Source organism: Gouania willdenowi, chromosome 15 (assembly GCF_900634775.1).
Source record: "Gouania willdenowi chromosome 15, fGouWil2.1, whole genome shotgun sequence".
Taxonomy (NCBI): domain Eukaryota; kingdom Metazoa; phylum Chordata; class Actinopteri; order Blenniiformes; family Gobiesocidae; genus Gouania; species Gouania willdenowi.
Window position 1 is genome coordinate 22,877,009 of NC_041058.1, and position 144,179 is coordinate 23,021,187.

Sequence of the window (144,179 nt, forward strand, 5' to 3'; positions counted from 1 at the left end):
AACTCAAACCCTGGAACAGTCATGTGACAAATCAATCAATAGTTCTTGTTGAGAAATATTATTATTATTCTGGATACAGTGGAAACAGAAACTATAAAAAATAGTTATATTGTGAACCTATTTATATTGTAGGGAATATATTATGTTCAAAGGTAAAAAATTATTTTTGTTTTTAAAAAAAAGACAGCCGAATTGTAGATAATACTTTAATTTACTTACTCACTCATGTGGTTTGGAGCTTTACGTTCTGTTTTGCGCAGTTTGGTTGTTTTTCTGATTGGCGCTACAATCGCTATGGAGTTTGGTTATCAGCGTTTCAAACATTTCACGGAACACACACACAGTATTCATTTATTTGCAATAAAAATATACTAAATGAGTAAAGTGAAACACAAAAAATGTACAAAGACAAAGAAAGAATAAAAAATGTACAAAGACAAATGAAAGAATAAAAAATACACGACTCCAAAAAAATATACATTACAGAAAACTACAATGCGGGTGCACGGAGGAGATGGATGTAGACACACACACAGTATTTACAATAAAAATACACTAAATGTGTAAAATAAAACAAAAAACTAAACAACATCTATACAAAAAGTACACATAATTACAACAGAAATGCATAAAAATACACACAATTCAATATTTATACAAAAAATACACATAATGACAACAGAATCACACTACAATGGCAACAAAAAAACTATAACTATACAAAAATACAACAGAAAGATACACAAATACACATAATGACTCTAAAAAACATACATTACAGAAAAATACACCAAACAAAAAGATATAAAAGTGAGTTTAATAAAAAAACAACAAACCATAGAATTAAACCAGGGAAATCGCACACGATATTTTATTTTGCACCCGCAAATAAACCCTACAGAGTATGTACAGCTCTTTGTACATCCAACCTTCAAACACATACTCATTTACCCATAATTAACTCTACTTAAGCTCCCACATGAATGCATACTTCCGACGGGCAATGTATACGGGCACTAGTATACATAAATGTAATTGGAGTCTAAAGCCACAAAAAACACCACTTTAAAAAGAAAATAGACTAATATAAGACCTCTTTACAGTTATTTGACTCATTCTGCGCTAGTGCAACTTGCGGCGATGACGCGCTGGTGACGACATAATCTAAGATGGCGGCGGCCCGGATTACAGCCAACACTATTTAATAAAAGCCTTAAAAGACATGGATATAATGAAAAGAGTGGATGGATGGAGACATGAACATGCAGACTTTCACACGGACACACACGGACTTAATAAACACACACGGACCTCAGTAAACACGGTAAACAGTACAGGCTTCACCGGCCAGCAGGCACTAGGACCCAGAGGTGGAGTAAATGCGTCCCCATACTGCTAATATCACCAAGTTTACCATTTTACCTGTTGTTAGAGCTACTATCTTTACCAGGGAGCTAATATTTATTCCTGTTGAGTGTTTTCTGGAGTTTTACTGGGATTTTTACTGGTGATTAGTTCATATCTCCCTTGCGCTCCACGGTCCAAACTGAAACCGTAGCCAGACACACACACGCACACACACGAGTGTGTTATACACGTCATTCAGTCACATTAAGGAAGGTTACGGTCATTATACAGGGTGTATTAAAGAATGAATAAAGAATTGTTTTATCCCGTTCTTCTCTGTGTTATTATCACATTATAAAAAAGTTTAAAAATAGCAGGATTTAGTGCTGGTCGCGAACGGTCTTGAGGGAAAATCCTGAGTCCAGGCAGCCCGAGTCTGAGACAAGACCAAGTCAAAATGCTTCCGAGTCCGAGACGAGACCAAGACCTTTAAAATTTGGTCTCGAGACCAAGACCGGTCTCAACTACTACAACACTAGGTCTAGGTCAATGATTCAACTGAATTGTTCATAATTAGTGAGTAAATTGATTGATAACCTTATTTATTTAAACTACTGTGGTTTCTCCCAGTCTGTGTTAAACTAAAACATTCCCTTTAATACAGTGTGACTATAGAAGGTGATTTTATGTCTGTCTAAAATAATACAGTGAGCAGGTTACACGTATTCTATCATTTTCTGTCTTTATTTGCATGTTTGGTGTTGAAGTAATCAAAAGTAATCAGTTACATTTCTTTAATATAGTGATTCTTAGAGGAAGTTACTGATTCTATTTTTTAACAGGTAACTTGTAATTGTACCAAATTACTTTTTAAAAGTAACCCTCCCATCACAGTGTATAAGTCCCACCCCTAATATATATATTAGGGGTGGGACTTCATTTAAAAAAATAATCTAATTAACTTGGGTCTTTGTAATTAATATTTTGAAATAATCACATTTTAAGTGTATAACTATATTTGCAAAAATACAGTAAACTCAAACAATTTTAATGTCACAATTGTGGAAAAATTTAACAAATCTAAGTAAAAGTGCCATTTCAATGACATTATGTACTTTTCACAGCAGTGTTTGTTTCACTGATGGTGGATTCAGCTTTGTACAAAGTCAGGGCCCTGTTACACAGGGCTTCCTCATCTGAATCAGAGTCTGAAGACAAGGAAGAGAAAAGGAGGATCTTTTTCCTTGCTGGCTCCTGTGTGGTGGTGGTATCTTTACACCGTTCCTGCAGCAGAGCTTCAAGGCTGGTCCAAACCTCTTCTCTCTCTCCTCTTGAACGACACTTTAAATCCTTATAGCATGGGTTGAGCACAGTAACCATCTTGAGCCATTTACAGTTGAGAGTAGCAACACGTTGGGACCGGCTCTGATGGAGTTAACATGACCAGCTTGTGCTTCTGTCTAAAGCAGCAACAACAGCCTCTTGATTCTTCAGTAGACAAGTGATCATTTGAAGCGTTGAATTCCACCTTGTGGAAACATCCAGTATAAATGTCTCTCTTTCTTGCCTCAGTCTTGTTTGTTCCTGTTGTAGTTCCTCTGTATTAGCAGGGCTGTGTTTAAAGTGACCCACTATCTTGCTACATTTTGCTAATATCTCACAAAACCTACTATTGGCAAGGCTAACAGTGATAGTTCTCTGTAAGATGTGAGCATCTAAACATAGTGTCCATGAAAGGCACGAGCCAACCACTGGGAGCAATTTAGGGTTCAGTGTCTTGCTCAAGGACTCTTTGAACCCCCAACTTCTCAAACCGAAAATGGCCAATTTACCACTTTAGTCATGGTCGCCCCATATACCCATACACACAGACAGGACCGTGTGTGCTATAAGATAAATGAATAGGTTGAAGTCCCATTAAATGTTATATAATGTTTAGAGGTATGTTAAATAAACCAAGTATCACATGTAACGGCAGTTCCATTACATTAACTGTATGGAAAGTCCTTGGCACATGCTCTCTGCCTTCATGTGTGATCGGTGCTCTCAAAAGACAAAATGCCATTGGATGTTTTGTGACAAGTCTTCACCCAATCAGAGACATGTTGCTGAGTCGTCACTTGGAAAACTGCTGATGTGGTGTTCCTAACAGATGGTGGTCTTAGGTCAAAGTCCCTCAGTGACTCTGTTTGAACATACCTCGCGTTTTGGAATGGGAAACTCAGAGTTTCCCTCATTGGAGCCCCAACATACTCAGAGTTTGAACATAACCCGTTTTATGGAATACGACTCAGGTGTTGCTCTCCCATCTTTTAAAAGCTGTCGTTTTTCCTCAAAAGAAAGTTTCTCTATTGTCTCTACCACTGTCACCCTGCCGGTAGTATTATATTCTGCCCACTAGCTAGAGAACGGAGCAGCAGCGGCCAAGCTGTATGAATTTACTAATGCACTCTGAACATATGTATAGCATTTAGCATAGCATGGTTATGTCCAAAGGCAGTGTAGAAAGCTGCCTGTTTACGTAAATGGTTGTCTTCTTGGGGAAATGACTGCGCATGAGCAAACACATAAAAACACACTATGGGGCCAGAGGCAGAGCAGCAATGTGCTTTTGGGAGAGGGCGTGGCCTCCTCCTGCATTACAGCAGATTGAGACTGTGCCGTACCAGGAAATAGTGATGTTTAGTCATTTAGGCTATGAAAAGCAAAAAATGCTGACACTTTCAAACTTATAGGTACTGTGGGCTATCGGAAATGGAAAAATAAATAATTTATTATTATATTATAAATTAAAAAAAAACATATCAATTCACTCTTGGGTAGGTACTGGAGGGTAGCACTTGAAGTCTTATACATAAGGCTGACATTACTCTGTCAATGTCTGTCATTAGCATGAATAAGGTGTAATGAAGGCTGTCATTAAGTGTCGTTTGCTAAATTATGACACCTTTAGAGCTATGTTGGCACTCATCCTGCAGCCTTCTGCCAGAAATGTTTATATTTTACTAAAACATGGTTTGTTTTGTCTTTAAACCTAAAAAGAAGAGTTTTAAAAAGACTGGATGGTTATAACTTACAACACATCCATTCATTTTCTCACCCGCTAACTTACAGCACAGTGCAGATAAAATAATACAGAATAAATTAGTTAATAAGTTCCCTGGATGAAAACAACATTTTAACAGCAGGCAGAGATCATTCACATTGTACTGTGATATTGTTTCTTTTTTTAGGATTTAAATGAAACATGATGCTGGAGTTAACATTAGGGATGCACTGAAATGAATTTTTTTGGCTGAAACCGAAACACCAAAAAAATCTATTAGGCAAAATATTCATCGTATTGCATTTTTGGCTCTTAATGTGTACTAATCACTTTCATTAAAACATTGCCATTGTATACTATAATATTAATGCTTCAAAAAGTAAATCAATTAAAAACATGAAAATATTATTTTTAGCACTAACATTCCAAAAATGCAAAATATAAAATAAAAAGTTAAACCTGACCCCACTCTTACATTAAATAATGTTGAAAGAGAGTCAAATTAAACAGGTTATCTAATTAAAACACATAGTATATGTGTAATAGTATAATATCTTGATGAAAATCAGCTTCTTGGTTTTATTTATTATCCACACATGTTGTTTAGATGCACACACTGAGAGTTCACAAAACATACACACACAACAATTAACAGTTAAATAAAAAGTAATTATATTAAAAAAACAAAAAAAACACTGACACAATTGGCTTCATGTTTATAGTATTTTTGTATAATTAAATACGTATGTGGTGTTTAATGAACCAACATGACATTTGTGTTTGTGCTTATTTATTAAATGACAAATTGACTTGATTTAAATAGAGCTTTATCCCTACAATGAAATTCTCAAAGTACTTTACATATCAGCTCATTCACCCATTCACACTCACATTCACACACCAATGGGACTAAACTGACTAAACCTCATCAAACCAACCAAATCCCTATTATTCACAGAATGATGAAGAGCTATTATTATTATTCATAGCTCTTAATAGCTTAATAGCTAATAATAATAGCTCTAGCTATTATTATTATTCATATTATTATTATTAATAATAATAATAATAATAATAATAATAATAATAATAATATAATATTAATAATAATAATAATAATAATAATAATAATAATAATAATAATAATAATAATAATAACCAGATTTATATTTGACAAAGTGAAAGTATAGAATAAAATTGTATAAGATTTTATTTTGTGAATATTCTTTTATTTATTATTGTTTTATTTTTTGTTCATCAATTACGAGACAATTCAGGCAACTCCATTTAAACTCCAAGCGACCACACCTGGGGTCACAACCCCAAAGTTAAAAAATGCGGGGGAACAAAAGTGACGAAATATATATATATATATATATATATATATATAAATACACGTAAACAAAAATAAAAAGGTAAAATTTTAGAAAAAAAAACATTCAAAACAAAAAAAATATTGTTGAAAAATTCAATGAAATAGATTGATAAATAAAAGTGGAAATAAAAAAAATACAAATACAATTTACATACTTTTTTTTAACTTGTATTCAATTAATAATTTATTTTATTCATATTAAACATTTTTAATTTTGTTTCTGTTATTCATTTAGTTTTATTTATTTTGGCAGGTTTGGCCCACGGGATCTCGGTGGTGCGTTCAGAGTCCGTGGGAAACCGGGGGATTGCTTTGACTTTTACGCAACAGACAGAACGTGAAAAGTGGTCACGTGAGTCGTAAAACTGAACGTTTCACCTTACGTAAATATTTTTTTATTTTTATAGTTCATATAAAACGTTAAGATAGCCATTATGTATACATTGTTCACAAATAAAAACAAAAATAGACAGTGTATCTTGAAAAGTTTTTTTTTAAGTTTTTACGTAAAGTTGCGTGACGTCGTCGCCATGGAAACGAGTTGGGATGCGACATTTAAATTCACCTGCTGAACTTTAACGTTCATAGCGAGCAGCGAGAGAGACGTTGAGAGGAGAGCTGTTAGCATCTGTGAGCACATTTGAGCTGAGAAAGGAGAGAAAAACTCTACAAAACACTGAGAAAAGCCTTCAGAAGACCTCTACACGACCAGAAGAAGAACTTCAGACCAGGACCAGAACTTCACAAAAAGGACTTATAAGAGGACGAGACCAGAAAAGTGAACCATGGCCCTGCGCATGGCTAACGGTAAGACACGTTTTAATTATTCTCACCTGATAGGCCTTATTTCATCATTTTAGCACTGAAAAGGTATATATTATGATTTATAATCTATAGGTCTGTCTAAATCAGGTTCTGGGCCTGAGACGTTTATATTTTATATTATAGGCCGACAGAAAATGGTTTTAACATAACGAAAATCAAGAAATGCTGATTTGTCGTGTGTTACTTTGACTTTTGTAATAATTTTACTCTGATGTGATACTTTTAGTGAGCGTTTGGGCTGTTTCAACTGTTTTGCAGAGGTCTAATTATTTATTTAAAAAAACAAAACAAAAAGTAGATTTATTTAAGCCCTGTACTGACTAAGGTAGATTTAATGTAAATGTGTACTTTAATTCATAAATAATTTAAAGTCGAGTTTCACTTCATATTTTTCTAGATAAAATTGATACTGAACTATTTGTTTTGGTTTGTTTTTGAAGCAGCCAATGAGGTGGGTGAAATGTAGTTACCATGGATGCTGTTTGCATTGTTTGTGCTTGAATATTGACTTCATTTATTTACATAGATACATAATTTATTTCCTACATTGATTACTTTCTTAAAATGTCTCCTTATTTAAATTTAAATGGCTTATTTTTCCCCCTCTTATTTAATTTGTTACAAGTGTTACAAATTAGCACACGTTAAAACATTTCAAAATTGTCCAATGTCATTGTGCTGTCCATATCAAACTAGAAAATAAATAATCAATAAATCAATAAATAAAATCCATTTTAAAAAAAAATAGCAGTGCTAAGCATTCATGAGAGTGATCCAGTCATCACTGCACAAATTAAATGTTTATTTATGTATTGTCTGTATATGTTGTCAAAGTTTATCACTACAGTGCAATCTATTTGCACAGCTATGAATGTTTTAATCTTCCAAGAAATAAACAAATACATTTGTTATTTTTGCTTTATTGTTATAATCATTGTCCTCCTGAAGGAAGGATAAACTAAACTTTATAAGGGGAACTAAAATAAATTGAATTGTTTATTTTGGAATATGCAAACAAAATAATTAAAATGGCGGGAAAAAAGAGCATAAATTTGAACATAAAACATCAAATACAGAAGTGTAACTTATAATCTAAACTAATGAATCACAATGACAATCTTCATTGCACTAAGACAGCATAAATGTAACATATATACAGTATGTATATAAGTGCATAGCATGTACATCACAAAATATCATCCCAAGTTGCCCGTTAAGCCCTTGAAAAACAAATAAAGAAAAATATAAGATGATAATAATAATAATAATAATAATACAATATACCAAATACAAAAACAATAGAACAATAGTGGATATATATATATACTCTTAATACTCAATGTTACTCAACATCTCCCTCCTCCCTGTACCTCTTAAAAATTGTTGTTCTACCTTCTTTTGAAATGTTTAATATTTGGACTCTGCTTTAACTTCATGGTGAACCTGTTAAATAGTGTCAACGCACGAACTGAAACAAAAACTTTGCCTAGTTTCACGAATTGGAGGTAATTTAATGTACATTTTCCCCTCATTATTGCTGAATAACTCCTGCATTTTCATCGCAAATTGTTTTTTTTTTTTGTTTTTTTTAGCTTTTAGTCTTGCTGTCTAACATTCTGCAAACAACAACAAAAATATTTGGTGTTTCTGTATGTGAGACCGTATAACAGTTTAAATGTACATCTAAAGCAAGGTCCAAACATGTTTCAGTTAAAAAAGAGCTTTAAAAACTTATACATTTATTTACAATGTAATGAAATAAATATGTTTAAATATCACTGTTCATTAAACATTTTTTTTGTTGTTTATTTCAGGTATGGGTCAGCCCGAGGGTTGGGTCGCAGGCTGGGCCGAACCCGAGGGTTGGGTCTCTGGCTGGGCCGAGCCCGAGGGTTGTGTCGTAGGCTGGGCCGAACCCGAGGGTTGGGTCGCAGGCTGGGCCGAGCCCGAGGGTTGGGTCGCAGGCTGGGCCGAGCCCGAGGGTTGGGTCTCTGGCTGGACCGAGCCCGAGGGTTGGGTCGCAGGTTGGGCCGAACCCGAGGGTTGGGTCGCAGGCTGGACCGAACCCGAGGGTTGGGTCTCTGGCTGGGCCGAGCCCCAGGGTTGTGCCGCAGGCTGGGCCGAACCCGAGGGTCGGGTCGCTGGCTGGGCCGAACCCGAGGGTCGGGTCGCAGGCTGGGGCGAGCCCGAGGGTACGGTCGCAGGTTGGGCCGAGCCCGAGGGTTCGGTCGCAGGCCGGGCCGACCCTCCGGTTTTGTTTCCACCCTGGACAGACCCTCGCTGGTCCGACCCTCCGGGCTCGGATCCAGGCTTGGATCCAGGCTGGACCGACCCTCGCTGGGCTGACCCTCTGGGTTTAGACCCAGGCTGGGCCACAGGTAAGTTCTGAGAAACCTCCATCGTTCGGCTCTGACTGTCGGTGTGAGTCTGTCACCAAGAGGCCTTGGTGAGGTGACAGTTCTGACTCATCTTAGAGTCTTCTGTTTCTTGTTTTTCTAGATGACTTCCTTGTTTAAACATGTCTTTCACAGCTAGTCCTTGCATCTGGCTGGATGAGTTCAGCCTTTGGTTACATTCACGCCAAGGCTTGTCTTTATAATATCACCCTTTTGTAAATAGTTAATTTAGGTGATTAATCACAGCTGGCCTTTGCGTCTTGCGGGGCTTCTGATGTCCCGGGCAACGTCTGGCACCTGGACCTTTTTAGATTGTAGATTTAATTTTTTGTTTATTTATGACGGGCCACAGTGGGCATAATTCTCCCGTCACTCTCGTAAACAGGTCAGTATGTTTAGGTATAGTTAGGTTGTTAAGAGTTTAGAGATTACGTTTTTATTCCCAGCATGTTAGAGACACAAGAGGCATCAGCAGAGGATGAAGACTTCTATCAATCAAAACTATGTAAGTGAAGCGTCTCGTTTACACAGAAAGACACTCAACATTTTTTTTTTTATTGTAAAAATACTGCCATTGGTAGAAAAAAAAGAAACAGATGTTCTTTTACACTAAAACCTGTAAATTGTCCACCACAGTGTCCCACAATCAGCCCCAGGAGGAGACGCCAGCAGAGGAAAGAAACAATATTAACCAAAACAATGTAAGTAAAACTTCTCATTTACACAGAAAGATACTGATCACATGTTTAATGTATAAATAGACGTCACGTTTTACTAACGCCTGTAAAATGTCGGAGAGGAATGCCAACATCCACTGATGGAGGAGAAGAAAGATGGAGGATGGGAGTGCCAGCATCTACCAATGGAGGAGAAGAAATACTTTTATTAACCAAAACAATGTAAGTCAAACCTCTCGTTTACACAGAAAGACACTGGACAGGTTTATTGTAAAAAAAATGACATTACTTTATCATAATGCCTGTGGAAGAGTACCATCATCTACCAATGGAGGAGGAGGAGGAGAAAAATGGGGGAGCACCAGCATCCAAAAGTGTCCCACAATCAGCCCCAGGAGGAGATCTCAGCAGTGGAAAGAAAGACTATTAACCAAAACAATGTAAGTAAAACTTCTCATTTCCTCAGAAAGACACTGATCACATGTTTAATGTATAAATATACGCCACGTTTTACTAACACCTATAAAATGTTGGAGAGGAACGCCAACATCCACTGATGGAGGAGAAGAAAGATGGAGGATGGGAGTGCCAGCATCTACCAATGGAGGAGAATAAATACTTTTATTAACCAAAACAATGTAAGTAAAACCTCTCGTTTACACAGAAAGACACTGGACAGGTTTATTGTAAAAAATGACATTACTTTATCATAATGCCTGTAAAATGTTTGACTTGAATACCAGAATTCACTGATTGAGAACAAGGAAGATGGAAGAGTACCATCATCTACCAATGAAGGAGGAGGAGGAGAAAAATGCGGGAGCACCAGTATCCAAAAGTGTCCCACAATCAGCCCCAGGAGGAGATGTCAGCTGAGGAAAGAAAGACTATTAACCAAAACAATGTAAGTAAAACTTCTCATTTACACAGAAAGACACTGATCACATGTTTAATGTATAAATAGACGTCATGTTTTACTAACGCCTGTAAAATGTCGGAGAGGAATGCCAACATCCACTGATGGAGGAGAAGAAAGATGGAGGACGGGAGTGCCAGCATCTACCAATGGAGGAGAAGAAATACTTTTATTAACCAAAACAATGTAAGTCAAACCTCTCGTTTACACAGAAAGACACTGGACACGTTTATTGTAAAAAATGACTTTCTAAAAATGCTTGTAAAATGTTGGACTTGAACACCAGAATCCACTGATGGAGAACAAGGAAGATGGAAGAGTACCATCATCTACCAATGGAGGAGGAGGAGGAGGAGGAGGAGAAAAATGGGGGAGCACCAGCATCCAAAAGTGTCCCACAATCAGCCCCAGGAGGAGATCTCAGCAGTGGAAAGAAAGACTATTAACCAAAACAATGTAAGTAAAACTTCTCATTTCCTCAGAAAGACACTGATCACATGTTTAATGTATAAATATACGCCACGTTTTACTAACACCTATAAAATGTTGGAGAGGAACGCCAACATCCACTGATGGAGGAGAAGAAAGATGGAGGATGGGAGTGCCAGCATCTACCAATGGAGGAGAATAAATACTTTTATTAACCAAAACAATGTAAGTAAAACCTCTCGTTTACACAGAAAGACACTGGACACGTTTATTGTAAAAAAATGACATTACTTTATCATAATGCCTGTGGAAGAGTACCATCATCTACCAATGGAGGAGGAGGAGGAGAAAAATGGGGGAGCACCAGCATCCAAAAGTGTCCCACAATCAGCCCCAGGAGGAGATCTCAGCAGTGGAAAGAAAGACTATTAACCAAAACAATGTAAGTAAAACTTCTCATTTCCTCAGAAAGACACTGATCACATGTTTAATGTATAAATATACGCCACGTTTTACTAACACCTATAAAATGTTGGAGAGGAACGCCAACATCCACTGATGGAGGAGAAGAAAGATGGAGGACGGGAGTGCCAGCATCTACCAATGGAGGAGAAGAAATACTTTTATTAACCAAAACAATGTAAGTAAAACCTCTCGTTTACACAGAAAGACACTGGACAGGTTTATTGTAAAAAATGACATTACTTTATCATAATGCCTGTAAAATGTTTGACTTGAATACAAGAATCCACTGATGGAGAACAAGGAAGATGGAAGAGTACCATCATCTACCAATGGAGGAGGAGGAGGAGAAAAATGCGGGAGCACCAGTATCCAAAAGTGTCCCACAATCAGCCCCAGGAGGAGATGTCAGCTGAGGAAAGAAAGACTATTAACCAAAACAATGTAAGTAAAACTTCTCATTTACACAGAAAGACACTGATCACGTTTAATGTATAAATAGACGTCACGTTTTACTAACGCCTGTAAAATGTCGGAGAGGAATGCCAACATCCACTGATGGAGGAGAAGAAAGATGGAGGACGGGAGTGCCAGCATCTACCAATGGAGGAGAAGAAATACTTTTATTAACCAAAACAATGTAAGTAAAACCTCTCGTTTACACAGAAAGACACTGGACACGTTTATTGTAAAAAAATGACATTACTTTATCATAATGCCTGTAAAATGTTTGACTTGAATACCAGAATTCACTGATTGAGAACAAGGAAGATGGAAGAGTACCATCATCTACCAATGGAGGAGGAGGAGGAGAAAAATGGGGGAGCACCAGCATCCAAAAGTGTCCCACAATCAGCCACAGGAGGAGATCTCAGCAGTGGAAAGAAAGACTATTAACCAAAACAATGTAAGTAAAACTTCTCATTTCCTCAGAAAGACACTGATCACATGTTTAATGTATAAATATACGCCACGTTTTACTAACACCTATAAAATGTTGGAGAGGAACGCCAACATCCACTGATGGAGGAGAAGAAAGATGGAGGACGGGAGTGCCAGCATCTACCAATGGAGGAGAAGAAATACTTTTATTAACCAAAACAATGTAAGTAAAACCTCTCGTTTACACAGAAAGACACTGGACACGTTTATTGTAAAAAAATGACATTACTTTATCATAATGCCTGTAAAATGTTTGACTTGAATACCAGAATTCACTGATTGAGAACAAGGAAGATGGAAGAGTACCATCATCTACCAATGGAGGTGGAGGAGGAGAAAAATGGGGGAGCACCAGCATCCAAAAGTGTCCCACAATCAGCCCCAGGAGGAGATCTCAGCAGTGGAAAGAAAGACTATTAACCAAAACAATGTAAGTAAAACTTCTCATTTCCTCAGAAAGACACTCACATGTTTAATGTATAAATATACGCCACGTTTTACTAACACCTATAAAATGTTGGAGAGGAACGCCAACATCCACTGATGGAGGAGAAGAAAGATGGAGGACGGGAGTGCCAGCATCTACCAATGGAGGAGAAGAAATACTTTTATTAACCAAAACAATGTAAGTCAAACCTCTCGTTTACACAGAAAGACACTGGACACGTTTATTGTAAAAAAAATGACTTTCTAATAATGCTTGTAAAATGTTGGACTTGAACACCAGAATCCACTGATGGAGAACAAGGAAGATGGAAGAGTACCATCATCTACCAATGGAGGAGGAGGAGGAGGAGGAGGAGGAGAAAAATGGGGGAGCACCAGCATCCAAAAGTGTCCCACAATCAGCCCCAGGAGGAGATCTCAGCAGTGGAAAGAAAGACTATTAACCAAAACAATGTAAGTAAAACTTCTCATTTACACAGAAAGACACTGATCACATGTTTAATGTATAAATAGACGTCATGTTTTACTAACGCCTGTAAAATATCGGAGAGGAATGCCAGCATCCACTGATGGAGGAGAAGAAAGATGGAGGATGGGAGTGCCAGCATCTACCAATGGAGGAGAATAAATACTTTTATTAACCAAAACAATGTAAGTCAAACCTCTCGTTTACACAGAAAGACACTGGACACGTTTATTGTAAAAAATGACTTTCTAAAAATGCTTGTAAAATGTTGGACTTGAACACCAGAATCCACTGATGGAGAACAAGGAAGATGGAAGAGTACCATCATCTACCAATGGAGGAGGAGGAGGAGGAGAAAAATGGGGGAGCACCAGCATCCAAAAGTGTCCCACAATCAGCCCCAGGAGGAGATCTCAGCAGTGGAAAGAAAGACTATTAACCAAAACAATGTAAGTAAAACTTCTCATTTCCTCAGAAAGACACTGATCACATGTTTAATGTATAAATATACGCCACGTTTTACTAACACCTATAAAATGTTGGAGAGGAACGCCAACATCCACTGATGGAGGAGAAGAAAGATGGAGGACGGGAGTGCCAGCATCTACCAATGGAGGAGAAGAAATACTTTTATTAACCAAAACAATGTAAGTAAAACCTCTCGTTTACACAGAAAGACACTGGACAGGTTTATTGTAAAAAAATGACATTACTTTATCATAATGCCTGTAAAATGTTTGACTTGAATACAAGAATTCACTGATTGAGAACAAGGAAGATGGAAGAGTACCATCATCTACCAATGGAGGAGGAGGAGGAGAAAAATGCGGGAGCACCAGTATCCAAAAGTGTCCCACAATCAGCCCCAGGAGGAGATGTCAGCTGAGGAAAGAAAGACTATTAACCAAAACAATGTAAGTAAAACTTCTCATTTACACAGAAAGACACTGATCACGTTTAATGTATAAATAGACGTCACGTTTTACTAACGCCTGTAAAATGTCGGAGAGGAACGCCAACATCCACTGATGGAGGAGAAGAAAGATGGAGGACGGGAGTGCCAGCATCTACCAATGGAGGAGAAGAAATACTTTTATTAACCAAAACAATGTAAGTAAAACCTCTCGTTTACACAGAAAGACACTGGACACGTTTATTGTAAAAAAATGACATTACTTTATCATAATGCCTGTAAAATGTTTGACTTGAATACCAGAATTCACTGATTGAGAACAAGGAAGATGGAAGAGTACCATCATCTACCAATGGAGGTGGAGGAGGAGAAAAATGGGGGAGCACCAGCATCCAAAAGTGTCCCACAATCAGCCCCAGGAGGAGATCTCAGCAGTGGAAAGAAAGACTATTAACCAAAACAATGTAAGTAAAACTTCTCATTTCCTCAGAAAGACACTCACATGTTTAATGTATAAATATACGCCACGTTTTACTAACACCTATAAAATGTTGGAGAGGAACGCCAACATCCACTGATGGAGGAGAAGAAAGATGGAGGACGGGAGTGCCAGCATCTACCAATGGAGGAGAAGAAATACTTTTATTAACCAAAACAATGTAAGTCAAACCTCTCGTTTACACAGAAAGACACTGGACACGTTTATTGTAAAAAAAAATGACTTTCTAATAATGCTTGTAAAATGTTGGACTTGAACACCAGAATCCACTGATGGAGAACAAGGAAGATGGAAGAGTACCATCATCTACCAATGGAGGAGGAGGAGGAGGAGGAGGAGGAGAAAAATGGGGGAGCACCAGCATCCAAAAGTGTCCCACAATCAGCCCCAGGAGGAGATGTCAGCTGAGGAAAGAAAGACTATTAACCAAAACAATGTAAGTAAAACTTCTCATTTACACAGAAAGACACTGATCACATGTTTAATGTATAAATAGACGTCATGTTTTACTAACGCCTGTAAAATATCGGAGAGGAATGCCAGCATCCACTGATGGAGGAGAAGAAAGATGGAGGATGGGAGTGCCAGCATCTACCAATGGAGGAGAAGAAATACTTTTATTAACCAAAACAATGTAAGTCAAACCTCTCGTTTACACAGAAAGACACTGGACACGTTTATTGTAAAGAATGACTTTCTAAAAATGCTTGTAAAATGTTGGACTTGAACACCAGAATCCACTGATGGAGAACAAGGAAGATGGAAGAGTACCATCATCTACCAATGGAGGAGGAGGAGGAGGAGGATGAGAAAAATGGGGGAGCACCAGCATCCAAAAGTGTCCCACAATCAGCCCCAGGAGGAGATCTCAGCAGTGGAAAGAAAGACTAACCAAAACAATGTAAGTAAAACTTCTCATTTCCTCAGAAAGACACTCACATGTTTAATGTATAAATATACGCCACGTTTTACTAACACCTATAAAATGTTGGAGAGGAACGCCAACATCCACTGATGGAGGAGAAGAAAGATGGAGGACGGGAGTGCCAGCATCTACCAATGGAGGAGAAGAAATACTTTTATTAACCAAAACAATGTAAGTAAAACCTCTCGTTTACACAGAAAGACACTGGACACGTTTATTGTAAAAAAATGACATTACTTTATCATAATGCCTGTAAAATGTTTGACTTGAATACCAGAATTCACTGATTGAGAACAAGGAAGATGGAAGAGTACCATCATCTACCAATGGAGGAGGAGGAGGAGAAAAATGGGGGAGCACCAGCATCCAAAAGTGTCCCACAATCAGCCACAGGAGGAGATCTCAGCAGTGGAAAGAAAGACTATTAACCAAAACAATGTAAGTAAAACTTCTCATTTCCTCAGAAAGACACTGATCACATGTTTAATGTATAAATATACGCCACGTTTTACTAACACCTATAAAATGTTGGAGAGGAACGCCAACATCCACTGATGGAGGAGAAGAAAGATGGAGGACGGGAGTGCCAGCATCTACCAAAGGAGGAGAATAAATACTTTTATTAACCAAAACAATGTAAGTAAAACCTCTCGTTTACACAGAAAGACACTGGACAGGTTTATTGTAAAAAATGACATTACTTTATCATAATGCCTGTAAAATGTTTGACTTGAATACCAGAATTCACTGATTGAGAACAAGGAAGATGGAAGAGTACCATCATCTACCAATGGAGGAGGAGGAGGAGAAAAATGCGGGAGCACCAGTATCCAAAAGTGTCCCACAATCAGCCCCAGGAGGAGATGTCAGCTGAGGAAAGAAAGACTATTAACCAAAACAATGTAAGTAAAACTTCTCATTTACACAGAAAGACACTGATCACGTTTAATGTATAAATAGACGTCACGTTTTACTAACGCCTGTAAAATGTCGGAGAGGAATGCCAACATCCACTGATGGAGGAGAAGAAAGATGGAGGACGGGAGTGCCAGCATCTACCAATGGAGGAGAAGAAATACTTTTATTAACCAAAACAATGTAAGTCAAACCTCTCGTTTACACAGAAAGAAACTGGACACGTTTATTGTAAAAAATGACTTTCTAAAAATGCTTGTAAAATGTTGGACTTGAACACCAGAATCCACTGATGGAGAACAAGGAAGATGGAAGAGTACCATCATCTACCAATGGAGGAGGAGGAGGAGGAGGAGGAGAAAAATGGGGGAGCACCAGCATCCAAAAGTGTCCCACAATCAGCCCCAGGAGGAGATCTCAGCAGTGGAAAGAAAGACTATTAACCAAAACAATGTAAGTAAAACTTCTCATTTCCTCAGAAAGACACTGATCACATGTTTAATGTATAAATATATGCCACGTTTTACTAACACCTATAAAATGTTGGAGAGGAACGCCAACATCCACTGATGGAGGAGAAGAAAGATGGAGGACGGGAGTGCCAGCATCTACCAATGGAGGAGAAGAAATACTTTTATTAACCAAAACAATGTAAGTCAAACCTCTCGTTTACACAGAAAGACACTGGACACGTTTATTGTAAAAAAATGACTTTCTAAAAATGCTTGTAAAATGTTGGACTTGAACACCAGAATCCACTGATGGAGAACAAGGAAGATGGAAGAGTACCATCATCTACCAATGGAGGAGGAGGAGGAGGAGGATGAGAAAAATGGGGGAGCACCAGCATCCAAAAGTGTCCCACAATCAGCCCCAGAAGGAGATCTCAGCAGTGGAAAGAAAGACTATTAACCAAAACAATGTAAGTAAAACTTCTCATTTCCTCAGAAAGACACTGATCACATGTTTAATGTATAAATATACGCCACGTTTTACTAACACCTATAAAATGTTGGAGAGGAACGCCAACATCCACTGATGGAGGAGAAGAAAGATGGAGGACGGGAGTGCCAGCATCTACCAATGGAGGAGAAGAAATACTTTTATTAACCAAAACAATGTAAGTCAAACCTCTCGTTTACACAGAAAGACACTGGACACGTTTATTGTAAAAAAATGACATTACTTTATCATAATGCCTGTAAAATGTTGGACTTGAATACCAGAATTCACTGATTGAGAACAAGGAAGATGGAAGAGTACCATCATCTACCAATGGAGGAGGAGGAGGAGAAAAATGGGGGAGCACCAGCATCCAAAAGTGTCCCACAATCAGCCCCAGGAGGAGATCTCAGCAGTGGAAAGAAAGACTATTAACCAAAACAATGTAAGTAAAACTTCTCATTTCCTCAGAAAGACACTGATCACATGTTTAATGTATAAATATACGCCACGTTTTACTAACACCTATAAAATGTTTGAGAGGAACGCCAACATCCACTGATGGAGGAGAAGAAAGATGGAGGACGGGAGTGCCAGCATCTACCAATGGAGGAGAAGAAATACTTTTATTAACCAAAACAATGTAAGTAAAACCTCTCGTTTACACAGAAAGACACTGGACACGTTTATTGTAAAAAAATGACATTACTTTATCATAATGCCAGTAAAATGTTTGACTTGAATACCAGAATTCACTGATTGAGAACAAGGAAGATGGAAGAGTACCATCATCTACAAATGGAGGAGGAGGAGGAGAAAAATGGGGGAGCACCAGCATCCAAAAGTGTCCCACAATCAGCCCCAGGAGGAGATCTCAGCAGTGGAAAGAAAGACTATTAACCAAAGCAATGTAAGTAAAACTTCTCATTTCCTCAGAAAGACACTCACATGTTTAATGTATAAATATACGCCACGTTTTACTAACACCTATAAAATGTTGGAGAGGAACGCCAACATCCACTGATGGAGGAGAAGAAAGATGGAGGACGGGAGTGCCAGCATCTACCAATGGAGGAGAAGAAATACTTTTATTAACCAAAACAATGTAAGTCAAACCTCTCGTTTACACAGAAAGACACTGGACACGTTTATTGTAAAAAATGACTTTCTAAAAATGCTTGTAAAATGTTGGACTTGAACACCAGAATCCACTGATGGAGAACAAGGAAGATGGAAGAGTACCATCATCTACCAATGGAGGAGGAGGAGGAGGAGGATGAGAAAAATGGGGGAGCACCAGCATCCAAAAGTGTCCCACAATCAGCCCCAGAAGGAGATCTCAGCAGTGGAAAGAAAGACTATTAACCAAAACAATGTAAGTAAAACTTCTCATTTCCTCAGAAAGACACTGATCACATGTTTAATGTATAAATATATGCCACGTTTTACTAACACCTATAAAATGTTGGAGAGGAACGCCAACATCCACTGATGGAGGAGAAGAAAGATGGAGGACGGGAGTGCCAGCATCTACCAATGGAGGAGAAGAAATACTTTTATTAACCAAAACAATGTAAGTAAAACCTCTCGTTTACACAGAAAGACACTGGACAGGTTTATTGTAAAAAATGACATTACTTTATCATAATGCCTGTAAAATGTTTGACTTGAATACCAGAATTCACTGATTGAGAACAAGGAAGATGGAAGAGTACCATCATATACCAATGGAGGAGGAGGAGGAGAAAAATGCGGGAGCACCAGTATCCAAAAGTGTCCCACAATCAGCCCCAGGAGGAGATGTCAGCTGAGGAAAGAAAGACTATTAACCAAAACAATGTAAGTAAAACTTCTCATTTACACAGAAAGACACTGATCACGTTTAATGTATAAATAGACGTCACGTTTTACTAACGCCTGTAAAATGTCGGAGAGGAACGCCAACATCCACTGATGGAGGAGAAGAAAGATGGAGGACGGGAGTGCCAGCATCTACCAATGGAGGAGAAGAAATACTTTTATTAACCAAAACAATGTAAGTAAAACCTCTCGTTTACACAGAAAGACACTGGACACGTTTATTGTAAAAAAATGACATTACTTTATCATAATGCCTGTAAAATGTTTGACTTGAATACCAGAATTCACTGATTGAGAACAACGAAGATGGAAGAGTACCATCATCTACCAATGGAGGAGGAGGAGGAGAAAAATGGGGGAGCACCAGCATCCAAAAGTGTCCCACAATCAGCCCCAGAAGGAGATCTCAGCAGTGGAAAGAAAGACTATTAACCAAAACAATGTAAGTAAAACTTCTCATTTCCTCAGAAAGACACTGATCACATGTTTAATGTATAAATATACGCCACGTTTTACTAACACCTATAAAATGTTGGAGAGGAACGCCAACATCCACTGATGGAGGAGAAGAAAGATGGAGGATGGGAGTGCCAGCATCTACCAATGGAGGAGAATAAATACTTTTATTAACCAAAACAATGTAAGTAAAACCTCTCGTTTACACAGAAAGACACTGGACACGTTTATTGTAAAAAAATGACATTACTTTATCATAATGCCTGTAAAATGTTTGACTTGAATACCAGAATTCACTGATTGAGAACAAGGAAGATGGAAGAGTACCATCATCTACCAATGGAGGAGGAGGAGGAGGAGAAAAATGGGGGAGCACCAGCATCCAAAAGTGTCCCACAATCAGCCCCAGGAGGAGATCTCAGCAGTGGAAAGAAAGACTATTAACCAAAACAATGTAAGTAAAACTTCTCATTTCCTCAGAAAGACACTGATCACATGTTTAATGTATAAATATATGCCACGTTTTACTAACACCTATAAAATGTCAGAGAGGATTGCCAACATCCACTGATGGAGGAGAAGAAAGATGGAGGACGGGAGTGCCAGCATCTACCAATGGAGGAGAAGAAATACTTTTATTAACCAAAACAATGTAAGTCAAACCTCTCGTTTACACAGAAAGACACTGGACACGTTTATTGTAAAAAATGACTTTCTAAAAATGCTTGTAAAATGTTGGACTTGAACACCAGAATCCACTGATGGAGAACAAGGAAGATGGAAGAGTACCATCATCTACCAATGGAGGAGGAGGAGGAGAAAAATGCGGGAGCACCAGTATCCAAAAGTGTCCCACAATCAGCCCCAGGAGGAGATGTCAGCTGAGGAAAGAAAGACTATTAACCAAAACAATGTAAGTAAAACTTCTCATTTACACAGAAAGACACTGATCACGTTTAATGTATAAATAGACGTCACGTTTTACTAACGCCTGTAAAATGTCGGAGAGGAATGCCAACATCCACTGATGGAGGAGAAGAAAGATGGAGGACGGGAGTGCCAGCATCTACCAATGGAGGAGAAGAAATACTTTTATTAACCAAAACAATGCAAGTCAAACCTCTCGTTTACACAGAAAGACACTGGACACGTTTATTGTAAAAAATGACTTTCTAAAAATGCTTGTAAAATGTTGGACTTGAACACCAGAATCCACTGATGGAGAACAAGGAAGATGGAAGAGTACCATCATCTACCAATGGAGGAGGAGGAGGAGGAGAAAAATGGGGGAGCACCAGCATCCAAAAGTGTCCCACAATCAGCCCCAGGAGGAGATCTCAGCAGTGGAAAGAAAGACTATTAACCAAAACAATGTAAGTAAAACTTCTCATTTCCTCAGAAAGACACTGATCACATGTTTAATGTATAAATATACGCCACGTTTTACTAACACCTATAAAATGTTGGAGAGGAACGCCAACATCCACTGATGGAGGAGAAGAAAGATGGAGGACGGGAGTGCCAGCATCTACCAATGGAGGAGAATAAATACTTTTATTAACCAAAACAATGTAAGTAAAACCTCTCGTTTACACAGAAAGACACTGGACAGGTTTATTGTAAAAAATGACATTACTTTATCATAATGCCTGTAAAATGTTTGACTTGAATACCAGAATTCACTGATTGAGAACAAGGAAGATGGAAGAGTACCATCATCTACCAATGAAGGAGGAGGAGGAGAAAAATGCGGGAGCACCAGTATCCAAAAGTGTCCCACAATCAGCCCCAGGAGGAGATGTCAGCTGAGGAAAGAAAGACTATTAACCAAAACAATGTAAGTAAAACTTCTCATTTACACAGAAAGACACTGATCACGTTTAATGTATAAATAGACGTCACGTTTTACTAACGCCTGTAAAATGTCGGAGAGGAATGCCAACATCCACTGATGGAGGAGAAGAAATACTTTTATTAACCAAAACAATGTAAGTCAAACCTCTCGTTTACACAGAAAGACACTGGACACGTTTATTGTAAAAAATGACTTTCTAAAAATGCTTGTAAAATGTTGGACTTGAACACCAGAATCCACTGATGGAGAACAAGGAAGATGGAAGAGTACCATCATCTACCAATGGAGGAGGAGGAGGAGGAGGAGGAGGAGAAAAATGGGGGAGCACCAGCATCCAAAAGTGTCCCACAATCAGCCCCAGGAGGAGATCTCAGCAGTGGAAAGAAAGACTATTAACCAAAACAATGTAAGTAAAACTTCTCATTTCCTCAGAAAGACACTGATCACATGTTTAATGTATAAATATACGCCACGTTTTACTAACACCTATAAAATGTTGGAGAGGAACGCCAACATCCACTGATGGAGGAGAAGAAAGATGGAGGACGGGAGTGCCAGCATCTACCAATGGAGGAGAAGAAATACTTTTATTAACCAAAACAATGTAAGTAAAACCTCTCGTTTACACAGAAAGACACTGGACACGTTTATTGTAAAAAAATGACATTACTTTATCATAATGCCTGTAAAATGTTTGACTTGAATACCAGAATTCACTGATTGAGAACAAGGAAGATGGAAGAGTACCATCATCTACCAATGGAGGAGGAGGAGGAGAAAAATGGGGGAGCACCAGCATCCAAAAGTGTCCCACAATCAGCCCCAGAAGGAGATCTCAGCAGTGGAAAGAAAGACTATTAACCAAAACAATGTAAGTAAGACTTCTCATTTCCTCAGAAAGACACTGATCACATGTTTAATGTATAAATAGACGTCACGTTTTACTAACACCTATAAAATGTTGGAGAGGAACGCCAACATCCACTGATGGAGGAGAAGAAAGATGGAGGACAGGAGTACACAAACATCAGCACAAGACGGAGATGAAGAAAGACTTCTATCAATCAACCAAAAACAATGTAAGCAAAGCCTCTCGTTTGAACACACATTTAATATAAAAACAGATGTTAATTACTGTACTAGTGCCTGTAAAACGTCTTGTGTGTGATTACAGATTCACTTCAGAGGAGAATCAGACTGTTCCAGATGTTTATCACCACAGCACAGAATGAGACAGCAGTAGTAGTAGTAGTGTTTACTCTGACTGCTTTCGTTTCAACTATAAATAAATAAAAGATAATATCTTAAGAAATCAAACTTGGTGAAATGCTTTGTGTGCTTTCTAGTGTTGTGTTCAACACCGCACTATTCGAGACCAGAATGCACCGAGACCAAGACTTGCCCGAGACCAGAATGCACCGAGACCGAGTCAAGACCAAGGCCATAAACATTTTTTTTTTCAATTTAAAAAAATCTATAAATAAATAAAACTATGACAAGGTTCAACAGTTAAATAACATTCTCTCTTTAATTTTAGTTTATTTTAAATACATTTGACAGACAAAAAAGGTGCCTGTAAAAAATTAACTAAAATATTAAAACTACTACTGCTACTGATAAATTCACAATTATTCTACATATTTGAAAACAAGATTTTTATGTCAGCTGAATGTACAGCAAGTGTTTGAAAGTATTTCTGCCAAGAAATAATGATTCTTGATTCTGATTTTTTCAGTTGTACAGGTCAACAGGTCACAGATTTCACATGATATTTTTTTAGTTTGAAAAAGCCTTTACACAGGTTATTTTTATGAATTCACTTAGTTGATATAGTTTAATTTGGTTGCTGTAATGTAACTAGGATATTCAATTAACAAAGGTTTCCAGCTGTAACTGTAAAAGTGAAACTTTCTGAAATAAAACTACAAGCAAGTTGTCAGCGTCTAAAAAACAAAGAGCTACAGGTAGATGTGAAACTAAATAGTTGTTGAGAATTATTATTATTATTCTGGATACAGTGGAAACAGAAACTATAAAAAATAATTATATTGTGAACCTGTTTATATTGTGGGGAACATATTATATACATAAATGTAATTGGAGTCTAAAGCCACAAAAAACACCACTTTAAAAAGATAATAGGCTAATATAAGACCTCTTTACAGTTATTTGACTCATTTTGGCTTGTGCAACTTGTGGTGATGACGCGCTGGTGACGACATAATCCAAGATGGCGGCGGCCCGGACTACAGCCAATACTATGTAATAAAAGCCTTAAAAGACATTGATATGGCACTAGGACCCAGAGGCGGAGTAAGTGCGTCCTCCGTACTGCATTCACAGGCTGTAATATCATCAGTTTATCATTTTACCTGTTGTTAGAGCTACTATTTTTACCAGGGAGATAATATTTATTACAGGAGATTGTTTTCTGGAGTTTTACTGGGATTTTTACCGGTGATTAGTTCATATCTCCTTCTGCTCCGCGGTCCAAACTGACAGCGTAGCCACACACGAACGAGTGTGTCACACACATCACTCAGTCACATTAGGGAAGGTTGTGGTCATTATACGGGGTGGATTAAAGAATGAATAAAAGATTGTTTTATCCCGTTCTTCTCCGTGTTATCACATTATAAAAAAGTTTAAAAATAGCAGGAATTAGTGCTGGTCTCTAACGGTATTGAGAGAAAATCCCGAGTCCGGGCAGCCCGAGTCCGAGACAAGACCGAGTCAAAATGCTTCAAAGTCCGAGACAAGACCGAGACCTTTAAAATTTGGTCTCGACCACCACAACACTATCAGATTGATACCAAATCTTTTCACTGTCAGACATCACTAGTGCATACCCAGCCTGTGTTCAAAATGGCACACTCCAAACTACACACTACAAACTCAATCAGTATATACTGTCTACTATATACTATTAGTATGGTTAGGATGATACTATGAAGTTTCCCAAGATGCATTGTGAACAGGGCTTTAAATTAACTTTTTAGATCACCAGCCAGCATGACTAGTAGATTCTTAAAGTTACCAGCCAACCACTTTTTTTCCCAGCGTGAATAAACTGAATAGATTTAAGCGTTCATGTTTCTTTAAATCATCTGAAATTTTAACATCAATTATCAGACTTACTGTCCACTATTTATACAGTATATAGAACTGTCTCCTTTTGCAGACAGCTCATTTTTGGCCCTGGTGCAACTGCAGAGCTAGAAATATCAGACTATTGACATGATCCCTTTTATATTTGTGAATAATGTGACAGCTCATGTATAGGGTCACAGGATATAGAGCATTTTAATCCCAGTTTATTCCCCTGTTGTTTCCTGGGTGATTAGAGGATGGAAGGCAATGGGTCGACACAGACTCAAAGTTAGTCAACCAATTAAAACGTCAGCTGTAATGAAGGCGTTATTGATTAAGTTAGTGGTTAATTTCAGGTGCTGATGGTGATGAAGATGAACAGGTCACTCATGTGTCAATATGATGTGCAGCTTCTTTTGTAAGTGGATGCATGTGAGTTAATAACCAAAAAGTCTGTGTTTGCGATAATAAGAAGCAGTTTAGACTGGTGTGAGAGGGTAAATGAGGTGACAGCGACTAAGCTGCTTTGTGAAAATGCATTGGGCCGAGGAAAAAACAAGCCTAGACACCGACGTGACAGTGCGGACAAGATAATGAAAATGTCTGATAGAACAACAAATATATATTCTGTACCGCAAGATGTGATAACCCATTACCCACATTACGATAACATCTGGTCCTCGTACTGCTCGCACTGCTGTGAGATAAGACACCATTTTACATTTCAGTTTCTTATGCTTTCCTGATCCCTCAGTGTTGCCAGTGAAAGCCATCCCAGTAATCAACTTTGCTGCCACATAGAAACACACAAAATGATCAGGGCTTGTTTTGGGTGGGTATACACAGCTGCATTAAGCATTAACTAGTGAATCGTTACAATGTTCCACTGTTTGACATTCAGCATGGACACTCACATTTTTGCATAGAACTCCACTTTCATGTCAAATGTTTTTAGGGGTTGGTTGCCGTGGAAGCACCCTGATGCTCATGCTCCATATAAGACAGGGTTTTTCAACCTTGGAGTTGCCTAACAGAATGAGGTTGTCTGAAATGGCTATAGTATTAATGAAATAAAAAAACAAAATAAAAACTGATTAAATTATATTTTTAAATTTAGGTAGTATATATATACTCACATATACTGTATATATATATATATATATATACATATACCATTTTAAAAAGTAATTAAATAAATTATATATATATACTGTATATTATCACATAAATAGATATATAGTGCAGGAGGAGGCAGAAATCTCAGAGCTTAAATAATTATTCTTTTTCAAATTAAAACTCCACACATTCTCAAACAACTGTATTCTATACTTTCACTTTCTCAAATATCAATCTAGTTCCAATAAAAAGCACTATTAAAATATCTGAGCAGGTGCATCTTGACACTTTGTGCACTACTCAGTATTTGTAACAAAGTATAACAAAGAAAGTGCATATTCATATACGGTTGCCGTACGGACATACGGACAACCACTGGTGCTGTTGGTACGTTTACCAAAGTACACGTACGTAGCGTTTTAGAGTTAGGATTAGGGTTAAGTTTTGGGTTAGGGTTAGGTTTTAACCCTATATCGCAACAATTTTTAGGGTTAGGGTTAAGGTTAAGGTTAGGTTTAGTCTTAGTCACGTGACCTAAACTGGCCACTGCCTAATAAACATGATCAAAAACTAATTCTAGAGAAAAAAAAAGTGATCTGGGGTCGCTATAAATTTGCCATACAAAAATGGGGCCATGACCCAAAAAAGGTTGGGAACCATTGAATTAACTAGTGACCCATTACTGTGTTCAACTGTTTTTGCATTCAGCATGTACACTCACATTTTTGTATACACAGCCACTGTCATGTCTAATGTATGTAGGGGTTACTGTGGAGTCACCCTGACCCTCAAACTCCACGAGGAAATACGGGACGAAAAACACCTTTAAAAACCTACCTTTTCAAACACAATCCATTGAAATCATAAAGATGTTGATATGAATATTTAACAGAATGTTTCTCTACTCTTGAGGCCAAAGGACCAAATGATAGTTAAACCCTTAATTCCCATTTTCATTTTTTCCACCATTTCATTATCACCACATTTCTCCTCTTATCTAACACTAAAGCACATTCCACGTCTCATGCACTTCATTTACCTACTCATGCTGTGTATATAATGTATATAATGTTGATAATGTGTAAACCAGTTAGTTAGTTATAGTGTTTATACTTGTCACCAATGTATTATTCATGTATCTCATTACACTCTGTCTGCACTTATATGTAATTATCAATATCCACCTTTGTAATCAAATGTATTGATTACACCTGGTTGAATTATTCACACCTCTAAATAGCGTCAAAGAACCCACTGGAGTGTAAAACGGTAGGTATTTTTTCTTTAATAAATTATAAAGTGATCAGTGACACTTCAACTATCTCAGGTGGCATCTGTAATAATTTCTAGTGAGGATTTATACTTTGCTGTATTTGTGTGTATTGTACTTTCTTTATTCTTTATTTCTATCATTTGTTTCTGTTGTATTGTGTTTATATTGCATTATGTTTCCAATAATATTTCCTTTGTTGTATTGCTGCTGGCCCCGAGAAACAAATTTGGTTTTCATGGAAACATGAAATTGACAATAAAAAACCTTGAACCTTGAAGGATTCCCAGCTGACAGAATACAAAGGAAACTCCTCCTTAACCCTGGGCAATATATTGATATTCAAGATATTTTGAGTTTTCTATTATGGCGATATTGAAAATTACAATCACCTATTTTGATATATTTTCATTTTATGGCTTATTTTGTATTAAAATACTCATTTTAAGAGTCTCTGCTTTCACTACTTATCAGAACAGCAGGAAAAGCACAGTTAAATGGATTTCTGAGTGGTTCCTAACCCAGACCTTCCCCTAAACAAGCCACACTACAGAATTCACTCACACGTGCTGTCCTTTATAGGAGGAAAAAGCAAAAAGTGGCAAATACTGTGCAGCTGTTTGTCAATAAATGTGGCTGTGTGGCATTTTTCACCATCAAATTTAAGTTAGAATTGTATTTACGGCAAGACTTTATGGAGTTAAAAATATCAAGTTCAATAATGTATATCGCTATTTTGAGAATGTGAATTTTGGTCCATATCACCCAGCCTTATCCTGCTTCCTTCTGGTGTTTTCATACATTTAACGGTTATTGAAATTTTCCCATTCAAACCTACTGGATTAGTGACGTCACACTGATTTCGGGTTAGAAGAATAAAAAATGATTCTGTGAAGGTTTTCTTTCATACCTGTCTCACCTGCATCCCCATTTTATTCAAGAAATGCAAATCAACTAATTATCGATACACCTCTCATACAATGTAAATACAGCAGAAAATTTCTGTTAAGTCTTTCGATATTGAATCTCCACACGCATCAAAGCTGTGAATTTCTCATCGAAAAAAACACTCAAGGCAATTCTTACAGCCATGGTAATTTCATCATTTTTTCTCCCACATTCAAAAATCAATAGGTGTTCTTAAAAATATGAATATATTCAGGAGGTTATCAGTTTCCCACGATGAGACACACACACACACACACACACACACAAAAAAACAAATCGTTTCTTTTAAGGATTGTATGAATGCGTTGGGGAAAATGGCTTTAAAGAAGCTCTGCGGGTGCACAAACTAAAGTTTCATCAGCATCCAAGTGAAAAGAGTAAAATCTGTCTCGGTAGACAGGTAGGTAAACTTTGTAATACATGTGCAAACTTGTTTGCTGGAGCTTATCTTAACCACTGCAACCATTAGAAGAAGCCTGACAGGAGGTTGCTCGACTTATGCAAGGTCATACTACATTTAGACTGTGTCTAAATAATAGCTGTGATTTGCAGGAGAAGTATGCATGTCACATTTTAGAGTTACAGAAGTTCAGCTTACCAGCTAACTGGGTCATATATCCCACTGAGGAGAAGGCGTTTCATTCACTCACTCTAACAGTTTCCTCCATTTCACCTCTTCCCTTGTGTCACAGTTTGCTGTGGTGAGAAATTCAGCTCACTGTGAAACACCGTGAACCCCATTTGGTCAGACCAATTTTATAAAAGTATATTGATAAACCTATCAGGTAATTCATAATGCTCAATGATAAGTCATGAGAAGTAATCCTGTTAAGTAAATGGAGATATATGGAGCTGTACAATGTTTTAGGAGAAGTCACATGGAAAAATATCACACCATATTTCAAAGGTAATTACTTCCGAATAATGGCCGAATGTCCTGCGTGATAGAAATACAAATAAAGAGAAAAAAGTGTTGAAATAAATCATACTCTGTACCACACACATAGGACAACAACTTTGGCATGATTATAGATTATCCCCTTGATAAATGCTAGCGAATGCTATCACACAGGAAGTTATGTCTAATATCATGAATACAATAGTACGCAAAAAAATAAAATACTTGAAGGCACTACTAGGGTTTAAAAATAATGTTTAATTCCAGAAGCTCTAATAGTGCTTGTGTCAGGTAGGTGATGTTAGTAAGGTTATTGAGGAGGATCTAAATGCAGAGATAGACAGAGGATGCAAGCATGTACAAATGAAGAAAGGTGAAAAACAACATTAGCCTAAAAAAAATAAACCAAAGAACTCAAAGGATCAAACCATAAGGCTCAAGGAGTGAGAAATCAAACAAATGCATCAGCAGCCACTGTTTTCAAACACTCCTTAAATAGTGAGGGTAATCAGGGAGATGGGCTTCACTTCTTAGGAGGTACACAGAAACATTTGTCAGATTGTTTTTTAACATTATAGATTATAGACATTATAGATTGTGCAAATGTTTCAAAATGTGTCGTTTTTATTTTTACCCTTTATATTTTGAATATATTTTATAATCTTTCTACTGTTAGTTTACACCGTGGCTCAGAGAGAAATGTTTTTTTTTTGTTTTTTTTTACGATTTTTCTGTACGTCCAGCACATGATGAAAAATTGACAATAAAAATGACTTTGGCTTTGACTTTATTTTTTTTTTTAAATGCACACAGACTTTTTTCTCATCCATCAATAATAATTTGTGGCACAACTCTTTGAAATACACCAAAAGGTGAAGTTGAAATTCCAAAACAAGCAAAACATCAGAAATAAATGAATAAAAAGGCACAGAAAAGAGTTTAGACGAGCCTGCAGACACAAATAAATAATGTATAACATGAGAAATAAAGGCTAAAAGGGGTACATGGGGCAATAACGTTTGGGAAACACTGGTTTAGTGCATTCTATTTTTATTCAAATACTTTCAGAAAGACTGCATCTAACATTGCCAGTAAATAAAACAGTGTCATTAAAAGTGTCTTAACTAGGTTTTTATTCAGGGTCTTGACTAATTTTTATTAATGTTGAAGTATATATATTTATATATATATATACTGTATATATATATATATACTCTAATATCCAAGAACTTAAATAGCCCTTTGAGTCCCATATGCAAGAAAAAAAATGCCAATGGCTATACAGAGCTGGACTGAAGGACAGCACAGGAGCAGACCTTGAGCACCAAAGCAATAGAGACCCAGATCTACCACACCAGACAAGACCCCAGGTGTAGACTGTGCAAAGAGTCCCCTGAGACCATCCAGCACATAACTGCAGGGTGTACGATGCTGGCAGGGAAAGCTTACATGGAGCACAATAACCAAGTGGCTGGCATAGTGTACAGAAACATCTGTGCAGAGTATGGGCTGGAAACCCCAAGGTCAAAGTGGGAAACACCTCCAAAGGTGGTAGAAAATGGCCGAGCTAAGATCCTGTGGGACTTCCAGATACAGACGGACAGAATGGTAATGGCGAACCAACCAGACATTGTGGTGGTGGACAAAGAGCAGAGGAAAGCCGTTGTGGTTGACATAGTAATACCGAGTGACTGCAACATCAGGAAAAAGGAACACGAGAAACTAGAGAAATACCAGGGGCTCAGAGAAGAGTTGGAGAAGGTCTGGAGGGTGAAGGCATCAGTGGTGCTATATATATATATATATATATATATATATATATATATATATATATATATAAAGATATATACTAATATCCAGGAACTTAAATAGCCCTTTGAGTCCCATATGTAAGAAAAAAAATGTCTTCTATAAAACAATAGTTCAATTAAAAGTGTGTTGAACCGTAATGTGATTAATCTTAATGAAATTGCACACATAAAATCAAATTACATCCAATTAGACACATCAATACAAAAAATAATTATACAGTTAGTTTTACTGGCATGAATGGAGCGACATTTGTTTCTACGTTATCCAAGTAAAGACTTGATAATGTGATGATGGCAGTCGGCACGCCATTAATACTATAACTTGTGTGTGGTCATCAATTAAAAGCTATTGTAAAACTATTTTCACCTTGTGGAGTTATAATATTACTTAGGGTATATATTGATGTATTCATTTTCATCTTTGCAGTATGTGTGGGCTTTTCTTTGTGTCTAAGAAGGAAGGTATGTAAGACCCTGACAGACAGCTTCACTTTGACAATGCTTGGTTTGAACAGAGGTCAGTGGAAATGCTAGTGGCATTTAAAGCTCAATGACGAGTTAAGGTCTGTGTTGTGTTTCTTTGTGACCTCGTCGGCTGTGTTTGCAATGTGATTCTTTCTCTTGGCCTTCATTGCCTGCTGTTAAAAACCTGCCATGTCACTCGCTAGTTGTTTTCAACTGCCTTGCAACGCTCCCGGTGTGCTGCACAATTTATTTTCACCTGTTCAGTGGTCAACTTCCACCCACAGAGTAGTGAACAACATCAAATAGTCTTTAACTAACATTCTGTTTTAATGAGAGGTAGATTATTATTACATTACATTATGGTCAGTACTTCACAGTCCTCTCTCCTTTTTTATATTGATGAACTATTGCTCTTAGCACCTCCAGACCCTGAATGAACTATTAGAATGCGTCAGGTGTGAGATTTGAGCTTGCTTTCTTGTAACATGGCAGGAAGACATTAATCAATGCCTCGACACTTTAGGGCAAACAGCAAGCTCCCCACAGCACATCAATTATTTATTTGATCTAATTCAATAATATGTTGGTCAGGTCAGAGAGGATCTTTCACACCATTTTACCAACACTTTCATCAGACTTTCCCAGGGTTGTTGAGTAATTCTAAGTTGAGATTATTATTATTATTATTATTATTATTATTATTATTATTATTATTATTATTATTATTATTATTATTATTATTATTTTTATCTCAATCATTTTGTTTCACAATGTTCTTGGTTTGAGAAAAAGATTGATGTTCTTGAAATCTGTTTAACTTCTTTATTTTGGGATAAGCAATCACAAATTAAGATGTCTATGATCGAATCGAATTCAATTGAATCAAATCAAATAGAATAGAATATTAAGTACTGGCATAAGTAAGACAAAAAAATGTCTTCTTGATCAAGCGGTTGTGCTGAGTCATTTGAAAACCTAATTACATTTTAATTGATCAGCTTGGATTGCACACAGTGCTCTAACCGTGGCTGTGCATGGTGTATAACTAGCGTAGTGCAACATGCACACTAAAGCAAATCCTGCATCAAAATGTAGGCATTCGCATGCATCAAACACAGTCACACCGCAGCACATTCTGCCTTATTTCGAGACAAAACATGCTGTGATAAACACGTTACCTTTTATATCTTATGAAGAGAACGAGATGGAGTTTCTTGCCTTGTTTGACTGCAGTTTTTCAAAGGATTATGGAAGAGCAATCAAATGTACCCTTGGGCTGCCACTTTGAATAACTGGGTTAAAAGTGGGGAAACATGCACTTCCATCATAGATCTACCTCCATTAAGGACTCGTTATGCAAGTTTTCTTTCTGTTATGAACACAGTGCTATACTGCATCTCTTCTTACACTGGTAAACCATGTCGGAAATAAACTGAATAAATAAATAAATTTAAAAAAAAACCTATAACTTCAAAATCATTACTGTCAATGAAAGATCTCCTTGGAAACCCTCGGGTAGAAGCAGAGGAAGCTGAATGATGGGCTTTCTGCTTTGACTTTAGTGGATATTCTGTTAGGGAACAGCTGTTGTCCAATGTAGTCTTTTGTAAGGCAACCCAGAGCTGTACAAGGTACAAGTGAGACCTGATGGACCCTCACACCAGAAGCTGCTCAGGACTCCATCCATCAGCCGCTTTGTCCTGCCATGCCTGCATCTGGTCTCTGTGGTTTCCATTGATGAAAACGGATTCCACTGCTCCGTCTCTCGGGTTGGCTGCATTGTTTAGAGCTGAAACACAATGGGTGTCTGGAGGATTTGCTCAGTATACCTTCCTCTCAAATAAATGGAGTCGCGCCGTTAACTTCTGAATGAGAAAAAAGGAAAAGAGGCATCTGAGTGCACACAATCCACAATCCTGTACTGTGAGATTAGAATGAGATTCAAAGCTGGCATGTGATGTCTGGAACTGATTTGCACAGTGCATGATCTAAAACAAAGTCATGAGCTCATTCCATCACTTTTTTTTCCGTTTCCCTCGGCAGTTTGTCTTTTATCCTGTCTTATCACACTCCTCTGTACTGTTATTAGTGTACTTCTATTGATACCCCTGCTGGAAAAGAAAAAGAAAGTTCTATTGGCCTCAGAATGAAAAAAAAAACAGTGCAGAGTGTAATTTTCTTTTTCTTTTTTACAAACAGGCAGCAGAAAATGGCTGCTGACAAGACAGAGAGACAATCTCTTTCATTCATGTGCAAATACATGTGAATAAACTAAATTCTGGCAGGGAGTTCTTCTTGATTTTTTTCTTTTTCATTTATTTTTTCATTGAGATATTTATTTTGAGCATTCCACATGTGTTTAAAAATCTATTTATTATCAAACTCCCTGTAACTATGAAGGTTTCACAACATTTTCTTTTTTTTATTTTACCAACAAAACAGATCAGTTGAATGACACAATGCTGTTATGTCCTTGGGACGATGCTTTAACCACCTTCCCATAATTAATGAAACCGATTGATTCCATCATATTGGCTACATGTGTAGCTTACCTCCAAGACTATAATGTGATTACAGTCTATAAAGAAGAATAAATGTGGTAAATAAATTGGTTGATTTTTCATGTTTTAAAAGCCATAAATGTATTAGGACAAGCATAATTACACAGCTCTGCTCAATCTACAGCCCTGTCTGGTCAAAGAGGTCAATTAAATGTTTGTTTAAAAAAGGTTTCTATATCCTTTCTTTCACAAGATGAAAGGTTGGGTTTTTTGGGGGTTTTTTTTAAATCAAACTACATTTACTGGTATTGATTTGCAAAATGAGATTCTGGACTTCAATGTAAGATTAATTTATCTGTCATAAATTTTCAAAGAAAGTCACAATTTCAAATTCCCCATCTTTACAACATATTACCTGTATTGAACTGTATAATCAACCTAAACTGCAGAGGAAAATAAACTGTAAGGGTAAAGATTAATTCAATTTCAGGAAATTGAGCATTGATTTGGCCACAGCCATAGTTATCCTTCAAATAAAAACTACAGTTAATGTGCTTGTCTTGCAAAACCTTCATCATATAAGAGTCTTATCTACAGTTCTCAGTGTTTTTGATGAGTGACCTGCCTGTCCTATGAGCTGCATGCAAAGGGTAAAAGGAAAGAGATGGATCTGCTCTTAGGCGTAAGGGCATGTGGCAATCTTTTCCCCAGATTACAAATACACTGGATCTTTATATTGGGTCTGACAGCTCACCAGAGACCAATCACTGTGAGCTGAGACCGCAGCCAGCTGTAATATGTGTGCGAAATGAGAAACATTACAGTAATGCTGTGCTCAGTTTTATTGATGAATGAACCATCTTAAACTTACGTCAAGTGGGTTTGCTTTGATAGACTACAAAGTTGCTTTTTCTATCCCTTACAGCTGGGATGGACAACTCTATCACAGCGGGGGCCACAAAAATGTTATTGTATCAATATTTATGTCAGCATTTAGAATAACGACCAATCAGACCATTAATACGGGGGGGGGGGGCTTGTCTTTTGTTTCTTTTTTTTTTTTTTGAGTCATTACGTGTTTTTTTTTTTGTTTTTTAATTCAATGTGTTGTTGTAATTGTGTGTATTTTTCTGTCTTTTTGTTGTCGATTTGTGCATTTTTAGGGTCACATTCTGTATTTTTGTTGTTTTTTTTCTGTATTTTCCTGTCATTTTGTGTAATTTCTTTAACAGTTTGTGTCTCTGAAGCTATTCTGTAATGTGCTGTTGTTTTGTGTGTTTTTGTAGTCACTTTGTTTGTTTAAGTGGTTATTGTGTCCGTCTTTGTTGTCATTTTATGTTTTATGAGTCATTTTGTGTATTTTTGGAAATTTTTGTGTGTTTTTTGTGTACTTTGTGCATTATGTTGGGCTTCAAATTTCTTGCAACTTCGTGAATTCCAATTTTTGGGGATTTGATTGAGGGCCACCAGTTGCCCATGTCTGCCTTACAGCTTGGAGAATCACTGCACACAAGGGAAGGGCAATCTGCTACAAATACAAATGTCATTGAAAGTAGAAATGAGAATATGCACAGTGACATCCTTTATTTAAGTCAAAATGAAACAAAGAATTGCTGAAAGCACGACGTTGCAATTTACTTGGGGGGAAAAAACTGAAAATGGGTTCATCCATCTCATTTATTTCTGTCTATTTAACATTTTTATGAACATAGAATATGGAGTGAGTGGGGAGGCAGATGTTGACGATGTCTCAAAGCTCACAAACTCAAATAAATGTTTTAGGTATCATGCAGCTCCCACACAGCACGTTGTGCTGCCGATGAATATTCCCATTTACCACCTTCCTCTGAGGGGTCAGCAGCATACAGCTTGTAATAACTTCTACAACGCCTTTTAAAAGGCACTCAACAATTTTCATGCATTCATATTTTCCAGCGTACACTTAAACAACTCAGTTTAATGCCTGTTGCTTCACATAAAAACTGAATTATGCAATACAAACTGATGATACTACTCTGCCTTTACATACCAGTGAATCCTCTAAATTGATGCGTAAAAATGTTGCTGAAAAGCAAGTTGAAAGAAAGTCCTCCGCTAACATATTTCAACTTACACAATTGATTAAAATACGACTAAAATGTTCATCTTTTTTCTCTCATTGTTTTAAGCAAAAACCTGCAGACTTCTTTTTTTCTCCAATTGATTTTTATTTGACACTGTTTGGAAAACAAATACTTTTTTGGTCTGGATTTTCACAAAACCAGCCAAGCAATGAAATGAAATGTAAAATATTTGGGCTTTAACAAAATACAGCATTGATATCATTGATAGAACAACTGACAACAACATTGATGTCCACCAATGTTAATTTTGTTGACTAAAAAATGTTGTCAGATTTTGTGGATTAAAGTTTTTTTAAGTGGCAATAACTAGACCAGGGTTCTGCATTAAAATCCTCCTGGAGCCAAAAAAAAAAAAAAACCTTCTCAATGATGACAATACAGTGAATTAAATTATATACAGTTAAAATTATATAGAATAATGTTAGATTTAATTTGATTTGATTTATATTGATCATGTAAATGGCAACTTAAAAACAGTTTAAAATAAAATAAATTGACATCAAGAAATAAAACAGTATCTTTCATCTTCAAATTCTTACACATCTCAGTTTACATGAACACAATGTTAGATAAAGAATGAATGTATTTGAAAGGCTACAAAAAGTAACTTGAATTTGATAACACATGATCATGTGATCAACACATGCTAATTGCTCATTTCTTGCCACACATAAAACATGCATATTTAACCTGCACATTGGCAGTTAAATTAATAATGTCCCCACACAATTAAAATCTCTATTTTCTTCCCGAATAGTGTTTTTGTTGGTTTATTATCTTACCAGGGATTTAAAACTTAAGGTTAGCCACATGTGCTGGAATGTTGATGGTCTGTAGATGTTTTAGGAGGTGAAGTAGGAAGGTGGACGAGTCTTTGCACAACAAAAATATTTTATTTGTCATTAATCAATAATAGCTTTTGTAAAAAAATAACTTTCAATAGTTTTTTTGTTCTTTTACTATTGGGAGTCATTGCAAAAGAGTCAAAGAGACACATGAGGCAGAGCAGCAAGTTGCAGACCCCTGAACGAGACTATATATATATATATATATATATATATATATATATATATATATATATATATATATATATATATATACTTCAACATTAATTTTAAATAGCCCTTTGAGTCCCATATGCAAGAAAAAAAATGCCAATGGCTAGACAGAGCTGGACTGAAGGACAGCACAGGAGCAGACCTTGAGCACCAAAGCAATAGAGACCCAGATCTACCACACCAGACAAGACCCCAGGTGTAGACTGTGCAATGAGTCCCCTGAGACAATCCAGCACATAACTGCAGGGTGTAAGATGTAGTCGGAACTAAATCCAATTAGATCTCATGTGAACATGTGGTCGTATGCATTGATCGCATCAAGTCTGTCTGTGTATATTTACAAAGATTAATAGCATCCCATGTCACATTGATAAATGGTAATTGAATCTTTAAAAATGCATAAACTTTTATGCTGTATATTTTGGTCAGCTAAATCTGTAGTTAATGTCATTTACTAGACTATAACTGAAATAGTCCGAATGAGCAAATTTTGACGAGAACTAAGTTGCATTCTCGTCAAAAGACTAAAGAACTGAATTATAATTTGCTGTCAAAGTGAACACAAACAAGCTTGTGCAACAATTAAACGTCTTGGATGTATTTATTATTTCTCATTTTGAATAATTGAATTTCTCAAAACACCTTTGAAAATAATGAGTTTTTGTTTCAAAAAAATACATTCAATAGATTTTACACCAAACCTAACTTTTCAGTTAGTTGTTTTGGCGGGAAAGTGGCTAGCTCTAAAAGGTTATCATGTTTATTAATGGGACCAACACTGTCAGTTCAAAGTCCTGGTGCTAGTTTAGGTATAATATAACTGTGCTAAAATAAAACTGATACAGCTACACTATATTGTAATTGATCAAATGTTTTACTTTTCCTCAAAAGACGGTTTATTCTATTTATTTTTGAAACCTTTATGTGGCCCTAATACTTCATTAATTCTATAATATGCAAGCTAACTGAGTAAGCTTATTAGCTCTAACTTTGGCCAAAAATACAGCAACTGCTTGCTATTGCATAAACCATAGACATCATATATGTATATTATATGATGTATCGGTATGTGTTGAATACTGTTTAGCAATACAGATTATCAACACACGCTATCAGGTAGGAACGGTTAGCAGCATGTGTTCTGTTATTAAATTATTCCCACAATAATGGAATAATAAAATAAAGAAAGTGTCTATTTGTACGGTTGCCGTACGGATAACCCCCGGTGCTAGATTTAGGTTTAGGTTTAGATTTTTGAAGAAAAATTCGAGTTTCAATTTGATTTTCGATTTTTTTTTTTTTAATGCACTTAAAAATGACTGCAGACATTAGATATATTGTCAAAAGTCTAACTTTATTGCTGTGATTGTTCTCAAGAGTTAAAATGCATAGAACAATCTCAAAATAAAAAGTAAATGAGGCTCTGTCATTTTTCAATTTCAAGCTTTAACCCAGGTTTAAGCAAAAGTGCAACAGCAACTTCACAGTAGCTGAAATTTTCTGACTAAGAAATCAGATAACTACATATTTTAGAACATAGAACATTACAATTAAATAGAAAAAAATTTAAAAAAAATTCTTCCCTTAGTATATCAGCATAGTGCGAATAAAAAATGAAACCTGCCTGTGTCACACATATAGCTACTCAAAGGGTAAACACATGTAAACAAAGAGGGGGCTGGCTCACATCACGCTACGGTAACCCACAAGGACAGAATGCGAAAAAATCTGAAAAAAAAACTGTGGTTGGGAAAAAAAAAATTTCAAAAAAAATAATAAATAAAAATAACATTTATTTTTTTTTAACTCAAATTAGCATAATAAAAATCGTTTTTATCTACAAATTAGATTAATCGATTAAATCTATTTTTTTGCACAGCTCTAGTTATAACCCAATATCGCAACATTTTTACAGTTAGGTTTAGATTTAGTCTTAGCTACGTGACCTAAACTGGCCAAATAGGGGCGCTGGGTACGAATATAATGTCTGTATATTGATACGGCAACCGTACGGATAGCCACTGTCTAAAAAAAAAAAAAAAATAGGTTCTTTTTTTTGGTCCCCTTTTGTTTCTAATTTCATAGTTTGTCATTCAGATATTTCCATGTAGTTAAATGGTTACCCACTGTTTATCCATTCAGTCCACAAACAGCACATGATCACAGACCAAGTCCATTTAAAGCCTCGTATTTACTGAATATTTAGATGTAGAAATAGAACACAGTGAGAGAACATGCAATATTGTGCAATAACACTTAAGTCATTTGGGCTCAAACCCACACAGATGGAATATTTTAGGCTAAAATACTGTATCAATCCCAACATTTCCGTCACACAGCATTTTTGTTTTTTGTTTTATGCATTGGATGAACTAGGTGGTGTTCTATTACAGTCATTGTGTTTGTAAATGGTTTCACAGTCATACAGTGTGTGCACTCAACCAATCTTGCTTATGGAAAAAAAAAGAGAGATAATGACATAAAACAACTGTGATAAATGCAGACAGTGTGCCATCTATTGGATGCACAACAATATGCAGCAGTGGTGTTAAAAGCTTATTATTTTTGATGCAGTACTTAATTTAAACACTGGGAGGCGATGCACTCTAACATACTATAGTTCACTTATCCTGAGCACAGTTGATATCAAACACTGGGTCCGCAGACCAAATCTGGCCCGTTCATCAAAGGCACAGAGGAACTTTAAAGGTCTATGGTTAAAATGTAATTAAAGATCAAGTACTGAAGAACATGGTACTGTTTTTGTATTTAAAATGTGTATTTTACGACTTAATTTCGAGATTAATATACATTTATGCAGCCAACCCAAACATGAGTCTTAACAACACTAATTTTCAGCTTTCGTAAAACATAATGAAGAATGAAAATCTAGATTTTGATCACCTCTCAAAATAAATAAAAAAGATTTGTGCTAAATCACCTTAAAAAATACTTGTGATTCTTGTTTATAATCATTTTTCATTAAAGGCCAAACAGGTTTAATGGCACATATCATCTTTAAATTCTTTTAATTTGTGGTAAAGCAGCTTGAGTTTTCGTCTTGGTACATTTTGATCGTGCAAAGGTAGCTTTTCCTCACTTGATTATACAAATAAACACGTTTTTCTTTTATTTTGTAAGCGTTAGGAAAAATAGAAATGTTGGCTGTACATACCATGCATATGAGCCAACGGTGACAATGGGGCAGAACAATTACATCACAATGTTTTTGGTGGAAAACTGGGGTGAGTTAAAACAGGTTGTAGCCCAACCCACCCAACAGAACGTGTCAGGTCAAGTCATCTTGGTCTGAATCCTTAATCACAGTTTCTGTGACTGAGTTTCATAAGAACTGGATTATAAAAGAGTTTAGTATCAAGTACCACATGCCATTCCATGATGTAATCAAAGACTGATGCCAAATCAGGAGTCAAATGCATGTTTGTTTGATTTTTTTCAAACCATTCCATCTTCTGTTCGCCTGCATGTCCACCACTTTATATAGGATTTGTGATTAAGAGTGTTGGAGCAATACACATCTAAAAGGTGCAGGATTGTGACCCTCGAGGACCTAATTTGTTGTGCCCCCCCCCTCCCATTATATAAATCTGTATATGAATATTTGAAAAGTACATTAATGTGTATGCCATTATCTCAGAACATTATACAGCAAAGTGTATCTTTTTCATCAGTATGACTTTCACAAATCTGTTTCAACAAAAAATAAAAAAATCAACACAGAAAAACTGAAGAAAGTGTCTGTACGGTTGCCGTAGGGACAATCCCCAGTGCTATTGGTACTGTTACCGAAGTACAAGTACGTAGCGTCTTAGGTTTAGGGTTAGAGTTAGGGTTAGGGTTAGGTTATACCCCATATATCGCAACAATTTTTAGGGTTAGGGTTAGGGTTAAGGTTAAGCTAAGGTTTAAGGTTAGGTTTAGGGTGTGGTTATAACCCAATATTGCAACAATTTTTAGGGTTAGTCGGGTTAGGTTTCGGATTAGGGTAAGGTATAGTCTTAGTCACATGACCTAAACTAGTCAATGAGGGGCGCTGCGTAAGGATAGAATGTCGGTATATTGATATGGCAACCGTACAGATAGCAACTGCCAAAACTAAACAAACCCCAATAAGTTTGTTGTGGTTTTTTGTTTGTTTTTTTTAAACTTGTACGGGCCCTGACATTGAATTGTGCCAGAATCTAACGATTTATAGAGTATATTTAAAAATATAAAGCTTTTTCCCCATTGCCCTCTTTGAATCCGTTGACAACTTATTATTGATTAACCATTATTTATGGGCTGACTATTTATGGATCTTGCTGAGTTCTTTCTTTTTCACTATGGACTTTATATTTTGTTAGGAGCTTTGAGATGACTTTGTTGTATTTTGAGCTATATAAATAAAGTTAAATTGACTGTAAAATGCTTGTATCATAATATTACTCATCAAACCAGTTTTAGTGCAGGTTTTCCCTTAATTTTTTTTCTTGAATTCCATTTTATACTGTAAAACTTCTTTGTTACCAAATTAGTGCCTCATATTGTTAAAGGTAAGAAAATATTTCGTTGTAAAAACAAATATCCTTCATATTTATATATTTTTTTAATATTGTGAATGCCTGTGAACCACAGACAACAGATCCATGATCCACTATTGGGTCCTGTCTCGAGAGTTGAAAACCTCTGCATTGGACAATTTATAGCTCCTACTTATGGTGATTTTTTCTTCTCAATAAATCACTGTGGTGTGTGCTTTATGTATTGGGTTTTATATAGAGTGAAATATGAATGATGAAACGAGAACTTCTACTAATCAGTCTTATTTTATGTACTGAAAGGCCATTTTTGTACACTATAAGATTTTATTTACTTTGAAATTTGCAAAGATTGGTACTATTACAACAATAAAAAACATAGTGAGCCAAGTGTTTTTCATGAATCTTTATTAAAAACTAAGAACAAAGCTAACTTTAATTTCACTGCCTCCTCATTCCTCCTTTACATCATCTTGTCCTCCTTAAGTGAAGAAATGTTTTTTTTGAGTTTGGTCCAGAATAATTCACCTAAATTCTAAATTAGTTCTGAAATTGTTTTATGAGCGGGTAAAATTCAAACAGTCATTTCCTGCTCCACAATTCCCCAAAACACAAATCGAGTGGATAATATCAGACTGTGCAACGGGGAGAATATTTTCTCTTTCCTTGCCTGTAAACAGAGCAAGGTTAGATGGTAATATAATTTCAAATTCAATATCAGCCACTATTTTTTTTTTTTTTTTTTTAAAAAAAGGCCCACTATTATTTAAAAAAATACAAATTGCGGTTGTAAAAAACCAAAAAGTGGCAGTATTGCAACAACACAACATGAGTAGGGTAAAACTGAATCATTAGACAGCTATCTATCTTTAATAGAGGGTGCACAATCAGATCCAATCCAATTCAATTCAATTCAAAAGAGCTTCGTTGGCATGAAAAACAAGTTTACATTGCCAAAGCAAGTGTGACATAGCAACATTTGTGTTGTCCAAAAGAATAAAAAATAAAATAAAGATGATAGGGTTTCATTATATATATATATATATATATATATATATATATAGATCAAAATGTACAATTAAGTTACAAGTGATATAATAGGATAAGATGATAGGGTTTCACTATACATATATATATATATATATATATATATATATATATATATATATATATATATATATATATATATATGTAGATCAAAATGTACAATTAAGTTACAAGTGATATAATAGGGGAACAGGTTATGTACAGGATACACACACACACACACACACACACACACACACACACACACACACACACACACACACACACACACACACACACGCACACACGCACAAAATAGCTCCCGTGTCTGTTGGCAGAGAAAGGCTGGATCTTACATTTGAAAAATGAACAGGGGGGTCAAAAAGCCTTCCTGACAAGGGGAGAAGGAAGTTGCGGGCCCCGCCCAGTCAATCAGGCCCCGCCCCTCAGCATCCTCAGTCGGTGGAGCGGCTCTGGAGCTCAGAGTTGCGGCGGCACACACGCACTAACGCACACACACCACACCACAGCGCAGCGGATCCCGCCTTCGTCCGACACTTCGCATAGCTGCTCCCGCAAGCAGTGGAGTCGGTGATGATGGCGGCGGCTGTCGAAAGAGGGGGTGTCCGGGCTTCTTTTCTGAACCCAAGCAGCGGTGGCGGTGGAGGGCCAGCACCGACACCGCTCCCGACCGCAGCGTTGGCCGGTGCTGTGGTTCTGGGCTCGGGCTCCGGATCCGGCAGCATGCCTGTGCCCATGAACCTCTTTGCAACCTGGGAGATAGACAGATCATCACCGAGCTGCGTCCCGAGGTGAGCTCAAAACAACAGTCAACGCTGTGTTCAACTGCCATGGTGTGTTTTGATACACATGAAGCTGTTTGACAAAGAACGCCCCTTATGATACGCGCTGCTTCAACGTATCAAAACACTGCTAAAAGACGAGCTAACTAGCAAGGTGGCTAATGCTAAAGCTACTTAGCAAACAGCGCTGCTATTAGACTTCCTCTCATGTATTCAACACAAATGTTTACTAATTTATTAAAAATTAAGTATAAAATACATGCTTCCGAAACTGTGATTTTAACAAACAAAGTGTAATAAAAAAGTGTAAAGTTCATAGTGAAACTTGTCCAGCTTTATATCTACTGTGATGAAAACTTGGGCTCGCTATTTCCAGGGTCAGTAGGGTTGTTGGTATTTGCCCGTCTGTGTAGTCCAACATGCCTGTGTGTGTGTGTGTGTTTTTTTTTTTTTTTTTGGGCCTGACTTAATGCTGTGATTGCCTGTCATCTAATAGCAACATGAGCGTCTATAAATACAGTGACATGGATGCCATGTTCTTCTCGACAAGCAGCAGCAGCAAAGCAGCTCAGTGTGTCATGATGAGCTGTCTGGACAAATGGGCACATCAGCAGCTGGCTGACCATATGAGATAAGCTCCACTATCGTGTTTCGATGCTTTGCTGTGTGTTGATGTTCAAAAGCAGAATATAAGAACCTCACATTTTTGTTAACACAGCACTAGGACCATCATCAGCTGCAGCTATTACTTCTTTGGTCACGTTTGTGCAGATTTGATCGTCGCCATTATCTTCATGTCTTTTTGAATATGTTTTCTTATATGTAGCAGCAATATTCTGCATTAGTATTCATTGCTATTTGTCAAATAGAAGGACTAGAAACCTCCCGGGAACTGTGGGAACATTAATCAGCTTTGACCTAGATCTGCTACACTGGTTGGGATAGAGGTGGGTTTGCAGAGGGGAGGGTTTCCTACTCTCCTCTGCTGACGATGAAGCTGTGCATGCGTTTGCCTGCTGCTGTGTTTCTTTCTTCTTTCCTATTGCAAGCGAATCAGAGCATGTGAAAAACATCGTCTGTCTGTGCCCTCTTTGAACGTTGCTGTGTTTAGTCTCTCTTGAGAGTGAATACATGAAAAATCACTGTTTTGGTTACAAATAGGCCTGCATACCTCTTCTCTGATAGTGTCCTTTATAACTGTGTTCTGTGGACCCCCCTCTATATTTAGTCAAATCATGTGTACACTAGAGATGTACCCATACCCCTTTTTCACTTCCGATATGATACAGATATTGCATCCTTGAGTATTGGCCAATACCGATATCAATCCAATACTATATCAGCACGGATCATACATACTTTCATTACTTGTTTTCAGGGATGCACCGAATATTTGGCCACGAATATTGCGAAAAAAAAAAGCAACATTCTGTTTTGTGAGTTGAAAGCAAGGCCGAATAGTAGCGTGTGATGCAATGACGCAATCAAACAACGTGCAGTGATTTTGAGTCGGAATAGTGTGTGCTTGTTGCTGCAGGAGCACAGCAGCAGCTCCTCCTTTCCACACACAAACACAACCAGACTCTCTCCTTACCGCTCTCCATCGTCCGTCACCGCGTAAAAGTTGGAAACCGTCCAATTCCATAACCGAGTTCGTTGTTTGCGCTGTGAGCCTACCAACAGGGGCAAAATCCAACTCGCCCGTTTAGAGCTGACTTTGTTTTTACAAAAAAGTGGATAAAGAATGGAGGGAGGAAACAGAACTTTATTCTCTCTGGCCCTCTGAACGAGGCTAAAGGGATGTATATCATTGTAGAAAAACCATTATAAAGTGATTTTTTTTCATCATACCTCCCCTTTAATGCACTTCAGTTTTTTTTGGAATGCATGTTTTGTTTTATTTGAAGGGCTAATATAATAGAAAAACTTTGTTGTGCTTTTTATGAAAAGCAAAGGATACTGGAATATTTGAAAAAAAAAATTCAGAATATTCAATAAACATTTACTTTCTTTAAAAAACATGTCTAAAAATTCTAGGCTATTTATAAACTATTTGAAAAATAGTGAAAAACTTAACAACCACATTCGATATTCGGTATTCGGCCAAGCGTTTATATTTTATTCGGCTTCAGCCTCAAATTTTCATTTTGGTGCATCCCTACTTATTTTGTAGTGTGGAATGTTAGAAAAGGCTTGATCAAGTGATGTTACTCAAACACAGAACAATAGTCAGCAACAGTTGGTATGAGAAACACTGACCAAATCCGATATTAGTTTTCTGGCTGATATCGGACCGATATCAGATATCAATGTTGGATCGGGACACCCCTAGTCTACACCCGCTTCATATCCATAAGTACCACCAACCAAACCAGAGGTTCTCAGCTGGTCTCACCCTGGAAACCACTTTATATTTATTTATTTTAAAATTCAACCAACCAAATTTAGTTTTTCAAAAATTAACTGTTAAAAACACATGTATAACATCAATCTATATTTCCTGTGCAACATGCGTTTCACAGCATGCTTGTCAAAAGAAAAGTTTCTTTCAAAATAAAAGACAAGTCCAACATGAGAGACATTAAGTTTTCACTCATTTTTGACCAGCTGTCCGCGACCCACCAGTTGAGAATCGCTGAATTAAATAATTACATATGCTGTTTCATTTGTGTATCAGCATGCTCTCCTAAACTACCGTCCTGTGTCTCAACAATTGAATCCATACAAACTGAATTTAGTGTGTTTTGTTTTTGTTGTTGCTGTTGCACTACTTCAGTAGTAAGTAAACACTGTCTCCTTTATAAAATACAGCTAGTTAGTGTCTCCTATTGTAAGAAATGTGATTAAATGGCCTCTACAGCATACATTACTCATGTTTCAGTAAATTACAGGAAAAAAAAACAGTATTTTACTTAGCAATAGTGATGTTAGTTTGTGGTAAATTTGTCAGAAAAACCTTAAAAAGGAGTTATAGAAACAATTTCTTATTGTTTTGAAATTAATCGATAACTATTTCTGAGTACCCCCTGCAATGTCCACCTGTACCCCAGGTTGAGAATCACTGGTGTAAGGCACCCATGACATGTTGCCAGTTTGTTAGTAATAGAAAGCTACGCAGAGGCAAAGAACCATACAGGTTGATGCTTTTTGTATATTTCATGAGAAATACCTGAGTATTGAAGAGCACAGTTTATCAGTTCATGGAGGAGAACAACACGCTGAGGATGTTACAGTATATTTGTAGTCCCTACGTGTGCTGCTGCAAAAACACCAACAAATAGAAAAGAGCATTTGATGTCTGCTGTGCATCAGGCAATTTGTAATCACTATAATTAATTGGTCACCAACCCTAAACAGAGACCTCAAAACAAACAATAGAAAATACATTATAACTCATTTAATTCCAACACTAATTTCGATATTGCAGCCTTGCGCAATTGCCGATATCTATCCTATATACCGTACTAATAAATATATCCGTCTTGATTTAGTCTGGATTTTACTGGAGATTTTAGATGTAGGCCGATCATCTGATACGATATTTGTTTTTTGCTGATATCGGACCAATATATCTAGGGGTGTGTATTCCCTGACATCTGGCGATTCGATTCATATCCCGATACATATGTGACGATATGATATGATATATTCCAATATTAAAGTACAAGGCGATTATTGCAATTTTTTTTTTAAATATATGACTTAAGAAACAACTAATCTGTAAATGTGTACACCTTCATGAGAATGTTATGTATGAAATATATTTTATTGGCATATTTTACACTCATAACATTGGCTTTAACATGCCATGTGCCAACAACTTAAAATAAAAAAATAACATACAATCTGCCTGTGGCTTTTAAACCAACTTTGACTTTAGTGCAACATGACTTTAGTGCAACTTAACTGAGGTATATGCCTAGAACAACACATAAATGCAGAAAGTTAGTACTTTCTTTTTAGATTTGATTGAAAAAACACAAGCTGGTTAACATGCCCAGGTTTCAGTGCACATCTTTGTGCAGTTACAATGTCTCCTGTAGTGGAAAAAACTTTCCGAGTTAAATAAAGGTAAAAAAGTAAAAATAAAAAAAAGATGTAATAGAAATAAAGAGTTTTGATATGGATGCATTTTGAATCGATCCGAGAATCGCGCAACGTAATATCGTAATGTATTGCCGAATCAGTGGTTTTAATACCCCTAGATATATCAATATCGGTCCGGGACACCCTTAAAAAATACTATAAATCACACCTCAGTTGACAGCTATGCATTTATTTCCTTTTTTAATTATCGATTGTTATAATCACCGGTGCTGTATGTAAATACTCAAAATAATACAGGATCACTAGTTTAACCATAACACTAACCAACATAATCGCTCAATGCAATTTAAAGGTCAGTATTTCACGGGTTTAGAAGATGCAGGAAAAGGACGAAGGGATGCATGTGAACCATTTTGAGTGTTCAGTCAACTTTAATGACCATGTGCAGCTGATCACACTGTTTATGGGCATTAATATGTCCATTGTACGCTGATTGGATGGTAAAACGCAGATCAAATGCAGAACAAGGTTTTACTCAGTTTGTCAACAACAATACGTACGAAAGATCTCTTAATGGGTATATTTGAGTTGGATGACTACTGTACAACAGGGGTGAATAATACCCATAAATGCAGTGTGTGTGTGTCAGTGCTTCTACTTTTGCTTTTACCATTTCCCATCATGTACCTGCCTACATGCTGTGGTTTCTTCATAGTTGATGCCACAAAGTGCAGTGAAAAAGATATGAGTCATGCACTATTGTAGGTTTACAGTACCTTCTAATGTAAGGACTACAATTAAAGCAACTAATAAACCTACAGCTTTCTTTCTTTTGCAGAAGATTTTGTCAGATTTGTAGCACTAAGCTTAACATTTTAGCTAAGTGCAGAAACACTTATTCCTGCTTTTTTCTGTTAGTGTGAAAAGTCCTTCATGGAGTGCAGGCCAAAGGTTTTTTTTAGGGGGTTTTTGTTTTGGCGTGCAGCAGCGGGGCTGTTTAATGTGGTTCATCTGTGTATGTGTGCGTGTGTTTAGTTTGTTTTCATCCAAATGATGTAAATGCTATGTTGTCAATGTTGTTCAGTGACTAGAGAGTCATGTGCTTCTTTGCCAAATGAAGTGAACAGTTAAATTGCTGAGGACAGCGCTTGATGGGCGTTTTCCTGCCAGATGTGTGTTGACTGTGTCATTCCTAACAGGCCTGTTGGCTCACTTTTTAAAAGCGTTGTTTTGATTCCAGTTATGCCTGCTAGGCTGTAGTGTACTGTTAACCACCTATAGTGTCAAATATAACTCGATTTAAGTGGCGCGCTACATCATTTAGGATCTTTGTTTTCTTTTCATTCTTTTGGGAAAAAAAAATCTTTGGGCTTGTGTTGCTTAGAGTAGATACATATATAGTTTATCCTTGGTTCTTATTTTACCAGGAGAGTGAAATCTAAAAACATGTATTTCTGTTTTTTTTTTGGGTAAAAATCTAATAATTCTAAAATGTATTAAACTGAAAAGAAAACTCTTTTTGATCTTGCATGGAGCTAATGCTAATTAGCGTGCAGGGAGCCCCAGTTTAAACGTGTTTAATGAAGGCAACACAGGCTCATTTATTTGGATATGGAATAAGGAATTTCCCTCTTTTTTTACACAAACATTTAAGAAAAGTTAATAGGAAGTAAGGCTGAATTGCATTTGCGATGTTAACGCAATATCATTAAATGTGATTTTCTAATCACAAAGGCTGCAATTTTTTATTTTATTTTATTTATTTTTTTTGTCTGTGCATGCTGCCAAAGTCGTTGGGAGTTTGATTTACCTAAAAAAAGAACGTCCAATTGGTTAAAGCAGATATTAGTCCTCCTTACTTTTCCTGCACTTTAGTATGTGTGATGTTACTGACTCGATATTAGTAAGTTTTATTTATTTATTTTTTTTTTTACATCTGTTTATTCTATTTATTTATAGACTGTCCTGTTATGTTCAGAGAGTGTTTAAGAAATGCAGTCTGCATGTTTACATGTTTCATGAAACGTGAAGTTAGTTAGATATGTTATAGATGTAAAGCCACAGATTTGTTTGCTTTATTGTTGTAATTTGTGCCATAAAATGTATATTTAATATTTATTTAAAGTTTAAATAAATCTGAAATTGTTTATTATGATTGATAAATAAATGATTGATTTATTGCTTGTGTTCATTGAAAACTACATAACAAAAAATAATTGCATTATAAATCGCAATATTGAGGAAAAAAATTGCAATTAGATTTTTTTCCAAAATCGTTCAGCCCTAAAAGAGACACTTCTTTATTCTAAAATGAAAGGTTTCTATCTATGTTCTGTAAACCTTGCATGTCTGTTTATACCATGAAACTCACTGTCTGCGTAGGAATCCAACAGGTCTATACGTCGCTGTGGAAGCAATTTGGTATTTTGCAGGAATGACAGAATGCAGGGCTCATAATGGCTCTACGTTTATTTTCTAACCATAAAGAATGTGTAACTGGATAACTGACTTGGCTTCTTCTCAAGTTCAAAGAACCATTCCAACTTGAGGTCAAGAGCCTTGAACTTTGGCCTAATTACCGACATGATGGGAGATACCAAGCAGTTCGGTTGTGTTTGTTAAACAAGCACGTCAGACTTTCAAGCCTGGCGTAGAAGCTGCTTGTTTTCTAGGTTAGAGTGAGTTGGTGTTATCACAGCCATAACAAGGCAAGCCCCATGCCACCAGTTTAAACACTATTTCACTTTTAAATTACCAGTACAAAATAATTACAAGACTATTCTTACATGATATTTCCAAGCTGAATAATGATTTGCTTCTTAAAAAAAATCTGCCTTCAACATTAGCTACTAGATGCACTCTCAATCTACACTAGAGAGGCATATTTTCCCCCTCCGTTTGACGTTTATCTCTGGTGAGCAGATCATCTTTTTTTTTCTCCTATCAATGGCAGAGCCTTATCTCGATAGTAATTAAGTTTAGTTTCTCGACTTTATTCCGATGTTTTTACCATTTGTCCCACTTGTGTAAAACTAACATGCACTGCATTTGTAAGCACTTTATCATGCAAAATAAAAATAACAAGGCACCCAGACCGATATATTACTGTCTTGTTTGTTCTAGGTCACTGTTGATGATGGAGCACCAGCTAAAAGTTACTTCATATTCCCATTGGTTGCTCCATGTAATATCTACTTGAACAGCAATCCAGCAGTATCTGTGGCCCTAATCTTTTTTTATTACATTTAAAATTTTTCTGTCTACTCGGGATCTCTGCTACAACACACAGACAATGTCTGAGTCTCCTGTCAGATATGTGCTTAATTTACCCTTTCACCTCATCAAAACCTCCTGATCTCTCGTCCTGGATATTGTTTCTCCCAGCAGGGGAGCAGCAGTAATCTGATTTCATAACAGGAAAAGAAGAGCTGGTAATCTGATGCTACACACAGGCACAGCCTGCTTAATCCTCTGCTTCCTTTTGGAATCATAAACAAGGACCCATCAGCTGCCTCCATTGCCGTTTGGGATTGTGAGACTCCTCAGTGTTGCTGTGTGTGTGTGTCATCATGTTTACTGTTGTTTGACACATTAGCCAGTTGGTAGCAGGTGTTTACAGGTAAATCTAGAGCAGAGACATCTTGCCTCTTGATCTCCTCATGTTTTATTAGTCATTTTATTTAAATCTAGTCAAGCAAATAGGTCCCCGCATTTCAAAATAAAAAGATAGCCGGTGAACTAATCTTCCATATTGAAGTAATCAACATATTCCTCATTTGGCCAAAAAAATCTTGGACATATTTTTCCTATTTATGACTATGATGGTGGTTGTTGTAATTCTTCATGATTAATCAAGTAAGTACTATTTGGACCAGGGATGCACCGAAATGAAAAATCTTGGCCGAAACCTAAAACCGGAAATCGAAACACTGGAAGAAATTATTATGAAAATTATTATTCCCATTGCATTTATGGTTATACATGTGTACTAATTTCAATAAAATTAAAACATCTCAATTATATACATTGATATTAATGCTTTAAAGAATAAACCAATTCAAAATATGGCATTCCAACAATACACAATATAAAATAAAAACAAATGAAATGTTTAACTTGGTCCAACTCAATACAGACATTCTGTGAGTACGCGGACAAGTTGGCCCATTTCCAGACAAGCATGTGCGGTGACAGCAGTGTTTGCTCGCATTTTTACGACATCCTGTTACGGTTGGCTTTTTTCGGTGAGAAAAGTGTTTTGGTTGAAAATGGCCCAAAAGTGCATTTTCGGTTTTCGGCGGAAAATCTTTGGTGGCCAGAATTCTAGGTGTATCATTAATTTGGACTATTAATTACCTCTCATTAACAGCCCTATTACTTTTTTTTCACCCTCATTCCCATGGCTTGAAATATGTCAAATCTCTTGGTTTCCTTCCTTCTTTTCCTGGACCAAAAAAAGGAATTTCCTTGGGAAACATGTCACATTCCTGACAACTGGCTCGCTGCTGAAGCCAGTTTGCAGTGCTTTTCCCTGGCTTCCCATCAGTTTTCTGCTTGTGACAAACAACCCAAGTGTCCAATAAAGGGGGGAGGCAGAATCAGAGATGGGAACTCCACACTCAATTAAAATCTTTCTATAGACCAGGCCAGAACCGAAAGTAGCAGGCATGTGGTGAATGCTCTTGTTGAATTCCTCACAAAAGGAAGAATGGTTTGTTTCCCTTCCTTGGACCTCAGAATGGGAAAAAGGCCAGATTTTTTGTGAGGGTGGATACTGGGGTCTCAGTTAGTGAAGAGATCCTTCCTGAGGCAGCAAGTGAAACAAGGAAATGACCATGTGACAAAAAGGGCTCATTCGAAACAAAGACAATTTATCACCTCTTTTGTACATGCATCTTTGAATCTATTTTTCTTAGCACAAAAATCAATCTCAATTCAAATTGAAACATTACTAATGTGGACCAGTGAGAGCGTATTCATGACAGCTTGAATATAACACTCTTAAGTAAGAAGCAGACAGCAGAAGCTTTACCCATGGCAACCAAGGCTAATACTCTCACGGAGCGTTTCTCTGGTCTCTCTGCAGTTCAAACAAACTTGCCCTGCATATATAATACCCTCAGGGAAGAAACAGTGTCTTTGCCCTTGCTTCCTGGATGAGAACATAACAATCCTTGGAGTGTGAGCTCTCAAATAGCATTGAGCCAGGTATCCGGCCTACTTGTCTAATTCTAGATTAAGTCTGAACTGTCTGGACTGAGTCCTATTTCTCACTGTGCAGTCGTTTCTTAACTAACCTACACTGGAGTTGTCGATCTTACAACTTCTATGTCAAACATGTCTAAGCTAAGTTAAAGAAAGCAGAAGCTCAAATGAAGAATCTAATTTTCCAACTTGTAATCAATACATTTAGAGTTGTTTCTCTGCGTATTTGTGCCAAATTTCTTTATTTTATGCAGTTTTAATAACATGTGGTTAATAGTAAAAGGTTGCTAAACAAGGGAAACTGGCTGACAGTGTTTACAGCAGTGTCTGAGAAACCTGGATTGGGATCTGTTTTGACTTTCCAAAAGCTGCAGATGTTCAGATGTCTCAGTGCTCCCAAGTGTTGGTGCCGAGCACGGCCCAGGCAGACTTTCCTCACCATCCATTTCATTGCACATTTCATCCCCTGGCAATCAAACCCATTCATTCACTACAGCTTTTTAAGTCTATCCAAGTTGGACAGAACATCCACCATAATAGGATTTTTGCTGATGTTGGTAATTTCATTGAGTTGGCCAGGTAACATTGAGGTGAAGGAAAAAATATACAGTCCAAGCAAACGGTGTCATGCTTTCACTAAGCCTAGGAGATGATATTTGTCCTGTCATCTGTGTTTTTGTTTTGTCTAAGTCAATCTGCTCCTGGTGTTAGACTAATATTGCCTGTAAACATGCAGAGCCTAGTTTGATCATATCTGGCATATCCACTGACCTCATCACTTTATGGTGTGGACAGAAACAAAAGAGCCGTTTATTGTTTATCCTCTGCTGACTGACTCAGGTCTACATTTAACTTAGAGTTGTATTTTATAGTTGTAGACATGAATAAGACTCAAAGCAGTGACGACTCTACTTTAGGTGGGAGGTTGTGCATCATAGAAAAAGAGCAGGATCAAGTCTGAATATAAAGCTTTTATTGAATGACTCACATTTCACTGGCTAGGTTGTGTGCTTAAGTGTGAGACTACATAATTAATTTGGCTCCGTGCCCATTTAACTGGGGGAATCTTCCCAGTGTACACTGGTTTTGGTGATTACACATAGGGACAGGCTTACTGCAATCCTAGGGGGTTTATTATGCCTTACCCACAGTTAGGCTGAGCTGTCTACCACACATGTCAAGAGGGAACATCAAATTGCAATCCTTGATTAACACAGAGGAACCTGCAATGGGACGTTACAGTGGCTCACCAGCAATGGCTCCAATTCACACTTCTCGGAACTGTATCATTTCCAGAGCGCTGTAGCAGTTCACTGTAATATTACATCATCTCTGCTGGTATTCCTGATCTTTGTTCAGACAATTATTTTCTATGATGGTTGTTGTGAGGCTTATAACTACAGTAAATAAAGAGCTTAGAGTGTACAGGGCAGATGTAAAAATAGTATTTATAAAAAGGTTTTCTGTTTCAAATAATAGTTGTTGTCATATGGTCTTATTGTAAAATAGCCATTAGAATTTTTCTCACGTTTTACGCTAAATAGCCTAAGAAACCAGATTTTTGCCAAATACCAGATTCTTCTCATCTGTACTCTCCCCGGTCATAGCTTTATTCTGTTTGCTCCCTTAGACCACGGGAAGACTTTATTCAGGGAATTAAAAGCCTCCCAGCCTATGGCCATCTGGCACACATCTCCAGTTATTTAGGGGCTAAAAAAGCTTTTTGCATGCAAACCTAAGTGCAGTCTAAGCCTCTATGCACTTTACCAATGAGTACACTTAGAACCAACCCATTCAGGCTGTTGGAATCATTTTAACTTGTCTCTTTTAACCTAAATTGCAAAACTTTTCAATTACATTTTTACTAAACTATGCACTCTCGCTCAAGCCTCAATGCCTTACAATCACCACCATGTTGCTGATTAGGGGTGGGAACCTCTCGGTACCTCACGATACGATACGCGATACAAAGCTCACGATAATGATTATCTCACAATATGACGATACTGCGTTTATCGATGTATTGGTCAGAAATCAATCTACAATAATCTATGACATAACAAGAAGAAAAGATTAAGTGAAAAAATACAATTTTTATTTCATATCTCCAAATGACAATAAATTGAAAAAATGTCCTATTGACAGTGACACTATTTTAGTGTAACATTTCTGTAAATAAGTGTCAACATACCAATGTAAATGAATAAGTATCTCCAATAGTGCTTTCTGTAAACAAAAAATAGGGTCTTTCTTACCAGTGACACATTATAGTGCAATATTCCAGTAAACAATATAAAGGTGACAGAAACAGTGACAACATTTCTGTGAAGACCTACCTGCACATTTTAGTGAAAAAGCAGAAAACGTTTTTGAAAAAAAAAAAAAAAAAAGATACTTAGCGGGAGCATATCGATCGTGCGGAAAAATATCGCCGTATCGAGATGTCGCCACACTCCTATTGCTGATAGATGAAAAATATATGATTATATAGTTTAGTTTATTAGGATCCCCATTTGCTGTGCTTAACAGCCAGCTAATCTTCTTGGGGTCCTTAAAAGTCATACAGATCAAAACTATCCATTAGACAGATAACAGACAGATAAAATACAATAATATTTCAATAATTGACAGTTGACAAAAATAAATGACAATTCATACATAAAAAAATACAAGTCATATCAGTACATGCTCAGAATGTGACAGTTGCAGTTTCCAAACCATGTTAATTTAATTTATAAATAGCTGACACCACCAAGGTATCTCTTCAGTCAGTTGTTCTTTAAAAACAGATTTCTGTTCTATTTTGATCAGTTTTAATGGCAAACGTTCCATTTTTTTATTGCTCTGTATACAATAGATTTTTGAAGAAAATTAGTATTGTAAGTGAAAACCATCCTTCTGATGCAAGCCTCGTGACATAACCATGCGATTCTCTGCTGCTTTTAAATGTACTGAATAAAGACGTACAGTGTGGCCCCCGTGTTGGATGGATTTAGAGCACACTGTCTAATTTTGTGCACCCCCCAAAGTAAACACAGAATATGATAACATACAATAAATTAAAAAAAAAACATACAAGACTACTAAAATATACCCCAAAATGACTGAAAAATATACAAAACCACATCAAAAATACACAAAAGGACTCAAAAATAGGGGTGTCCCGATTCGATATTGATATCGGATATCGGTCCGATATCAGCCAGAAAACGAATATTGGATTTCATCAGACTGCATCTAAAATCTCCGATATAAGCGCTCCGATAAGTTTTTGTTGTTTTTGTTTCCGCCCTCAGTTGTTCCCACCATATACTGACAGTAAAAAATAACTGAAGTGAACTTGAATTGTTGACTATTGATCTTTGTTTGAGCAACATCACTTGATCAAGTCTTTTCTATTAATGCTCTGATTGGTCATTACTCAAAGTGCTTCTTAAATGAGTGTTGATCATGTGGCCCTTGGGGCAGACAATCACATTTCTGTGGCCCCTGTTTAAGAGACATAAAGCTTCAGTTAGTGTCGCTTCTCTTTGTTTATGATTGAAAGTTATAATGAAATGTGAGCAAAACAGACACACACATACTATTCATAAGAATTTCATTCACAACATTATTCTGATTTTGGCTTTATAGAAAAATGCTGCTGAATTCACATTTTGTGTGAGTAAAAGGAATAGTACACTAAAAGCACTGCATGGACCATTTTCCTCTTCTTGTTTTAAAGCCCCCGAGCACAAACCAAATACAGACGGTTTCTTTTTTATTTAGCATTCTGTTACGTCACTCATCCTCCATACACCACTTCCCCCTGCTTTGTGCCTCTGACAATTCACTGTGCAGTGATCCGAGGGCATGAAGCTGGCAAAACATTAACGAGAATGCTGACCAGGGGAAAAGAATCACAAAAGTCTTTTTTTTGTTCAGGCAGCATATCGTTAAATCCAGAGTGGCTGTTGGCTTCTCTTTCAATGTGCTGCACATTCATTTGTAGTCTGTTAGACCAGCTTGCCCATTTGCACGATAAGCCTTTGATGGCCCTGCACTTGTTTGGGTGCTTGTTATTCAAAGATCAAAGTAGGCTAGCAAAATCTCTGTTACATTTGCATCAGTAAAATACATTGAAGTGGTCTACTTGATACGATCCATTTATCTTTACACTGTTATTTCCTATTGACGTTGTTGCAGTTGCTATCTCTATGTTGCCTCTTAATGCTAAAAGCGTTCCATGTCATGTTATTTAAGATGTGCTATCGCAGTAATGACCAGGGATAGCGATGGTATCCATCAGCTCTTCTCCACTTATAAATGACCATGTGTTTTGGTTGAATGGTCAAAGGAGATATGGATATACTTTTAGAGTGCATGTAGCTGGCTCTAAGTGTTTCGATTATATTTTAGTTAACTTTTTAATATCCATTCAAGTAGGACTGAACGATTTTGGAAAATAATCTAATTGAGATTTTTTTCCTCAATATTGCGATTGTGATTTAAAATGCAATTATTTTTTCAAGGGCCTCTTGTCATGTATTTTTTAATGAACACAAGCAATAAATCAATTTGTTTCATAATAAACAATTTCAGATTTATTTATACTTTAAATAAATATAAAATATACATTTTAAAGCACAGATCACAACAATAAAGCAAACAAATCTGTGGCTTTACCTCTTCAACATATCTAACTAACTTCACTTAAACATGTGGACGGCACTTCTTAAACACTCTCTGAGCTTAACAGGACAGTACAAGACAGGACAAGAAAAAATTAAAATGAAAAAATTGCAGCCTTTGCGATTAGAAAATTGTGTTTTATGATATTGCGATAATATCGCAAATGCAATTAATCGTTCATCCCTACATTCAACTAACTGCAACTTTATTACCTCCGCCAAGGAGTGTATGTTTATTTTCCTGTTATTCTATTTTATTTATTTGGCTGCAAACAGTTTTCCTTCAAAACTAATGGTAAGATTCCATATTCTGGAGTGAGTGATGAGTTGCGTAGTTTTTAGGCAGTTTAGACGATGTTTCGGGTGGTTTGGACAGTGTTTGAAGCAGCCAGGATGGGAGGGGGGCGGGCGGTGCACCCAATTAGCGGTCCCTGGAAACATTTCCCCATTTTAAAAAAAAAAAAAAGTTCTTTGCCGAACGGTGACGGTGTTTCATCCACACTCTGTCAATTTCCACGTTTGATCAGCGCAAGGGAGGCTGTGTTTGAGAGGCATTGGACACGGGAGAGGGAGAGGAGAAATAGGTGTGGATTTGCGGCCAATGGAAATAAATGTCATGCTACTTTAACGCAAAATAAACTATATCGATATGAACGATATTGTCCCATGTGATATCGTGCTTATAAATATATCACTATGAATTGCTCATTGCAGATAGAGAACAGTATCTGCTGCTTCACCTTCATTTCAATGACTTCAAATTTAATTTAGCACTTTTGCCCACTCAGCTATCCAACATTCTCCATGCTGTAAATGCTAAATATCCATTTAATTCAGCAGTCTTAAACACGTGTACATCCACTCTGATTTGTGCTGCAATCTTAGTAAATCCCCTCCAGCAGGTAAGGAAATGACAAATCCAAAGTATTAAAGCGCACATATGATTTAGCGCTCTTTATGTGAAGTCTTACTAGATGTCATGCCTTAAGTCTTATGACTAAATTTCAGAAAAACCTGTCCCAATGTTTCTTCTTCTTTTTTTTTTTTTTTTTTTTTTTAAAGAAGGCTCCTGTGTGATTCACAGGAGCCTGAGGCCAGTGCAAAATGTTTGCCTCAGATTTCCACCCTGTTGTCCAACTTTAATCCACCTACTGTGATGCATTTGGGTTCCTCCCATGTTTCATCGTCCAGCCTCTATTGTCCTGGAGGAAAAAGCTTATTGAAACATTAAAAACTGATTTATTTTTTTTTTAATTTTTTTTCAGCTGCAAAGAACAGATTTTAATTTAGAAATTACATTTTCAAACTTTAAATGAAAGGCTTATCTCATCTCTGATATTGCGATTAGCAGGAAAGGAAAGCAAATACAGTGGGAAAGCCAAGATAATATATAACCCTCATCCAGTCCACTATCACAGGTCTCCTATCTGAAACCAAATATTTGAGCACAGTTGTTTGAGGGTAGACAGATCAGCTGTTTTGTTTGTCCAGAATGAGATTACCAGGAGAGGATTTAGACACAGCTGCAGACTGGCAGTCTTTCATAAAACTGAGACTTTAGCTGAAGCTGTCCTATCAGTGTTTCCTACCAGACAATATGTGATATTGGCTTAAGATGTGAATGCAGATTTGCATACAATGCTCCCAGTAGTATACGGTAGTTATAGCACTGCAGTATTAAAAAACACACACACACCTGCCCACCAACCTTTTATCTGTGGTAGTTTTGCCATTGTTAATGATGCTTTTCACTTGACTGGAACTAGCAAACAAAGACAGGGTAAATAAAACCATGACTAACATGCAGGACATTTTCATCAGAAAATAATTACAAGATTAAAATGCTCGTCTCATTACGGCTAAAAGTACTTTTAAAAAAAAAAGAAAATCAATATTAGTTGAGCATTTGAGGAGTTTGGTGCACTTTGATGAAAAAAGCAGGCTATTATTAGAGTAATTTAACCAATTAGAAGTAATCTCTTTATGGAAAAACAAGACATACCAGTAGTACCTGACGAGTGATATAAATAGAAGTCATTTTAGTTGAACTACCTGTAAATACTCCAAATTTTATTTGACTCAATCATTATGACTTAAGAAAGAAACTTAAGGGAATTCTAATGACATAAATGAGATATATTCTTAACAATGTTTTATTTAACTAAATATATTTTCAGAAGAAAATAAAAATGAAGACTAAATAAAAAATAACCACTTTTTTTTTTTTTTTTTTTTTTTAAAGCAATCTTTATCTCTGTTATTTTAGCTTTCTCTCATATGGAAAAGAGGATGGATTAGAATTAGTTCTAATGTGTTTTTACATTGCGTGGCATTAATGATTGTCTTTTTTTATTATTCTAAAAGTGGGATCTAATTTCATTACGTCCGCTGAAACCAAAGCAGCCTTTGACCTCCACATCTGTGATTTCTGTATTAATGCATCCATGTCACTTGCAGCACTCTGTTTAATCTAAGAGGAGGAAATGGCCTTGTAATCTAATGGCCTTGCTTTGCTTTAGAGAGGAAAGGTCAACAGTTAGCAACGGTACAGTGAGCGCCTTGGACGCACTAATGGGCTTAGATGGGACAGCACTACTGGCTCTGCTACCAGAGCGATGCCATATAGACTAAACCTATTAGTTGATCCATGCTTCGGCACCTACTGTGCACTGCATGTCACAGCAGTCAATGCAAAGAGCTTCATATCTCACTGTCATTTATAGATGATTTAATGACGCAATAAAAAAAATGTTAATGCATAATGTGATTTGTCGACATGAAGTCACTCCTATGATGTCCTTGGGTTTGCTTGCCTCCTTCTACATTTATAAAATGCTCTCTAGCAGCATAGGGCTGGGCAAAAAAAAAACATTTAATCAAATTTGTAGATGAAAACAGTTTTTTTTGCAAATTTGAGTTAAAAAAAATAAATAAAAAATTTGCTATTATTATTGTTATTATTATTATGAATTTTTGCCACCAGTTTTTTCGGACTATTTCACGTTCTGTCCTTGTGGGTTACCGTAGCGCAATATGAGCCAGCCCCCTCTTTGTTTACATTGTTTACCCTTTGAGTAGGCTATATGTGTGCCACAGGCATGTAAAATGTTTTAATCATACAATGCAATAAAGCTGCACTTTTGACAATATATCTAATGTCTGCAGTCATTTTTAAGTGCATTAAAAAAAAAAATCAAATCAAAACTCGAATTTTTCTTTAAAAAATTGAGGATTTTTTTGGCAAAGTTATCCAGCCCAATTGTAGCACGCTCAGTCTGTTCTCCTTGTGTTACATCCCTATTTACAGGTTAAAATCATGTTAAGTGAAGCTAATGGTAGTCAGTCAACGAAAGAGTTTCACTTGAGGTCTTGATCTCGATATTTATTTGGTCAACCTCGTTAGTGGTTACCTTCATGAATTTCTCTGAATAACTTTCAATTATAAAGATTTTACATTATATTTTAATATTTTTAGGATCAAGAAAACTCTAAAGAAATACCACATTGAAGACTTATTAACATATTGTAATTTTTTTGTGCTGAGTTTCTAATAATTAGTAGTCATGAATGCATGTTATGCTCACCTGTAGCAAGTATGGGTTTTTATAGCTTCACAGTTATGGATGACCTGTAAGCAATAAAAACTCAAAAGGCAATTAATTCTTGAGAAATCATATCTTTATCATCTTTTATCCACCACTTGTTTTCAGCAAAAAAAAAAAAAACATCAATTTTGGCCTTTTTGGTCCAAAGTAGCTAGAGTTAAGAACATTGTTCATCATTCAAGGGGCCTTTTTAAGTCAAATTTTGAATATGTATCAGACAGAGTTTGTCCAGTTGACAAAATCAACAGGCCCTTCTACTATTCCTGCAGTCGCCATCATCCAAGCATCCATCATTTTCAAAACTGGAAAACTTGTCCCTCACTTGACACATGGTATCCCATCTTACTTAGCACACTCATTAGCACCTTAATGCTACGTCTGGCTGGTCTTTGAAGTTGCTACTTATGTGGCAAATTAGATTTTCCACCTAAATCAGCGGTTGACTCTGTGGGACACAGTGACAGATGGCAGTGAGTTTCACTCAAAAAACACGATAATGTGCAATAAAAAAACGAGTACCTTGGATGACCCTCTAAGTGCCTGCAGGCCTGTTAATTACATATGAGTCAACGTCTGCAGGGAGAGTGAGTATGAGATAGCAGTAATGGAATAGAGGTTGTTAAAGCTCCTTCTGCCTCTAAGCAGAAAGCTAAAACTGACTAGCTGTTCGTGTGCTGCATCTACAGTTTCCATTTAATCCATCCAGTCTCAAACAGGTTTGTATTTGTGAGTGTAGTGTTGTTTATGAAATAACTACAATCGTCTTGGAGGTTTAGAGAATGGTCTGCCTTTTGCCATGTCAAAGTATGTTATTATTACCTGAACAAAAAGTTTTGCAAAAGTCAGCACACATGAGCTCAGTCTTGTGGATATGCTTCACATTTTGCATGTGTAGCTAAACATTTCCAGCCATTATGGGCCGTACATCATCTACCAGGGATTAACCCCCCCCCATGACCACTTTCTGTTTGCAACACCAGTGTTTTTAAAAAATCTTTGTGATTCACAGTTGCCTTGCAGGAGGTGCTTCAAAGGAGAAAGTGATGCAGAGTGGAAAATTGAGTGATTGGACAGCTTTTGATTTGCTTTGTCTCCCCTTCTTTTCCACTGTGGCTCAGTTTGATCACAATTTAATGCAACACGACGGCTTGGGAAAGTGGGTCAGGAGGAAGTTTAGCAAACTTGGCTTGAAAGTTGTTGACATTTTGTAGAATGTCTTACAGTGTAGAGAGGAAGTTTTAGTGCAGACTGCTACTGGTGAAAGAGGTGAAGATTTCTTTTGAAAGCTCCTCCACTTACTTTCAAGCTGTGAAAGGTGGATAATGACAGGGGTCATTTTAATGATCTACCCTGCGGTTCTTTTCTTCACGACCTTCATTATTAGGGTTGTCATAAGGTAAATGGACTTCTGTTCTCAAAGCGCTCTACACTGAACATTCACTCACACATTCATACATCAATGGTGACTGAGCTGCCTTACAAGATGCTAGCCCTCAATAAGGAGCAAACCGTGGTTCAGTGTAGAGGTTAGTTCGGGCCCAAACAATCCAGCCCGACCCGACATGGGTCCGCGGGCTTAAAGCCCGAGCCAATCACTTCAATTGTAGGCCCAACCCCGAAGCAAACCCGATGTAAATTGTTATTTTATTGAACGTATTGTTGTCGGTGGATCAGTAGCGCGGGGGGGGGGCGCAGCTCTCCCCAAAAGGTACTGTAATGACGTGACTCGAGCCGATATCACAGTTTTACAGGCTTTAATGTAGTAACACGGCAAAAATAAACAAACACAAAAAGAACTGTCTTACACTGTCATACACTCACACTACCGTGGGAACAAAATTGTTCACTCTTTTCCCCGCTTACGCCCACCCTTTCTCCAGCCTCCCAGCCAGTCAACACTCAGAACAACCATGATGCCTTCTCGGCCATGGGAAATCTCATCATCAGTTAACCACCGAATACACACAAGTGGAACATAACCAGAACATAGAACCCAGTCCGTTACAGTGTGCAGTCCCGTGCGTGGAGCGCAGACCACACAAAAGCACGCAACCATATTTGTTCCCTGCGCTCCAGCAACAAGTGAGGAATGAGTAAAATCAGCAAATAATATTCAGTGAATGTGAACGCTGAACAACAAAACGCAACACAACGCTGTCAATATCTCGTCCCACTACTAGCACTACTAGAAATCACTTTAGAAATGATACCACAACAATATAGAAGTGTTTTTGTGGTTATTAAAAAATTATATTAACGTAAAAGAGATTAAAAAAAATTTTTTTGAAGCCCGACTTGACCCGAGCCCAGCTCTAATGCGTGACATCTCGGCTCGACCTGGCCCGAATATCTGGTCGGGCCTAAAATCTAACCTCTAGTTCAGTGTCTTGCTCAAGGACACTAGGGACATGGCCAAGGAATAGTTTGGGATTAAACCACCAACCTTCCGATTAGAAGGCAACCCCCTCTACTGTCTTTAAATACTTCATTAATTTCTTCATTTTCACATTCCTGTTGTAAAAAAGCAAGATCTATTTTATATCAGCACTGACTAATGCGCATCGCGAACACTCAACACTGGTCATTTTTCATCTTTAAATACGCAAGAGCCAATTTGATTGCTTTTCAAAATGAAATAACTAAATTTCTGATTAATATCCAATTGATTCACTGATGTTTACTGCAATAATTGTAAATCTTGGAGTGCTACTGAATTTTTCTTTGTGCTACAATTCATTTTTAACTTGCTACCACCTAAAAATAAAAAGTGAGCCTACAGACCTGCCAATCAATGTGGGGTTCAAATGGGTCCTCAGAAGTTATTACTTATAGGAACAAAATTTGTCTTTTGTTTGTCTTGCTGATATCATTATGTTTCGCAGCATTTAAGATGAATGAATTTGAACTTTCTTAATCTTAGAAACTTGGCTGACATTTCATAAGGAAGAATGTCATCAAGCCTGATGTTGCCAGGCACATTCCGGAAACATTCAGTATGTGAAGAATTATCACGTCATTTAATGAATTCAATGAATGATGTGAGAAATCAATTATTTTAAGGTTAAATTCCAGGTTATCACTCAGGTCTTGTTTTAGAGTTCTGCATGAAAGAAATATTACATTTTAAGCTATCACAAGTTGTTTTTATTTTTATTATTGTTATTTTTTAATAAACAGCCTTTTAGGTAAAAATGGCTTTGGACAAACATTTGATTATACTGACATTAATATTTAGATTCACATTGAGTAAAAAAATAATGCCAAAAGTATCAACTTTCAGCAAACGTAGGCGTTTACTTCACACTTTATATGCAAATCACAAAGTTATACAACTCATTTTAAATTGGAATCAGGATACAATATTCATCTCCCCAATTCATCTTAAAAGCTGTCATAAATCCAATTTTACAATATGTTTGTCTACACAATGTCAAAGAAGTAATAAATCCATTGCATGTTCATTACACAAGACAACACCGTGTGGTGAGTCTCAGCCACTTCATTACTGATGTGTTTGTCTTTCTCCTCCTTGTGCATTTTAATGAGATTACCACAATATTGAAACGCCACCTTTTACACTGTAGAGCATTTAAACGTTGCAAGCTAAACCAATAAACAACAATTAGAGTACATCAGTCTTATATTGTTTTCTTATGAATCAAAAGAGCGTGAACCTGTCTCTGTGTTGGTCAGTGTCTGTATGATTAAATGATAAGTGGATATTAAAGGTTTTGTGCTCTGGTTTTTAAAGTGCAGCAGCATGCTCAAGCGGAGTGCTTTTATTACACCGTTAGATGCTTTATTGCACTGTGACTTGTCAAGCATCTGTGCTGTGTCATCGTTCATCAAGAAAACGCCTATATACCACAAACAATACGACTCCTCGTGGAACGGCACTTTATTCCTTATCCGTCTGCAAATCTTTCTCGATGTTCCTCTGCTGACTTAGTAGAATGGAGTTTGATTACTCAGATGCGATTGTGATCGTTGACTTCCCTTTTTTTTGGGCATAGACATGCATGGTTGAATAAATATTTAGAAAGGCAGAGACATTGTCCAACAGAAGAGAGTGGTAGTTTTAAGAGATTGTGAATTGTTTGTCTTGCTCCTCCGTGCAATCTTGCTCATGTTTTGTTGTGTTTTCCACAGGCTGTGCAGTCTCACGTTGAAGAAGCTGGTGGTCCTCAAAGAACTGGATAAGGAGCTCAACTCCCTGTCAATAGCTGTCAAAATCCAGGTGCGTATAGAGGTCAAACGACCATGTGGGGTTGGACTAACAACAAGTATCGGAAGTGTTTCCAAGCTGCACGTTCTGCTCTGCAGGCTTTTCTCTTCCTCTTTTCTTTACTCTGACATGTTGAACACAATCGCACAGCCCAGGTGATCTTACATGATGTTAATGCCTTTAGTTGAACCTACTTTGCTGCACATGAAGCCAAGAACTCTCACAGTCACTCGGGTGCTTTATACGGTTTACTAGCAGGATCGGGCATCTTGTGTTGATCGCTTGAGCCTACATGTGTTAGTCTCAGGCATTGTTGGGGTCAATTATAATTGTAATCGCGCAATTAATAAATAATTATAATTGTGGCATAATTTTAATCGTAATTGTAATTAATTGGAATTTATTTTAAGATAATTGCCTTTGTAATTGTAATTATCATGGAAATTCAATAAAACTTTCAATTACAATTTATTTAAACGAAAAGTGGGTCTATGGCTCACACATAAGTAGTTAATTAATATTAAAATATGTTTCATATTAAGTTTTCCCACTACCCGTAAGTGGATTTTCACACTCATACAGGTGGTAAGGGTTAGAGTTAGCAAATAATGGAAGTTTTTCTGATTAGGGACGATACTGTTTTGCAGAGTAACAATACTACATTGTTGTTTTGTACAAAGAGTTTATAGTTATTGCTAAATTCCAACTCTTCTCCCTAGTTGGGCTTCTACATAAGATATTATAATAAATGCACTAAAACGTACGACATCGTACAAACACAAAATCGTATACAGTCTTCACAACGCTATATGAATAAAAGTTAGTAAAATTGTAATTGATCTTCAGTAATTGAGAATGTAATGTAATTGACTTTCAGGGGGAAAATAATAATTGTAATTCAACATGGATAATTGAACATGTAATTGTAATTGAAAAATGTAATTGACCCCAACACTGCTAGTTAGCCTTTCATTTATTGAAATATTTTGATTATTAATTAATTAATAGTAACTAAATGAATTATTTGTAGTAAATACCATATTTATTGTGTTTTGAATGGGGGGGAAAAAAACTCACACACACCATTTAAAATACATTATATACTGTAGCAAAAAGTGTTTGCTCAGCTATCCTGAATCATTGAATTCAGGTGTTCCAATCACTTCCATACATGAAATCAATTGTATAAAATCAAGCACCTAAGCATATAGGCTGCTTCTACAAACATCGGAAAAGTGTTCTCTGTTGTGACGAATCACACTTCTTTGTCTGACTGTCTGATTGACGAGTTGGAGAACGGTATACTTGTCTGACTGCATTGTACCAAGTGTAAAGCTTGCTTGAGGGGATTGTGGTTATGGAAGTTCCAGTGAAAGTAACTCTAAGAGCTTCAGCATAACAAGACAATTTCATGCTCCTAACTTTGTGGGAGCAGTTTGGACATCACCCCTTGGTCAATGTATGTTTTGGTCACTGACTTTTCTATAGAAGTAAGAGTGCTCATGAGGTCGATGCTGTGTAACAGAAGTTGATGGATATGGTAGACTACATTGTTTTTAGAAACAATAAAATAGTGTTGTCACAGGGAAGAGAAAAGGATTGCAGAAAAACCTCTTCCACCCCCACAATTCTGCAGATGACGAGCCTTGTTTTGCCATCATGTCATAAATTACATCAGAGTAGGGTTCCATTGGCTAGCAGTCACTTAAAAAAAGTTGGAAATTATCATCTTCCTATTTTACTAGCTACTAACAAACAACTTTTAACTACTGTTATAACATGTAATGTTAACAATTATGTCATTTTATGAAAATCCACCTTGCGTTTTTAAAAACATATCTTATTTATATTGTTACGCTCCATATTATATGTAACATATCACAACCCATACACCAAATCTACCACACTTTAAAACATTTGTCACAATGTTTCAGTAAAAATGAACATTTAGAGATGGTCATTTAATACTATAACTTTAACACCTGGAGCAGTATTTAACTCCACTAAGTACTAACTACATATATGTATTTATATTTGTATGTCAATCAGATTTTAAGTGGAGCTCATTGGAGACTATAGCTCCTGAGGGCACCTCACATGGTCCATGCGGGCTACCTGGTGCCCACGGACACCGTGTTGATGACCCCAGGTTTGGGCCATAGGGGAAACACAGGTAGAAGTCATTATTTAGTGCTCCTACCAAAACACAGCGCCATCCTTATACTAGCTCTTAATTTGAAAACTGCAACTCCCATTGTAGTTTTTTTTTGTCTTAAATATTTCATTTATTGATTTAGGAAATCAAAAAGATTTTCAACGTTTTGTTCATCCCTTCTCAAACCCTATAGAGAAAAATCCATTGACCAAACTATACACCCCCCCACACACACACACACAAAGCAAGGCTCATTCAAAGACATGGATGAGTCAGTTTGTGCAGGCCAATCAAGTTCTTCAAAACCAGAGTCTGGACCTCAACCTTTGGGGTGAATCACAGCAGCGACTGCTAGCCTACATCAGTGTCTGACCTCACGAATGCCCTTCTGTAAGACTTTTTGACAAATAAACACTTTTAAACCTTGTTGAAAGCCTTTCTAGAAGAGTTAAAGCTTTTATACTTACTCAAGTTCATATAAATGTGAAGGCAGGCAAGCCGATAATGCTGAACTAATAAATATGACCAGAATGCACATCGGTAAATTGCATGACATTAAATATTAAGTTTTTTAAGAAAATTTAAGAAGCTCTTCTGCAGATGGTCAGATCCTCCAAAGCTCTGATCTCAACTTTACAATATCACTTCCTGAGGAGCCCTGGCTTGTTCTTACTGTAGAAATCACAATGAATATTTTATCATGAGATCATTAATTGTGAAGGCTGACAACTGTGGTGTCAATCTAACAGTGTGGTTTCTACGCAGCTGTCAGTCCGATCGTAGATTCAAATATTGTTTGGTGACAGAGAACTGGAGCCAATACGTAAAGCTGCAGCCACACTTCACATTTTTAAGGCCCACGCTCAGCAGGAAGAGATACAAGGATTGTATAGAATATCCTTGATTCTAGGTGAGAACAAAGAGCCGCATGAACGTTTCTGCAATGTAGACGCAACTACACGCTGCCTTGATGTAGTCATGTGGTAATCATTTTAGAGGAAACAAATCCTTCTGACTTGTATTCCTGTAGGCAGTCAGAAAACCTTTTTCCAAAGAGTGTTTGAGCTTTAGACTTAGGTGAAAGGTGTGGCTAATCTGTTAATTCCTGCTAACTACCCGCTTCTGTCAAAAAGCCAATAGTGCTCAAAAGAAAGGATATCATTTGTCTAAGATTAAAGCAGACTAGTATAGTTTCAAATGTTTTCCACTTCTTAAAAAAATGTACAAACAGCTTGCAGGCCTGCACAGGGGCGTAGCACCATATTTTGGGCCCTGGGTACAAACTAACTTGTTGGGCCCCTACTCTAAGTTATGTACACATGCTGCTGTCTATATCTCGCTGCTTGTTGTACCATTTGCACTATTTTAAACTGGGTTGTAGCTTGGGCTCTGATGCGGCATGAATTATTGTTTTTAGTCCTTAACAACCAGCTTATTTTTACTCCGGGCCATTTTCATTTCAATAAAAGTAATCTAAAAATGTTTAAAATGCATTTTCCTTCATATATATAAAACAGACTTTGGACCCCCCCCCCTTGCCTTGGGCCCTGGGTACTCAGTACCCTTTATCCTCCCCAAGACATTTGATTTATTAAGAAACCGATCAGTGTTGCTTTCATCCTTGTATTTGGGATGTTTCGCAATCACTCGGCCAGGAAATCCACAGATGTTTTAAAGCCAAGTGAAATGTTCACGTGTTGAACATCAACCCACTCCGTGCTGATAGTTTCTGCCCGTTGGTATTCTCAACAGTGCTGAGCTGTAAAGGCAAGGTTTGTTCCAAAGGCACCGAGTCTCACAAGTGTACCACATCCGAAATGAATACAAGGGATAAACGGAAGCTGCTTGGGGTTTGCAGACAGGAGAACTTAATACCGTGAGTAATGTCTAGTAGTTTGTAATTCCATCCTCTCAGTGCTATTCTGCTCATTATAACATTTTAATTGAAATTTCTTGTCGGGGCAGGCTTTTCTATGTAAAGAGAAACTAATCAGCCTCCATTTACAGTCACACTGAAGACGAAGGGAAGCAACCATGTGTGTATTTATCAATGAGCTCTGCTGTCTCCAGAGCGTGAAATCCCTGCGTTTCGCCTGAGCTGCCCAGAGGATAGCTGAGTAAAACTCTCTGGAACTGGAGCATTAAATGCATTATCCAGCAGGCTTGGTTAGAGAGAGTACAGATGCCTACAGGGTAAATGGACACATTGGCAAAGATGACAAAGCAATATGAAGGTTTGGTTTTTGCGTAGCGGATGGAAAAGCTTCTTCGCAGTGGTCTGTGTGGTCAGTGGCTAGCTGCCTCATTGTCATGTGCAGCCACTTGGGTTGTTTTCTAAGACCACAGCGGCTTTGAAGTATTGGAGATGAGATTTCAATTTCTTTACACATGCTTTGTGTCTCTCTCCTAGATCTTTTTTATCCTTCAATCTATAGACCATAAAATTCTCCTCTGCTACACATCGCATTTGTAAGTGTTACTTTATGGTTTCCTTCTGAGAAAACAAGGTTTCAATTTCTCATTTCAGCTCAGGCTGCTGCTGGAACTCCTTCCGTTGTCAGTAGAAAAAGAATTGATCCAATTATCTTTCCAAACATGCCTGTGTGGTCTGTAGATGTGGATTTCAAGAAAGCGGATATTTTTAAAAAGCTTTTTCTAATAGCCATCCGTATAGGTCCAGTTTTCAATAAATACCTTTTTTGTTGCAGAGATTGGATTTTTATTTTCCTGGCAATGAGTTTCACATTATGATTTAAATGTGACCTAATTCCAACTGCGCTGTGAATGATCTGCAGCTCTGAAGTGACCCACATTTGCAGAAGAAAGTGTGACGTCACATGTATCCCCCTGACAGAGCTATGGGAAGGATTCAAGCTCAAATACTGTTCTATTTTTTTTATTATTAAATATATTCTGTGCTAATAACATGTGAATCTTCCCTAAGGCAAGACAATTCTACTTATATAGCACATTTCATACAGAAGGTAACTCATTGTGCTCAATGTGTCTATATGGAATATTCGTTTAGCTAATATGAACAGATCTGCGGTCTCATTTATAAAGCATGTATGCTTACAAAGTGGGGCTTGAAAGTTAAATAAACCACTCTCCATGCTATGTGTGTGGTCTATAATAGCAAATGTTAGGACAGTTGTAGCTGTATGCTTTTAGTTACATTAAACATAATGGTTAAAAATAAAATCTTGCAGGCCGATTGTGGGGTATGTAGGTAATGTGTTTCAGTTATCTGTCATTCTTAAAGGGGAGGTTGTGTGCAGGTCAGACTATTTCAAACAACAGAACAGTGCAAATTTCTAAATAAGTTTAAAATAGCCTAAGTACCGTACTATATTGCTAATGTGTGTGCGATTTTGATCACGGGTAATCAGAGCCAGGCCTAGCTTGTTTTGTCCATTGTTCACGTGTAATAATCTTGTGCTTTTCCTCCTCTGGGTTCTCATTGATTTAAAGATTAAATGGAATGTATTTTGGAAAATATCTGATACTGGAGCAAACATGACTTTGGCCATGGTCAGATATGTAATATTCGTACAATCTCAAAACTACCAAATAAAGATCATGTATCAGCCAAAATTGGACCACAGCGTGAACATGGCCTCGGAGATATTATTGTTTGAAATGAAGGAAGATACGGACACGGAATATTGGGTTCTCAAGATCAGAATGATAGTGTTATGAAAAAGAAAATACTATAAAGGTTACATAATTATTTATTTATTAATATTTATGTCTTTAAAATGACAAACTGAATAAATAGAAAGAAAATAAATTTGACTTTTCCTTTTAAAATGCAAGAACTGAACTCATGCTAGTCTGAAATTAGAAACACATAGCTAACATATGCTCATCATCATGACATCCTTTTAAAAACATTCACAATCTACATTAGAGCTGTGGATTTTTTTTAATCCTTGGTTTTATACTTTTAATTGGCTCGCCACTGAATTGATTTTATTTCCTCCTTTGTATGAAAGGTGCTATAGAAATAAATAAAGTTGAGTTGAGTTGTACTCGTGCATAAAATTTTTTATCTGACATTTCCCGAGTCCAATAGAATACAGCCCTAACCCGTCAAAACCCAAACAAAGCCAGTACATACGTAGACTGTAGAAAATACATACAAGGACGCTGAAATGCTCACCTTTGTGAGTGTCTGAAGTGACCTGCATGGTTAGAAGAGGTCCTAAGGTGACACATGACTCCGCTGGCACGTACTGTTTAGTGTTTACAGAAGTAAATATGGAGGCGTCCAGTGTAGGACTGTGTGTGGCACTGAGAAATGTTCTTTCCAACACAAGTCTGCACTTCATAACTTTAAGGAGACTAAAAAAGAAGAGAGCCAGGTTTATCGCTCTAGCCTTTTGCAGTGATGGCTGCTCCTTCTGTACAACAAAGTGTTTGGATACGATGAAGTAGGAGTCAGATAAAAGCGCCTCTGCCGTCCAGACTGCAATTGCATTGCAAAAAATCAGATACATATCGGATTTAGGATGACACATGAAAGTGACCTGGGTTGGATTTGAAAAATTGGAATTATGCTGTTTAGACTGTCTTTAACAGATCAGATACAGGTCGCATATGGGCAAAAACATTTGGATTTGGGTCCCATTTGCCTGCAGTGTGAACGTCACTGACGGAACACAGCTCAAGAAAGAGTTGTTTATGCGTTTTTTAACAATATTTTTCGCATTCAAACCGTGTGATTTTTTTTTTTTTTTTTTAGATTATATCAACGGAAAGTGTTATAAATGTGCTTTTATTAGTACATTTTGGGAAATTTGTAGTTTTTTTTCGCACGGCAGACGTCACTAACCTTCGCGGCCGTCAGATTATTACGTCACCAAGTTGAAGTGTGTCTGATTGTCAAAACAAACGTGATGGCCTTTTCCTTACTCCTCTCCTAACACCTTTCCCTAACCCAGTGACGTCATCCACAGGGTTATGGAAAAGTGGATAGGAAAAGAGATAGGAGGAAATATTTGGATGCAGCCAGAGAATCAGCATGTTGGAATCTGAAGAGGTATAACAACATCACCTCACCTACTTCTATTAGGACATTAGGATGGTGGTAAAGCTTGTATCAAAGAATGCATGAGGTTGAAGCACACAGTAAGGCCCTATATTGTTAATGCATGTCATGCAGTGTCTGTGTGCCCTGGCTTTATGCCCATATTTATTGTGCTCGCCACTGAGCCTGAGGAAAGAAGCATACAAGGTTTCTTTGTGGAGCTCAGGTTAGGGACATGGTCACACTCGGACAGAGATTTAGCCCGTTGTTTTACTTTGACTACAGAACTAGTGCTGCTGCTTCCCTCAGGGTAACTGTCAGCATGTCTCTCACTGCTTTGCATTGAACCATTAGACTTTTAGAAAAGTGGTTGTCACAGCTGAACAATTGTGTGGTGGCAAAGTAGAAAAAACATTCTTTTTAGGTCAAGGACAACTTTAGATTTCTAAGTTTTGGTACTTGTCTTTTATCTCAGGCTCTGTGGGCTCCAGATGCTCTGCAGAAACAAGACCCATTCTTTGGTTTGTTATTACCCTGCTTACAACTTTCTTCCTCCTCTAATGAACACAATATTATTTTGCTGTCCTTGTACTGTCATTTTGTGAAATATTGTGACTGTATTACTATTAATATAGGGCCTTACTGTGGGGGTGGGGATAATTATACCCATACTCTTTGGTTTGATATTCCCCTGCTTATGACTTTCTTCCTAACAGCAAACATGTTTGAATAAGTCATTATCTCAGACAGAAAACATATATCATAATTCAACGTGCATTTTGTCGTCAAATTGAAAAACAATTCTTATGTATGTTTTTTTTTCATCCCATAAAGGGTAGAGAGGGTGCAAAACCAAACCCAAGATTATAATCATATTTGGAAGACAACCATATTTAGTGGTGTACAGCAGTTTATTCAGTCACAACTTTTAGGTAGTAGTTATGATTTTTACAAATATTAATCCAGTATCTTATTTTGCAATGCGGCCTCAACCATCGACTTAATTCCATCATGATACTCTCACTGTTTGAAACTGTCATCCCTGCCTTCTTTACTCTTTATGTGTACACAAAGCAACAAGGCAGGTAATTCAGTTCCCTCTTAGGACCTCGAACAAGCTGTACTAAAGGAGTTTAAGATGCGGTATTAAACAGGCAGAAGATTATCCCGAATTAGCGCTGCATCTCCCAGCTTTTACTGTTTCTCTGGTGCTCGTATTGCTCTCCTCTAGGAAGCAGACGGGAGTGGGGAGGACTGCTTGTACCGCGCTGCCTCAAAGTGTGAATATGCATAAATGTGTGAATGTGAAGCATGCTGGTACTAAAATAGAGATCGAACACTTTGCCACTGTAGTCTGGAGAGATATCCTCATGAATCAGGCGTGCAGTTAGTGGGAAGGTTTTGCTCCAATTAGAGCATATTGAATATGCAGCAACCTCAATTACTTTCAGTATGTTCTGTTTTCACACAGACAAAATAGTCTGCCTTTGTCTAAAAAGATGAACTCTGAATGCAATAGTATCTTCACTGAGAATACGCTATTTCATTAACTATTTGATCCTCATGCTTCACCTTTCTTTCAGGGCTCCAAGCGTCTTTTACGATCAAACGAGTACGTCCTCCCACCCAGTGGACTGATGGAGACCGATCTGGAGCTCACATTCTCACTACAGGCAAGCTCTCTGACAAATTACTGTGGATTCTCACACTTAGATGGCAGCAGCTACAAACAAGACTAGGCTAAAGCCTTTATACACCTTTATGCCCCTTCATAACCTACACAACTTTAGTCTTGTTATGTCACGTATGGAAAAAAACCCTAAAATACTTGTTAGCGTGTCCTTTGTAGTGTGGCTACACTGTTTGTATCATATACAAACTGCCTAGACCAGACAAGAACCACACTGATTTGTTTTAGTTCATTTTTGTTATTTACTTGTTTATTATCTCTGCCAAGAAAGTGATATTTTCACCACTGCTCATTTATTTATTTGTTTGTGTGTTAGCAAGATTACGTCTTAAGTACTTCACGGATTTTGACAACATTTTAACCAAACGTAGACCTTTCGTCAAAGGGAGATTCCAGTACAATTTTGAGTGGCGCTCCAAATCAGTTTACCGATACTGGATCAGTTTTCAATATTGAAAGATCCCTATTAGTCTATCAAAAGCAAAATTTAAAAAAATCATGTCTTGGTTTGTAATTGACCAATCTTTATGAAAGTTAATTCAGTAATGCCGAGTTGGTTCCTTAATTACCTCACTGAGTTTCATCTGGATTGGATCCGGAAGGCGTATTTTATCTTGACTTGACTTGTATTCATACATTTGGACCTACTGTAGCATTATTAATGGAGGTTGACATTTTTTCCAAGCCTTTAAACTTTGAATGATCAGGATCACTGATCCAAAGAGGATATCTGGCACTTGCTTGTAATTTTATGTTTGGTTATTATAAATCGTCTTTAATTAGGATTCAAATATAGATGTGCTGTAATGTGGCTTTTTTTTTTTTTTTAAGAGACAGTTATGTGCACATTTTTCCTGATAAACTTGTAAATAAATGAAGTAAGATAGATATTTTGCCCTAATTAGGATACATTTTGTAGCTCAAAAATGTTGAAGGCAATGGTTTATTTGAATTAGTCTCTTCTTTTTTAGTATCCTCATTTCCTAAAGAGGGACGCCAACCGACTACAGATCATGCTGCAGAGGAGAAAGCGTTACAAAAACCGAACCATCCTGGGCTACAAAACCTTGGCAGTGGGAGTGATCAATATGGCCGAGGTAAAGCTCCAGCGACTCACCTACAGCCGCTGCTTTCAATCATTGCACTCCATGTTACACTGTCAGTGGATTCATTTCCCTGGAGCGAAGAGTTTTTTTTGCTCCAAGCTGCTGATTGTCTTCCTCCCTGACAGTGATTGACATCGCTATTAGTGTCTGTCATCTTCTGCTTTCTAGAGAGGGCTTTCTGTGATCCTTACTATTTCAGATGTTTCATTGCTTTTATTTTACACGTATAACTGTGTGATATTACAGGCCATTTGGAACTTGGTTTAATTTACTATACAACACAGGAGTAGTTGGTCGAAGACAGGAATAGTTGGTTTGAAGTGAGTGTTTAGAGATGTTCAACGCTTTCTTTGAATACAGCTTTTAACTGCAGAGTGGGTGTTACGGTAAACGTTTTATATTATAAGTGATTCATACTAAGCATCTTATTGTAAGCTTTTAACTCAAGAGATGTGAAAGAAATGAATACAAAGGTAATACAATTGCATGTAGAAAACAATGTCACCTTCTTTCTCAATGCAGTGTCTCACATGGTGAAGGGTGAGAATGAAGGTCATTCACCTTCATCATTGTGTGAAACTAGCATTCTCCAGTGTCTTGTGATAAATAACAAGGCACTTCTTCTATTGACTGTGATGGGTTAGGGTAGGATTATATAGCAGATAAAGATTGATAGACGCATCCATAACCAAATATGACTTTGATGGCTGTGTGTGGTAAGGTGGAAATGAAAGTGGAGATTAAGATATTGAGCGCAGGTGACATTTTGTGGCTTCTAATCACAGCATTTACCCGTCGGTGCTCAGGTGAAGCTATTTCCCAGCAGCAGCCCCAGGACAGGAAAATATTGACATTTGAAAATGAGACTAATGCATTATTGTATTTTAAAATACCACACAAGCGCTGTGTTGTTTTGGTGTTTACCACTGTGGAACTGCACTAGCTGACTGTTATGAAAAAGGCCGGATTGGCCAATATTGGATCCTGTGGAGTAATTACATTGTCTATGTCTACTGTTGTTCAGCAACCCAGTCTCCCTTTTATTGTAAAGCAGTGAGTGGAGAGGAATTGACTTTGTAGACTTCAGATCACACAGTGTGAACCTCTATACAACAATTTATGAAGCAGATTATTGGAAGTCACCTTCACACAGTATGAGTGGATGTTGTGCAGAGACCAGAGATCCAGCAGAAAGCAGTGTTGTTAGAGAGCTATTAATTAAGATAGGGATGATATATCGTATAACAAGATATCGTGATATTAAAATGATAAAGACATATCGTGGCTTGTTCAAGTGGTGAGAAGGGGGTGATGAAGTATATCTTTCCATCCTGCTAGTGCTACATCTGTCCCAAGCAAGCGTGTGACTGTCTTTTCAACTGCAGGAGACATACATAGTCAACTAGGGGTGGGAACCTCTGGGTTTTCATTTCAGACTTGTTTGAAATGTCTCTGTTTTTGTGTTTAATTTGCAGTTAATTTGTGTTTGTTTTTCTTTCTTTTTTTTTTTTGGGTTGCATTATTATTGAGTTTAAAAGGGTACTATGCCCAAAGTTAAAGTGAAAAAAAAACAGACATGGTTATCTTTTTTTCACCCCAACATTATTATCCCTCGCCACAAAGTGTGAAGGGGGATATAGGTTTGAGCTCCGTCCGTCTGAGTTAAAGGGGACAGCTTTTTTCAGACACTGTTTGATTGGATAACCAAATTAGGTGTGTGGCTTCAGGGTGTCAATACCTTGATGGAGTTCAAAAATGAGAAGCTCGCAATTATTTTTCCAGAGTTATTGCCCTTTTTCCGTTTTTTGGACTCTGTTCGTCAAAGGTGACAGCTCTTTTTATTGGTTTTTGAACAATACTGTAGTTTTACATGTACACAGTGTACACACAGAATTATTTATCCCCGTGCACAACCAACATATCAAACACGGACAAGTTTGTGTTCATGCTCATAGGGCTGGGCGATATATCGAATATACTCGATATATCGCAGCTTGTAGTCTGTGCGGTGTTGAAAATGACCATACCGTTAAACTCGCGGACTTTTGTTTTTTTTTTTTTTTTTTTTTGAAATGTCATCTTAATGACAACATGCACAAAAGGGCACTATTTGTTTTAAAATATTGTAGTGGCATTATGTACAAAAAGTGCACTTTAATTTTGTGTTTTGAAATGCCATGTGAGTTGCATCCTGCACTAATGTCTTGTTTTGAAATGTCTCTGTGACAATTTTGCACAGAACGTGCACTTTCTGTTGACAATTTTATGTTTGAGCCACTCACTGTTTAATAAATACAGTTATGTCAACTTTGACTTAGTTGTGATATCCCCTTTTTTGCATGAAAGTGTAAAATTGGCATATATTAATGCAGTATGATCAAGAATGTTTTAATGTAGACATATAGAATCATCATACTGGTGTGATTTTGTGCATCAAAGTGTTAATTCAAGGGTAATGCAAAATATCGAGATATATATCGTGTATCGTGACATGGCCTAAAAATATCGCGGTATTTATAAAAGGCCATATCGCCCAGCCCTACATGCTCATATATACACACATATGTAGTTAAAAAAAAAAAAAAAAGTAGAATTATTAGATATAAATATCAAAGTTCTACATCAGTGTGTATCGAGCATAATGTGTCCACAGGCTCTCCTGCCAGGTGCATCTTGCCTGTATTCTCAAGATAGTTGATGGAGGGGCCCCAGTTGTGGTCAAAGATGGATTCTTTACCCTTACAATGGTTATCTTTTAAACTTGTGATTTTTTCTCTATCTAAAAATTACATCTCATATCGTTATCATGAGCTCAGGATTGTATATTGTCTTGTCTCGTGAACTTTGTACTGGTATATTGTCCTGGCCCTACTGTTAATATACAATCAGTGTGTAAAACTGATAATGGTCAGTCTTACAGGGATAGATTCTGTCCTTCCTTTCTGTCTGTTGTTTGGAAAACCATAAAATAGTGCAAGGTAGACCTTGTTTTAAATCCTTAATGTTGATTAACTTTTACAGATCTGTAGGGAATCCCTTACAAAGATATGATGATTCATGTTGCATTCGTTTGAGTAAGATGAAAGATGATGTTTCTGACTATTACAACTTGAGAATCCAATAAAACTAGAAGCTTTTTTACATTTGATGGCTTTCCACGTATTAATGCCCTAATGTTAAATATTGTCCAGGTGATGCAGCACCCAACAGACGGAGGACAAATCCTGGGTCTTCATAGCAACGTGAAAGAGGCGCCCGTACGTGTGGCAGAAATCAGCGTTTTTTCCCTGTCCAGCCAGCCCATCGACCATGAAGACGGTAGTGGCCAAGCTGGCCGCAAGACTAAACCCTCAGGTGGGCACAGCCATGCCCCCCCCAACATGGGGTGTTGTTTGTTTTTAATGTCAGCCTTCGCCCTGGAGCACAGCCTCTCCTGTTTCTCCCCTTTATTTCCACATGGCTTCTATTTCCCAGCTGAGGACATATTCAACCATCATAAACCCATGCTGCTCTGTGGCCAAGATATGTTATTCTCTTCAGTTATGGCTGTAATGTTGAATGGAGAGTGGAACAGATGTAGCCTCTCCCCTTACATCGCTCTAATTCTGGACCAGGGCTAAATGGAGGGCTCTGTTTGGACTCGGAGTCTGCTATGATCCTGTGGGGTTCTGGGTGTAATTTAGGAGGCAACTCAAACATAACAGATGAGCTCATGCACATGGTGTCAGTCTGAGGTGAGGAAAGATGTATATCTTTCTGTTCCCAGTGAGCCACAACAGCCACCATTACACAAAGCAAGATGTTTTCCAGACAAAGGAAGACCTGACTATAGGTGTTCATCAAAAATGAGATGAATTCATCAACATTTGACCTGTCTGCTTGGAAAAGGAGTTTCACATTATTATTATTATAATTATTATTATTAACTTGTTATTGTCCATATGGTTTGAAAATGCATTCTTTCTATATAACTGACACTCTATATGACTGACATCAATCACATTTATTATGCATTGTAAACAATCTGTCCTTGAAAAATATCTTGTAGATTTATCTCTCAATCATTGAAACAATGAGAAACATCTTTTTCTAGAAATTTCAAAAAATGAAAAAAAAAAGATCTCAAAGCTTACAGAACCGTAAATAATTATTAATATACACTTCAATAAATAACTGTGAAAGTTTACATCCCATGGTCCAATGCTGACTCTAAGCTTTATTCCGTCTGTTGTCTGTGGAGATGGGTTTTGGTTTTCAAATCCCTCTCTGAACGTCCATGGAGGTTTTATCATCCTATTGGATCTTCCTGCTAATATTTTTTCATCAAATCCACCAGTCTCTCTTCTCTTTTCCTCCTGACTTTAATGATTTCATCACATGTGAGTAAAATTACTGTATTGAACAACACTCGCTGTAAAGAGCAACTCCTTAGCTTTCAGAAACTGCTGGAATTTCTCCGATAGAGCAAATATTAGCAGAGTTACGGTCAATTAAATTAATATCTTCCCCTAGATGCGTTCAGGGTCCTTGGGAAACCCGTACATTTTGATGAATTTGTAAAATCTGGCCGGACAGTCCGGGCAAGATGTGAAAAGAGGACATGTCTGGGTAAATCCGGACATATGGTCACCCTTGTCTGAATTATTTCTCTCTCTTTTTTTCTTTCTCATCTTTAAAAAGTTGTGTTGTGAGGTTTAGCGCTGACAGGTGTTTCTTTGTTAACCATCGTGTTTGCTTGTGTGTGTTTTTTGTGTCCGTCCCACCTCAGATCGCTCCCCAGATATGGATAATTATTCTGAGGACGACGACGACAGCTACTCCTCTGAGCAGGAAGCCAGCGACGACGCAGTTCACGGTCAGGTCAGTGTCTGAAATGTCCATTCAAATCTGAGAACACTGTGAAAAATCAAATGCCACCAATTCCCGAGAAAAAGTAGGGATGTCCCGATACAACTTTTTCATTTCCGATATGATACCGACATTGCAGCCTTACGTATTTCAGCCGATACCGATATTGCTCCGATATCAGCATAAATCATACATACTTTTATTACTTCTTTTTTTTTTTTTTTTTTTTTAATGAAAAAATAATAATTACTTATTTTGTAGTGTGGAATGTTAGAAAATGTTTGATCAAGTGATGTTACTCAAACAGAGAACAATAGTCAGCAACAGTAGGTATGAGAAAGGTCTGATGAAGGGCTTTCAGCCTGAAAGTCACATTTTTTTAATGTAAATTAATTAAATTTTTTCATTGCATCATGAGAAAAACTGATTTATTTATTATTAATCAATTGGTTACATACATTTTAACCTTCAATATAATATCTACAGTATTGTACAATTTAATAAAATAAATAAAAAATGAATTGGGGAAGAAAAAAAAGAAAAAATCGGAAATTTGGAAATATCTGATATTCGTTTTCAGGCTGATGTCGGACCAATATCATCAAAAATCAATATCTATTTGATTTTTGACTTTTGCAAATGTGGCTATTATGGTATGTTTAAGTTTGACCCATTTTAGTCTTAAAAAGCCATTAGTATCGGACAGACTTTTCAGGCTTTTAAAAAAATTTCTCAATTGTACAAAAAACAATACAGTTTCATTAAATATTTCATTTCAACACTGTAAAGGTTCAGGTTCCATAAAGGGTTAAACCAGAGATTCCCAACCTTTTTCTGGTTGTGACCCCATTTTAATATCACAAATGTCCAGGGATTTTTTTTTTCTTCCAGAATTAGTTTTTTGATCATGTTTATTAGTAGCCAGGATTAGTGCAAAAAATGACAAGTGCGCCACCTCTGGTATTTTTATACTGCATTTTATTTTAACTAGATTTATATTTGAGAAAGTTTCAGTATAGCATACAGTTGTTTGATATTTATTGTGTGATGTGTATTTAAAAAAAATTATTAAAAATTTTTTTTTACCAATTACGAGACATTTCAGGCGACCCCATTTTAATTCCAGGTGACCCCACATGGTGTCCCGACCCTACGGTTGAAAAACCCTGTGTTAAAGAGATGGTATTTTTTTCATTTCCATGTTCCAGGATCTTTATGATGAAGACGACGAGGTGAGAAAGCCCAAGAAACCTCGAAGGAAAATGATTCGAACCACTTCCATGACAAGGGTGAGTTTCTTTTTTCCGCCTCACAGGTTTTAATGCTGGCCAATCATTGACAGTGCCAACAGCTCGTGGTCGGTGTTTGCCGTTCACTGTTCATCAAGCTCTTAACGCAAAGCACACTCTGTGTTCCATTTGTGCAAGCCATTAGGGCGCCGTGGGAGAGCATGTAAACGCATACTTTGCGTTCACTCGACTGCCGCTAATGCTTTTTACATGGAAAGGGAATAAATTAATAATCCAGCGCGGTCACCCTCAGCTGTCTTGTTTATTTATTTGTGACAGTCCAATTTACAAGGGTAATAATAATAATATTGTATCCTCTCCCTTACAGCAACCCAACTTTAAGCAGAAATTCGTGGCCTTGTTGAAAAGGTTCAAGGTCACCGATGAGGTGAGTTGCAGGAAAATATTTTGCTTTTGATTTTTTTAACAACCGCAAAGACACATTAAACATCAAAGCCGAGAACAGACAGCATCCGTCTCGGTGAAGGCGCCTGGGATTTCTTTGTCACGTCTGTTATGAAGTCCTTTGCCAGTCAGCTGTGAAACTTGTTATTAAATGGCCCCGAGGGGAGGAGAGAATCATTTCAGTATTGACTGAATAAACGGAGCGTTGCTACATCACTGCTGATGTGCTGTCTGACCGGAGGAGAAGCACCAGGGAAGTAATCGCTGCCACAACAGAGTTGGAAACATGGTAATGATGTTGGACAACATTAACTGCAGCTGCCCCCCATCAGTAAAAATATATACGCAAGATCCATTACCAGGCTTTTCCTCACCACTTAGTGGAATGAGAAATGTATTTGTCTATTAGGAAGACACTTAAATAAATGATCCCGTGCGACAGAGATGCTCCTAACAAGGTCATTGGTTTGATATTATCAATGATTAATCAATGATTGGCTCAACCCGAACATTCTATACAGTTATAAGCTAAGGTCGTGGTTCCCAACCTTTTTGTTGTCGTGACCCTATTTTTATATCACAAATTTTCTCTAAAATGATATTTTTTCTCATGTTTGTTCATACTGTTACAAACAAAGAGTAGCCACCAGTGTTAGCGTACAAAGCTACAATAGGTGCCAGCTCAGATATTTTTATACTGCATTTTATTTGAACTAGATTTATATTTGAGAAAGTGAAAGTATAGAATATAGTTGTTTGATATTCTGTCTGTGTGTTGTTTTAATTTGAAAAAGAATAATACATATCTAAGTATGTATGTCTATTTCTGTGATATTGTGTATTGTTTTTCAGTTTTGCATAAGAGATAAATAGAAATACATTAATACAATTTTAAACATTTAAAAAATTGTTAAATGCATTTTTATTATGTGTATTTTTAGTTAAAGATGATAATCATATTAATGTTGAGGGAAATGATCTTGATTAGAACATGAGTTGAAAATACAAGGGTCAGTCTTGGTCCCACTTAAGGCAGGAGATGACCAAAAATGATAGAAATTATATAAATAAATCTATTCAGGAGGCATTAAATACTGTTTTATTCAACTTATTTACAAAATGAAACGTTTTAAAAGGTGTGTTATCACTCAATAGTTGTTTTTTTCATAGTATTCTGAGGAAAATGCTGCAGTTGGACAAAGGGGGTACTTCCATTCAGAAATAAGATCAAATATATCTATTTCTGTGATATTATGTATAGGTTTTTTTAATTGTGCAAAAGAGATCAATAAAAATAAATAATACAATTCTATAAGAAATTCAAAATTTTAAAATGTAATTTTGACTAGTATTTTTTATTTATTTCATTCTTATTAGACATTTCAGGCTACCCTTTTTTATTTTTCAGCCGACCCCACATGGGGTCGTAACCCCAATGTTGAAAATCCCTGATCTAAGGTGTATAACAGATTGATTTCTACCTGTGTGTGTTTCTAAGAGGAGATAACATATGATCTATATTCTAATCAGGACTGTTTGTGCTACACACCAGGCTTACAAAGATCTTCGGACTGTTAAGAGGTTTGTTTAACAGGATGCTTCTAGAAGCTCCAGGTGGCTCGTGATCCTTTATCACGTCCCCCGTCACTAATCTCTTCTTTGTGGCCGAGCAGCATGCAGGGCTGTGGTTCTATAAATACATAGCCAGGAGGAGAAGGAGGGACAGACTGTGTTTATCTGCTCTCTGCCAGCTCCTGCACTTATGGGGTGGCATTAATCACCTGATTAGTCCACAGGCCCGCCTGTGCTCAGGCCCTGTGATGTACAGTACATCCCTGCTGCGCAGCTGGCACAGCACACCTCTGCACCGCAGCCCTTCTCCAGCACTTCCTCAGCTTTTAATTGCCTTGCTTGGAGCCAAGGCAGGAACATATTTACTGCATATAATATTTATTTATTCAGCCTTCAGATTTATCCTTCATTATTGAAGCGTTATTAAGTTTAATTTTAATTTTGCCAGTCAGTACCGACTCTTCTTGTTTAATCCAAAGCATTCAGTAAAGATCTGTGATTACAAATCAGTCACGTGTCAATTCGCAGGTCCTGGATTCTGACCCCGTAGACCAGACACAGGAGGCAGAGGAAGATCTAGACCTGCTTTACGACAGTCTGGAGGTCTACAACCAGAGTGACAGTGGGCCAGAGATGGAGGACAACGAGAGTGTTCTAAGCACGCCAAAGCCCAAACTCAAGTATGTCATTGTCTCATTTTAGAACATTGCACACATTACTGTGTGATTGTAAACCTGTTTAAATGCTTTTGGAGAACTTTGGCTGCTTTGTCATTAGTGTCCTGTTACATATACCACCCCAGGCCATGGGAACATTTAGATCAGCTGCTATGCATGATCATTTATTTATCAAATTAAATGATAGTATGTGGCTCATAAATCAATCAATCGAAAATCATTTACTCCAAAAACAAAAGAGAAAAGGTCAAAATTGCTGGTTGAAAGTTTGCTTTCATCTCCACCATAAACATTCAATTATTTTTGACATATTTGCTCATTGCATTGTGGGATGTAAACAGATGCATTGATGTTTTCATTCCTACCATGATTTCTTGTTTTGTTTTTTGTGCCAGACAATGAGAACAGCGATTTGCTTAACACCATTTTAGTGCTCGTTTGTTCCGGGTTATTCTCCACGATATCACAATGAAGTAAAATCACTTCTCTGCACCCGTCTCCCAGCTCCACATCCCACAATGCGCAAACATTTGAACCAACAGTGTCTACGGTGAAGATAAAAACAAACTTTCAAGAGGCAATGTTGACCTTTTTTTTTTCTTTCTGGAGTAAATAATGTTGGATTGATTGATCTATAAGGCAAACACTAATAAAAAATGATCGACGGCAATAAATTACTGTACAGTTCCAGGTATCTGTGACTCAATGTCTCAAATGGGTATGGCACGAGAGGAGAGAGAGAGAGAGAGAGAGAGAGAGAGAGAGAGAGAGAGAGAGAGAGAGAGAGAGAGAGAGAGAGAGAGAGAGAGAGAGAGAGAGAGAGAGAGAGAGAGAGAGAGAGAGAGAGAGAGAGAGAGAGAGAGAGAGAGAGAGAGAGAGAGAGAGAGAGAGAGAATAATTAACCAATGAAAGGTTTTATAATGTGTATTTTTAGTGAAAACATTCTAATCATGTTAATGATGAGGGAAATGATCTTGATTAGAACATGAACTAATCCCACACCAGGCTGGAGATGACCAGAACTGATAAAAACCATAGAAATAAATCTTTCCCATCGTATTATGAGCAAAATGCTGTAGTCGGACAAAGAGGGTACTTACATTCAGAAATAAAATAAAGGGGGTGATTTTTTGTAAAGTTTGAGAACCACTGCTTTAGAAGATTGTTGTTTTAAAGTTGACATGCTTCATTTTATTTTGTTTACAATAATATATATGTTTTAAAATTTTCATTTATTTAATTAAAGTCCGTGTAAAGCAGAAATAAATGTGTGTTATGAGTTTGTTATACCACAGAATTGTGTCATTGACCACTGAGCCAAATTTGAAAGATGAAAAAAATCGCTAAGTATACAAAATGAGGTCTCAAAATCATGGAAAAACAAGTATTTCTCTTTGTTTTTAAATGCTGGAGGCGTGTCAGTTTAGAGGCGCTGGAACCATGCCCACGCACGGGAGGGAAGGCACCGCCTTAGTGTATTAACCCTAACCCTATGGGAGAGAGGAGTGTGAAAGACCAAAAAACCAAAAATGCTCGGATCGGAAAGGTCTTCTCTGCTCGAGTCCGAAAATATGCATCTGTCCCGGGTAGAGTCAGAACTGCACCCGCTAGAGGCAAAAAAAGTACTAATTTAATTGAAAATGTGGCACCAGCGGACGTGTTTTATTCCCCCGAGTCCGAATATGTAGTTTGTTTTCAACTATCGGGTCAGAATTGCCCCCGCTGGAGGCCGCAGAAGTTTACTGTGCTTCAGCAGCAGGGTCGGGTTAATGCTAATGATGGCTCCGTTACGTAACGCGGCTATGATTTCTGACCCGCCCATTAAATCCTAAACACAGAAATTTGAAACAGTGTGTGAAGCCTGGCTCTACAATTACATTCTAAATGGTTGAATGGCTTTTTACATGTTTTAAGGAATACATTTATGACCTATTGAATGTGTTTAGAAGAAAATGGCTGAATGTGCTTTACACGGTCTATAAATAAGTTTATACAATCAATATTGTAAACAGTTATTGGCTTCATCTTCGTATTTCTTGCATGTAATTAAGACAAACTCTGACAGCTTGGATAGATGTTAGATTTTTACCAAACAACTTCATGATTTATCTTTGTTTTCAGGCCATTCTTTGAAGGGATGTCTCACTCCAGCTCCCAGACGGAGATTGGAAGCATACACAGTCAGAAAAGTCAACAAAGAGAGCTCTCGTGTCCTGTAAGTCAATCAGCAGGCTCTTCACCCCTTTCTGGACCCCCATCTTACCTTTGAGCTGCTCACTTTACCCATCAGGCCATGCCAATCAGCTTTCCTTCGAGGGTCTTTGTAAACTGCAACGTGTAAGGAATCCAAATGTTTAAATCATAGTACAGGAAAGATAGTTGAAGCACAGAAGGGAAGAAGAGCAGAAAAGCCTGCTGTTCTTCCCCTGCTCACCCTTACAGCCCTCCAGTATTTATGGGGACTGACACAAAATGACCTTTCCACCAGTATCGACACACACACAGACACGCACGGCAACAAATTTTCTCCCATGCTCAGAGAGAAGATTGGATAGAGCAATTCAGAACTCCTACTCAGAGATTTACGACCCGCTGGAACAAGAGAGAGACATGTTGGGTCTGATTGTGAGAGCGGGAGGCCTGCTTATAAATATCTGGGAATCCATTTGAGCTTGTAATAAAAAAAGCCCAGAGCATCACAGAGAGCTGTGGACCTCATTTCGCTCAGTGAACTTTCTAGTCCAACTTTAACTTGATTCACAGCCTGAATAAAAAATGAAAAAAAGTCTTTAATCTCATGTGAAAATTCACAAGGCGTTTGCAGATGTTTGGAATAAGGCTGAACATGTATATTTGTCAGTTTAGTGAAAGAACATCTGGTGGAAAATGTATTCACTCTTTAAACTCACAAACACTGTTGATGTCTCCATTTCTAGTAATTGAACAAATATGTTGCTGCTGTAATCATAATTGAATTGTAATTGTGTTCAGAACATTTATTTTGCAATTGTAATTGGTATAAAAATTTGATAAAAACTTAAATTAAACTGTAACCTGAGGAACGTTGTTACAGTTCTAAGGCTTACACATATGTAGTTAACAATTAGCAAAATATGTTTCATATCAATTTTTCCCACAACCTTTTTACTATTTTTTTTAAAAATATATAAATTGGGGGTATACTAACAGAAAAAAGGCTCAGACACCCACACCAAATATATTGCAGTAATACCAATATTTTTCATTGATTAGGAAGCCTAACTAGGTAACCAAGAGATGAAAAACAAATTAGATGATAGATAATATTTTTAGTGTATTTTACATTTGATTTATGACATGGGTCAAAACTGACCCGTTGTCATTTTTAAATGTGAATTGAACTGAATGAAATGTATTACCATTGTTGGTATTTTGCTTTGTTTTCTGTTTAGTAAAGTCCAAACAGACAGAAGCAATATGACGAAACTTGTTAATTAAAAAATGGGGGTGGGATTAAATAAGTCTCTCCTCTTCCCACTCCCTTTTGAGCAGACATGTTATTACATTTATATGTGTAAATGGATCTGATCTATTCTTTTTTTTAACATCTCTGATTGTTTTTCTCTGTTGGAGTTTCCTTGTACACAGAGTCTTTTTGTTCTTTTTCTTTTTTGTTTTCTTGTCCATGCTCGGAAAAAAACCAAAAAAAAAACCAAACAAATAAATGTAATGAAATGAAATTATAAGCGATGCTAACAGAAAGCTAACACATGATTGTGATTAAACTTTAGTAATTGAGAACGTAATTGTAATGGACTTTCAAGGGGGGAAAATGTCGGTCATCGTTATCATAATTGAAGTAATTGTAATTGAAAAAAGATATTCATCCCAACCCTGTTTGTGTCCTGCAGATAGTGTGATGTTAAAATGTGTGTTTGTGCCCATTTTAGTCTGGAGACTTTCTGACAGTGGACAGATGTAAAGTGCAAGGAGGCCGATTTCAAGATGACAGCATCATAGACACAACCACTGGGGTAGGTTTTTACCTCACAGTTTGATCCTTTTTTTTTTTTTTAAGAAATCCTCTTCAGGGTCTCATGTTTCTCTGTTCAAACCCCTCTTTACTTTCCCTGAGTGCTCTTAACTCTCGTGGGGTTTAGTGGAATGGAAAGTGTGTAAAAGAGGCAAATAACATAGTTCAGGCACGCTGTGTGGATCTGTAGAATAACAGACCTCAGACAAGATAGTGAGTTGCTAACTCTAGCCTGATCAGGATGACAAAGAACTGTTTAAGTTTGTTTTTGTGCACAAGGTCAGTGCAACCTTCAGCATTGGATTTCAGTTTCCCTGCTGAGAGCATCATTTCAGTTCTCCTCAAATTTATCAAAGTATGGCAGCTTCCTCACTCAGCAATCTGTTTTTCCTCTAAAGATCAGCATTAAACCTCACATCGAATATTATCGGTAAATGAGGTCTGTTATATAAGAATTTTCTTTTACATCTCTAATGCTTTGGAGGTAAAATGTTTATAACATTCCAAAGTGTTTTCATAAGCTATGAGTAATAGGTTTTTGAGGTGAGAAGTTTCTATTTTTTAGTTAGCCATAAACCTTAGTGTCTGCGGTCTTTGAAAAAAAATAGAAAGTATCCAAAGAGACTATTTTAATCTTCAAAACCCTTGATTATTTTGGCCTTACCTGCCAGGGAGAAAAACACATTTACACTCAATAATGTGACATCACAGAATACCAAAAAGAGAAAAATCTTTTTAATCCAACTTCCTGCATCTATTTTTAGGCTTTTATCTGTTTCCAGTTATAGATTTTAAAGCAATCGGTCAATGGAGACAAAGTTGTCCAGTGATGGAAAGGAGTGTGCATTGCCATTAATCTGATGACATGATAGAATTCACGATTTCCATGTCACAATACGATATATCCTGATAAATCCCACTACTAAACAATACGATACACATTACGATATGTCGCGATATCAATAATCACGAATTTTGGTACCACTTGAAGTTTTACACATAAAGGCTGACCTTACGCTGTCATTATTATGATATGAAACCTGTCATTAGCATGAATGAGGTGTCATGAAAGTTGTCATTAAGTGTCGTTTGTTACCCTAACCCCACGGGATCCGTCCACCTAACCCAAAAATGCCAGCTTGGCTCCAAAGGTGTCACAATTTAGTGAACAACACTTGAAACTGGGGTACTTGATTTATTTTCCTTCATTTAAAAAAAAATTCTTATTAGCATCATATTGTACATCGTAAAAGTAATAATTTCTGAAAAAATCATACGTCTGCGTGCTGTCTGTGCCTTATAATTAAGTATTTTAGTTAATAAAACCCCAGAAGACAAAATCTTGGCGGTCACCCCCTCCAGCTCCAGTCACAGGTTTTAGAGAAAGGAGGGGTGAGCAGAGCCCACGAAGGAGCCTCCTCATTGACTGCCACGATATATAGTGAAGCGTGTGCACGGTGCTAACTTGTTTTCACCTCTGGTCTAACTTTGGACGCACAAGTGGCTGTTTTCCTTCGAGACAGGTAATCTAATGTTCAATTTTCCTATATTTTGTGTGCAACCTTGACGACGTGTTTTACAGGTAGTGCACGTTCAGCTCTTGTGCGCGATTTCGTGCATTTCCGTGAGAGGAGGAGACTGGGAGGGATTATCAGAGTGGGGGACGGGGTTTATGGTTTGAATTCAGCCATGCCCTTCTGTCATGGTTCAAGAATCAGGTAGTGCAGCTTTAATGACAACCTCCATGACACCTTATTCATGCCAATGACAGATAATGGCAGTGTAATGTCAGCCTTTATGTATAAAACTGTTACCCAAATTTCACCTTTACAAGTATAAAATGGTAATTTTAACTTTTGCAGATTCTGATTCTGTTAAGTTCTTAAATCCTAAAAAAAAAAAAAAAAAGTAACTGCTCGAATCTATATTTATGGATCAATACAATAATCATGTGGTGAAATATCTTGCCGAATCATTTTTTTCTTATAACCTTAGTATTTAAACACCTAAATGTCACTTTAATCTCTGAAAAGGAGATTAAGCATAAACACTTTAGGTTCTTTTTTTTCTGTTTGATGACTCATCATTGTCCTCTCTTTCTCTGTTCCAGGAGCCAGACACTGACGAGAGCCCACCAGGACAGGGAGAGGTGAGCAGCTGGGATGTCAACACTGAACGGATAACCACCACTGTGGGCAAGCTCTGCAAGACGGAGTCCCAAAACCACATGTCTCCCAGGTAAAGCGCTGAGCAGCACATCTCAAAGTGTGCACACACACTACAGTCAGCATCTCTGTTTACAGAAGATTCATGAGATGGTAGTTTTCCCATTGCTTAGCTCATTAGTGTGTGTCATTGTCATATCTTCTGTCTGTTTCTCAGCAAAGCGGAGAACAGGCTGCAGAGACGTCCTCGCAGCACCTCCATGAAAGACAGGCAGAACTCCAAGGCTCAGAGCGACAGGACCAGCAGCATGGAGAGCGAGTGTTCTCCAGACTCACGTCTCATAGCACAGGTACAGTAAACTACATCAGGGTGTCACACAGACACGGTGTCAGCCTACAGGCCTGCTAATCTGCTTCCTGTTTATCCCCCAAGGTTCCTCGGAAGTCTGTGTATGACCAGCTGAACCAGATTCTCATCTCTGATGAGCGCCTACCAGAGAGCATCATCCTCATCAACACCATGGAGTGGCAGGGACAGGTGTGTGTTCAACATTAGTTGAGAAACCAGGGTTGGGGTCAATTACATTTTTCAAATACAGTGATCAGAATTTTTTCCATTACAATTAAAATTACAATTAGAATTTTTCTCCTGAAAGTAAATTACAATTACATTCTCAATTACTTAAGTTTACTTACAATTAATCACAATTACTGAGCCTTTAATGAATAAGCCCATAAAGTGAGCTTTCTGGTAGCATCTCTTATAATGGGTCGGTTTTGACCGATGTCTTAAATCAGCTGTAAATACAGTAAAACAAGATCTATCATGCAATTTATTTTAAATATTTTGGTTACCTTGTTAGGCTTCCTTATCCATGAAAATATTGGTATTGATTTTTTTGGCGCTGCCTTTTTTGTGTCAGTATACCCATCAATTTCAACATGTTTTAAATGGTCAAATTATCCTCAAGAGAACTGGCACATAGTGGGAAAAGTTGATATGAAACATATTTTAATCAATGTACACATACAGTATGTGTAAAGATGCGTTTACACCGAACACGATTGAAGTCCCTTTTTCGTTGCTCCATCACTTCATCGCTCCAGTGATGTGGTGTGTGTCTGCGGTGGCAGGGGAGAGAGAGGGCTGATCACTTCTTGTCCGGGCCGTATGTTTACAGCACTTATCATAGACAGCACCGTTTTTATGGTTTAAATGATCAACTTATGGAGTTACTAAAGGTTGATTTAACTCAGAATGTAAGCTTATTCAAGAGGTTAAACGCTTACATTTTTCCCCAGTAAGTTGAGGAAGTGTACAGCCCTCTCGCTGCAGCTTTCTCTCTGTAGCGGGAGGGAGGGGCTACTGCCTCTGCTATACAGACAGTGACGGGAGTTGTCGCTTGCAGTCGCTTAAAAAGTTAAAATTTTTCAACTTTGAGCGACTAGGTTCGGTCGCCGGGAATCGCGCAAGTCTGGTCGCTTAAAGGAAGGTCACTTGAACGTACCATAAGACATAGAACTGTAACATTGTTCACCAGGTTTTAGTTTAAAATGTAAATGCCAGTTTTTATAGAATTTCTATCCCAATTACAGTTACAAAGTCAATTATCTGGACTTGCAATTGCAGTTCAATTACGATTGCAACATATTTTACATTTATAATTACACCATGGTTGTAATTAATTATGCCATTAAAATTATGATTGACCCAAACCCTGGTTGAGGTTGAACTCTGTTGGACACAGCTTGTGTGTAACCTGCTGTTTGTGTTGTGTGCAGTATGTAGCTGAGCTGCTCAATGAGCAGGGTCAGCCTATTGTGTCCACATGCTCTGCTGCTGATGTCCAAGCTGCTTTCAACACTATTGTTACTCGCATCCAGAGATTGTGAGTTGCAAACACAGTCACGCACTCACTCACTGATGAAATGACACAAACATTGTTCATCTTTTCTGTTTTTTTTTTTTTAATCATTCACACGGTTGTCATCTCCTAAAGGTGTGGTGGCTATTGCTGTTAGCTCCACTGCTTTCATTACAAGTATTTTCTGCCCAATCCAGCTCATCTAGAGCTTCCTGATATACACACCTGCACCTCAGTGGGGCTGTTTATTTCCAGCTGGAACCCCTTCATTGGGAGTCATAATGCTCTAGCTTGATGCGCTCGAGGCTAACAGCAGATTTATTTTTGTACCCATAATTAGCACTGTGCTACAGAATATTTTATACAAACTTACTTATCAAAATGCATAATATTATTAATTCAGGTATTTCCTACCTAGAATTTCTATGCACAGTTATTGTTACCACATCACCCTTCCAGTAGATATTACAGTGAAAACAGTTGAGAGAAACCAATTCACTTTGAACTGAAAGCTCTTCAAGATGACCAAATACAGGTCATTTGAATCGTGCTACAGGTGACGTGTGAAATGTGTTCATTTCTGGTAAAGTCCAACTCATCCAGAGAGACGTTGATGCAGGAAACGCTCGATACATTTCTAGAGTTTCTCCAAGAACTCCAAAAACATCTGTTCTTAAGCAAACTGCAGCAAGTGTTTGTTGATGCTCAAGAAGTCCTTGCACAAACTTGCAAAGTGATTTCTGTTTCTGAGATTTTCTGGCATCGTGTAGCTTTAGGGGGGAAATGTGGAACTGTTTTTAAGTGAAAGGAAATTCCATTGTGAGAAATCAAACATTCTTGACAACACCCATAATTGGCCCAACACGCCCTCTCTGACATAATTCACCACAAGTGAGGTCTTGGTTTTTCTCCTGGACTAATCATTGAGTCTTTGATTACCTGCAGCTGTAACTGCAATGCACAGACTCCACCCACTATGAAGGTGGCAGTGGCCGGTGACCAGAGCTACCTCAGCACCATCCTGAGGTTCTTTGTGGAGCAGCTGGCCAATAAGACGCCCGACTGGCTGAGTTACATTCGATTCCTGGTGATCCCCATCGGTGCGTGAGTAGGGCCTCGTACAAGTTTCCACACCATATGATCCGTCACATTACATTAGCTTTTAATCAATGTTTTCCTTTAAAACAGGCTCTCATCCGCTGGCAAAGTACGTGGCGTCCTTTGACAGCCGATTCAACAGCATCTTTATGGACACCGCATGGAGGGAGCTGTTCTGCAGGACGGAACGGCCTGCATCAGGTGGGATAAAGAGCTCTGCTATGTGACCTCAAAGCAAGGCTGCGTGTCTGATGTGCCGCTAACATGAAAGGAACAGAAATGAGGTCAGAGCCAAGGTCAGGGGAGAGCCGAGTGGAAAATGATGCAGAGGACACGATGGCTTTGAATTTACAGCAGTATTTCATCCTCTGGCTGCTGCCTTGCTGTGTTTCCATTATAGCTTTTCGCAAAATAAAAGCGATATTTCTAAAATTTTAACAAAGTATAATTTCACTTTGAACGTGTTTCCATTGAAGGTTGTTTTGGAGCCTCGTGACTCCTCTGAAATCTCATCCCGTGAGACTTTGCTGCAGGAAGATGGACGCTCCAAACACTACTTATAACACTCTGCATTCCTTTGTTGTTTGCTGTCCAATGTGACAGTAATAATTTTTAGGTATAATTCTAAGAAATGTCCCGTTCGCCTGCGTCATGTTCACTCGGAGAGAAGTGGTCATGTGACCTGGTACGTCACGTCTTGTGACGTGTAGTAGTGATACATTTCATTATCGAAACACCTGAAAAACCTCCACATGAAAGCGTAAAAACTTTTTAGCGATAGATTTTGCTCATTTCCAAGGGTAATGGCAATGCAGCTACTGTAAAGCTTTTAAAAATCATGAAGCAACTTCAACGCTACATTATGACGACGTCTCACAAGTACACTCTCTTGCATGCAAATCCATGATGGTTTCATCTAATCCAGTGGCTCTCCAACTTTTTTGGTCCAAGCACCCCATCTCTTATTTCTGAATCCAAGTACCTCCTTTGTCCAACTACAACATTTGGCTCAGATGAATCAGTAATATCACACATTTTGAAGAATCCCATTGTAAATAAGTGGAATGAAACAGTATTTAGTGCCTCCTGAATGGATTTATTTAAACACTTTTTATCATTTTCGGTCATCTCCCGCCTGGCGTGGGACCAAGACTGACCTTTGTATTTTCAGTTCATGTTCTAATCAAGATCATTGATATCATCATTATTATTATGATTATCTGAAAAACAAGCATTATGAATCCCCATATTTTTATTGCTTTCATTTGTCAATTTTCCACTTTTTCTCTCTCTTAAGTAGCCCCTGTAGTGCGATTGCGTAACCCTAGGGGTACACACACCCTCATTTGAGAAACACTGATCTAATCAACATAATTCCACTAAAGCGATAGAAGGGCAAGATTAATTCAAGCAGCTGAAACAATATTTTAAGATTTTTTTTGTGTTGAATCTCCTAAGAAGCTCTTTTTTCCCAAAGAGATTTACACACACACACACACATGCACGCATACACGGATTCGTGTCGAAGCTTCTCCCTTTTTGTCATCACTTGTTCTGTCCAAACAAGCCTGATAATCCTCGCCCTCTCTCACCTATTATTTACCCCCAATTTAAATTCCCAGCAGAGAAAACCATCCCAGTCGCACGGATCATGTTGAACATTTAGAAAAGCTGTAGAATGTACCAGATCTTCCATTTACATCTGATCAACATTAGCCATCAACCCACCACTGCAGGGGATTTCTTTAAATCATAGAAAAGCTGTTTCCTTAGGCCTGATGATTTAAAATAAGAAATAAAAACTAGAGGAGGGACATCCAGCTGCTTTTAGTCCAACAGCTTGTTGTGATTCCTCCCGTGTTGTACCCTTGACCTCAGCCACATTTTATTCATTTTCTTTATACTCAGCATTCCTGACTCCATAAGTAAGGAACATGCAAATGATATACAGTCTCCAAGGAATCTGCTTTAGATGAAAATAACATTTGCACCACTTGCTGCATTTGATTGACACATTAAACCCGACTCGTATGTTAATGTCTGCGTGCTTCCTTTACAGATAACATCGATGTAGCCGGACGAGTGGTTCAGTATTTGATTGGTGCCAACGTATCCCATCAGTTCCCCATCTCCGAAGCAATGCTGACCTACAAACAGAAGAGGTAATATTACTGTGGTTCGGGATGCTTCCATGGATTTTGTTTTGCTTGAGATAATTTCTGTGAATTTGACGAAGCCTCTGCTGAAATGATTTCCATGTTGTTTCTTTGACATGCTGCCCTGATTTCAATGCTTTCCAATTTCATCCTGCTAAATGTTAAATGCAGATAATTCCCACATAGATCAGTCATTCCGTTTAAAAGTGGATGTTGGTTAATCTGCATGAAACGCATAATGAAATCAATATGCATGCACGCACGCATGCAGCAACATGCACATTTATGAGTTCATTAGAATCCGTGTATCATTCCTTCTTTTGTTTTTCATTATCTAACAAAAACATGAAAAATGAAAAAAAAAAACACTCATTATTTTATATTTGTTTCCAAAACCAAAATGAGAAAAAGGAAAACGCCTTGTTTTTCAAATTCAAGCTCCTTTGCTTTGGTCCAGAAAACGGAAAACGAACACCTTTATTCGTTCTCTCCATTACCGATTGGCTGTTTTTTCATTTTGGTTTTGGAAACAAAACAAATAATGAGTGTTTTTTTTGTTTTGTTTTTCATGTTTTTGTTACATAATGAAAAACAAATGATACACAGATTCATTAGCCACATTAGATTTCTTCATTAGGACAAACCTCACGTTTTGAATTTAAATAACTGGAAACACATTAGGAGACATTTATTATTTTTGTACGCAGTAAAAATTCTTCTTATTTGTCACTGATGCAAACACACTGCAGATGTTTTGTTCAATACTTCTGTGCATTTGCCTGTGTTTTCTCTGTGAGGTTTGACCAAGCACTTCCCCTATTTGTAAGTGGCATCCTATTGGTCAGAAAGTGCCAAATTCAACTCAGTTTTAACTTTGTCACATTCCTTCTCCTCCCCTTTCCTGTTTTGATTTGCATTCAAGGAAAAGAAGTTTGTATTTTGATTTTTATATCAGGTACCTGATTCAACTCTTGTTTGGTTTTGCCCTCCCAGTTCCTTCTCTTCCATTTGGCTTGCGCTCCTTGCCGTGTCTTAACATTTCCCACTCACTGCACCGTCACTCTGCACTCTGTCCTGAGCCTGTGTCCTGGGTTTGCTGTGCCTTTTGACTCTTACACCCTCCTCTGTGTCGCTGCTGTGAAGATTTGCCTAACAACCTTCAAATCACATGCTCACAAAGTGGAGTGGTTTTCTTTCGTTTCACCAGTTTGTTCAAAATCTGTATCATAACCTGTATTGGATATTCCACCCAAGCTCATCACATACTCGTATATTTCACAACATCTATCATCTGAATGGCACAAGGAGAGTCACTGTGCGAAAATAATACCATTCAAAACATGATTATACATCATTTTTACATGACTGTATCATAATCAACAGGTAATGAGAACAGCAAGTTTTTTCACATTATTATGACAACTGTATGGGGGTGTATGGGGGCTGTCTCTGATACGTAGTTAGTATTCAACCACAAAAAGCAGCTGGACACAAACTTTTATCAGATAAATTCATAGTGTAGACTTCATAGATCAATTGCCCAAAAACAAAAAATATATACTGTAGTTGAAATTGTCGCTTGAAAGTTTGTTTTCATATGCACTGTACACACTGTTTGTTGACATTTTCGCACATTGCATTGTGTGATGTGGAGTCTCCTCGACTCCACATCCCACAATGCAATGCACAAAATGTTTCTGACAATGTCAATAAACAGTGGAGCTCAAAACAAATTTCAACCTTTTACAAATTATATTTGACTTATTGATGTGTGGCCTACGTTGTCTTTATCTTTGGATTTATTTTTTCAATATCTTCTATTTCATTTTTTTTATTTTTTTATTCAATCATAGATTATTCTTATTCTAAAAGGTTAATTATATGTGATCCATTGGTTTATAATAAATGGGTAATTTTTTTTTAATAATCAACCCTTTTCCAACATTCCACACAAAATAAGTAATAAAAGTATGTATGATTCGTGCTGTTATCGGATCGATTTCTGTATCGGCCAATACTCAAGGCTGCAATATCGGTATTGTATCGGAAGTGAAAAAGTTGTATCGGGACATCCCTTGTGGGTACTGCAGCAGCTTTAAGATACACAAGTAATCGCTGCAAATTCTTGCATGTGAGGTACAATAACGGACCTATGTGGTGCAACAGATCATCTACTGTGGCTCCTTTTGCTAAATATGCAGTGCATTAGTTTATGTAGGGCAACAAATGGTCAGCAATGATCTTAAGAGCACAATTACAACTTTAATGTGTTGATTTGTCCTCCAATCTAGATGTATTGGTATTATTATGTGACACAAACACAAAGCTGAGTTCAAGTGTACAATGCCAACATCTTACCTTCATAGTGCATAATAGGCATGTGGTAATAATGCTATGGAATATTGGCGTTCTAATATATTTACTCATTAATTATTATTCAATGCAAAGGAATTTTTAGGATCAATATACTACATTTTTGGATCGTGTGTAACAAGCACATCAGGAGTATCTGAAAAACATCCTGGACAGCTGCAGTCCTGCTTGTTTGGGATGTTAGCCAGCTCATGCATATATTCATGTAATATCATTGACAGAAGAGTCATCTCTTATATCCTTGGCAAAGGCAGAGGACTTATATACTGTATATATAAGAGGTGAAATGAATGAGTTCCAGGATGACATTCTCACACTTTTCTCTATCAGGTGTACACAGTCTGTTTCATAAAGAGTTGTTTAGGTGAAGCGTAGCACACACAAATACCTCATTACACAGCCTTACACTAAAGCTAATGGCTTGTATAACAAATTACACTTGTGTTTTGTCAACTGCATGAATGCCACTAACTTCTTTAAAAATGCATGCGTTTTTCAATGTGTGCGTTAATACGTTACAGAACAAGGCTTTGCTTTAGACAATACGAGACACGAGACAATACTTTATATAAACATATTTTTAGTTTGTAATGTAATGGTTATGTATGGATAGAATCTGGACGTTTACCATGTGCACACACTAGTAATGATAATGCACTTGTTGGCCCTCATTTATCAACCATTCGTATGTTCAGATCTGAGCATTGGACCATATTCATGCAAGCTTCGATATTTATTAATTTTGACGTGAGAGTACGGTACGATCAGATCTCAAATCAGATCTGAGCTTGTGTACGCAGCTCTGAGTGGATTTGTGGTTCAGCACAGAAAAATCTGACGAAGACTGCAAATAATGTATTAAACAAGCCTTAGCTGTCGTTTTAACATTAGCAGACACACATGTAGAACAGATCAAAATGGATTACCCGTATTTTTCGGACTATAAGGCGCACCGGATTATAAGGCGCACTATCAATGAATGGGTCTGACTGGGTCTATTTTCATACATTAGGCGCACCGGACTATAAGGCGCACCGGTTTGTTGTTATTATTATTATTATTATTAAGATGCATTAAGCGAAATAAAATAGTCACATAAGTCAAACTTTATTCAACTCATTAACAATAACTCTCAACATTGTTCAGGTTTAACACAAAATACAGAACAATACACTCACTTTTTCAGTTCAGTATGTTGAAGCACAGTAGTTAATTTCATATATAAGGCGCACCTGATTATAAGGTGCACTGTCGATTTTTGAGAAAATTAAAGGATTTTAAGTGCGCCTTATAGTCCGAAAAATACATTATTAAGACGCATTAAACAAAATGAAATGAATTTTTAAAAGCCCATGTTATTATTACTGATACCGCTTTTTGGGTTTTCCTTTCATAGGTAAAATCTGCTATCAAGCAGGAGCACATGGGTTGACCGAGTGTGCACATGCACACACGGGACACACTGCTATGCTCCGTCTTGGAGATGAGATCCTATTTCCTCTGTGCAGCACATCATCACTGGGTGCTGTACAGAGGAAATAGGACCTCATTCATGCTTTTAAATTAAATGGTTCCTTAAACTTTTATGAATGCGCTGCAGTAATTGATAATGTGATGAATTATACAGTAGGTGAAATTCGCTGAAGACATAATAAACACAGACAAGTGACATTTAAGTCATTTTAAAGGTCCCATATCATGCATTTTTCACCCAGCTCCATTTGTTCTAAGAACACCAAAAACATAGTATAGAGTTTTAGCCTTCTAAAAAGTGACTTTCTGAGCAAAGGGCTGTTTGGTGCCTGCTTATGCATATTCATGAGTGGGCGTGTCTATATACGCTGACTTCATACATCACTGAGGGAGATCAGTGATCACCAAATTGATTTTTTCTTGCTATCCACACACTGTTGTTATTGTTTTCAGCCAAAAAACTGCACATTACACTAAAACACCTGGATATTTAAGCGGCTATTGTGATTGTGAGTCCTTCTCAGCGCTTCAGGGCCTCGCAGCAGCAGCAGTCATCCAGCTGGTTTAAACAGACACCGGAGTGTTAAGCTGTTAAGTCGCTTTCTTCTCCTCCTCTCTTCTTCTAACTATAGTAATAGTGCATTTACGGTGTTAATCATTTGTTTTGTCCAACGGCTGCATTGCATTGTGTCACAAACACGTCAGATCAAGTCAAAGGCGATATAACAGGTACTAAAAATGTGGCCCTTGTGCTACCGTGGCTGCCCACTGCTCCTCAGGGAGGGTTTAAATGCAGAGAACACATTTTGTGTATGTAGCTTAAGATATGACAATAAATATAATGTATATTCCTTTTTACTAGAACGGCAGGTTACACAGAAGTGCCTGAACACACATCACTGCGCCAATGCGCTGAACCACAAGATGCGCTGGAAACCACAAGAGCAGAGTACACCTCCGCATGAGCAAATGGTGCATACACTACTGTATGTTCACTGTGGAGCTGCGGCTTCGGCAGCAGGCACTTCCTGGAGGGGACGGTTCAGACATTGTGGCATCAGTTCGGAACAGACCGCTCGTTTTTCAGAAGAAGGCGGAGAAGCAGCTCAGAGAGCAGGATTATTGAGGATTTCTCAGAGATGCAGGAAGGAATCCCAATAATACTTTGGGGGCGTTTTTGATAAGGAATTAACATTGTAACAAGGTTAAAACCTCAAAAAATATAGGATATAGGACCTTTAAAGGTTTTTTTTTTTTTTTTTTTTTTTTTTTTTTTAAAAAAAAAGCCTTTCAATCGTTAATTTATTTTAATGTGATTTTTATTGCCTAAAGCGTGCGGACTGAGGCTGACATAAACGTCATATACTCGAAGCGCACACGGGGGCAGACATCCGCTGCTCAGTAGCTGATCCTCTTCCACACATCGTTTAAATGTAGGGATGTAACGATTCACTCAACTCCCGATACGATTCGATTCACGATACTGGGTTCACGATACGATTCTCTCACGATTTATTTTACAAAATGGGACTGTACATAAATGACTGAAAAATATTCCTTTTTTTTTTTTTTGGGAAAATACTGTACTATATTCCTTTTATTTTTCATTGTCAAAAGAATCCCTTGATAAACTATTCAAAACAATGCAATTTAACAAAAAATAAATCTTGAATGAAATAAATAAAGGAATAATACAAATTAAGAAGAAGCCTATTAATTTAAATTCTGGTTCTATAGTAAATAATGCAAAACTGCATAATAGTTCTTTTTGTTTTTAAAAGTGCAACTGAAAATGTATTTTGTGCCTTAACAATTGGACTTTTTAAAAAAAAAAAAACAGTCTGCACTGTATTTGCGTCAGATATTTGTTTATACCAGCAGAGGGTGCTGGTAACTCAGTGGTCGGTTGGCATGCAGATATCTTGCAGTGGAGAAGAGATGCTATGCTAGCAGACATAGCTAATAGAAAAACATGACTTTTACAGGTATTCATGTAATATTACAGATATTCTTTCGGCGCTAAAGGGGTAAGGAATCATTTATGAATATGTTTAAGAGTAGAAGGCAGCCAGAAAGAAAGTATAAGCAGATTTCGCCCGCCGCCAACACTTCTGGATAGCGCCCTCTGCTGTTTAAAAAAAGTACTGCAATTCAATTTTCACAGCATCGATGTGAACCTTGATAACTATGAATCAATTTTTAACTGCCTTACGATTAATCGTTACATCCCTATTTAAATGTGCTTCTTTAATTCCAGTTTTCACACTGTCAAAAAGCACATCTTTGTTTTGCTCCACCTCAGACGTGAGGATGTCAATTTTCCTCTTGGAAAAGCTTATTTTCTTGTTTGACCTCAGTGGGCGGGGCCTCTGAAACAGGAGGGCGTAACAAGTTGATGACGATCGAATTCAAGCACCGCATTTGTGAACACCCGATCATTTGTACGCTGGGATTGGTCAGATACGAATGTTTCATGAATCCCACATTGCGGTCCTGTCGTACGAACAAATGTGCACTCAAACATGCACCCGGTTTCACGCAACGTTGATAAATGAGGGCCTTTGTTTTCTGAACCTCTAAATACAATGTGGTATAATTGATGATTTCCTAACAAGGTACAGGTTCACAAAGGTAGATAGAAGAATTTCTTCACATCCATTTGAGTCATATTAGCCTGAGTGTGTGTTGAACATATGGAGATAGTTGTGGCCATTCTGGGATTTCTTATCAAGAAGAGCAACCTGCCACTTGTATGAATATAGACTGAGCACAAAGACACCCCCCTGGTTGTAAGGAGCTGTCTTTTCATCCATCTCATTGTACGGTGACCCTGAGATCACCCCCCACATACCACCCAAACCAGTCATATTCCATGTCCTGTGGTGACGGGACATGGTTTGCAGGCCATGCCACTGCCATTTTCCCTCCAGGACCATTTCTTGTTGGAATATTGATTTGCACTTCTTTCTTTATATTTGGCCATTCTCACTATTTCTTTCTCTGTTTGCCCCCCAGCCCTGATGAGGACTCCTGTCAGAAGTTTGTGCCATTCATTGCGGTAAGAGAATATTTTGTGTATTGAGCCTGATGTTGGATAACAAGAGATCACTGGGAGTCTTACTGTGTGTAGTTTGGTTCCTTTTGTTGAGTAAATAAGCACCTTTGCCCTCTGTTTTTTGCTTCTATTCTGCTAAAGGTTGTTAAAGTTGGAATTGTGGAGCAAAGTCTCTCAACCTCAGGTAGGAAATGTTTTGTAAACCTATTTCCTCGCTTTGTGAGTTTGATAGCTTGCCATAAATCCAAGAGGAGAGTTTGAAAATGTCTGCAGTGTTGCTCGTCCCTGAGGTTTTATGTGTCCAATGTGCAGTGGACTCAGATGACGCGATGGGAGGAAACCCAAGCATCCTGTCCTCTCCGACCCCTCCATCGGCTGGTCCGTATGGGAAGGAAATTGGCGGGACTCCACCACAGTCTCCGTCTGTGTCCACTGCCTTGTCCGGAGCTGGGTACGACTGCAGCCTCACAATTTATATCAACTTTTCAAAAATATTTTTCTTTATTGATCACAAGGGTTTCTACTAATAGACGGTAACACAGTTCTTCCAATAATTCCTCTCAGTTTAATTCCACCACATGGAACTTGTAGACACTCGCTGGAGAACACAGAAGTTACAATTACAAGGAAAGAAAAATAATATATAAATATGTACTGTACATACATAAACAAAATATACATGCATGCAAGTATCTACACACATACATGATGTTTAGAGATGAGGAATCAAGGAACTATTACTGAGACTTTGCTCTGTAAGCATAGGCTCCTAAAAGTGGAGATAAATGAGGGAAACTACAGTAAGTGTGTACAGTTTTTAGTTGCTTTAGTGTGTCAGGATCAGATCCCAAACTGAGAAGAATTCATCAACTCATCCCCTTACCCCAACTTCTACTGGATGCGGCTCCGCTGCGTTACGTCAGCCACGCCACCGGAGCTGATAGGTTTCCACTTTAGTCTATGTGTTAATTTCCACCGAGTCCGCTGCGGTGCGTGTCAGCTCCTTCCCAGCTGCGGCAGTCCGGTGCCCTCTGCCAGACATACGCAGGACTTCTATTTCTGGCGGACACCGGAGCACGACACCAATCAGCACAGAGCAAATGAAGCTAAACAGGAAATTAAGCACATATTCTGCAATAAAATATGGGGTTACTTTTCAAAATAAAACACTTCAGATTATATTTCAAGTAACTACATCACCAAAACGTCATAATGTGTAAAAACAAAAGTATGAATTGTTAGAAATCAATGAACCACAGAGGTGGAATTCTAGATTCCAATATAAGAATATTTGTCGTCTTGCAAGCGATAATGTAAAATCAACTATGCCTTTTTGTTTTTTCTGACTGGAAAGCGTCTTCTGTCTACAGTACCAAATAAGGCCATTATTGCATTGGGTTGAAGAGTGATACCGAAATGTTATGTCTATAACTTCTGTTCCCTGAAGGAGAGGAACGAGGTACAACACATATATATAGTATGGGATATCACGCCCCCGCGTGGCCTACTGAAGAAAACCTCTAATCACGCCTTTAAGGCAGATGATCTGTGATGACGTAAATGAGGCTCCGCCTGCCTCATAAATACGCTGTCATCACAGTCATCCTTCAGTTCAGTAACCGCTCTTCACCGAGCCCATCTGTGTAGCGGGGCAAAGAAGTGTTGTACCTCGTTCCTCTCCTTCAGGGAACAGAAGTTATAGACATAACATTTCGTTCCCTTTCAGTCGATTCACTCGGTACAACACATATAGTATGGGACATGTATACACGCCCCGCAGAGCAGCTATGAACCGGAAGCCAACCTCCAGCACCTCTAGTGCATGCTAGACCCAGTGGAAAGAACCGAATGGGCCACCGAAGGGGCCGTTACATCCAGACGGTAAAACCGAACAAAAGTATGTGGTGATGACCAACTGGCAGCACGACAGATGTCACTCAAAGATACCCCCCTAAACAAAGCCCACGATGTACATACGCCCCTGGTCGAATGTGCTCTTACACCCTGAGGTAACTGAAGACCCCTGCTGTTGTAGGCCAGGGAGATAGCCTCCACAATCCAGTGAGAAAGCCGCTGTTTAGACAGGGCTTTACCCTTAGCTGGATTAGCAAAACACACAAACAGCTGGTCACATAAACGCACACTCCTAGTGCGGTCTATGTATTCACGTAGAGCACGTACAGGACACAAGGAATGTAACCTCCTTTGCTCCTCAGATGCAAAAGGAGGAGGGCAAAAACTAATTAGCTCAAAAATCATGGAGCTATGAGCTGAAGGGATGATCTTAGGCACATATGCCATGTTTGGGCGTAATGTGACCTTAGAACCATCTGAAGTGAACTGGGTACAAGAAGGATGCACTGATAAAGCATGAAGATCGCCCACTCGCTTAGCGGAGGTCAAAGCGAGAAGTAGTGCAGTCTTATATGACAGAAATTTCATATCTGCTGACTCCATAGGCTCAAAAGGGGGGCCACAGAGAGCATCCAGCACTACAGTTAAATCCCATGAGGGGATGATGGATTTCACCACAGGCCTCAGCCGGCGAATTCCCTTTAAAAAACGCATGGCCAGCGGATGCGCACCTGGCGTCACTCCATTGAAACCAACATGGCAGGCAGATATAGCCGCCAAATAAACCTTAATAGTGGAAAAGGACAGACCTTTATCCAACAATTCCTGAAGAAAAGTCAAAATCTCCACAATCGAACACTGAAATGGGAGTACATCTCGGTCCTGACACCATTGCTCGAATGCTCGCCATTTATAAGCATATAAGCCACGAGTGGATGATGCCCTAGCACTCTGGATCGTTGCCACCACACTTGGGGGCAGACCCTGAGCCATTAAATTTGACCGTTCAACAGGTAGGCATGTAGCTGCCACAATTCCGGACGTGGATGAACCACTTCTCCACCTGCCTGCGAAAGGAGGTCCCTGCGTAGAGGAAGCTGCCACGGCTCCGCTGCCAGTAGATTGATTATCTCGGCATACCATGATTTCGCAGGCCACCGAGGGGCCACCAGAATCAGGGACAGACCCTGACGACGCACTCTCTCCAACACAGGCAGTATCATTTCTACTGGGGGAAACGCATACAGGAGCATGTTGGGCCATGGGTGCGCTAGCGCATCCATACCCAGAGGTGCATTGTGGTCTGTTATGGAAAAGAACAGGGGGCAGTGGGCGTTTGCCCTGGAAGCAAAGAGGTCCACCTCCGCCCTGCCAAATCGAACCCATATCTGAGCCACTACCAAAGGGTGTAATCTCCACTCTCTCACAAGGGGACCCCCTCTGGAGAGAAGGTCTGCACCCAGGTTCAGGCGTCCTGGAACATGAGTGGCTCTCAGAGACAGAAAATGAACGCTGCCCCACATCAACAGAGAGTGAGTCAGTTTTAGCAGGGGAAGTGATCGTGTACCCCCTTGCCTGTTTATGTACGAGACCACTGTAGTGTTGTCCGTCCTGATCAGAACATGTTGGTCTGATAGCACAGAGCGAAAATACTTCAGGGCCAAGAAAGCTGCCAGCAGCTCCAGATAATTTATGTGAAGCCTGCTCTGTACTGAGGTCCAGAGTCCTCTCACTGCTGCTCCGTTGCACAGAGCCCCCCATCCCATCAGGGAGGCATCTGTGGTCACCACTTTGCGAAAGCACACCCTCCCTACCGGGGAGCCCTGGCTTAGTAACCCGGGATCCCTCCAAGGGTGGAGAGCCATCATACAAGACGGAGTTATTATCAACATCCGCTGGAGGTGACGCTGTGGACACAGCCGGTGTGAGCGAGACCAGCGCTGAAAAGCGCGCATCTTTAACAGTCCGAGCGGCACTACAGCAATCATAGACGCCATCATGCCCAAAAGCTGCAGGACCAATCGGAAACGTAGTTTGCGTCCCAGTTGAAACTGAGCGAGGCAGCGGTGAAACGCGGCCACCCTGCCCTCCGACAGACGCGCTCGGCCGGTTAAAGAGCATATCTCCAGACCGAGGAAAGAAAACTGCTGACTCGGGGTCAGCGAGCTCTTTTTCATGTTCACTTAAAAGCCCAGAGCTCGGATATGGGACAGAACAAGAGACAGATCTGCTGCTGACTGCTCTCTCGAACTCGCTAACAGAGCCCAGTCGTCCAGATAGGCTAAGACACGCACGCCTTTCTCCCGCAGAGGAGCTAACGCCGCCTCGACACACTTGGTAAAGGTGCGAGGGGCGAGCGACAAACCGAACGGAAGCACAAGGTATTCGTAGGCTACACCTTCGAATGCAAACCTTAGAAACTGCCTGTGGTCCGGGTGTATTGCCACATGAAAATAAGCGTCCGTGAGATCTATAGTTGTGAACCAATCCCCCGGATTGATAGCGCTCAGTAGCTGTCTGAGTGTTAGCATCTTGAACCTGTACGTCCGCAGATACCTGTTCAACACTCGCAGGTCTAATATAGGACGGAGTCCCCCCCTTTCTTCGGAATAATGAAATAACGGCTGTACCAACCTCTTTTCATCTCCGAAGTGGGCACCACTCTCACCGCTTTCTTGCTCAAAAGCGTGTGTATTTCCTCCCTCATTACAGCTGCAGCCTCCTTCTTTACCACTGTGTTTATTACAGAAGTGAAGCGTGGAGGTCTGACCCGGAACTGTAACCGGTAACCCATAGCAACGGTCCTCTCTACCCAAGGGGTGAGTGCGCATGCGCGCCACCTGGGAAGGTGGGCAGCGAGCGGACTGACCTGTAGCACTGTGGGTGGAGTGCTGCTGCCCTCTAGCGTGCTGGGGGGTAGCAGCCTCACATGACCGACCAGGTTTACATGAGTTGGAGCTTGTGTTGTTTTTCTTTGTTTTTGTATACAAAATGCACTTTTTATTGAGTGCCACATGGGCATATTTGCAGTAGGCACAGAGTGAACCTTTAAAGGGGCACCAAGAAAGTGACGAACATTGCAAAACTTTACAGTAACCTGAGAAACATTCAACACCCCCGAACTGGGGTTTATAAACAGAGGTAACAGATGTGCATTTGTGTGCATGGGGGGATTGTGCTTGGGAGACTGTGTTAGGAGAGAACAATGCCTTTTGGGATTGGGCCCCTGAACAGAACTCGGCCGGCGCCTTTTCGGCGGCAACAAAATAGGGACAGCAGCGTCTCCCTGCTGCTTCAGTCCCTCTCCACTCAGTCCCACTGCTAGGAGGTGTGTGGCTTCTTCCGCCTATGCGCTGGGCCCTTTTGGAAGCCCTGCGGCGGACCTTTGCTCCAAGCCGAGTGGTGTGGAGCATGACGAGGAACCTGCGGCGCAGGAGGCTGCACCTTCCCCGGTTGTCCGAAACCTGACGGAGGTGTAGCCTTCTTGTAGGGCGGCGGAGGTGGCGCTGCAGGCCTGCGTGCACCTGCCGCTTGTTTGGGCTTAGCGTCACGCCTGGGTATGATGCTGCGCAGGGCTTCAGCTTGTTTCTTCCCTAACTCAAAACGTGCCTGAATGGCGTCAAGAGATTGCCCGAACAAACCCATGGGAGATACCGGCTCGTCCAAATAAACGGCCCGGTCTCTCTCTGGAACATCCGATAGAGTCAGCCACAGGTGTCTCTGTGACACCACGGTAGACGCCATTCCTCTGCCGAGGGAGAGCGCTGCACAGCGGGACACCCGGAGGATATAATCCGTGGCGACCCTCACCTCGTTAAGAAGAGGAGCCAGAGAGCTGTCGGGGGGAAGCAGCGAACTGAGCTCAGCCAGCCGCATAGCCTGATAGGTCTGCAGCATGGTGACAGAGCTCAGTGCACGAGCGGTGCCTGCCTGTGCTCTGTAGATTTTATCCAGCTGCGAGGAGGAAAATCTACAGTGCTTGGAAGGAAGCGATGTGGGGCCGCTCACGCCATGGTTGTGAGAAGGCGCCAGATACGCAGCCAGAGAAGGCTCCATAGGTGGAGGGTTGACTAAGCCAGCCTTTTCCGCTCCATCCAAATCCAAAAACCGTCCATAGCCGGGCACCGTGACGCGGGTAGACAGTGGTTTGTTCCATGTTGATGTCAACTCCGAGATAAAATCCGGGAACATGGGCAGGCTATTCTTAACCACCCTAGGCTCGGGAGGGAGAAAAAATCCCGCAAACCGTGACGGTTTTTGAACCGGGGGAGGAGAGGGCCACTCCACTTCCAGCCTCTCAGCTGCACGGCGGCACAGAGAGTAGAAAGATGTGTCGTCCTGGTTAACCGGCGCAGCAGCGGCGGCACATTCTCCAGGCGACAACGCATCTAGCTCATCCTCCGACAAACCATGAACGTCCAGACCGATGTCCAGCACGTCATCGTCCTCACGGTCGGCTTCCAGTCCTACCAGAGGCAGGTTAGAGCCCTCGGAGAACTCCGGCTCGACCTCGGCCAACCCGTGCACGTACTCCATGTGGTCAGCCCAGCTAGTAGCGGGGACTTCGACCACAGGTTCCTCATCACCAGACTCGGACGAAGCCGGGTCCCTAGACTCGGATAGGAGAGGGTCATGCCGTGCGACCGCAGCTTTTCCCAGAACCTTCTCCACGAAAGTGACCCGCCTTTCCAAGGTTGAACGCCGAAGCTGGCGACAAAACGCACAGGACTCGGGCTGTGTCAACGCTCTCCTGGCGTGGACTATTCCCAGGCAGACGGGACATGCTTCGTGCTGGTCCTTATCGTGTAAGGAGAAGCCGCACCCCTGAGGACAGGGGCGAACAGAAGACTTCTTCCTTGCGTTAGCCTTCGTGCTCATTTTGATACACCGAAGCTTGTTAATAGAACTAGCGCTCCGCGGGCAGCAGCAGCAGCTGCTAACACCAACAGGAGCAGTTAAACTAATTCTAAGTAGGCAGTAGCCAAGGCAGAGACAGAGCTAACTAGCAGCAGCTTGTTAGCTCCACTCGGTAGAGGTGTTCTTAGCGAGGTGAAGAGCGTAAGAACTGAAGGATGACTGTGATGACAGCGTATTTATGAGGCAGGCGGAGCCTCATTTACGTCATCACAGATCATCTGCCTTAAAGGCGTGATTAGAGGTTTTCTTCAGTAGGCCACGCGGGGGCGTGATATCCCATACTATATATATGTGTTGTACCGAGTGAATCGACTGAAAGGGAACAAGTGATTCTGTAACTGGTGGCCCTCAAAGTAAACGCAAATGTCTCCGAAAAAAAAAAAAAAAATATTCACGAATACACAAAACAACGAGAAAAATACACAAAATAATTCATAGCACTCAAAATAACAACATAAATACACAGAATGACTCCAAAAACATACAAAACGTCAAAAAAAAACCCCAAAAAACTTCTGTTTTGCGTAGATATGTCATTATTTTAATGTTCTAATCTAATGAATGTTGATAATGTGGCCCCCAGATCAGACAATCACAATGTTGTAGCCTTAGCTGTGATAAAAGTTGCCCTTCTCTGCAGTAAATAAAACAGAATGACACGTTTTGACACGATCAAAACGTACAGTAAAATCTCACACTTCTAATCCTTATTAATGTTTTAAAGGGTTCCATTTTTTTCCCAATTTAAATGTATGTTTGTTATTCTTGAAATTGATCTTTTGGAAATGTTTGGGGCTTCTGAGAGACTTTCACATCTGAAGGTGGTGATAATTGTGGAAAGTTTAAACAACTTTTAGGTTAAGAAAAAGGCGGACTTGGAACTATTGGAACAGACCAAATTGAGGGAGGATAAATTTATGAAATAAATCAGTTAAACCTGCAAAAGTCTTTAAATGTATGGTTGATCGAGCTTTGCCGAAGGGTTGATTCAGAGTCTAGTCTTCCTGATGGGAAAATATGGTTATTTTTAATATTGCTAAAGGAGAGATTCATTTTAAACCCAAAGCTCTATCTAAACTGCAACCATGTTTAAAGGGTAAAACAAGAGGATTATCAGTATCCAATGAGGAGTGAGAGAGATTTGAGGTAATCAATGCTTCAAGTGATGCCGAAATGCAGGAAGCAGGAAACGTCAAATTAATCAGATGACATCCTGCAGTTAAAGCTGGTTCTTTGGAAGTTGCAAGTGTTATTGCGAGTGTCTCGGTGCTAGTTACTGCGTAGGATGCTAGCTTCCTGTTAGCACGTGGAGCTAGAGACTGCACACTATTAGTAGTATTTGGGTTCCTGTAGTTGCTCATGCTTAGAAGGGCTTACCTCTCTGAATCAAACAGGCGCAAGCATGTAGCTCATTTGTGCTAAAATATGTAGCCTTCACGTGTGCACCCTCTCCCTACAGGCCTCAACTGGAAATCCTTTTTTTTAACGAACCTAAAATCTATCTGAGTATCTTTCTTCCTATTTAGGCAATTTATATTGAAATGATTAATACGAACGTGTTTGTTCTCGGTAAAATGCAGACATTGAAACTATTGTAGTTGTGTTTTCTTTGACAGCTCTCCGTGTTCAGGCAGTGAGGTGATGGGACTCCAGGTGGACTACTGGACTTGGCAATGCCCAGAGAAAAAGAAAGAGGGAGAGAAGAGAGACGTGGGGCTGAAGAACACCCTGAAGAGCAACTTCCGCTCATTACAAGTGAGCCGTCTCCCCTGTGGAGGGGAGCTCACCCCCCCACCCAGCATGGCCATGACTGTCGTCACCAAGGAGAAGAACAAGAAAGGTACAGATACTCCTAAAGGGTATAAAGGGCACTTTCTTTTTTACTGGATATTTGCATGACTTTGTTTGGAGAATGTTGATGCTGTTTTGAAGAGTCACAATCAAACCAACATTGATGGTGAAGCAGATGAGAAACACAGTGTTGACATGAGCTACTGGAGAAGTCAGAAGTCTTCATTGAATCATTGTAACCAATAAGCAAAACTACTAATATGAAGAAGGTCCATGTACTACAACAATGAATGGAGACAGGAACTAGAGAACACATTCCTCCACCACGCCATAGCAGTCCTCCATATTCATGATGTGGGTGATAGAGGAACCAACTCTACATGTCCGAGTCAAATTTCATAAACACCGGTCAATTACGAACCGAGAAATTAATTCTTGAAATTTGGCCAATGATGAGGGAAAACGATTTTTCTGTTTCTTAAACTGATCCAGATTCGGGATATTGATCTGGATCATGTCCAAAATCTAATCACATTGGTGTTCATTGGGACTCCCAAGTACGAATATAACTACTGTGCATGGCAAAAGACTGTACAATGTCCTTACTTTCACTGCTAGGAATGAAATATTGCTACAGTGGATTAGCGACAACAGCCCCTCTCTTAATGGTTGGTTTAAGGTTGTGTATGAGTTGCTTCCTTTGGACAATCTTATGAATATTTAGCAGTAAAACGGACCATTTTTTAAAAAAAAATTTTTTCAAATTTGGCAGCTGTTAAGTGTATGTATGCATATTTATATACCATATGATTATTCTGAGCTGTCTTTTTCTTTTGTTAGTTCTGTTCGTCTGTGTATTTGATGATTATTTTTGTTGAAAGCAAGACTACTCATTGATTAGATTAGAAAATGTGTGTCAAACTCAAGACCCGGGGGCCAAATCCGGCCCTTTAATTCTGCAACTTCGACCCGCAGGAGAAAGTAAAAAATGACGACTCATTATGTAAATCACCAACTAATTCAGTTGTAGATACAGTATCTTAGTACCTCTAAATACGCCATTTCAATGAAACTAGACTCACATTTTTCCCATGATGAACTTTGAACATCCCACAATTTTCCTCAAATTATTTCCCCCAAATTAAACAAAAGTTGGTTACAAAATCAGCGACTGATTTGATATTTGTCACGTATTGCTTGGATATTGTCGGTGCCTTATATACTTTAAATACTATTATACGTGGAAGTTTTAACTAGGGCACATGAACGATAAAATTGCTCGTTTTCCCACTTGAAACCTGCGGCCCACTTGAGATTAAACTGGTCTGTATTTGGCCCCTGAATTAAACTGAGTTAGACTGTTCATAAACAAACAATAAGTAAACGAAGACAAAAGCATGACCTCCTTGGTCATAATCAGTGGGCGTGCACTGTAGCTGTTTCCACTCAACGTTCTTGAAGCCAAAATACGGCGCTTGGGGGCGCTGCCATCTTGCAAATTTCACGTCATTTGGAACCAGTCTGTGCAGTAGGGTCCGGCTGGAGGAGCCCTAGTAGCGCTCCCCGCCCATTTTGTGTACTGCCCAATCATAGGCTGTCAGTCATATATGACGTCAAATCCTGCTTTTCAACCTCAAATAACTTATTTAAAACAAACGTCACAGAAAAATGAGCACTTAAACACAGTGTAAGATGATAATAACTAATGATCACAGCAGAGTTTAGGTTTGAAAAAAAGTATTTGAACTTAGCAGTTTGACCAACATCCCATCCTTTAACATTGAGGAGGCGGGGCTTATGACCTATACTGCAGCAGGGGGGGCTCTAAACATAAAAGCTTCACTTCCCGTGAGCATGCGTCATCCATTCTTTTTACAGTCTATGGTCATAATATGCAGCATCGATTCCAAAAACATCTCCACGTTTCCCAAACTTGCTGAAAATGTCTGTAAATGAAGGAAAACACGAGTTTAATTACTGAGTCGTTTCCTTTCCAGTGATTTTTCTCAGCAAGAAGCCCAGGGAGAAAGAGCTGGACTCTAAGAGCCAAGTGATTGATGGCATCAGCAGGTTGATCTGCACTGCTAAGCACCAGCACACCATGCTGAGAGGTGAGAGCATGCTGCTCCTGCTGTACTGCCCCCTGGCGGGTAGGCCTTTCCACACACTCACTTGTTTTCCTCCTTCCTTCACAGTCACCATCGATGGAGTCGAGTGGAACGATGTCAAGTTTTTCCAGCTCGCTGCCCAGTGGCCGACGCACGTCAAGCACTTCCCAGTGGGGATCTTTGGTTACACAAAGCCTGTGTGACCGTGGCCACCTTCAACTAAGTCCATCAGACACTCTCTCTGCAGCACTGGGAGCCCAGCGGTCCCCCGACCCCCACGGCAGTAACAGATTTCCTGTGGAAGTCTTACCGCCACAACCGTGTGTTTCCACACGCAAATTTCATGTTGTCAATGTGATGTTTTTGGATGTTGTTGTGGGTGTTGTTGGTGTTGATGTTTGATTTTAGTTTTTTTTTACACTACAAAAAGAACAAGTACTATTTTGTAAGATTTGTGCTCAAGCCTCGGAGGTATTATGAGGCTGTTTGTTTTTTTTTGACAATTTGCCACATTTCGATAATGGCAGCTGTGTTTGCACTTTGTTTTTACCACCATTTTATTATTTCTGTGAAATCCTACATTTATTGTTACTCTATAGGCGACGGAGGAGTGTGACGGTGACGTGCAGTGGCATGTGTGAGATTGTTGGAGACCAGTGTTTGTGTTTGTTGTTGAAAGTTTGGAATATTGCTGTGAATCTAGATGAAACTTAACTTCAAATTCAATAATCAGTTGTTTTTTTCTCTCTCGTTCCTTAATTTCCCCGGGGAAAAAAAAAAAAAAAATCAAATTTTAGAGGAAAGTATTGTTAGTGGTTCTGTTTGCCTCATTGCTTTTTGTGGACCTTAAAGCTTAGTAAAGCAAAGCATTAGGCGTTAGCTATGGTGAATGTAGCTATGGAAGCAGTCCATGGAATCAGTGTATTGTGTGCGCTGAATGCTGGTTGTTTTATTTAGCGACAGCGCTGTCGCACATTCAGGCTGTCCGTTAGCGTTAGCAGCTACGTCGAAGCAGGGTAACGACTCACTTCAACTCTCCAACAGCTGAATGCCAAATGTTGTTGTGGTCGTATGAACTGTCCACTGGTTCTGAGTCCAACTCTATACTCATTTCTATGGGGTGCCCGATGTAAAAACGTTACTATTCCGTAGTCGATGCATATTCTCAACATTTAGCTCATTTTTATTTCATTTGAGACACAAATTAATGTAAAACATGTTAAAAATGTGTGTGCACATGAAAAAAACATCTAAATGTAAATGTTAAATGTTTAATGTAAATTTAAATGTTAAATGTATATTCATTTAACATATACATTTAGATTTACATTTAACATTAAATATTTGACTGCTAAATCTAAATCAAATGTATATCCAAATCTAAATGTTAAATTGGTGTTAAGTGTTAAGCTAAATGTTTAGAAGTTATGCAAAGTGGGCAGGTCGATAGAGGTAGATTTAGATTTAACTGCTAAATCTAAATGTTACATGTAAATTAAATATTAAATGTATATCCAAATAAAAATTTTACATTGGTCACCAAGTGTAAAGCTGAATGTTAAGAGATTATTCAAAGTGGGCAGATCGATATAGATAGATTTAACATTTACATTTAGATTTGTCATCTGTACACATTTTTAACAATGATTTAGAACATGCAGTTTTCCATGAATTTGTCTCAAATGAAAGAAAAATGTGCTAAATGTGAGGAAAGTCAGCTAAATGTTTAAAATATGTCAGCAGAGTTTTTACATTTGGCACCCTATACATTTCAGGTTGGATTTGTTCAGCAAAACACGCTTCGCCCTTCCTTCAGCTCACCTTTGCTAATCCTGGACTGTGTAGTGATGTGCCAAAAAAAATAGTTTGTTTTACAGTCAATTTGACCAAACCTAAATCGTACTTCAACCTGATCCCTGTGGAGATCAGTGTTAGGGTTATCCACCGATTCCTTTGCTGTGAGGCTGCTGTGCGAACTCCAACCAGCGTTGATGAAACCTGAAGAGGGAAAATGTACAAATCGCAAAGACTGACTTGAATCTTGCTTGGACAGAGATGTCGAGCGCAATGCTAGTGTGGACAAGTCCGAAACACTGCCTGTGTGTGTGTGTCTGTGTTGGTGTGCTTTGTGTTCGACGGTACTCCCCAGAATAGTGTTAACTTTGCAATATGATCAGCTTTTGGATAAAAGGGCCTCATGTGTGAGTTTGTTGCGTTTTTATATAAAGTGAAGACTTAACAAGCGTTGATAGGCTGGCTTTTTTTGTATTGTATATAAATATATACACAAGATCATCTATAATGAATGGAAAGCCCCGCCCCCTTCCTACTAAATTTAAAGCACAAATGAAATGTTTTCTTTCCTGATATTAATGCCAAATATATATATTTCCAGAACTCGTTTAATCTGAGGCTGACGACGCAAACGCATTCGGGTTTGTTATTTCTCATACATTTCCTTCACTTTGTAATGCACTTTCATGTGGTTTTATACACATTGTAGCTAATTTGGGACACACCTTGCTTTTTAAAGGGTAGAGTTAAAAAAAGAAAAAAAAGAGGTGTAACATTTGAAATGTAAACCACTACCTATAGTCAAGGGAAGGCTGGAGTGATGACGTGTTTACAACGAGGGGTCGGAGAGCCCTGTGTGGTGTGATTAAATGTCTCTTATTTTAGAGTGTTTGCCACTAATATGTTCATTCTTGCAGCTAGCGATGAGCGTCTGCCTGTGATAACGCTGCCCAATCACCATGGAGATAGTCACAAGCCTGGGCTGTTGTAGTGTTCACTACTATTGTGGAAATTTGATGCAGATTGACTTAGAAATGCTAAAAAAAAAAAAACATAACGTATTTGACCTCGAGTGTTTTTCTGCCCTTAATTCAGCGGTAGCATACGGGTGCTTTTTAATTCAGGACCAAAGAGGCGGCATGTTTGCTAAGTCATCTTAATTTAGCTTTAATAGAACAAACCTTATCAGTGTTAATGCTGTCACTACTGCTTAAATTACAGCAAACACACCGTCTCTTTGTTCTCGTGACCTAAAATGCCACCCTGTGTCTTTGCACAAACCCTGTTTTAGAAAGAAAAAAAAAAAAGCAAACCAACAGTATTTTTAAATTTACCACTAAAAATATGGGTTACTGCATGTTTTACTATAGGTGTACATATGTTTTGGATTTTTATATTGTTTTGTTTCTTTCCATGCTCTCACAAGCAGTTGTTTAATAAAGTTTTTAATCTTCTGTACAAACAGTTTGTCTTTGATTTTTTTTTTTTTTCTGACATTGACACAGAACAAGCACGTGCTTCAGTTTGCAGAGATAGAGGGCCGGTTGACGTAGCTCTTCATGGGAGGCAGTGGTTTGATCTTGCGTCCGGCCCAGCCTCCTTTCCTCTGCCACAGGCCGCTAGATGGACGGATGCCGAGCCAGCGGTTCTTACCGGCTTTACCGATGATTTTTTTGTTGTGGTCGATGTTGGAGACGCGCCCCACTGTCACTACGCAGGTCTCCAACACCTGCGATTGTGCCATGACAATGTGAGTACAACGTAGGACAGGAACAGTGACTCCTTCATCAACATGAGCTCACCTGGACCTGCTGCTTAGAGGGAAGCTGAACAATGGCCGTGCCGTTCACTTTACGCAGTAACACACCACTCGTCCCTTTAAAACAAAAAGAAAACAGTGTGAACTGAGGATCGACATGTTTTTGTTTTTTTGGACTGATAACGATTATTGGTCGTCAAGGTAAGCATTTGTTGTACATTTAGACCTGGGATTACACTATAGCACGCTGCTTGTTTTTGTACGCTGATCTATAATTAAAAAAGACAAACTGTTGTAGAATAAACGGACACATTTTGGTTGAAAAGGTTTAACCAATTTGTTTCATTACATTAAAAAAAAAAACAAAAAAAACCAGTAAAAATCTCTTAAAGTTCACTGAAACAAACAAAATGGCTTCCTGAATTTGTATGACATCAAAGTAAAAACTGAACTGTTATGTACAGTAGTTAAGAATAATAAACCAGGCCAAACTTGTATTATTGTTCTTTCTACAAATATTAATTGAAAGCAATAATGCAGGAAAAACAGAAGACTGACACACATTGAAAGGTAATGTTGTTCCAGTCTGAGCATTTGTGTATTTGTGGCCAAGTTATCGGAAAAACTTAATTTTTTTTTTTTTTGGGTGATGTCATGAACTTTGACCCCACCAATCTTTTTACTAGTAGGCCGTACAGCTTTGGTCCCACAAAATAAAATACTCCACTTGAGATGAGCTTTTCACAAATGTACACATCAAACTTGTACGATAAATATCTGTAGAGATATGGAAGATTTGACACTTCACACGACCTTGACATTTTGGCTCCAAAAAAGGTCAACTGCACATCCTTGACATTGCCCATATGATATTTCATACATGTCGTTAGTGCTGCATTAATAGCCTAGGAGGAGTTCATCGACAGGAGTTATGGAAGAAAAATAAGAATTCCTACGAGAACAGTATATTTTCAATTGCCAAATACAATAATATTACAGTAAGTATATTATAGTATAGTATCCGAAGTAATAATAAATAATTATCCGAGAAAAAAAAGTGCAGGGATCTGCTGCGTTTAGCAGCACTTCCTGTGTAGCCAATCAGAGGAAGCTGTAGGCGGGACATTGTTACACAGCCAATAGCGGTGACTTTTCAGGGGAGAGACGACTGTATAAGAACCAAATTAGAGTGTTTGAAAATAAACTTATTTTATCGGCTATTGGTGTAAAAAAACAGCAGATACTGATTATTATAAAAATGACAGCTGTTACCCGCTGTGCCGAATATTGGTCAATCTTTATTGTGAGGATCACACTTCTCTTAAAGTCAAAAGACATGGTGTAAATGAGTTTGTTTAACTGTTGGAATAAATGTGTGTATCTGTGATTGTGTAGAATGTCAGAAATGCCCAAAAACAATCCTGGAGGCCTGCAATCCTGCAGAGTTAAGACGTGTTCCTACTCAAAGACAACTTGTTACAAGGAGAAGTTTGTTGGACGTCACCATCATGCAGAAATCTGGTAAATGATTTATATTTAGTTATATAATGCTACAAAGATGTGACTCAAAATAAAACTTTTGTCACTTTTCTTCAAATAAAACCTAGAATATTTGGTTCATATGGAAAAGTTGGAACGCTTTGACTATTTAAGATTAAAATGGGTAGCAGTGACACCTGGTGGTAGGATGGAGTAAAGCAGCCAGGGCCCAGAGCATTAGCATTCACTGCTTTAGTTTCATAGTTCTGCAACTAAAAATCATCTAAAGCTGCAACACATTTAAGTCTTTAAAGGTGCAATATGTTGAATTTTCAACTTTTCAATATGTCTTAAATACCTCAAACAATGGGTGAGTATAAGCTTATTTACAGCAGAGTCGTCCCTGAACTAGACCATCTCTGGTAACAATCCGTCAAACTGATAGAGGTTTACAACTAACAAACAACTGCTTAAACATCTTCACCCATGAACGCATCACATATGTAAAGCTGACGAAAACATTTGTGGGGTGTAGCAGAGAATATCGTCACCTGTACATTCAGTGGTCAGGACCAGATATGGTTAAGTGTCGGTTTTACTCAGTAATGTGTCACCTGGTGGTGGTAGAAATTGCTTGCAAATCTCACATATTGCACCTTTAAAGTAAATGCAGTAATCCTCCACAGTAACACAATCTACAGTCAAGATGACCACAATTAACAGAAAAATATTAAAAACCACAACAAAAATATGCAAAATGACTTCAAAAACACAAAACAATCGCAATAACACACAAAAAACCTCTGTTCTTTCCTGTATTGATGCTGGTCATTATTTTAAAGGCTAACGTCAGTGTTTCTACTACAGTTTATTTAGCAGTAGGGGTGTGTATTATCTGGCATCTGGTGATACAATTCATATCCTGATACATAGGTCACGATACGATATGATATACTGTATCCCAATATTAAAGTAAAAGGCGATTATTGCGATTTTTTTTAAAAATATACAACTTAAACCACTCACCTGTAAATGTGTACACCTTCATGAGAACATTATGTATGAAATATATTTTATTGGCATATTTTACACTCAAAACATTGGCTTTAACATGCCATGTGCCAACAACTTGAAATAAAAAAACAACACAATCTGCCTGTGGCTTTTAAACCAACTTTGACTTTAGTGCAACTTAACTGAGGTATATGACTAGAATAACAAATAAATGCAGAAAGTTCGTACTTTCTTTTTAGATTTTATTGAAAAACCACAAGCTGATCAACATGCCCAGGTTTCAGTGCACTACTTAGTGCAGTTACAATGTCTCCTGCAGTGGAAAAGACTTTCCTGGTTAAATAAAGGTTAAAAATTTTAAAAATTGCTCTGGATGCATTGGAATCGATCCGAGAATCGTGCAACGTAATATCACGATATATCGCAGAATCAATTTTTTTCCAACACCCCTATTTGGCAGGATGCCCCACCCACCCCAAAGGACACCCTCGCCCTGCCAACAGGATCCCACCCAGAAATTAAATTCTTAGATTTAAATAAAAAAAAAAAAAGAACATTATTCAATTGTGGGCCGATAACAGTCTTTTTTATCAAATAAAAAACAACTCTAATTTTTGGCAATTTGAGAGAGTAATACGTTGCTATTGTTTCATTACATTATATTAAAATATATTTTTCCTCTCACACTCGGAGAGAGCTTGATACCTGCTATTTTGATAAGAAAAACCTCAAACAACAACAAATAAAAATATTAAAGGTTCGTCCTTCAGGCAAAAAAATCTCGGCAGTTTGTTAAGTTTGTTTGTATTTGAACACGTATCACGTTTTTGTGGCCTCTGTTCTGATCTATAGTATAGAGCCTGTGAGTCTAAATCAATATATTTACTGTGTAGTGTGTATTTCCTCACAATGCTCTTTCTCTTACCTGCAGCACGGATGTACTGTGCTCCTTTTCCTGGCTCGGTCTCCAGGTTGTTGACCAGTGTGCCCACAGGGAGAGCACCCAGTGGGTGAGCATCGCCCTCCTTGGTCGACACTACAAAGTAAAGAACAGTTCAGCATCAATGTATTTAATGTTTCACAATTTAAATAAAAAAATGACTCCTTCTCCCTCCGTTTCACACCTGCCATGCGGCCGATAACTCCAGATGTTCTGATGATGTCACCAGCCTGCATATTCTCTGTTGCAATAATCCATCTTTTACGGTTGCCGCCGGATATCAACGCGATGTTAGCAGACCTGTGCAAACAGACAGTGATGGGTTGTGCTTGTAGAAGTAGTTGTGCTAAGCGAGTGTGTAAAGGGGAGGCACTAAGCTCACCTGCAGGGGTCGTATCGTACCAGCACCACCTTCTCATCAAACGGCTCCTCCTTCTTCTCAGGTTCATACCGCAGTCGCTGGAAATCTATCCACCTGTATTTCTGTTTGTGTCCGCCACCGATGCCGTGTGTGCGCACCTTTCCTACGCGCACAGAGAAAACCTGTCAATTCCTCATCATTACATGCAGTAGGACGGTGGTCTGCAACCTGCGGCTCTGGAGCCTTATGTGGCTCTTTGACTCTTTTGCAATGGCTCCCAATAGTTTTAGAAAAAAAATATTAAAATAATGAGCTGCTGTTTCTTATAGAGGGTAATGCTGATTAATGACTCACTTCAAATGAAATTGTAATAAACCCATTTGTTAACGTAAATATAAACCACACTGTGCAATAACTGTGCTACCTTCACCTCCTGCAACATCTACAGACCATCAACTGTCCTTGCACCTGTGGCTTACCTTAAGTTTTAAGATATCTAAACTAACAAAAAGACTATTCTGGAAGAAAATAGAGACTTTATTTCAGAGGGGAAATATTTATTTATCTTCCAACATGTCGGCTTAATATGAATGCTTGATATGTTGCAAGAAATTAGCAATTAGCATGTGTTAATCATGTGTTCTTGATTTCAAGTACATTTTTGTAGCCCTTTAAATACATTAACTCAAAAAAGTGTTGTTTACATAACATTATTCAATACAATTTGAACTGTATAGAATTTTAAACACACAATGTCTGTAATGTATTTTTTCTGGCTCCAGAAGGACTTTAAATTAATCCAGGAGATATGAAGCAAAATGGCAAATGGACTTGATTTATATAGTGCTTTTATGCCTACAATGAAGTAGTATTAAAGCGCTTTACAATATCAACTCATTCACCCAGTCACACACCAATGGGACTGAGCTGTCATGCAAGGCACTGGTCAACCACCGGGAGCAACTTAGGGTTCAGTGTCTTGCCCAAGGACAAGGATCTAACCCCCAACCTCTAGATCAAAAGACGACCCCTCTACCACCTGAACCATGGTCGCCCTGTGTGTGTGTGTGACTCTGATGAGTCGCTTGCACATAGTGGTGCTTTTTGGTCACTCCATCACGTGTGTGTGTGTGTGTGTGTGTGTGTGTGTAGAGCCTGTGACATGGTAGAAAAAGAGAAAGAGGGTTGATCACTTCTTTTCCTTCTTGCTCCAGTTTTTACGGTTTAAATGATTAACTTATGGAGATATTAAAATATGAGTTCACTCAGAATGTGTTATGATCAGTAGTTACTGTGGTTTTCAAGAAGTTAACCGCTTTAATTTTGCCCCGATAAATTGGGGAAGTGGTACAGCCCTCTGCTGCGGCCGTCTGCGCTGAAGCGGGAGGGAGGAGGGAGGGGCTACAGCCTCTGCTCTACAGACAGTGAAGGACAGGAGAGTTGTCGCTTAAAGTTGTTTAAAAAGTTCAGATTTTTCAACTTTGAGTGACGAGGTGGATAACTTGCGGTTGTGTCATATATATTGATTTTAATATAATCTAGTCGCTTCAGTCGCGTTCGGTGTGAACGCACCTTAAAGGTTGCAAGCGGCTATGAATTAGTTTTTATTAGATAAGTGTACCTGTGTGATCACGACCTCCCGTCTTCTTCATTCCTATTGGCCTGACCGTGTATTTCTCCCTGTTCTTCCAGTCTGACCTGTACTGCTCCAGGGAAGCACTGGTGATGAAGCCTCTGCATTGTTCCACTGTGACAGAAGGTTGAGGTGGTCTGAGCGTTGTCCGTGCTAACGCCTTTTTGCAAAAAAACATGAGAAGAACAGACATTTAGGACAACAGTCACTGTGGAGCTCAGAGCCTGAGGCGCAGGGGCCAAATATGGACCAGTTTGACCTCAAGTGTGCCGTAGATTTTAAGTGGTGAAAAAATAACAACTTTAACATTATTGTGCCCCAGTTTTCAATATCAGTTCAATCCACTTAAAAAAAAATTGATTTTCTTTTTTAATCAAATTTTTTTTGTCATTTAGAGGAATTTTGTGGAATTGTTTGTGAGAAATTGCAAGATTTGAGGAATAACTGCGTGTTCTTTTAACAATTTGCAATTAAAAATGACTGCATTCATGTGATATAAACAAAATAAAACTATCAGCTCCTAAAATATTGTGGAGTTGGTGAATTTGAGATATCTACAATTGGATTATTTGGTCATTTACACAATAATCCATGTTTTCTCTGTCATTTTTTTTACTTTCTTCTGCGGGCCGAATTGGATGCTCTAAAGGGCCGCATTTGGCCCCCTGGCCTTGAGTTTGACACAGGTTGTGTGGCTGATTGATGTGTGGTGTTACCTGAGAGGTGAGCAAAGCAGACTGGGACACAGTCAGGGAGCGCAGGGCTCGACTGAGACACGACACCGCCATCATAGCAGCTGTAAACACACCATGATGGGTCATAATGAGTGAGCGTTCCAACACTTTCAATTAAAGGTTCAGTACTACTTGGCTATTTTTTACACATCACCAACAAAAATATGGACAAGAGTGTGCAATACTCTCCTCTAAAACCTAATCAGTTCTCTGCCTGATTAAAAACTGTGCACTTCAGCTTGCGCTTTGGTGTGATTTTCACTATCACGCCTGCTTTATTTAGAAATGGCAACTGGTGTAAAAAAAATTGACTCATAACATCATCTTTTTGTTTAGTTCAAACCAGCGTTTTCCAACTTGTTTGGCTGTGGATCCATCATCATCAGTCCTTAACAATAAGCTGGGACCTAAACTTCCCTTTAACCCTCCTATTATCCTCAAATATTAATAACATATTTTACCCTTGGGGTCAACCTGACCCCAGAGATACAGTATTTGCCTTTGAATTCAGGTACTTTGTTTTTTAGATGAAATACGTGACCTTGATAATGAAACCTTGACCAGTTCTCTAGCGCCACCATCAGAACAAACTTTTAAATTACGATTGATTTATGGCAGTGGCTATCAGTACGTAATACATGTCAATAGACCAGCAGTCTATCTGTATGCAACGCCCCTCATTGGCCAGTTTAGGTCACGTGATAGGTGCACCACGTGACCCGTCACTCTTATTTTAGCTCATATTTATTTTTAGCTACCCCACTATCCCTTATATTTTAGCTCTAACCCTTTTATTTGAACCCTATCCCTTTCATTTTAATCCTAACCCTTTTATTTTAGCCCTAACCCTAAAATATTTATGTATTTCTTTCGTACATGTATTTTTAAAGGTGGAATTTGTCGTGTTAAATATGTTAAAATGAAAAATGACATATGTCAAAAGCGGGATTCGAACCCATGGCAGCAGAAGGAAGAATCCTTGAGTCAGATAAAAAAGATACGTATTACATACTAGGAGACACTTCCTTAATTTAACTTGAATAGTTTTCATCCAAATCTTCTCAAATTTACTGACAACATTAATGACCACATGAGGGTGAACCTTATTGGTTGTGGCGATGATAAAACCTTTCCTGCAGCGCCACCAACAGGTCAAACCTTCAGTTTTGGAGTTAGTGCATCATGAAATTATTTCATCTAAATCTTTTCTAATTTGGTGTGCACATTCATGACTCTCCCTGTGGGCACACTGGTCAACAACCTGGAGATCCAACCATAATAACTGATGTTGATCTATCCATTTTTAAAGGTGGGTCTCACACGCACACACACCTAAAACACCTTAGGGTCAAATTGACCCTAGAGGAACACCTATTCGTGCAATGTGTTCAGCACATTGCAAAAATATCATCATAATAATTTTATGCTCAATAATTTTTACCCATCAAATCAGGAAAAGTCATGAAGTATGAAAAAATAAAATAATTATTTTTCAATGATAAACATTAAATGGGGTTGAGTCAGACTTAGCCAAAATATGCTAGTTTTCATCTGGTGTCCCTGACCAGATTTTTAAAGGCAACTTAGAATGTAAAAAAGTATCAAATATAGAGAATACAACATGACAATAACTAATAATATATGAGCTGTGGCTGTTTCATATCTTTACTGCCTTTAAACGAGAGATGTTAACACATGAAACAGCACGAGCTTAGCTCATACCTAGCCAAACGCAGAACAATGATGCTTTGTTGTAGTTTTCTGCTCTAATAAACATCTAACACTCAATTTAACTCTGATTTAAGGAAGATTTTGCACAAAATCTAGCAGCAATGTGACACCGACCTGTTTGCTTAAATCAGTTATGTTCAGCTTCATGTCCTGCGTCCTTCACGAGCTTCACACACTACGTCGCAGAGTGATGACGTTTGTTTTAGGAGTTAAAAAAATATTCACAGATTTATTCTTTTCGCATGAATATCTCACGATGAAAAAGTGGTAGGAGCTCAATCTATACCTTTCTGTACTCAGTATAACACACATAACACACAACAAAGTGGTCTTCTTACAAAATTGTGCAAAATTTTAACAGGCCATTGTGATCTTACCACAACAGCATTGTAATAATACATAATAACAATGTAATAAATTATTTTAGGATTTATTGTAATCAATATTGTTATAAGCATAACTTTTTTTTAATATTCTAATTAATGAAAGCCAATATACACCCTTTATTAAATCCTCCTCTATCAACTGCAGCAAAGATATATATTTAAAAGAATACCTTTTGTTGATTTAGGAAAAAAAAAATATTTTTCTTCTTTTTTTTTTTTTTAGAATGTATTACTTACAAAATTAATACTGTTGCAATAACTTGTGCCTTGAAAACATCCTACATACTACCATACTACATCAAAAATATTAATTAAAAATATTTTATTTATCTATTAATGCTGTAATTAATCAGAAACAACAACTTCTTCAAAAACCACTCTAGTGCCTTTAAAACAACTGAAAGTCGTTATTTGGTCTCCCTCTAATTACTACATCAAAGATATTGAGAAAAATACAGTTTATTCATTTATTTTAATCATTATGGCCTGGAGAAGACATCGGAACACGACCATCCGGTCTACAGGTATATATATTTTTTTAAACCTGATACAAACGAATTATGTTATTTCAATTTGTTGTTTGTACAACAGACTATTGGGATTATTTTGGCTGTTGCCTCTTCACATGTATTTACTGTGTTTTACCGCTAGGGGACAAAATCACCACAGTTTCTGCACGGAAAGCTACGTAAACACAACATGACGTCACCATACAAAACGCAGCCCGCAGAGGCTGCTGGGAAGTCTCTTGCCTTGCGGAGACATTTTGGATCTGCAGTGGCTGACAGTGGCCGTCAGTCCCGACTGTCGGTGAGTGAAAGCTGCACTTATACATCCTAAACGGCCTACTTTCACACACTTCAGGGTTCAGTGTGTGTTTAAGATTCCCTTTTTCAGGATGACATTCGTATAACATTATCTTCGTGTTTCTTTGAACAAGAAGGAGTCATAATAATGAAGCAGGGAGTGGTGATGCTAACGTGTTAGCTGGCAGCTAGGTAGTCACTGACGGGAGACCTCAATTCACCGGTGTTGTGGTTAACTGGGTGGCAAATTTACCTGGTGTCAGACTCTGTCCTCTTGTTTTTCAGTATTTTTAGCATTGTGGTGCTACTTTAGCTGAGTGCAGTCATGTCTGTGTTTTCGTGCGCATCACTGCGGAGACGAAGCTTCAATCAATGATGTCACCCATCAATTAGTTAAACCAATTAATTTTTAATTTTAGTTATTTTTAATAAAAGCCATAAGTGACGCCATCTGGAGTCGGACACTAATTAAAAGGGTCTCCAGTTAAAACAAAACACTATAGTGAGCCTCGCATAGATGTCTGCTTATTTGACGATTTTAACGTTACGTAATATAACTAAAAACACATATAGAGGACGAGCTATACCGACAGTCTTTTATTTGTGTTTTCATTTATCTTTGCATGTGGAAAATGCGTGTTTTTAATGCAAATGTTTGAAGATATTATTGGATGAGCAGTACTCTGGGAGAGATTACCGCATGTGTTTAAGCTTTAAACACCACAGCTCTGTGTGGATCTTCTGCTACTTTTCTTCATTTAAAAGCACTGGTGTGACTTTTCTAACTGAACATTCATCCAGAGACATGAGGTCTGCTTGTTCCAGTGCAGTGATGGAGGATTGAGGGGATATTCCTCATCATGGGTTCTTCTCACAAACAAGCTACTCCGTCCTCCAAAATAGACTCGCCCTTTTGTGTCTGGACTCTGAAATAGGGCTGGGCGATTTTGCCTGCAAAAAAATCTCAATTCTTTTTTTAAGAAAAAATTTAGTTTCGGTTCGATTTTTTTTTTTTTTTTTCAATGCACCTAAAATGACTGCAGACATCAGATATATTGTCAAAAGTGCAACTTTATTGCTGTGATTGTCCTCAAGAGTTAAAATGCTTTCCTTAGCATCTCAGCATAGTGCAAATAAGAAATTAAACATGCCTGTGGCACACATATGGCCTACTCACAGGGTAAACACAGAAGGGACTGGATCACATTGTGCTACGGTAACCCACAAGGACGGAACATGAAAAAGTCAGAAAAAACTGTGGTGGAAAAAAAAAAATGGTTTTTTTAGACTCTAATTTGCAAAATAAAAATCGTTTTATCTACAAATTTGATAAATTGATTAAATCGATATTTTTGCCCAACCCTACTCTGAAAGTTTTTCTCCTGTAGAGGAAACAGAGGTACATGTAGTGTCAGATGTAATCTATTGATTAAGAGAAAGTGTCGCTTCCATTTTTCTTCTCACGCTTGTTTATCTACGTCTATAATGTAGGCAAATGCATGATTATGGTTTATTAATTTTCTCCAAATCAATCTATTAGACAAACTAACAATTGTTGTCCACATTATTCATGCTTTAATTTCCAAAATGCATGAAATTTAATTTTCAGTCGATGATTCTCAGAAGATGGAGATCAGCAGTCACGCCCAAGGGATAATTCAGATTTATATCTGCATTCAAAAAAAAAAAAAAAAAGAAGAACCCGTCTGTACAGAAGCCGCCACGTTCTCTTAATAAACACAGGACTGCCTTTAATCATAACCCACTTCCTACCTTTTAGAGCTTGCAATTACTCAGTACTATGTGACCTTTGAATCCCTTTGTGAGGATTCTACCTTGTCTTTTATAAAACACTTCCTGAAACTCATCTTCTTTATTATGTTTTTCACATTGATTTAAATTATGACTGGGCTGTACTGGTTTTGTAATATTTAGTTTGGGTGCAACAAGTCAAATGGTCTGTAGAGAAGCGTCTGGTTGGCCTTCTGCTCCATTGAACCTGGATATGCTCCAGCACTTTGAGAACCTAAACATGTCAGTCGACAATATGAAATATATGGATGATTAAACCTTATCCTCACCAGTCGGAAACTTTTTGCTCTTCAAAATGTACAGTAGGGCTGCTTGATTATAGAAAAAACGATAATCACGATTATATTATTCATGATTGAAATCACGATTATTTGTCAACCAAAAAGTTATTTATTTTTTGTACAAAAAAACATAAAATATATTCTTTAAACATAAATAAAATCCTTCAAACACTAAAACCAAGTATGTTCACATTTGGACAAAACACTTATTGCACGTGATGTCTCTTTGCTCTAGGTCTTCATCATCAAACCCAGTGTTCCCATATCAGACAATTTGACTTGCCACTTGTTTACCAAGTGTTTTTGCTGTGTTTCTCCTGCCGTGTTTCAAGACCACTAGCAACATAAAGGCTAAGAATATATAACAGCTTTCCTCGTGTTAGCCTGCAGGCTAGCTTTGGCTTTGAGAGCGGCGGGGCGGAGGGGAGGAGCTTGCATGTGCGTGGATTAAACAACTCAAAGTTAGTGTTAATAACATGTGTGCCAAGCTTTATTATTTGTAGATGTCCGAAATAGTGGGTTTGTTTTATTTAGCGAATAAAACGTATGTAAAAAACAAAATTATTTTTATTCAATTTTTTTAATTGTTTTTTCTCAATTATGTTACTTTTGTAAACGTTGGGTGTAATAATCAAAATCGTAATCAAATTTCATTTATTTGAGCAGCCCTACTGTACACCTTTGTAGACACCACAGAACTCACTCATGCTGTCTGTTATAGGAGGGAAAGCCAAAAGTTGCACATGTAGCTGTTTGTGTGGCATTTTGTATCAGCAAACTTAATAATTTAAATTTTATTGAGTTTAAAATATCAAGGTTTATATTGTATATTGCCATTTTAAGGAATCAATATATGATGAGATATGAATTTTGGTCCATACAGCTCTAGACATGAGGCAAATTAATGGATTTAGCTTGGAGCAAATATTGGATAAGCATCTTATTGGATGTTCTTTCTTTCTTTCTTTCTTTCTTTCTTTCTTTCTTTCTTTCTTTCTTTCTTTCTTTCTTTCTTTCTTTCTTTCTTTCTTTCTTTCTTTCTTTCTTTCTTTCTTTCTTTCTTGCTTTCTTTCTTTCTTTCTTGCTTTCTTTCTTTTTTTCTTTTTTTCTTTTTTTCTTTCTTTCTTACCAGGTAGACCATGGATGTTGTGTTTTATATTTGATTTTTATCAAACAGATCCAACAGAACAGTTTTGGTAATTTAGGATTATTAAAGGATTATTAAATACATGCAGAACATTAGTGTTGTTATGCATCCTCAGCCTTCGTCATATATTTTCATTTCTTTTAGAGCCTGGGAAAAGGTTTCACTCACATCTTTCCATTGTGTCTTTAAAGCCTCGTCTTTTGTGTCTGATGAGAGGCAGAGTCAATATTTCACATGATCCCTCCCCCATCTGACCCCCTCCTTCCCATTCTGTTTTTATTTTCCTCTGTGGGCGGAGACGTTTGTCGATGATCAATGTGAGCTGGTGCTGCTCGCTCAGATGAAGCCATAGGAAGGTCATCATCATTCTGCACGACACTTCTGTCCTCCAAGAAATATTTCTGTTCCTAATTCTTCCCGTGCTGCATGTTTTGTTCAGTAAGAAGATCTTTTTGCACTGTTATAGGTCATTTAAATCACACATGTGCAGCTCTATTTGGTTGCAGTGGCGATGTTCTTTTATCATCAACCCTAAACTATGAAACTGTGACTTTCTGCTGAAATCAAGGTTTGTTTGTTTTTTATCTTGTAGTATTTAAATTAATTGATTTGAGCCTTAGTGAAGAATGTAATTTTTCGGACAACTTTTTAAAAGTATCATTTGTTACTATGATATAAACATTTGCTTTTATTGTGGCTGGTTTGGTAACAGTGGGCCCAGGACTTTGTGTAAAACACTTCCTTGTGGGTTAATGTTTACTTGTTACATGTAAGAAAACGTGTTTTTATGAGCTTATTGCATTTTAGGTATTACCTAATCTTAGTATGTTTTTAACCTGGTAACAAGGTTGATTGGATCAAAGCCTACATTTGAGGAATCAGTGGCTGAAGGTTAATATTTGTGTGGTCTATAGTGCACTGTTATTATCTAGCTAGCTTGTCTACGGGTAATCATGTGCTCACTTTGAAAAGCAGCTGAGTGGTGGTTTCATTTCGTTTGTAATTTGCGTTTCTGTTTCCTAGTGGGTTTCAGACAATGTCAGTCACTTGTCGCTGTAAACCAAGATCTTGAGGAAAAGTAAATGTTAAAGATTAATCTAAGGCATTTGGACTCTCAAAAGAAAAAAAAACACATGACCTGTTATACTTTAAAGACTTGAGAAAATATTTACTAAAAGACACTACGTCAAAAACACTACAGTCATTAAGTTTATCATTTCAAGTTTGATGACATGAAAACACTTCTTCAGTAGTTTTTGTCAACTGTCCATTATATCTTGGTTTTTGAAAAATGTTCTCAGTTACAAAGGCAACAAAGGATTTTGGAAAATAATCTAATTGAGATTTTTTCCCCTCAATACAGTATTGCGATTGCGATTTAATATGCAATTTTTTCAAGGGCCCTTTGTCATGTATTTTTCAATGACCACAAGCAATAAATCAATTTGCCATCCATCCATCCATCCATCTTCTCCCGCTTAGCCGTTTCCGGGTCGCGGGGGCAGCATCCTCAGTAGGGAGGCCCAGACTTCCCTCTCCCCGGCCACTTCCTCCAGCTCGTCCGGGGGGACCCCGAGACGTTCCCAGGCCAGCCGAGAGACATAGTCTCTCCAGCGTGTCCTGGGTCTTCCCCGGGGCCTCCTTCCGGAGGGACGTGCCCTGAACGCCGCACTAGGGAGGCGTTCAGGGGGCATCCTAATTAGGTGCCCGAGCCACCTCATCTGGCTCTTCTCGATGCAGAGGAGCAGCGACTCTACTTTGAGCCCCTCCCGAATGACTGAGCTTCTCACCCTATCTCTAAGGGAGAGCCCAGCCACCCTACGGAGGAAACTCATTTCGGCCGCTTGTACCCGTGATCTTGTTCTTTCGGTCATGACCCAAAGTTCATGACCATAGGTGAGGGTTGGAACGTAGACCGACCTGTAAATCGAGAGCTTTGCTTTTCGGCTCAGCTCCCTTTTCACAATGACGGACTGGTGCAGACTCTGCATCACTGCAGACGCCGCACCAATCCGCCTGTCGATCTCTCGCTCCATCCTTCCCTCACTCGTGAACAAGACCCCGAGGTACTTGAACTCCTCCACCTGGGGCAGAACCTCATCTCCAACCCGGAGAAGGCACTCCACCTTTTTCCGGTCGAGAACCATGGACTCGGATTTGGAGGTGCTGATTCTCATTCCGGCCGCTTCACACTCGGCTGCGAACCGATCCAGTGAGAGTTGAAGGTCACGGTATGTTGGAGCCAACAGGACCACATCATCTGCGAAAAGCAGTGATGCAATACTGAGGCCCCCGTACCGGACCCCCTCAACGCCCTGACTGCGCCTAGAAATTCTGTCCATAAAAGTTATGAACAGAATCGGTGACAAAGGGCAGCCCTGGCGGAGTCCAACCCTCACCGGAAACGATTTCGACTTACTGCCGGCAATGCGGACCAGACTCTGACTCCGGTCATACAGGGAACGAACAGCTCCTATCAGGAGGTCCGATACCCCATACTCCCGGAGGACCCCCCACAGGAATCCCCGAGGGACACGGTCAAATGCCTTTTCCAAGTCCACAAAACACATGTGGACTGGTTGGGCAAATTCCCATGACCCCTCAAGGACCCTGCTGAGGGTGTAGAGCTGGTCCACAGTTCCACGGCCAGGACGGAAACCACATTGCTCCTCCTGAATCCGAGGTTCAACTATCCGGCGGACCCTCCTCTCCAGTACCCCTGAATAGACCTTACCGGGGAGGCTGAGGAGTGTGATCCCTCTATAATTGGAACACACCCTCCGGTCCCCCTTCTTAAAAAGGGGGACCACCACCCCAGTCTGCCAATCCAGAGGCACTGCCCCCGATGTCCACGCGATGTTGCAGAGTCGTGTCAGCCATGACAGCCCCACAACATCCAGGGCCTTGAGGAACTCCGGGCGGATCTCATCCACCCCCGGAGCCTTGCCACCGAGGAGCTTTTTAACCACCTCGGCAACCTCAGCCCCAGAGATAGGAGAGCCCACTCTCGGGTCCCTGGGCCCTGCTTCCTGATTGGAAGGCGTGTCGGTGGGATTGAGGAGGTCTTCGAAGTATTCCCCCCACCGATCCACAACGTCTCGAGTCGAGGTCAGCAGCGCACCATCCGCACCATACATAGTGTTGACGGTGCACTGCTTCCCCCTCCTGAGACGCCGGATAGTGGTCCAGAATCTCTTCGAAGCCGTCCGGAAGTCGTTCTCCATGGCCTCACCAAACTCCTCCCATGTCCGGGCTTTTGCCTCGGCGACCGCCGTGGCTGCGCTCCGCTTGGCCCGTCGGTACCTGTCTGCTGCCTCCGGAGTCCCACAGGCCAAAAAGGCCCAGTAAGACTCCTTCTTCAGCTTGACGGCATCCCTCACCCCCGGTGTCCACCAACGGGTTCGGGTATTGCTTCATAATAAACAATTTCAGATTTATTTAAACTTTAAATATATACATTGTAAAGCACATATTACAACAATAAAGCAAACAAATCTGTGGCTTTACCTCTTCAACATATCTAACTAACTTCACGTTTCATGAAACATGTGGACTACACTTCCTAAACACTCTCTGAACTAAACAGTAAGAGACAGGACAAGAAAAAAAATTGCAGCCTTTGCGATTAGAAAATCTTGTTGTATGATATTGCGATAATATCGCAAATGCAATGGATCATTCAGCCCCACCGTGCAGTCATTTGAGTGAGATTAGTGAACATCTTTTACCTGTTAGAAATGATATGCTCAAAGTACTGGAGATACTTTATAGAAGATGGATGCTCATGCAAATTTAATCATACAAATTTTGGATATCCTTGCATTGGCACTTAAATAGTTTATTTATTATTATAATTATTGTCCTATGCTGGAATTAATTTGCTATCACAAGGTGTGCCTGTAGGTTCTATCGTGTCTCAGTCTCACAGCCTACCAATAACAGCAATGAGCCTGTAAATGTGAGTTATTTCTATTTTTTAAATTTTTTTTTGCAAATCATTTTTTATTTCAGGTTTTTAATTAGACAATAAGCATGATAAACTAACTTGTGTGGACTTTTATTGTCTAATAAATCAGTGAATGTAATTTCAGTATTAAATAGGCATTAGTTGCATTTATTTAAGCTAAATGAAAACTCTTTGGTTATTAATGGTGCACTGTTTACCTTTGCTATTGTCACCTGCTTTTGGTGTTTGTCCATTCCTCCAGCAGAAATCCAATCTGAGTCCGTTAATGTTTTAGGAGTTTGTCTCAGTGTTGGAAGCACTGAGACAACGTGGATGGAAACAAAGCATTTATTTTTTCCTCTTTTTTTTCTTTTGCATCGGTGATTTTTGACCCAGGAGAGAAAAAAAAAATTGAATTTTTTATCATGTATTGCCATTTTGAGGAAGAAATATCAAGAAATTATTTTTGATCGATATTACCCAGCCCTAGAATACAACATGGGTCACACACTTTCCAAATGTTTGTGTGGTCAGACTTGAGCAGTTATGATTATTGTTTCTCAGGTCATGGTCCTTATTCTGATGCTTCAGCTGGTCTCTCTGTGGCTGCTGGCAGCAGACGCTTCACTCTGCAGTATTCACAGTGCACCTGTATTTATTTTATATGCAGTGGATGCTGCAGCTGCACTTCAGGCCACAGCTTATTATGGGTGCCAAATCCCAGCAGGCTTTCTACCAGCATAATTTGTCCTGATGCCCTCAGCTATGCATGTTTTCCATTGTGTACAACCATTCATTGAGCTCACACAGACCAGTAATCAGTAATCACCGGCTTTGGAGTGCAGTTGTTGGATTAGTTTTTACTCAGACAAACTTGTGTAATGCTCAGAATAATTCACATACTGTAGCAAGATCATGCTATGATCTTATTAGCTTTAGACAGTAGTGATATCAAACTTGAGAGGGCCTTAAATACATGTTTGTTTGCTATGTTCAGAGCTCAACAAGCCCAGCTATTACTTTGATGAATCATCAACTCTTCATTTCTGTTTTTTCCAACCTGTTTCAGGTTTCTTAAGACGCTATTAAGATGTCCACCATGGTGTATCCAAGGGAAGAGAAACTGGAGAAACTCTCTCAGGAGGAAATCATCTCCAACACCAAATTGGTGATTCAGGGTCTGGAAGCACTGAAGAACGAGCACAACTCCATCCTTCACAGCCTCCTGGAAACCATCAAGTGTCTAAAGAAGGATGAGGAAGCCAACTTAGTGCACGAGAAGTCCAACCTGCTCCGCAAGTCAGTGGAGATGATTGAACTGGGCCTCGGAGAAGCACAGGTAATGTTAATTAAGGTGGTTTTATATATATATATATATATATATATATATATATATATATATATATGGATGCACAAAATAAAAATCCATGGCCAAAACTAAAAGAAATGATTATGCAAATTATTAGTCACATTGAATTTATCTCTCAGGATGTGTACTGACCTCTCTAAAATTAAATTGCAATTGTATGAATTAATATTAATTATTCAAAGAATAAATACAATGCAGATATGAAAATATTTATTTAGCACTGACATTCCAACAATGCACAATATTAAATAAAATGTTTAACATGACCTCACTAATGCAATAAACAATTATGTACAGGCCCATAACTGACTGAGCTGCTGAAAGAGAGTCAAAATTAATATGTTCTGTCATTAAAAAAATGCATTAAAGTTCTTGATGAAAATCACCTTAGTTTTATTTACTATCCAAGCATGTTCTTGGAGAGACACACATAGCGTGTGCATCTGCTTTGATCGTGGTGTGGATCATTTCTTGTGCATGCTGGTTTCATTTTAATCCCATCTAATTAATGATGATTTTAACGCGGACCAAGTGCAGTTGTGATAAAGTCCAGAGGATCTCTGGGAAACACGCACCGACATGACATATTGTGAAACCAGATGCTATTGATGCGCAGCCGTGCTAACGGTCCCTGTTAATGGAGGGCAACACGTAACTATAGTGTCTCAGGCCCCGTCCACACGGAGACAGGTTTTAATGTAAGTGGTCAAGTTTTTTTATCGTTTACGCCTAGCGTCCACACTGCAACGAAGATTTGGAAGCTTAATACGATAACTTCCGAATACAGGTCCCAGAGTGGGAAAGTCTGTGAATACCACCCGCTGGGTCTCCTTGTGGACGTTGTATACGCATACTGAAATGATGACGCCATAGCCCCACCTCTCTTAACCCGCATGCGCGACCCCCCCACAACAACAACAGTAGTAATAACAACAACAAAGCAAAAGCTCTGCCTTGTCATCGGTCCACAAGTAAATCTCCTGTCATGTATTTGTCTCCATCACCTTCCTTTTTTTGTCTTCTTGTTCCTCTGTATTTACAGCTGAGTAGACGCCTTAAGGTGTATTACTGCCCTCCACTAGTCTTTATTGTAACGACTAGATCCTCCCATATGTTCCAGTGTCATGCAGGAACTGCAGCACAGCCTTAAAAATATCTGGTGGTTCTCATTATGACCAAATAAAGAGAAAATATAAAGAAACCTCCACACCTAATCCATACATGCTTGCAAGTAGATGCTGCCTTTCTCTCTGTGTCTTCTCCCCTGTTTTGGTGTATTTCTGTACCAGTGTTACAGCGCTACATAGAGGCCTGGTATGTTTACTACCGTGTTTTCTGCCTTTTCGTGTGAACGCAAACATAATTACCAGTTTTTGTTTTGTCTCCATGTGGATGATGTCTAAATGACACAGAAACATAAAACACACTTGCGTGCTCCGTCAACTGAGTGACTGCGCGGACAACTTGGCCTGTTTCCAGACAAGCGTGCGCTGTTTTCTCGCATCATCATAACATCCTGTTTTGGTCTGCTTTTTTTTGGTGAGAAAAGTGTTTCGGCTGAAAATGCACTTTTGGGCCATTTTCGGTGGCCAGAATTTTGGTGCATATAAACGATATGTACGCTCAAAGTATTAATGCTTTAACTGTAATTTTAGGGACAAATGGACAAAAGTGCTTCACAGTGTAGAGTTTTCCTTTTACACGTCATGCTACACATTCATCTTCTAATTTTGGAGCTTCCTCACTGCTTCCTTTTTTCTATCCTAGTGACCATTAATCATTCAGAATCCACCAGTTTGTGCGCTGCCACTGCGTAACTTTTTAAACTCACTACATGTTTGGGTGGCGTCTCTCTCTCCCAGGTGATGATGGCCCTCTCCAACCACCTGAATGCGGTAGAGTCTGAGAAGCAGAAGCTGCGTGCGCAGGTGAGGAGGCTCTGCCAGGAAAACCAGTGGCTGAGGGATGAACTGGCCAACACCCAGCAGAAGCTGCAGAAGAGCGAGCAGAGCGTGGCACAGCTGGAGGAGGAGAAAAAACACCTGGAGTTCATGAATCAGCTCAAAAAATATGATGAAGATGTCTCACCGACTGTAAGTAGTCACAATACATCAACAGCAATGCCTCTCACCGAAGGTTGTTTATGTTTAGTTGACATTAAACCACTATATTTTAAGAGTTATTTCATTGTAATGAGTTTATGTTACATGTCATGTGTTTCGTTAGTTGTAAGCATTACCAGAAAATGAAACCACTGTATAAGATCTCATTCAGCTGTAAAGTTAAAAAGCTTAAACTAGTCCAATGATATGCAATACCATTAAAGCTGCTTCTGTTTCAGGAAACAATCCGATATTGTTCATTCTTCCGGGAAAATGTACTTATAGCGTGCTCCTCCTCATTGATCCAGTGATAGGATCAATCGCTGCCATGTCCTTCTCTAATGGTAGTCACAAAAATAGGATTGAAATGCCAATATCCTTAGATTCTTTTAGCTCAGTATTACAAATTATTTTAAGTCGCATGAAGATTTATCTGCCTGCTCTGGCTCTCACTTTCTTAAATTTTAAAAATATGCTACAAATGTTTGATGAACAAGGATTTGTTTAGTTTTAAATCTCACTTATCCCTTCAAGCTCTTAAATAATCTGATGCAGACTCAGTGTTTCATGCTCTGGTTTTTTACGTTTTTTCCCAGAAGATTATTGCTCTTAATCTCTGAATATCTCTGATTAACCAAGGAGAAAGCGAAGTTAATTTTTGTTCTTTTTTCAATCCACTCTGTGCTTTTAGTGAAAGCATTTTGCATCGTAAATAACATAATGCATTTCCTTGTTCTTCGTCATAATAAAAGTGTAACAAATTGGTTGTTTTGAGGCTGATTAGTCCTGCTGCTTCTCTCAGCAGGAGGATAAGGATCGAGAAGCACCAAAGGATTCACTAGATGATCTTTTCCCCAATGATGAAGAGGAGCACGGCCAAGGGAGTGAGTACAACTGCAGAGTGCAGCGGGACAGGATCTTGACATCATGTGATTGATGATGCTCCAAGCCCCATTTACCTGTAAACATCCCACTGAGTGAAACATTCAGCCTGCTTTATAGATCATTTTGCAGCTTTTTTGGTCAAAATGTTAATTTGTGCTGATTGTGGTTGCTAATCAGGAAAAGTTAAAGGTGTTGATGTAAACCTTTTTGGTTTAGGACAAAAACAGTTGTAACCTGAAAAAAATCGATGACCGCAGGGGGCGACAGTTTCATCTCTACGCTTTTAGGCCACAATTGTAAAAGCTTTAAAAAATAAATAAAAATGGGAGATCTTAAAGACATTAGATTTAACCTGACTATTTTAACTATTTTAACTTTTAACCCCCCCCACAGTGCAGCACCAACACAACAGTGCGGCTGTAGCTGCAGCTCAGCAGGGAGGCTACGAGATCCCAGCCCGTTTAAGAACCCTTCACAACCTGGTGATCCAGTACGCCTCTCAGGGCAGGTATGAGGTGGCTGTGCCGCTCTGCAAACAGGCTCTGGAAGATCTGGAGAAAACATCTGGACACGACCATCCAGATGTGGCCACCATGCTCAACATCCTGGCTTTGGTCTACAGGTCAGGAATACAACCCATAACAACATCTTTGTGTCCAAGAATGGATTCCATTTCACTTATGTATTTGTGTCTTCGCTGCACTAATTGTTGGGTGTGTGTGTATGCGTGTTCTCCTTTTCATTGGTTTGTAGGGATCAGAACAAATACAAAGAGGCGGCCCATCTGCTCAATGATGCCCTCTCCATCCGTGAAAAAACCCTTGGCAAAGACCACCCTGCCGTAAGCCTTCTTCGTTGTCATAGCAACCACAGCTCAGCATCTCTCACATCCTTAGTATTAGTCATCAGTACATGGTTTTATTAGTAATAAAATTATCAACACACCGGGGTAAGATATTATCTTGTTGATTTTAGTAATTTATCGTCTAATCATGTTTTTCTGTATCCACTATAAACTGTTTCAGAGAATCTCAGCATAATGCCCTAAATACACTGTCAAAGCACTCTTTAGTTTTGTATGGTTGTCACTTTGCTAAGAACTCAACCGACTTGTTGAAAAACTGTGTTTTTGAACTTCCCTCTTTGAACAGTCGTTTGATTTCTAAAAAACCTAACTGCCAGCAAAAGTCTGAGCTAATGAGAGTTTGATTCTCTAAGGTGGTTTTTCTGTGTCCAGGTTGCTGCAACACTCAACAACCTGGCTGTGCTCTATGGAAAGAGGGGGAAGTATAAAGAGGCAGAGCCCCTGTGTAAGAGGGCACTGGAGATCAGAGAAAAGGTGGGTCTCTTTGGAAATATTCAATAGAGATTCTTTTCAAATTTTTATCAAATTGACTATAGTAGAATCTTCTGTAAATTAATAGATGGCCAAATGGTGGATGATTTTTCAATCTTGTGAGATTTCCCCTGGGAACTATTCCCCTGTCGTTAGTCTAACTGAAAGCACAACCTTAAGTGGATACCAGCCAAGAGTGAGTGAGTGAAGCACAGAGATCAAAGATATGACAAACTACTGAGTTCAGCAGAGAATAAGTCCTTGTGTGTCCGAAAGCTCAGTTCTGTACCCTCTTTATTGATCAGCCTGCCTTTCATTAGAGCTCCTGTGAGCCTGCAACAGGAAATGGATTTACAGAATGGATGCTTGTGCTTAGCAGTCAGAGGCTCTAAGTAAGAGAACTAAACTGTGTTTAATTTAGAACATTTGCAACTTGATTTCTTTTTTCCAGGTCCTTGGAAAGGACCATCCAGATGTGGCCAAACAGCTGAACAACCTGGCCCTGTTGTGTCAGAACCAGGGCAAATACGAGGAGGTGGAGTATTACTACTGCCGTGCCCTGGAGATCTACGAGTGCAGGCTGGGACCAGATGATCCCAACGTGGCCAAAACCAAGAACAACCTGGTGAGACAAACAAAGACAGAATGTACTTTAAGTTCTGTCAGCTTAACTTTAGATTACTCTCCACTAGTAAAGATTCCTATTGAATATTGTATGAAGCCAGATCACTAGATGTCTTTCATTAAGATCTGGTACAAATGGGCAGCCTGCGGAAATTTTAAAAATTCAGTTCAGTTTGTCTTGTGTCATTCAGTCTGATCTTTGTCTCAAGCTCCTTACCTTTATTCAGGAACTGCAGACTATGAGGCAGATGAGCGGTTCTGCAGTCTTTAGCTTCTGTCACAGGTCAGATCGTGGAGCCCAGAGGTCACAGCAAACATGGCGACACTGCTTTTAGTTGTTATGCTGCAAAGAAGTAGATCAAACAACCAGCAGAGCTGAAGTTAGCATCCAATGTGAACATTTTTAAATCCAAGTTAAAGCCTCTTTTTTTTTTTTTTTCTGTACTGCATATGACTGAATAATATGAATGAAAAAATCTCCCTCTCAGTGTTTCTCAAATGGGGGTACGCGATGTCACTACAGACAGACAGACAGACAGACAGAGTCCAGTATTATGTTGTTTTTCATCCATCTCCATTTGTTCTAAGAACCCCAACAACGTAGTATTTGAGGTTTATTTTCCCAAACTCGCCTGTTTTCTAGAGTTTTAGCCCTTTAGTCACTTTCTGAGCAATTCTAAAAAGTTTGAGAACCACTGATATTATTGATGATATATTGTTTCTTATTGGTTTTTAAATAGTTTTATGTTGCACTTTTTAATCATGTAAAGCACATTGAATTGCTTTGTGTATGAAATGTGCTATACAAATGAATTTGCCTTGCCTTAAATGGAAGATTGAAAGTATTATTATAGCAGTAGCTCCCAAAGCTGTTCTTCCTGGACTCCAATTTTTTGAAATTCAAACAAAGTTGGAAAACCAAATTTGTATCAGATTCAGGACAGTTACTAATAAATGTTTCTGTATGTTATATACAGTACCTTCTAACAATCATAAAAAAAAACTGTTTTCAACAGCATTTTCTACTCAGTCCATTTCAGTTGTTCAAACTGGTAAAAACACAGCATCAGTTCACATTGCTCATGAAGGACCCACCCAGTAATTATTGGTACGCTGTGTGCTCCGAGGCATCTTCCCCCTCTATCTCATCTGTGATGGAGAGGCTGCATTTAGAGCAACGCTCTCAGCCTCTGGTGCAGACTCATTTTTTCCTGAGTCACGGTGCAGACAAACCCCTCCCTTTCTTTCTGGGCTTATTTATGAAAACACTGTGCTAAAATATACTTTATTCATCTGTTTTTCTCTGCAGGCGTCCTGTTTTCTCAAACAGGGCAAATACAAGGAGGCTGAGATTCTGTACAAAGAGATTCTGACTCGTGCTCATGAGAAAGAGTTTGGATCTGTTGATGGTAATTCCATGTAGTCCTAAACACACGCAACAAACTGTTGAAAATGTTCATGCACATTTTCTTTCAGTCCAAAGCTAGTCTCACAGCAGTGGTCTCAAATTGTCATTACAGACACAATTTCAAAGAATAAAGAGTTTGGAAACAAAAACTACTTTCCATTTCAACTGTGACTAGATATTTTGTTGTGGCTCTTCTAATGGGATAAAGGAGATTAATGAGTGACTCAGCACAATGGGATGGAGCATATTTCACAAGAGTTACCGGTAGTTCATTCCTGACAATAAAAGTGATGCTACATTAAAACTGTGTTTATTGTTCAACAGTTATTGTGGGATTTCTAATGTCTCTGACTTAGTTTCAGTTCTGTTGGACGACAGTAAAATGTGTTTTTGTTTCCATTTGGATTTGGAAACACACACTTTCCACTAGTTAATCTCCATGGATAGAATAAACCTTTCAAATAATAACCAGGTCAAGCACTGATGATCTGTATTGATCAGAGTCCTGTTGTAGACAGAGATGAGATATGAGATGTTTGGAGTCAACAATTCTCTCTTTTCTAATGCCAACCTGTTGTAGGGTGTTGTTTATGGAGCTTTGTCATATTTTTAACACTACAGTGATGGCAAGAACACGCACAAACATTTAGTGTGGTTAGAGTCGGAGTCTAGACATGAACTCAGTGACCCACCTCTAAACGAACGTGGTGGTTTACTTGGTGACTAAACGTTTACAAAAGTGAACTGCCCATTTGTTTTGTTGAAGGCCTTTACTGGGAGGTGAATTTAAACCTCATTCAGTAACACTGCAACAAAACCGGTTGATGGTTCAATTAGTATTTTCTTTTTTGTCCCGATTAAATATGGGTTTCTGTCTTTCACATGTTTTTTTCTTATTTTTCATCAAGTATATCTGTTGTATATTCTTTGTAATGTGATAAATTGGCTTTTTATACATATATTTTGGGGAAATGTTGCATCAAAGCTGCTTCTGTACTTGATGTTCTGCTTGAATTAAATAAAAACATGGCTTTGCTGATTCAGTCTGGGAATTATGTTTATCCTAAATCAACATTGTCAGTGAATTTTAAGGTACATTGTCAAAACTAGCTGCTTCAAACTACATCAGGATATGTATAAATACTAGTGCTTATTCCACTAAATCCCAACCTAGGGATATATTAATCATACAGACTCCTAAACCAAGTAACTGATTGTTTCTGTCTGGAAGATTAAACTGAGAATGTTGGGCTTTTGTTTACCATGTAAGATCAATGTACAGTAAGGGTTATTGTTCCACTTCAGTGTGTAGATCATCTCTCCTGTCTGTCCTCCGCAGCTGAAAACAAACCCATCTGGATGCATGCAGAAGAAAGAGAGGAGATGAGTAAGGTGAGACGGTTTCTGTGCTTGCTTTGAGGCGTTATCAACAAAAGCAAAAACTCGTTCCAGCAATGTTTCAAATATAACGTTCAGAAACATAATATCAACGTTTTTGAAAGCTTTGTACAATGGTTAAACTATACGTAATGCAGATAAACAGTAGATAACCCAGTTCTTGTCATGACCTTTGTCACATGTTTTTCTTCCTCTGACGTTTGTATTTACTTCCAGGGCAAGCACAGAGACAACACTCCATACGGAGAGTATGGAGGCTGGTACAAGGCCTGTAAAGTCAACAGGTAAGACTGATAAACCAGTTCTTACTCTAACATGGCCCAGCGCTCATCAATCATTCTCCTTATGAGTTTTAGTGTACATACTTTTGCGTTTTGGGGTACTATTGTATACTGCTACTACTACATTAACTACCTCGGTAGTAATTTTATCACTATTATGTACTGTTAAACTATAAGGGCAAATGCAGACATTGGTTAAAAAATAGACATTTTTACGCCGCTTCAGCCTGTATTGTTTATTTTAGCCCTTTTATTTGGCCAAGGATTTTTTGAAACAGTAAAATTTTGATTTAGTTTTTTTTTTTTTTTTTTTTTTTTTTTTTTTGACTAAAATGAACTTAGTTTTAGTTCAAATAGTTATTCAGACTATTTTCAGTTATCGTCTAGTTTTAGTCCACTAAATCTGTTACAGATAAAGGAACAGATAAATGCTATATTAAGATGTAGTAAAATAGTTTATGCATTTTTTATAAAAACTCACTATTTATCAACCTGATATGGGATGCTATTATTTGTAAATACACACCGACAGATTTAATGTAATCAATACTAAAGACCACATGAGCCGTCTAACATTCACAAACACAATCAGCTGACTTGTTAGAACACTAACTCGGCTTGTCTCGGCTTCCACGCAACAACAGTAGTTTTGATTGGATACATTTTATTAGTTAACAAAACTATCAATATATTTTTTATATTGTTTTTTTTTTTTTATATCTGTTTTTTTTTTTTTAATTAACCCTAGTCTAGTTATTGTCACAAAAAAAAATGTACTCGCCAAAAAATTCAAGTCAACAAAATTAATACTAGTTTGGAAATATGAATGTTAAAAATAAAAAAAAAAAAAAAAAGGAAATATGAATGTAATCAGGAACAAAATGTGTTATTTAATTGATGTAGTCATTTTTTGTCATATTCCAACATTTTGCTTGGTTACCTTCAGTGTAAAAACCAAGCTGCTGTTGCTTTAACATATTAACAAACAAACATAAAAAGCAAACATCCTTGTGTGTGTGTGATTTGCATGCAGTCCTACAGTGAACACCACCTTGAAGAACCTGGGGGCCCTGTACCGCCGGCAGGGGAAGCTGGAGGCTGCTGAGACCTTGGAAGAGTGCGCTGTGAGGTCCCGTAAGCAGGTTAGCAGTGACTCTTACTTTTAAGACGCCAACATCTGCATGAAGAAAATGCTGCTCTCTCTCCTAAGCATGGGAATTCTCAACACTGCTCTGATGTTTCTTTCTGTTTTTTCCTCCATTGCTTTGGATCCAGAGCAACACAGTAAGTGCTTATCTCTAACTGATAACCCCACAGAGCTTTCACCTCGCTCCCTAACACACCGTTGTCATCTCATCAACTTAGTAATCCACTATTTCTTTAACTCAGAAATGGAACTGTTAATTTAGGAATACCATGATTTCCCTCTAACACTTAGCCCACTTCAGTCCTCCACCATTAGATTTTTAGTTGTTAGTTTGTCACACTGGTGTGTTGTACCCAGCAGGGACTTGACCCCATCCACCAGTCACGTGTGGTGGAGATCCTGAAGGATACAGAGGGCGACAGGCGGAGAAGCAGGGACAGCCTGGCCAGCGTTAAGTACGAGAGCGGCTCAGAGACTGGCGAGGAAGTGAGTATGGGCGTGGAGTGGAATGGGGTGAGTACAAATCCACTGTTTTCCAGTCAACAAGACCAGTGGTCTTTAAAAAATAAATATCAGGAGATATCACAGATGGTGTGGACTGGTAGAGAACATTGTTTACGTAAAAGGAAAATAAATTAAAGAGTGAAAACAAAGAGTGCAGAGTGTTGGAGCATTTTGCCAGAAGACATTAGCCCTGTTGGTGACCTGCTGTTCCTCCAGGAACCAGTAGACCTTTTTTGTTATTAGTGTGGCCAAAAGTGAAAGTAAATACAAATAAATGAACTCGAATCATGTGAGCACACATGATGTAACATCAGCTGTAATATCGTCCTTTACAAGCACTGTAACCTCTTGTAGTTTAGTAATCTGTCTCTTTAAACATTTAAGAAAATGAATTATACATGTATGGGTGTAAAAAAAAAAAAAAGCTTTTTGTATGTATTTATTTTGGACTTATTTATTGAGAACTATCGATCGAATTTGGCTTCACCAAATTGTCTTTTGTAAATAATTAGGCCTTATCATATTTAGGATTCAGGTAATTCTGTCCACAAACTACTATAAATATGGATTGC

At 38.5% G+C, this 144,179-nt stretch overlaps 3 protein-coding genes and 2 long non-coding RNA genes across 23 annotated transcripts in view; 4 read left to right on the plus strand and 1 right to left on the minus strand.

Moving 5' to 3' along the window:
* Positions 1–10,441: 10,441 nt before the first annotated feature.
* On the plus strand, positions 10,442–16,528 carry LOC114476333 (uncharacterized). 5 transcript variants are annotated; one of them, XR_003675572.1, is made up of 5 exons: positions 10,442–10,768; positions 12,220–12,380; positions 15,943–16,103; positions 16,200–16,301; positions 16,407–16,528. It is a non-coding gene; the product is annotated as an uncharacterized LOC114476333 (long non-coding RNA). The 5 variants fall into 5 exon arrangements; XR_003675570.1 differs by lacking the exon at positions 10,442–10,768 and adding an exon at positions 11,396–11,651; XR_003675571.1 differs by lacking the exon at positions 10,442–10,768 and adding an exon at positions 11,965–12,113.
* Positions 16,529–18,459: 1,931 nt separating this feature from the next.
* LOC114476334 (uncharacterized) lies at positions 18,460–22,706 on the plus strand. 2 transcript variants are annotated; one of them, XR_003675574.1, is made up of 5 exons: positions 18,460–18,627; positions 18,728–18,897; positions 19,664–19,824; positions 22,404–22,564; positions 22,661–22,706. It is a non-coding gene; the product is annotated as an uncharacterized LOC114476334 (long non-coding RNA). The 2 variants fall into 2 exon arrangements; XR_003675575.1 differs by lacking the exons at positions 18,460–18,627; positions 18,728–18,897; positions 19,664–19,824 and adding an exon at positions 22,042–22,297.
* Positions 22,707–42,995: 20,289 nt separating this feature from the next.
* Positions 42,996–113,264, plus strand: LOC114477274 (phosphofurin acidic cluster sorting protein 2). Of its 2 annotated transcripts, XM_028469522.1 has the most exons (25): positions 42,996–43,349; positions 65,017–65,104; positions 73,860–73,949; positions 74,938–75,063; positions 78,264–78,426; positions 79,841–79,932; positions 81,129–81,209; positions 81,538–81,597; positions 83,715–83,866; positions 85,985–86,078; positions 87,793–87,876; positions 89,986–90,113; positions 90,258–90,390; positions 90,474–90,578; positions 91,823–91,929; positions 92,851–93,005; positions 93,094–93,204; positions 95,063–95,165; positions 96,082–96,114; positions 102,021–102,063; positions 102,202–102,244; positions 102,373–102,511; positions 110,448–110,671; positions 112,620–112,733; positions 112,818–113,264. In XM_028469522.1, exons 1-25 carry the CDS (start codon positions 43,132–43,134, stop codon positions 112,931–112,933), a joined length of 2,802 nt encoding a protein of 933 aa, XP_028325323.1. In that variant the 5' UTR covers positions 42,996–43,131; the 3' UTR covers positions 112,934–113,264. The 2 variants fall into 2 exon arrangements, with proteins under 2 accessions (XP_028325323.1, XP_028325324.1); XM_028469523.1 differs by lacking the exon at positions 96,082–96,114 and having other exon boundaries at positions 42,997–43,349.
* A 2,689-nt stretch (positions 113,265–115,953) lies between these two features.
* mrpl2 (mitochondrial ribosomal protein L2) lies at positions 115,954–124,414 on the minus strand. The gene is made up of 8 exons (XM_028469524.1): positions 124,290–124,414; positions 122,427–122,506; positions 121,699–121,870; positions 120,099–120,240; positions 119,901–120,016; positions 119,702–119,812; positions 116,327–116,400; positions 115,954–116,253 (listed from the first exon to the last, which is right to left on the minus strand). The coding sequence occupies exons 2-8, from the start codon at positions 122,499–122,501 to the stop codon at positions 116,044–116,046; spliced, it is 900 nt and encodes a 299-aa protein (XP_028325325.1). The 5' UTR covers positions 122,502–122,506; positions 124,290–124,414; the 3' UTR covers positions 115,954–116,043.
* An 872-nt stretch (positions 124,415–125,286) lies between these two features.
* The window catches only part of klc1b (kinesin light chain 1b), a 31,333-nt gene continuing 12,440 nt past the window's right edge, over positions 125,287–144,179 (plus strand). For 2 of the 13 annotated variants that reach the window (XM_028468019.1, XM_028468023.1), the window contains exons 1-14: positions 125,287–125,371; positions 133,623–133,892; positions 135,785–136,015; positions 136,827–136,908; positions 137,303–137,531; positions 137,663–137,750; positions 138,147–138,248; positions 138,697–138,870; positions 140,179–140,278; positions 141,617–141,669; positions 141,892–141,959; positions 142,990–143,098; positions 143,232–143,240; positions 143,461–143,589. In XM_028468019.1, coding sequence (XP_028323820.1) covers positions 133,644–133,892; positions 135,785–136,015; positions 136,827–136,908; positions 137,303–137,531; positions 137,663–137,750; positions 138,147–138,248; positions 138,697–138,870; positions 140,179–140,278; positions 141,617–141,669; positions 141,892–141,959; positions 142,990–143,098; positions 143,232–143,240; positions 143,461–143,589 — 1,623 coding nt within the window. In that variant the 5' untranslated portion in view covers positions 125,287–125,371; positions 133,623–133,643. Of the gene's footprint in view, positions 125,372–133,622; positions 133,893–135,784; positions 136,016–136,826; positions 136,909–137,302; positions 137,532–137,662; positions 137,751–138,146; positions 138,249–138,696; positions 138,871–140,178; positions 140,279–141,616; positions 141,670–141,891; positions 141,960–142,989; positions 143,099–143,231; positions 143,241–143,460 lie in introns of those variants that run through there. The other 11 variants (XM_028468020.1, XM_028468025.1, XM_028468013.1 and 8 more) reach the window with 10 other exon arrangements.

What these genes read in the sequence shown, in the direction of transcription:
- LOC114477274 (XM_028469522.1), top strand. Translation starts at nt 43,132, where the DNA reads ATGATGGCGGCGGCTGTCGAAAGAGGGGGTGTCCGGGCTTCTTTTCTG. An exon ending in AAAGAGAGCTCTCGTGTCCT is followed by an intron (nt 86,079 to 87,792) that starts GTAAGTCAATCA and finishes TGCCCATTTTAG; the next exon opens with TCTGGAGACTTTCTGACAGT. An exon ending in GCAAAGTCTCTCAACCTCAG is followed by an intron (nt 102,245 to 102,372) that starts GTAGGAAATGTT and finishes TCCAATGTGCAG; the next exon opens with TGGACTCAGATGACGCGATG.
- mrpl2 (XM_028469524.1), bottom strand. Translation starts at nt 122,501, where the DNA reads ATGATGGCGGTGTCGTGTCTCAGTCGAGCCCTGCGCTCCCTGACTGTG. An exon ending in CTGCTTTGCTCACCTCTCAG is followed by an intron (nt 121,871 to 122,426) that starts GTAACACCACAC and finishes TTTTGCAAAAAG; the next exon opens with GCGTTAGCACGGACAACGCT. An exon ending in GTACGATACGACCCCTGCAG is followed by an intron (nt 120,017 to 120,098) that starts GTGAGCTTAGTG and finishes CTGTTTGCACAG; the next exon opens with GTCTGCTAACATCGCGTTGA.